The following is a 144179-nucleotide window of genomic DNA, read 5'->3' as shown; positions in this document are numbered from 1 at the left end:
AGCATGCTAGAAGGCAATTAGCCACATGCTTTCATTAGCATAACATCCCTACCAAAGACCTTGAAATTAGTTCAGAGTTTGAGTTTAGCCAAGTGGAGATACGCCAGTGGACAGATAACGTTGGGTGAGAGGGACGATGAGTGTGGAAGTGAGGACAGATAGCAGGAAGGCACAAGAGAAGCCTTTGGGGAGGAATACCCAGTAGTAAACTGTCTGTCAGTTAGACTCAGTACTTGAGTGGTTTATTTTATGATTTAAACTTAAAAAAAATCATCATATTAACAGATTCTACAGGCTGCAGTAGGGACGAAAAAAGAACAGAATGAATGGCCACTGGGGCTATTTTTCGACTGTGAAAACTTGTCTTTGAAAGAGCTGGACACAAGGAGAGAAAGCAGTCAGCATGGGAATCAAAAGGCATGCTGCAGGGAGTGAGGACCTCAGAGAGAAGACAGAAGAAATGGGAGCATGAATGGTGTCTCGGAATAGCAGAGGCCAGGTCCTCATCTGCACAGCTGGGGACATCCCTTAGCTGAGGCAGCCAGCACCATTGAAAGTCCACGGCCCAAGAGGCGGAAAGGAAGAGCTCTTGCATCTGGAGGAGAAAGTGTGCCCCCAGGAGCTCACACTGGAATCATTAGCACCTGTGTGTCTCCTAGCATGACTGTGTATATGGGTGGAAGGGGTGGATGGCTTTCCTGAAGGCTGAGTACCTGCAGGTATAAAGTGACTGATGAGTTTGCTCTGACTGCAAGCAACGCACTTTTTCTGCTTCCTGGAAAATTCCAGACAGACACAAGAAGGAAAGACTGTCATTTGGTAAACTGAGGCTCTTAATCCATTTATCAAATTTAAGGTTAAAAATAACCACACATAAGATACCATTGGTAGGTCTTAAGGGAATTATTGTTGTTGTTTAGTTGCTAAGTTGTGTCCAACTCTTTTTGCAAACCCCATGGATTATAGTCCACCAGGCTCCTCTGTCCATTGGATTTAATAGGCAAGAATACTAGAGTGGGTTGCCATTTCCCTGTCCAGGGCATCTTCCTGGCCCAGAGATTGAACCCACACCTCCTGATTAGCAGGAAAATTCTTTACCACTGAGCCACCAAGGAAGCCCCTTTTTAAAGGGTGACAGATTCTGAGTGCTTTCACACTAAGAATTCTTCAAGAAGAACCATCTTTTCTGAGAGTCACCTGACTCCCTCCAGACCGAGAAACTACCAGCCATATGGTCCTGCCTCTGCAACTGAGAGTTTCTAAAAAAGAGGTGCTACTGTTCTGCTCCCCATCAGAGTCTCCTAGAATAGGTGGCTGGGAGGAAGGTTCCTTCATTGGTCCTGTTGACCAGCCAGCAGAGGGAGTAAGAACGACAAAGTTTATACCTTCTGAATAACACTATCAGCTGAATTTTTCACTGTGGTATAACTTTAAACCAATACATAAAAATAATGATTGTGAAAACATGTTTACTGATTTTCATGTTTATAAAGATAATTCATGTTTATTTTTAAATGATGTTAAAATACAGAAGGTAAAAGACTTAAGGTTTCTAGTTATCCCTCTTTCCAATAAAAAGTGTTTAATCGTTTGGTTTACATCCTTCCAGAAAGTTTTCTAAATAGTTTGAGTCCCCATCCTAGGTAGTGTGGGGAAATCTAGCATTTCCTTCAGCAGTTTCATCAATTCCTGAGAAAGATACTAATATAGTGGTGTTGATTCCTCTAGCTCTGGATTCTAGGCTAAACTCAATTTCATGTTGCTTTGTTGCCACCTCTTCATGCCTGCCGATAGCTCCAGCTTTTGTTTTCTTTTCTTGGCTTCAAAACTTCAAAACTGGAGTTTCTTCCATGGACTGTGCTTTCCCCAGTGTGTTCAGCCTAGAAAGGGATTGCTTTCTCTTGTTAGCTTCAGTAAAGGATTTCTCAGGAATTCAACAGGTGCTTGTTTCAATGGAAAACTTAAGTGAGTACAATGACTCACCTTTCAGTCCAAAATACTACCTGATGAAGTCAGTTCAACAGCCTATGTGTCATGATGGCCTGCCTTCATTTTTTTTATATGCTTTTAAAATTTATTTTTAATTGAAGGATAATTGCTTTATAATATTGTGTTGGTTTCTACAGTACATCAACATGAATCAGCCATAGGTACAGATATGTCCCCTCCCTCTGGAACCTCCCTCCCAAGTCTCACCCCATCCCACCCCTCTAGGTTGTCACAGAGCACTGGTTTGAGCTCCCTGAGTCATACAGCAAGTTCTTGCTGACTGTCTTACATATGGTAGTGTATACGTTTCCAGATACTGCTTTACAGTGCGGTGGTCTCTGCCATACATCAACGTGGATCAGTCATAATTATATATATCCCCTCCCTCTTGAACCTCTCTCCCCACCATTCCACCCCTGGCCTTCATTTTAAATCCCTTTGAGGTATGCTTTTTGGCTTCTGTAGAGGTATATGTCTGTGGGTACATTTGGGCATGCTTACAGAGATTCATTTAAATCTTTGAGCACTGATAGATTGAAAAACTTGTTTTAAGTTTATAATTTTGAGGATATTTGTTGATATTATTGCTCTTATACATATTTATGTTTAAAAATCAAACTTACATAGGATGAATGGAGTAAGTCTAACAGAATGAATACATATTTTAGTTTCAAATAACATGCTATTCCTCTAAAGCAGAATTTCAAACATTAAATGAAATGCTTGTTTGTTTATCCCTAGGAAAAGTAATACTCAGACTTATATGTCTTTTTTAAATTTTGCGGGCCATGTTGTTTAATACCTAATTTGACTCAGTTGATGATACATAAGAGATTTCACAGAAAAAAGCCAACTAACTAGTCCAAGAAATAATAAATCTAAATATTGAAAAGCATACTTTAAACCAATAAATGACAGAGTTAAGAGCTGTTTAAAGAAATAGAAATAATAAGACATTTTCTGTTTGCAGCCTTAGATTTTGTTTAAAATAATATTACATGGTGTTGATTACTACACCATTTGTCTCCATTTGAAGAAAGCATGATTGAATGAGCAACTTTTGACGTTTGAAAATCAACACTGTTTACATTTGAAAAAATTCACTGTGGCTTGTTTTTAATAAATTTAAAGAGATTCACAAACACTCATATAAACTTTATGTTCATATTACTTCCCTTCAATTATATTTTTCCTAAAGTTTAATAACTATAAACCCTCTAATCCATGTGTCCAGAGCAGTCGCCAATTATCATTATTTTACATTATACTTGAGTTCAAAACATATCCCCAATTAAAACTGGTTTAAAAACTAGGGCTTCCCTGGCTTCCCTGGTGGTGGGGTGGTAAAGAATCCGCCTGCCAGTGCAGGAGACAGATTTAATCCCTGGTCTGAAAAGATCCCACATGCCTTGGAGCAACTAAACCTGGGTGCCACAACTATGAAGCCTGTGCTCTAGTGCCTGAGACCACAACTATTGAGCCCATGCGCTGCAACTAATAAAGCCTGCATGCTGCAGAGCCCATGTTCCACAGGAGAAACCACCACGATGAGAAGCCTGTGCATCGCATCCGGAGCACACCCCCCGTTTGCTGCAGCTAGAGAAAAGCCCGTGCAGCAACAAAGACCCAGCACAACCAAGAATAAATAAATAAATAATTGTTTTATTTAAAAATAAGTAAAAATAAAAAGCTAACAAAAGTTGAAAGAGTTGGTAGGTTCATAATTGGGAAGCAAGTTATGAATAAAGAAACTATTGTGAATTTGTGTACAGAATATACAAAAAAAGAAACATACAAAAATATTTTTAGCCAGTTAATCTATTGGCTTTCTAGTACAGAATATGATATTAAATCTTGTACACAACAGAATACATTATGGCTTTAGATGTTTTACCAGTTGACCGTAGAATTAAAAAACAAAATGAAGTTGTTCAGTTAGGAATTGAGTTTTATGTTTGTATTTTTATCCTTTACTCTTTACCCCCAAAACCTTTATTGAGTGACCAATGTGTGTCAGTTGATACATATTTCTCATTTTCAGTTTGGAGATACCAGTCGAGTGAGTATACTTAATGAAGAAGCATTTCCAACACTCATGTTCCAGGACTCCCAGTTTAGAAGAACAGACAGAGCTAGGAGTAAGACTTATGGGGCACAAGTATGAGTAGGAGTAAGAGATTATACCCTTTGGGTCAGGAAATTAATTCCTTTCTCTTGCATTTCAAAAGATAGCCCAAGAAAAAACACATTGAGCTTCTCTCAGACTTGGAGGCAGGAGCCCAGAGACCTAAACGTTCAGATATCTCAGTGAAAAGGCTTACAGTCTTATTTTGTCTCTGACCTTGTCTTCAGCCTTTTCCCTTTTCAGTTGCAACATTCCATTCCTTAAAGAACCTTGCTATCTCTAATTATATGCTATATATAGGTACATATATATTAAATGAACAAGTAAAGAGAACCAACCCAAGTTCATCTTCCTCCTTCAAGTTTAGGGATTCTCTAAAGATCAACTTCTATTGAGACTTGAGTCTCTTGTCTTTTCAGTGGCAGTTGACCTTTCGTTGTTGTTTAGTCACCAAGTTGTGTTCAACTCTTTGTGATCCCGTGGACTGTAGCACGACAGGCTTCCCTGTCCTGGAATCTGCCCAAGTTCAGTTCAGTTCAGTCGTTTAGTCGTGTCCAACTCTTTGCGACCCCATGAATCGCAGCACGCCAGGCCTCCCTGTCCAATACCAACTCCCGGAGTTCACTCAGACTCACGTCCGTCGAGTCAGTGATGCCATCCAGCCATCTCATCCTCTGTTGTCCCCTTTTCCTCCTGCCCCCAATCCCTCCCAGCATCAGAGTCTTTTCAAATGAGTCAACTTTTCGCATGAGGTGGCCAAAGTACTGGAGCTTCAGCTTCAGCATCATTCCTTCCAAAGAAATCCCAGGGCTGATCTCCTTCAAAATGGACTGGTTGGATCTCCTTGCAGTCCAAGGCACTCTCAAGAGTCTTCTCCAACACCACAGTTCAAAAGCATCAATTCTTCGGTGCTCAGCCTTCTTCGCAGTCCAACTCTCACACCCATACATGACCGCAGGAAAAACCATAGCCTTGACTAGACAGACCTTAGTCGGCAAAGTAATGTCTCTGCTTTTTAATATGCTATCTAGGTTGGTCATAACTGTCCTTCCAAGGAGTAAGCATCTTTTAATTTCATGGCTGCAATCACCATCTGCAGTGATTTGAGAGTCCCCAAAATAAAGTCTGACACTGTTTCCACTGTTTCCCCATCTATTTCCTATGAAGTGAAGGGACCGGATGCCATGATCTTCGTTTTCTGAATGTTGAGCTTTAAGCCAACTTTTTCACTCTCCACTTTCACTTTCATCAAAAGGCTTTTTAGTTCCTCTTCACTTTCTGCCATAAGGGTGGTGTCATCTGCATATTTGAGGTGATTGATATTTCTCCCGGCAATCTTGATTCCAGCTTGTGTTTCTTCCAGTCCAGCATTTCTCATGATGTACTCTGCATATAAGTTAAATAATCAGGGTGACAATATACAGCCTTGATGTACTCCTTTTCCTATTTGAAACCAGTCTGTTCTGCCGGGAGCCAGCATGAGAGATCCCATCCATGACAAGGTCATGCAGAGGAGACCTGACAGGCAAGGCGGATCAGGACACGAGGGACTCCCTGGACCTGCTCGAGCATCTACCCCAAACCAAAATCTGTCTGTCTACTGTATACTATATTATGCCTTTCACCAACTCTGCTGACATTAACAGGGTGCTATCCCTGACCACCTTTCTCTGGAGAAAATCAACTTAGAACTCTAGTTGTTAAGTCTCTTGGGCATGAAAGGAGCATTTCAATTCAAACCCCCCTGTTAGCATTCTAGCTTGCTTGGCAGGTTTACCCAGACTCTTGCAACTACGCATATGATTGTTCACAAACCATGACACGGGAAGCCTAAATATTCTAAAAATATAGAGCCCTTTGAGGGGTGAAAAAGTTTCATTAAAATAATACTGGTGAAGTGTTTCATTGTTGACCCAATGCTTGCTGCCAAGTTCCCATATCCTTTATCCATTGTGTGCCTGGGAGTGCATTAGTTAATATAGTTGGAATGTAAGAAAAACAAGTAGTAGCCTTGGTATTAACCACATCAGACCTTTGAGCTAATAAGTTCTTTTTTGTAACCCACTGCACCTTTGTTCCATGAGAATGTAACTCTGTTTAGTACTGTGTGAGGCTGACACAGATTAGAGGTATAAAGAAAAAACACTTAAAGGGAAAACAAGTTTTCTTTATCAACCTTTATCAAAAAAGGGTCATAAAATGTCAACAGGCCTCCAAGGCCAGAAGATAATGTACACAACATAAGACCCTTGTTTATGGGAAGGGTATGCAGAAAAAATCCTGGTTTCGATAAGGACAAAACTGCTGGAATGTTTGAGCTGACTTTGCATGACTTTGCATCTTTCATTTTCCTCTATCTACAACTCAGGGTATAAAAGCTTCTTTTGAAAATAAAGTTATGGGCCTCTCTCACCAAAGCTTGGTCTCCCCATATCATTCTTTTGTTCGCCAACACCGTCTATCCTGAGGTTATCCCTGGACTCTGCTGAGGCTGGACCCTAGCATTGTTCCATGTCCAGTTCTAACTGTTGCTTCCTGACCTGCATTCAAATTTCTCAAGAGGCAGGTCAGGTGGTCTGGTATTCCCATCTCTTTCAGAATTTTCCACAGTTTATTATGATTCACACAGTCAGAGGCTTTGGCATAGTCAATAAAGCAGAAATAGATATTTTTCTGGAACTCTCTTGCTTTTTCCATGATCCAGCATATGTTGGCAATTTGATCTTTGGTTCCTCTGCCTTTTCTAAAACCAGCTTGAACATCAGGAAGTTCACGGTTCACGTATTGCTGAAGCCTGGCTTGGAGAATTTTGAGCATTACTTTACTAGCATGTGAGATGAGTGCAATTGTGCGGTAGTTCGAGCATTCTTTCGCATTGCCTTTCTTTGTGATTGGAATGAAAACTGACCTTTCCCAGTCCTGTAGCCATGGCTGAGTTTTCCAAATTTGCTGGTATATTGAGTGCAGCACTTTCACAGCATCATCTTTCAGGATTTGAAACAGCTCAACTGGAATTCCATCACCTCCACCAGCTTTGTTCGTAGTGATGCTTTCTAAGGCACACTTGACTTCACATTCCAGGATGTCTGGCTCTAGATGAGTGATCACACCATCGTGATTATCTTAGCCGTAAAGATCTTTTTTGTATAGTTCTTCTGTGTATTCTTGCCACCTCTTCTTAATATCTTCTGCTTCTGTTAGGTCCAGACCATTTCTGTCCTTTATTGAGCCCATCTTTGCATGAAATGTTCCCTTGGGATCTCTAATTTTCTTGAAGAGATCTCTAGTCTTTCCCATTCTGTTGTTTCCCTCTATTTCTTTGCATTGATTGCTGAAGACTTTCTTATCTCTTCTTGCTATTCTTTGGAACTCTGCATTCAGATGCCTATATCTTTCCTTTTCTCCTTTGTTTTTCATCTCTCTTCTTTTCACAGATATTTGTAAGACCTCCCCAGACAGCCATTTTGCTTTTTTGAATTTCTTTTCCATGGGGATGGTCTTGATCCCTGTCTTCTGTACAATGTCACTAACCTCATAAGTTCACTTCCATTGAATTGGTGATTCCAACCAACCATCCTCCTGCTTTCAATCTTTCTCAGCATCAGGGTATTTTCTAATGAGTCAGCTATTTGCATCAGGTGGCCAAAGTACTGGAGCTTCTGTTTCAGCATCAGTCCTTCCAAAGATAATCAAGATTGATATACTTTAAGATTGACTGGTTTGATCTCCTTGCTTTCCAAAGGACTCTCAAGATTCTTCTCCTCCACCACAGTTTGAAAACATCAATTCTTCGGCGCTCTGCCTTCTTCATGGTCCAACTCTCACATCTGTATGTGACTACTGGAAAGACCATAGCCTTGACTAGATGGGCCTTTGTCAGCAAAGTGATATCTTTCCTTGGAAATAATTGTCTTCTAATTTCATGGCTGAAGTCACTCTCCACAGTGATTTTAGAGCCCAAGAAGAGGAAATCTGACTGCTTCCATCTTTTCCCCTCCTGTTTGCCATGAAGTGATGGGACCGAATCCCATGATCTTAGATTTTTAATATTGAGTTTTAAGCCAGCTTTTTCACTGTCCTCCTTAACCCTCATCAAGAGGCTCTTTAGTTCCTTTTCACTTTCTGCCATTAGAGTGGTATCACTCGGTTGCCAGTTACTCTAGTTTCTGTTTGTCTCGCATTAGCTTATGTAAGATGAATTCAGTTCATATTTCCCACATGACAATAGCCTGAGAACCAACTGGAATGGCATCTGCAGGCACAGGCACAAGAAAGCCTGAAGAGCTTTCTTCCAGGAAAATTACATACACTTAACCTTTATACCAATTTGGTGAAAAGTGTTCTATGTGCTGAAAAGATACCAGCATGCCAGCTTGATCTCAGGGCTGCTGGTAGACAGGTGAATGAGAGGTGTGCTCCTCTACTCTCCCTTTCACCCACCCCGCTCCATGTATGTTCACATGTGTGTTTCTGTTTGCCCCTGTGTGCACTTGAAAACCCTCTCTGTGAACTCATAACAGTTTAAACTCATTTCAGAAGGGGTGAGTTGGTTTCAATACAACAACATATGACTATCTCAAAGAAAGGAGAATTTGGGGTGTTTTACATGTAATTTTGAATCTTATTAACTGTTCCACTGGAGGTGACAATAACAATAATAGTATCTTCATCATTAGAATACACTGTGGGCAATTGATCCATATATTCTTTTTAAATTTTCTATTTATCATAAAAACCTTCAGAACTAAAAATATATTGTATTTTGGTAAGCATACTGTTGATTCCAAGTGATTTTTGATTCTCTGTTGCATTTTTCCACCACACTGACAGCTGAATTAGTCTAGCACCAACAAGAATTTCTAGAGTAATTGGCTTGATTCACTGGCCATGTGAAGATCTGACTTTAAGCAGCCAAATAACAGTCTCATGACATAAAACATCCATATGTCCCAGGCACAGAAATAACCCTCTTCTCCATACTCTAGTCAGGTAAATATTTCCCAATATTAAGGCAATCTTGCTTAAGTTGAAAATCAACTGTTGTTTGTATTCTTTTTAATACAAAAAACGGACATGCTTTGGTGTTCTCTGGCATAGCAAAAATCTGTAAGATGAAGGCAAGGAATAAATAAGTCTAATTAGGTCACATTCTTGCTTTTTGAAAATGGGCATTCTTCTCCACTTGAATGCTTGATGTCACAAACAATTTTTTCTGATAAAGAATAACCAAATAAACATAATTCTTTTGTGGAACTTACATTTAAAAAGCATTTTAATTAAATATGCAGGGAGAAACAAAAAATTTTAAAACTATTGTATTCAGTTTTCCTTTTGGAGTTTTCTAAAGTGACTGTGTAGGAATTTGGTTTTTCAAATTTAGCATTACAAGAAACAGAGTTTACAATGCCTAAGTTTAATAATTAGGTGAAATGATGGAGGAAATGCCGAGCCCAAATAAATGGGTGAACTTGTGAAATTTCTACCCCTTTTCTGGTTTCAGAGACCTGAAAAGTGTTAGTTCCGATATGGAGGTCTTGTTAAGTTTTACATGGATAAAAGATATCAAACTTGGGCCAAAACAAACTATTCCTAGGAAAATAGGAAACTCAGGAAATTTCACTAACCAAAAGAAATCATAATGATTAGAAGCTAGATGAGTGGTGTAGATGTTGAAATGAATAGAAACAAATAGGATGGATAGAAACTTGGCACATTACACCTACAAATCTGGGGAACTGGGACTTCATTCTACTGGGAATTAGTAGAGTAAGCTTTTATCAAGATGATATGGCTGAAGCTCAGGCTAAAATTTCATCTACTCCTTTACTAATTCTAGAAATATTTATTGTCGGAAGGAGGGGGGTGTAACTCAGTGGTAGAGTGTGTGCTTAGCACGCATGAGGCCCCAGGTTCAATCCCTGCACCTCCACTTGAGGATCTCTACTGGGGACTTCAGCAAGCCACCTAGGAGGAGTTTTTCACTTCTTGATGAAAGTAATGGCTCAGATGGTAAAGAATTTGCCTGCAATGTGGGAGACTTGGGTTCGCTCCCTGGGTTGAGAAGAAACATTTATTAGACATTGACTGTTTGCCAGGAACAGTCCTTGGGTCACAAGACACCGCAGTGAACTAGTCAGAACAACATCCTAGCTCTTAATAGAATACATGTTCTAGTTGGAATATAGGCAGTTTTTTAAACTGAAGTATAATTGATCTATGTTAGTTTCAGGTGTACAACATAGTGATTTGGTATTTATATACATTATAAAATGATCACCACAATAAGTCTAGTTACTGTCACCATAAAAATTTCCTTTTCAATTTTTTTGAATAGTTTGAGAAGAGATGTTAACTCTTTCTAAAATGTTTGGTATAGTTCACTTGTGAATCTGTCTGGTCCTGAAGTTTTGTTTTGGGGGAGTTTTTCAACTTGTTTGCTTTTGTTTTTTATTGTTTAAATCTCATTACTGGTAATCAGTCTGTTCATGTTTTTTATTACTTTCTGATTTAGTCTCAGGAAATTGTATGTTTCTTGGAATTTATTTCTTCTATGTTTTCCATTTTATTGGCATATCATTTTAGCTACTTGGAATATGTAGTAGCTATTTTTAAAAAATAAATTAGTACTATGTTTACCAGTGATAAATGCTAAGGTGAGGGGGAAAAGCAAGGAAGGAGCATAGAAAGTGTGCAGGGGTGAGATTTTAGATCAGATGACTGGCGAAGGGATGAGCAAGTGAAAAAGCCTTGCGACGAGAGCATTTTTCTTTTTTCATGACCAATACTCTGTATCTGGGAATATGATGGACTAAAGAATATGAACATCTTTACAAGACATCTTCAAAAGCTGGATATGGTATAATATTGGATTTCTATAACTGTGTAACAAATTACTTAATGGCTTACAGCAACAGTAAACATTCATTATCTCTCAAAAGCTTTTTAAATCAAGATTTTAGGAGCAGCCGAGCTGGGAACCACTCCCAAAGTGGTTCCCTCACATAATTGGAAAGCAGATGCTGGTTGTTGGTGGGAGCCCTCAGTTCATCCCCATGGGGGCCTCTCCACAGTGTGCTTGAATGTTCCTACAATGAGACACCAGTTTGCCCAGGAGCAAGCAATCCATGAGAGAAGCCAAGATGGAAGCTGCATTGTTTTTATGGCTTTTTTAAGAAGGCAGACATGGTTATTTCCACATTATCCTAATGGGCACATGGGTCAACCATGATTCACTGTGGGAGGGAACTAACAAGGATATGAACAGCAGAAAGTAAAGATCCTTGAAGGCTGTCTTGGAAACTAGGTAAGCACCACTGCATACACACAGATGTGCACTGAAGAAACAAGGAAAAGCAGGTACAAGGAGCTAAAAACATTTGCACCAAACAGCACTGAGTTAGTAGTTATTCCCAAGGGATTTTCCAGTCTCCATCTTCCTGGATCTGAGGCATAATCTTCTAAGCACAGCAGTTATTAATAACTAAGGCTTAGATGCAGGAAGAGGGGAATTTGGAATGAAAACTAACAGTATAACTGTATCCCTGTGAGTGTTACACCCTTAGCAAAGGGAGACGAGAAAAATCTGCCCACCAGGAAAGGAAAACAAGAGTCATCCTACCTGGCCTGAGTTCTGGTGGAAAAATACTGTTTACGAAGAATTTGTAACCACTGTTGGACCCTCACATGGCTTCAGGTTTGGATTTATACTTCTTGGAACCAAGAGTCTCAAACTAAAAAAAATTCACAGAACATGGTCTAGAGTTGGTAGCCTTGAGGTGTCTGGCGGAATTAATTATAAATCCTCTCTGGAGAAAGATATCTTCAAACCATGATTCCCATGTAATGTATGCTTAATAAATATAAGCATACATTACAAAATTATAAAGCACACAAATAAACCATTATGAGTGAGAGTCAAAAAAATGAAAAGCTATAGAACAGAACACCCAGGAGTTTGGATTAAAGGATTATGAAATTAAAAGTCTAATATATTTTAATTACAATGAAATATATTAAAAACATATTTTAAATAGTAAAATAAATAAAAATAAACATGTAAATAGAGCAATCAGATTTAAAACTAAATGAGGAAAACAACAATCATGAATTATATTAGAATAAATAATATGATACTCAAAATTATAACCTCATTGGGATCTCCTACTTGTAGCCCATCAGAATAAGGCAATAAATAAATCCTCTCCCCAAAAAGCAGTCATAAAGCTGAGGAAAACACCATATAGCCATCGCAATAGGTACAGAAAAAATATTTGGCAAAATCAATGCTGTTTAGGATAAAAATATCTCAACAAATTAGAAACAGAAGGAAACTTTCTCACCTTAATAAAGGGCATTTGTTGAAAAACCTATAGCTAAGATTGTACTTAATGATGAAAGAGTAAAATGTTCCTTCCCTGTCATCAAGAACAAGGCAAAGATAGCCACTCTTTATTACTTCTATTCAACATTGTGTTTGGGGGTTCTAGGCATCGAGTTTGAAAAGAAGTACAATTTTATTTATACAGGTGACATGATCCTGTATTCTGAAAACCCAGAGATTCCATTAGAGCTAATAAACATGTTCAGCAAGATTGGGTAGAAGGTCAATATATAACAATCAATTTTATTTTCCTGAATATTCATTGGAAGGACTGATGCTAAAGCTGAAGCTCCAGTACTTCGACCACCTGAAGCAAAGAGCTGACTCATTGGAATAGACCCTGATACTGGGAAAGACTGAAGGCAAGAGAAGGGCATAACAGAGGATGAGGTGGTTAGGTAGCATCACCGATTCAGTGACCATAAATCTGAGCAAACTCCAGGAGATAGTGGAGGACAGAGGAGGCTGGCATGATGCAGTCCATGGGGTTTCAAAAAATTGGACACGACTTAGTGACTGAACAACAGCTACCAAAGATCTGAAAATAAAATTAAGAACACAATTTCATTTATAATCTCATTAAATAAAATTAAATGCTTCGTAATAAACTTTATAAAAGAAGAGCAAACCAAGTAGAAGAAAAAAATATAAAACTTGGCTGCTGAAATTTGCAGAAGACATTTTGGTAACATGTAAATTGAGAGGTATTTTATGTTTATGGATTGAGATTCCTAATACTAAGATGGCCATTCTCTCTGAATTCTCCCTAGCAGAAAATTTGAAAAAATTGACAAACTGCTTCTAAAATATATATGGAAATGCAGAAGACCAGGATAGCTAGAAGAATCTTGAAAAAGAAAGAAAAAGCCAGAGAATTTAGAATTCTCGATTTCAAAAGATAGTATCAGACTACAGTAATCAAGACCATTAGTATGGGCATAAGAATAGACCTATAGAGCAAATGAAACAAAATTTAAAGTCCTAAACAAAATCTTTACATTTATGGTGAATTGATTTTCAACAAAGGTGTCAAGGCAATTCCATGGGGAGAAAGGATAGGCCTTTCAATAAATAATGTTGGGACAACTGAATATATCTATATGCAAGAAAAGGAATTTAGATCCTTATCTCACATCACATACAAAAATATTCAAATCAATCACAGACCCATATAAAAACTAAAATTCTTAATTTTTGCCTTATGTGTGTTATTTATTTAGTTTTCCATTAAACTCTCAGAAGTCTGAATTTTCTCTCAATACCTCAAACATGACAGGTACCCTGTCGATTTCAGAGTTCTGAAAGTTCTCTTGGAGCCTTTTGTTTTGCACCCACGCAGACTAAGTCCTTTCCATGGCAGAGTCATTATTTCTGGATCTCTCTCCATCCAGCTCTTGGGGAGTGGAGGGGGACTCTTCCTTTATCTCTCCCATATCTGAGACGTTGACTCGTGGCTCTTGCTATATTTCCTCCAGAATATTTCTGAGAAAGGATGCACAGGAGACAAGATTTTTGAGATTTTTTTCAGGTCTGGAAATTCTTTATTGGTCACCTCATCCCATCTGTTGTTGGGAAAGATTGAAGGTAGGGGGAGAAGTGGATGACAGAAGATGAGACGGTTGGATGGCATCAAAAACTCAATGGACGTGGGTTTGAGCAAACTCCAAGAGATGGTAAAGGGCAGGGAAGCCTAGCATGCTGCAGTTTATGCGGTCAGAAAGACTCAGACATGACTTAGTGACCGAACAACAAGCAACAGCAACATCTTTAATTGGTCTAAATTTTTAGGTTGGAAATAATTTTCTCTAGGAAACTTGATAGCTTTGCGCTAATGACTTTCAGGCTGCCATCGAGTTATTGGGACGTTTGACCCAATCCAATTTTCATTTTTTTTACACAATTTTTTTTCTCAGGCAATTTTCAGATTGTTTTCATCCCATATTTTAGTGATTTCATGATGATGTTCTTTTGATACAATTTTATTTTCATCCTGAACCCAGTGGACCCATTTCTACAGTTTTGGGAGATTTTTTTTTAAATTATTTGATGAATTTTCCCTCCTCTATAGTCAAGTTACTCTGCTTTTTTTTTTCTGGAATTTAGGTTATTTGGATAGAAGCTTCCTTACTAATTTGGTGTTATTAAAAATAGCTATTTTGCATCTTATATCTCTCCCTCCCCCCCCTTTTTTTAAATTCTCTATGCCTTCTTTTGAGCTTTTCATTTATGGTATTTTATTCTTAATCTCTGAAATTTCCTTTTATTATCTGATTGTTTCTTTCTTATGGCATCCTGCCAGCATTTCACAGATGCTATATTATTTGGCTATGAAGAAAGCTGAGCGCAGAAGAATTGATGCTTTTGAACTGTGGTGTTGGAGAAGACTCTTGAGAGTCCCTTGGACTGCAAGGAGATCCAACCAGTCCATTCTGAAGGAGATTGGTCCTGGGATTTCTTTGGAAAGAATGATGCTAAAGCTGAAACTTTGGCCACCTCATGCGAAGAGTTGACTCATTGGAAAAGACTCTAATGCTGGGAGGGGTTGGGGGCAGGAGGAGAAGGGGACGACAGAGGATGAAATGGCTGGATGGCATCACTGACTCGATGGACGTGAGTTTGGGTAAACTCCGGGAGTTGGTGATGGACAGGGAGGCTGGCGTGCTGCGATTCATGGGGTTGCAAAGAGTTGGACACGACTGAGCGACTGAACTGAACTGAACTGATCCTATTTCTTACTTCTCTGAGGATATTAATGATAGACTTTTGTTGTCCTGTGTTTTCTCAGAATAGTTTCCATTTCCTCAAGTTGCATTTTTTTGATGATTTGTATTCTTCCCCTCCCCTATCCCAACTTTCATTTTAAAAGAGTAGAGCATTTCCTCAGATACCTTGTTATTTTTTACAGTTCACTCATACTGAAAGTTGGAGAGTTGAACAGGAAGTTCTAGGGTCTAGCGGGACATGTATACTCTGGTGTGACTTGACTTAGCAGTTTTATTGGGAGGCACCCAAAATTAAAATCTTTAGGCTGAGTAGATTCTTCAGTGAATGGTCTTCCAGTCTGGTGAGTCTGTCAGCTCTCAGGGTTCTGGAAGCTGGTGTAGACAAAACTGTAATATGACATTCTGCACCTCACATGAGTTTCCCCTCTTCCCTTCCAAGACTCTTGCCTCAGTGCCACCTAGTCCCCTCTCCTCCTTCCTCAATTTGAATTGCTCTGTTACCCTTTTTTGGAGAATAAACCTTCAATTTGGGACTGGAAAAGGCTTCCCGCTGGCTCAGTCGGTAAAGAAGCCACCTGCCAATGCAGGAGACACGGGTTTGATTCCTGGGTCGGAAAGATTCCCTGGAGAAGAAAATGGCAACCCACTTTAATATTCTTGCCCGAAAATCCCATGGACAGAGGAGGCTGGCAGACTAAAGTCCACAGGCTTGCAGAGAGTCGGACAGCTGAGTGACTGGGCACACATGCACAGATGAGGGTCATTAACCCAGATAAGGAGACCAGAAGGGATTTGGTTGCCTATGTGAAGGACCTAAATATTTCCTAAATTCTCAAAGTCTTCTATTTTCACTGCCCTCTGCTTCCCATCACCTTCACTTGCAGGATTATCTGGAATTCACAGTGCATGGTCATTTGGAGATGCTGGGCTTGAAGTCACTTTGCTCCTGGACTTTCTCTGTTGCAAGGTTAGGGTTTTGTTTGCTCAGATTTGCCAAGTCGGTCACCATTGATCCGTATGCTTTATGATTTCCAAAACTTTGCTGCTCTTTCCTGCCCTAACATTCTCTTTTTCTTTGTTGGTGTAGGACTTTGAAAAACCATGTTAGTCCAGGAGGAAATCAAATGTATGGTTAACCATCTTTACTTAGAAGTGTGTTATATTATTCTTTATGTCTTTTTATGCCAAGAAGTTTTCATAATTTAAATTAATTAATTAGAAAGATTTTGTGCTCTGAAACAGGTACATTCAGAACAAAGCTGGTGATTGATTATAAGTAAGGAGATTTATGGCAAGAAGATCAGGTCCCATACTGTTAGCGTAACCCTATGGAGCCAACCTTCTCTACCACACAGAGAAATTACATTTCTATTGAGCTCAAAGGAAATTGCAACTCCTTTCTTGATAAATGTTCAGTTCAGTTCAGTCGCTCAGTCGTGTCCAACTCTGCGACCCCATGAATCGCAGCACACCAGGCCTCCTTGTCCATCACCATCTCCCGGAGTTCACTCAGACTCACGTCCATCAAGTCAGTGATGCCATTCAGTCATCTCATCCTCGGTCATCCTCTACTTCTCCTGCCCCTAATGCATCCCAGCATCAGTCTTTTCCAATGAGTCAGCTCTTTGCATAGGTGGCCAAAGTACTGGAGCTTCAGCTTTAGCATCATTCCTTCCAAAGAAATCCCAGGGCTGATCTCCTCCAGAATGGACTGGTTGGATCTCCTTGCAGTCCAAGGGACTCTCAAGAGTCTTCTCCAACACCACAGTTCAAAAGCATCAATTCTTCGGTGCTCAGCTTTCTTCACAGACCAACTCTCACATCCATACATGACTAGTGGAAAAACCATAGCCTTGACTAGACGGACCTTAGTCGGCAAAGTAATGTCTCTGCTTTTGAATATGCTGTCTAGATTGGTCATAACTTTCCGTCCAAGGAGTAAGCGTCTTTTAATTTCATGGCTGCAGTCACCATCTGCAGTGATTTTGGAGCCCCCCCAAAATAAAGTCTGACACTGTTTCTACTGTTTCCCCATCTATTTCCCATGAAATGATGGGACCAGATGCTATGATCTTCGTTTTCTGAATGTTAAGCTTTAAGCCAACTTTTTCGCTTTCTTCTTTCACTTTCATTAGGAGGCTTTTTAGCTCCTCTTCACTTTCTGCCATAAGGGTGGTGTCATCTGCATATCTGAGGTGATTGATATTTCTCCCGGCAAGCTTGATTCCAGCTTGTGTTTCTTCCAGTCCAGCGTTTCTCATGATGTACTCTGCATAGAAGTTAAATAAGCAGGGTGACAATATACAGCCTTGACGTACTCCTTTTCCTATTTGGAATCAGTCTGTTGTTCCATGTCCAGTTCTAACTGTTGCTTCCTGACCTGCATACAGATTTCTCAAGAGGCAGGTTAGGTGGTCTGGTATTCCCATCTCTTTCAGAATTTTCCACAGTTTATTGTGATCCACACAGTCAAAGGCTTTGGCATAGTCAAGAAAGCAGAAATAGATGTTTTTCTGGAACTCTCTTGCTTTTTCCATGATCCAGCAGATGTTGGCAATTTGATCTCTGGTTCCTCTGCCTTTTCTAAAACCAGCTTGAACATCAGGATAAATGTAAATTAAAAAAAATACTTCTGGCTTGTTTCTTGCTACATATTTTACTCCTCCTGGTCTTTTTTGTTTTATATTTATTTTTGCTTGTTTGGCTGGAGTTTTTTTCAGTATAGATTTGAATAGTGATTTAGTAAACTGGGAATTAAAGAGCAAGAAAAAATAATCCCAAAATCCATATTTAAAATTTTCGGAATTAATGACTAGTTCAAAATGATTTCCTAGGTCCCCAGACTGGTATTTTAACTTTCCTACAAATGAATAGCTGTCTCAGAACACTTTCAGAACGAGGTCAGAGGGCAACATGACGCTACTCATGGAAAGCAAGTGCTTGGCAAGTGATGTCAAAAGCCTCAGGGGGAGTCTGCAAGTCTGAGAGGGTCTTTATTCATCCCAGTCAAACTCAAGGGTCCCAAGAAGTCACCACTCAAGAGACAAGGGAATGAAAGGTCTGCCTCTGATTTCTGTGTGCTCCTTGATCTTCAAGGGGAACTGCCTGTAACATCACTTGCAGGCTCATATACCAGGGTTGGTGAAGATTTGCACTTAGGGTCAAAACCGCTTGTTTGGTTAGTCTGCTGGAAAATGATGTCAAACCCAGCTCATCTCGAGAGGTTGGGTGGGGCCCCTTCGAACCAGCTCTTTCCCTTTGCCTTTGATGTGATTTCCCTGGAGCTGTTCACCTCTGTATTTACTGTTAAGACTAGACCACTTCTCTCGTAACTTTGTTATTGGAGTCAGCCGAGGTCAACAGGACTCTGTGCATGCTTTTAATTATAGATTTTGAAGTGTTTTCTTCTACTTTCCTGTATTTCACTTTCAGTCACTTTTGCTATACTTTTCTTTCCCCTCTGCTGCTCCAACGTCATCTAATTTCAGAAGGAACCCTGCCTCACATTAATGATCAATGGAATGGAAACACTAACTTCTGGAATGTTTGTTTACAAATGTGAATTGAATAGACAAGAAGGAATCAATTTCAGTTTCTTGAAATAGAATATATTTGTTGGGCAAGGTCGGTGCAATGTGGAGGGTAAAAAAACTGGGTGGCTTGACTAACTTTCCACAGTTTTGTTCTAGAGAAATAATTTCTAAGTAAAGAACAGTTTTGTTTTCAGGCCTATTTATTTAACATGTGCTTAAAAAGTACCTCCTAGTGCCAAGTTTTAAAGCCTTTATGAGTTCATTTGATCCTAACAATCCTATGAGAGAACTATTAATTTTATCTGCAATTTATAAGGGATAAAAAATGAGGCACCAAGAAGTTAACTAAGTTCCTGAAGGCTGCACAGCTGGCAAGTGGCAAGGTTGAAATTCAGCTCTGGGTGGTTCTCTGCTCCAAAGTCCATGCTCTTCTTTTTCTAAAATATTGAACTAATGTCTTGTAACCGTTAGGTGTGTTCTGCTTGTAGAAATTAAACAAGGAAGGGAGAAGGAGGGAGGGAGACAAAAGGTGGGGAGAAGAAGGAGGAATGGAGAGAAACAAAATCATAAGTGACTATGATTACTTTCATCACTATCATCACAAGCTGGGTTTATTTAATTCAATACCATACATTAAAAGTATATGCCATTTGAAAATGCTTCCAATGTAATCTTCTCTATGCTGCAAAGCCAAGTGCAGCTGTACTTGAAAACACCAACATAGTGCATTACAATCTGAACTTGAACCTATTTAAATCAGACATTTCAATTTGATAGAGTATGATTGTGAGGAAGAGATTATTTCATCATATTTTTCAGGATATTCAGAAGATTCTCAATAATTGGCTAAGGAAAATATGGGCTTCAAAAGAAAATTTTCAATTTCTACTGTGGTCCTAAAAATTGTATTTTGTTTTCAAATGTAGACTCAGCAACTGAGTTTTAACTTTTGCAGAAATGGGTAAGGTGGATATTAGGAAGGACTGATGCTGATGCTGAAGCTCCAATCTTTTGGCCACCTGATGCAAAGAGCCTACTCATTGGAAAAGACCCTCAGCTGGGAAAGATTGAGGGCAGGAGGAGAAGGGGAGACAGAGGATGAGATGGTTGGTTGGCATCACTGGCTCAACAGACATGAATTTGAGCAAACTCCAGGGGATGGTAAAGGACAGTGAAGCTGGCGTGCTGCAGTCCATGGGATCGCAAAGAACTGGACACAACTTAGCATCTGAACAAGATATTAGAAAGAAGTATGTTTTCTGGGCAAATACAGCTATTCCCTTACATATAGATGTTCTTAAACATGTGGATAAAAATACCACATATTAATGCATATATATGGCATCTGGAAAAATGGTACTGATGAACCTATTAGCAGGGGAGGAATGGAGATGCAGACACAGAGAACAGACTTATGGGCACAGTAGGGGAAGGAGAGGGTGGGACGAATTTAGAAAGTAGTATTGACATATATACTCTACCATGTATAAAGTACATAGCCAGTGGGAAGCTATTACCTAACACAGGGAAGCCTGGCCTGGTGCTCTGTGATGACCTAGAGAGTAGGATGGGGGGTGGGAAGGAGGCTCAAGAGGGAGGGTATATATATATAGTTATGACTGATTTGTGCTGTTGTATGGCAGAAACCAACACAACATTGTAAAGACATTACCCTCAAATCAAAAAAAAATTTTTAAGTTAAAAAAGTGTGGTATGAAATATATGATGAAATTGGAGATGTATTTAATCAAGTTTGTTTGCGGGTGTGCATGTGTGTTGCCAAGGCAGTAGTCTAGAGGGTGATGTCAGGACACAGAGGAAATAAGACTTTGGAAGTGAGGTGAAACAGGGGGACCCAAAGAGTGAATGTATGTCAAGTAATTTGAGTAAATATAAGGCCAGAGGAGATAAAAATATGTACACAGTTAATGATTTAAAATGTCATACCTAAACATTCATTTGGTTGGTTGAATTTGCTTCCTAGTAAGTTAATTTGATAAGTTTAAACAGCTCTACTTTGGGGTAATCACATAAAGAAACGCACTGGCATTTCATTCTCACTCTCCTCTAATCCTGCTCAGAATGGCACATTTCCATTTGTTTCTTTAGATGCATTATTTCTTTATGGTGGTTTACTTTGTGTCTTGGCTCCACTAAGAGTCTCTTGATGCAGTTCTCTGTTATGTAAATACTCTTCCCCAAAATTTTTGCTTTGTTTTAGTTGCTCTTCATGTTCTGATAATTCTTACCACATGGAGCAAAACATTTCAGCACAATTTATTCAGGAGAGTGGAGGTCCTTATTTTGTTCTTCCTTTTGATGGAACTCAAAATAAGAAAGTGATAATATTTCACAAATGGTTTTATAGTAAAGAAAAATGTGTCCTTTATCCACCTCAAAAACTTGCCTGGTTTTTGACTACTAATTTGATTCTTCTTCTAATGCTTCCTGATCTAATCACTAAAATGCAAGCTCCATGAGGGGATAGAAAATTTTTAATGAGTTTTGTTCAGCAGTATCTCCAGCATCTAGAAGTACAGGCACACAATAGGTTCTCAAAAGTATAATGAATAAATGAATAAAACGACATCCTGGAATGCAGTTTAAATGAAAATTTTACAAATTTCAAATAAAAAATAAAGGAATTAATCCCTTAAGGAATTGAGAAAATATTTGTTTATAGAGTTGTGTAATCATGATGATTTCTTGGAAGGTTTTGCTCTACTATACATGTGAAAATCTTTTCATCCTCTCATGAACATCTACTGTTCTGATAATTTTTATCATTTGATTTATTTTGGCTCTGCTGGGTCTTTGTTGCTTCAGGGGCTACTCTCCAGTTGCAGTGTGAGGGTTTCTCATTGCAGTGACTTCTCTTGTTGCAGAGCATGGACTCCAGGGTGCAGGAGCTTCAGTAGCAGCACATGAGTTCAGCAGTTGCAGCTCCTGGGTTCTAGAGCACAATAGTTGTGCTCAATAGTTGTGGCGCACAAACTTATTGCTCCATGGCACATGGGATCTTTCTGGATCAGGGGTTGGACTCATGACTCCTGCAACGGCAAGGGAATTCTTTATCACTGAGCCACCAGGGAAGACCTGATAATTTTTAATCATTGGTAAAAATCCAGAAGCTTACTGTGAACATTTCTATTAAATATTTGAATACTGGAAAATGTCAGTTTTCGTTCCAATCCCAAAGGAAGGCAATGCCAAAGAATGTTCAAACTACCGTACAACTGTGCTCATTTCATATGCTAGCAAGGTAATAGTCAAAATCCTTCAAGTTAGACTTCAATAGTATGTGAACTGAAAACTTCCAGATGTACAAGCTGAGTTCAGAAAATGCAGAGGAATCAGAGATCAAGTTGCCAACATTCTTTAAATCAGGGAGAAAGCAAGGACATTTTAGAAAGACATCTACTTCTGCTTCATTGGCTACTCGGAAGACTTTGACTGTGTGGATCACAGCAAACTGTAGAAAGTTCTTAGAGTTGGGAATACCAGACCACCTTACCTTCCCTTATATGCATGTCAAGAAGCAACATTTAGAACTGAAAATGGAACAACAGACTGATTCAAAATTGACATCGAAGTACATTAAGGCTGTATATTTTCACCCTGCTTATTTAACTTCTATTCAGAGAACATCATGTGAAATTCCAGGCAAGATGAATCACAAGCTGGAATCAAGATTGCCAGGAGAAATATCAGCAATCTCAGATATGTAGATGACACCACCCTTGTGGCAGAAAGTGAAGAGGAATTAAAGAGCCTTTTGATGAAGGTGAAAGGGAAGAGTGTCATGAAATTAAAAGATGCTTGCTCCTTGGAAGAAAAGCTATGACAAACCTAGACAGCATATTACAAAGCAGAGACATTACTTTGCCAACAAAGGCTCATCTAGTCAAAGCTATGATTTTTCCAATAATTAAGTACAGATGTCAGAGTCCGATCATAAAGAAGGCTGAGCACTGAAGAACTGATGCTTTCAAATTGTGGTGCTGGAGAAGATTCTTGAGAGTACCTTGGACATCAAGGAGATCAAACCAGTCAATCCTAAAGGAAATCCACCCTGAATATTCACTGGGAAGACTGATGTTGAAACTCCAATACTTTGGCTACATGATAAGAAGAGCCGACTGATTGAAAAAGACCCTGATACTGGGAAAGATTGAGGGCAGGAGAAGTAGTGGGTGACAGAGAATGCAATGGTTGGGTGCCATCACTGACTCAATGGACATGAGTTTGAGCAAACTCTGGGAGATAGTGAAGGACAGGGAAGCCTGGAGTGCTGCAATTCATGGGGTCTCAAAGAGTCAGATACAACTTAGCAGCTGAACAACAAATATTTGAGTAGACTTTCTTAATTTTTTTGGTGAACAATTTTTATTTTATTATTATTTTAAAATTTTATTTTTAATTGGAGAATAATTGCTTTACAGTATTGTGTTGGCTTCTACAACAACGTGAATCAGCCATAAGTATACATATGCACCCTCCCCCTTGAACCTCTCCCCACCCTCACCCTACCCCACCCCTCTAGGTTGTCACAGAGTACCACGTTGAGCTCCCCATTCTACACAGCACCTTCCCATTAGCTATCTACTATTATTTTACATATGGTAATGTATATGTTTCATTGCTACTCTCTCGATTTGTCCTACCTTCTCCTTCCCCAGCTGTGTCCAAATCTGTTCTCTGTCTGCACTTCTATTCCTGCCCTGCAAATAGATTCATCAGTACCATTTTTTCTAGATTCCATACATATGCATTGAAATATGACATTTGTTTTTCTCTTTCTGACTTACTTCACTCTGTATATCAGGCTAAAGGTTCATCTACCTCAGTAGACCTGACTCAAATGGAATTTCTTAATTTTATAATAAAATGTTCCTTCTATAAAAATCACAATTTTATTAAGCTGTCTGACTTTAGAGTTCTGGTGCTCCTCAACCTAACATTTTTTCTACCAATGGAAATCTTTCTTCTAACCAAAACTTCATAGAGGACTCCTCACAAATTGGACATCATAACTTTATTTTAATCTTTCCTTTTCAGGCTGGATGTTTAGATAAGATCTACTGCCACAGTCATGTCTGCACCAACTCATCTTCTCTCTCATTAAGATTTATGTTAATTGGGCAAAGCTGTCTTGGATCACCTGTCGGAACATCCCAAGCTCCTGCTTTCCTGATTTAGAAGCTCTATTGTGACAGACCACCAACTAGCCAAGTCAGAGCAATGGCTATCATGGATGGAGAGTTACTTAAAATTGGTTGACTAACCAGAGGTGGTGTTAATGTGGACTGAGGCCATGGAGTTATATTGGCAGGACTTTGGTATTCCCCTTGTCACCCTTGTCCTTTTTTTTTTTTTTTTGGCTGCATCTCATGTGACATGTAGGATCTTAGTTCCCTGACCAGGGATTGAACCTACGTCCCCTGCATTGGAAGCATGGAGTCTTAACCACTGAACCTTTAGGGAAGTCACACGCTTGTCCTTCTTATTTTTACACATTGCTCACTGTTTTGACTCATTCAGTGGGATTCAATCTGTTGCTTTTTCTAATCTCTCTTCTTGCATTCTCAGCCATCAAAGAAACATACAGAATTCTACTACATTTGACAAATACTTTTCAGGTAATTCTTTCATATAAAAGGAATCACTTACTTTGCTACATTAATTAAGAATTAATTAAGAATTAATTAAGAATCAATTTAATTCAGAATTTAATCTTAATTCTGAATTAAGGTTTGCCAATTCCTAATTTAGAATTGACAATAACTATGCCTTAAGAAATGGGTACCATATAGTTTATCAGTTTGCCTAACTTTACCCCCTCAAATAATAAACATTTTATCACATGGTGTTTGCTCTTGTTCACAGAGAATCAAATAATTAAAATTAATGTTCTTTACTTGGGAGTACTTATGACTTCCTTTTATATATTGATACAGGAATTTCTTCAAGACTGAATTGAAACATCACTGTTAAAAAGGAAGGGACTTAGTGGCCCCAGTGGCACAGTGGATAAGAATCCACCTGCCAACGCAGGGGTCACAGGTTCTATCCCTGATTCCTGAGTCGGACATGACTGAAGTGACTTAGCATGCATGTAAGACATGTAATAGTTTGGGGTAATTAATAAATATTTAGTACTATAAGAAATTTCTTCCTTTACAGTTGAGAGGAGATCCTGCTGTCCTTGCTTTTATATAAATTGGAAGGTATTTTTCACCCTCTCTTTCCTCCAAATAGGGAGGAAACAGCAATGTTACTGTAACGATTAAATGTGACAATTCATGTAACATTCCTGCAGCACTTAATAAATGTATCGTTACTATTGTGACAATCATTATCATTACTATGATTTTACTGCGAAGGCTAACAATACCTGGCTCTGTCCATATCCTCATCTTAATAGTTACTCTTCTTTTGGTGTCTTAAGATCACTGTTGGAATTAGTTTTATGAAATATTAACTTCCATAAACTCATTGGAAGGCAAAGAGAAGAGATGAAGAGGTCATTGTGAATACACTGAAATTCCCCTAAAGTTTAGGGTTCCTTCTACTCCTGTGTTCTCATTATGATTAACGATTTTACTCCTAAAGCTAATTTTGTAATGGCCTGGGGTTTTGATAGACTCTGTTTGGGCAAATTCTGCGAAGTGAGGTGGCAGCAATTATTTGGTCAAGTATAGCAGTGATAGTCAACTTGATTATTTTAAAATTTGTAAATTGTTTTAAAATTTACAGTCTTTTGTTTAATTACCTAAAGAAAAAAAAAAAAAAGATGATTTTGGAAGACCAAATTGTGTTTATGTTTATGTAAAGCTAAGTTACGGAGAAGGCGATGGCACCCCCACTCCAGTACTCTTGCCTGGAAAATCCCATGGACAGAGGAGCCTGGTAGGCTGCGGTCCATGGGGTCGCAAAGAGTCAGACATGACTGAGCGACTTCCCTTTCACTTTTCACTTTCATGCATTGGAGAAGGCAATGGCAACCCACTCCAGTGTTCTTGCCTGGAGAATCCCAGGGACAGGGGAGACTGGTGGGCTGCCATCTATGGGGTCACACAGAGTCGGACACGACTGAAGTGACTTAGCAGCAGTAGCAGCAAAGCTAAGTTAATTAATCTTTAATTTCTAAGTGTATTAATCTTTAATTTCTTTAACTTCTAATTTGGATCTTTAAATGTGAAAAGTTCCAAAGACTTAAGACTAGAGTGTAGATTTAAAAATGAAAAGAAATAAAATCTTGTAGCATGGGAAATAAACATACACATTTTTCCTTTTTTATTTAAGTATCGGCTAGAGAAGGCCTTTCCAGGGGATGCAGTGGTAAAGAATCCACCTGCTGATGCAAGAGACATAAGACACAGGTTGGATCCCTGTGTCGGGAAGATCTCCCGGAAAAGACAATTGCAACCCACTCGAGTATTCTTGCCTGGAGAATCCCATGGACAGAGGAGCCTGAGGGGCTACATACAGTCCATGGGGTCACAAAGAATCAGGCAGGCAAAACTGAGTGACTAACAATTTCACTTTACAATACTGTAGGCTAAGTGCTGATATGAATCAGTTTCTCCCCTACCATGTTATGGATACACATCATGGTTACGTATAAGTGTAAAGTCTAGAAGATGGTCATTAGTGATAAAAATGAGTAATTTTTTTATACTTTTGTATATTTATTTATTTAAGTTTCTGATTGCTCTGGGTCTTTGTTGCCGTGCGGGCTTTTCTTTAGCTGCGGCGAGTGGGGGGCTACTCTTCACTGCAGTGTGCAGGCTTCTCACTGTGGTGGCTTCTCTTGTGGAGCACTGGGCTCTATGGCTCACAGGCGTCAGTGGTTGCGGCCTATGGGCTCAGTACTTGTGAGTCCCGGGTTCTAGAGCACAGCCTCGGTAGTTGTGGCTCATGGGTTTAGTTGCTTCGTGGCATGTGAAATTTTCCCAGACCAGGGAATGGAACCCATGTCTCCTGTATTGGCAAGCAGATTCTCTACCACTGAGCTATCAGGGAAGCCCCAAGTATGATTATTTTTTTCTTCTAAGAATATTGTATTACTTCTCTAGTTGAAACAGTTTTATTTCTGATAACAATTTATAGATAATACCAAAATGCAGATTTTGCAAAGAGAAAGCAGTTTGCTTGTTGTTATCTTCATATGGAAGAGCCTAAAAGTGATTTTTCAATCCCAACTGGCACTTACTTTCAAAGTAACCTCAAGAACTCAGTGAAACCCATTTCAGTTCTTTAATAATGAAAGTAAAGGCACTATGGCCTCACCTTCTTCACCCATACTACTGTCATCATTGGTATCGTCCATTATTAAGATAAGGAATATAATATTGAGCAGATCATGCCATCTTGCTTGCATGAAAAATAACAGCCCAACTGAAAGTTTTGTGATAATGATGTAGTGGCTTTAAAAATTATTTTTTTGTTGTTCAATATGAGGTGAGAGCTAGGGAAAGTATATGGTTTAAAAAAAAGAAAAAGAAAGAAAGCAAAGTTCTATTTTTGGCTTTTCTACCACTGACTCACAGTGTTAACTTGAACCAGTGACCAACTTTTGTGTATTAACCAAGCCTATCCACACAGGAGGCTTAGTGAATAGACAAAAATGAGAAAATGCTTCAGCTTCCCTATTTGAATGCCGGAGAACTGCTGAGATCACTTATATAAATATTTTTCTTTAAGCTCCCTAGAAGACAGGAACTTTATAAATATTTAGTCTTATTGTTGCACCTTAGGCACAAGTAGACAGGAAAATTATGATACTCCCATATTTAACTATGAAATAACCTAGTTCAGACAATCCTGGTTCATACCAAAGACTTTGCACTGGCTTATTAGGGTCTCTTGAGTTTTCATTTTTCCATCCTCCCCCCACCCAACCCCGGCAGTTGACAAATGTGGAAATATAAATAAACCTTCCACAGCAGCAAGGGTTCCAAGGTAAGGAAGCCCAGCATGCATTCAGTCACATTGGCTGATGCCATGCTGTGTATCAGAATGGGTGAGGATTCAAAATAAACATCACATTTAAAATTCCTGATTGAAAAGTGTGAGAAAATAACTCATTTTTAAGAATGAGTAATTTGGTTGAATGTACTGAACTAAAGTCAGACCTCACTGAATTTCCAGTTTTATCTCTTTTCTGTTTCTTTTTTAGATATATGTGTAGAGAAGAAACCTAAAAAAAATGTGACTAGAACTGGCATGCTTAGAATCATTCTTTATTTCAAGTGGAGTTTTTCAAAATTAATTCACCTGTTTCTTTGCAAATTCCTATTCAACAGGCTCTTCCTTCAAGGTTTTAATGGCTCTAGGTTCTGGAATGATGTTCTTGGAATGCATACAAGGGTTATTTTTGGATGGTGGAATTTCAGGTGATATTTTTAAATTTACTTTATTACTCATATTTTCCTGCATTTCTTGACCTTTAGCTTTAAACAAGAAAGAAGTATTATTTTTACAAAAACAATACTGAATAAATAAATTTGAAACCCTTTGCTACTGATTTTATTCTCTTCTTGGCCATATATCCTGAGTTTTTTATGGACCAGTGCTTTCTTCCTGCTTTCTTTAAGGATTTAAAACAAGCAGTTGTACAGTAATTAATTTCCAATTAGGAAACTGAGAGTTTATGAAATTGAATGGGGAGATGATTTTGATCCAGGGAACCCACTGAGTGTATAAAGCACACTTAGATAAAATTGACTCTTTTGTCTTTATTTACTGGGGTAATTCAAGCCAAGGCAGAATGGATCTGTTGAAGATGAATTATGCTAATAATGTTCTGTTGATCTAATCTCAAGATGATTCTATTAGTTTTAATAGTTCTTGAGCACTCAGGATGCTTTAGATGCAATACCAGTTGCAGACAAGCAACAGGCAATAACTTCACGTTCAACAATCTTACTTGATGAAAGAATAAAACCATTTGAGACTCTCTTTTGTGTATTCGTGTGTGGTCATCTTTTCTATTTTTGCCTTAATACCAGGGCAGAGCAGAGCATTTGATCACATCTAGGGAGCCAAGCTTTCCCTCCACAGCCCATCTCTGTTAAGAGGATGCTTCTAGGAGGATCTGAAATGCATCTATTTATTCTTCCTACAAGTCTTTATTAAGCACCTATTGCATGGTGTTCCATATTCTAGGCAATGGGTTAGACTAAGGAACCAGATCTGTTTCTGATCTAAAAGGCTCCTGAAGGAAACTGTCTATGAACAGTCACTGAAATGTTAGGAGTGAGGTCTGAAGAGAACATTCCATGGACATTAGTCCCACTGTGTGAGGGTCAACACAATCTGATGGAAATGTGGGAAGGAGGATTAGAAAATACTTCAAAGAATGGAGGGAAGAAAAGGCAAGCATGGCAGAGCGTGAGCAATCTGAAAAGGCAGAGTGATGGGAGAGAGCGGGGCTCTCTTAGGATTCTAGAGGCAATTTTTATATGTCCTTCTAGTGGGAAATGGGTGAGTGATGTGAGAGTTATTGATGGAATGTAAAGCCAGAACAATAAACAGGGATCAGACTCTAGACGTGAATTTGGAATTTCTATAACACCCCTCCCCCCACCAATGAAGTAGATGTAACCATGTGTTCCAGGTTCCTCTATGCTAGGAATAAAAAGTAGGGTCACCAAAGTGTAAGTTTGCGTTTGATCATTCTGGAGTGGCATAACTCCCTTGAAATCCCTGTTTCATGTAGCCCCAAGATTGACTCTTCTTGGTCTCTGTGTCCACCATTTTGTTCCTCTCTCCGTATTCCTCTTCTCTTCCTGGCTAGGGCCATAGCAGTAACCACACCCCTGTACTTGTAAAATCTCAGTTCTAAGGATGAAATTCTTAGTTTGCTGAAGTTGATGCAGCTGTCTCTGATGTCTGCCCAGGGAGCTACTGCTGCTGCTCTCAATGGGTTAGCTCCTTTAAGTCTGCACAGGCTCTTTTAATTCTTGCCTTGTCCCAAGGTTTCATCACCTCTTTTCTCTGGTCTGTTGTCATTGGCTAAACCTATAGATTTCTGTCCCCTCTCTCCTTGAGATGAGTCCCTTCTCAAGCAATTCCCTGAACTCCCTGGTAAGCAGATCCACTGGAAGGTTGCCTTCTGGAATTAGTCAAATATGCCTGAATCGTTGGGAGAACACAGTTCTGATGCATGCTGGTAACTCTGGGAAAGTCACGGGTAAAGGAACGGGAAGAGAAAACAAGAGCAAGAAAAAACAGGCCGAAACACGACTCTAAGAGAGAAAGTAGGCAGCTTGTGTGGAGCTTCCAAATGCAGAGCAGATAGCACCGTTTGTATATTCTTCTTGCTCATGCTGTTTTTCATCTGATATCCACTCTTATTTTTATATTCTGTATTATTTGTATCTTATGAGCCACCTTAGAACGTTGTCTGAAACATGGCAGAATATAAATAAATGAATGGAGAAGGTAATTTGCAGTTACACTAATTAGCATTCCGAAGACAGGAGTGATGTGGGTAAAAGCAGAGGCAAAAACACTTTTTGACAAACACGACTATGGCCAGAACTTGAAATAGTTAGGAAGACTTCAAATTAAAATTTAACTCCCAAATGATGCTTCAGCCTTGACCTACTCTGCTGGCGGCTGAGTATTTTGGCAGAATTTCTCATAACCAAACCAAATCAAACAAAAACCAGGCATAAAGAGGCAAGCCTCAGGGCACTGACTCCTGGGGTCAGGAACCAAATGCGCTGGAGGAGGTGAACCGTGGGGTTAAGGGCATCGCTGGTTACAATGGTTTCCGATGCAGCGGATATCGAGATGTTAAGCAGTTACCCTGGACGGGACTTTCTCTCACTTGCTGTCCATCAAACCCAGGATTATCCCTCTGATTACTCAGGTCCTCCCCTCCTCTGCTAAGCTAAACTTGCCCTCCTCAGCAAGCTCTGATTCTTTCCCCTGGGATCCCCACCCCCTTGTTCCCCGCGACGTGCCCACGCTGCCCAGGCAAGCACTAGCACTCCCCGCGCTCCTTTTCTGTCGACCCCCGGTCCTCGGCTTCTGCCTCCTCCTCTCCTTTCCTGGACGCCCGTCACTGCGCTCCCCACTGAATCCGACCTTGGGGACCAAGTCGGGGGCGGGGGGCGGCAGGTGGATGGACCGGAAGGGCGGGTCGCGGATGGAGTCGGCGGGACTCAGCCAGCGGACCGCCGGGCCTGAGAGGGAGAGGGAGACTCTGCGGCCCCTCCCGGCGGGCGGGCCGCGGGGCGGTCCCAGGCCGCTTGCTCGCGCCGCCGCTCCGCGTGCGCCCTCCGCGCTCCAGTCGGCGGGAGCCCAGGTGCCCGTGGGCTGGACGCGCCTGAGGATGTGCCGCTGGCCGCTGCTCCTGCTGTGGGGGCTGCTCCCCCGCGCCGCGGCGGGGGGCTCGGGCTGGCCCTTCCCGCACCGCACGCTGCTGGACTCCGAGGGCAAGTACTGGCTGAGCTGGGGCCCGCGGGGCGGCCGGCTTGCCTTCCGCCTCGAGGTGCGGACCGCCGGCTACGTGGGCTTCGGCTTCTCGTCCACCGGGGCCATGGCCGCGGCCGACATCGTCGTGGGCGGGGTGGCCCGCGGGCGGCCCTACCTCCAGGTAAGCGCGTGTATACCCTCCTGCAGCCGCCCCGCCGGGCCCCCGGCCGGTCGGGATTGCGGGCAGGCAGGCGCGGTTGGGGGGCGCCCGGGGCCACCCGGCTTTCTCTCCGGCGGAGGCTGGCCGCCGTCGCCCCCGTAGCCCCGCAGCCTCAGCCCGGCTTCCGCTACCCTTTGCCATCCGCTCTTGCACCCCGGAGTCCAAGGCCCCTGGGGCTGGACTCCCCAACTCCGCCGCCCAGCCCCCGGAAAGCTGAACACGGTAAACCTAGGCAGCTTTCCGTCTCTGAACATTCCTGCCCCTAGCGCCCCACTTAGTACATGCCCCAAGTGCACACCTGCCACGCACCACCAGTCATCCCTGATGGTTAAGGAGAGATCTTTGGGCTTTGGGGATCTACGGGACGGCTCTCGGGGTTGAAGGGACTGGAGAGTTTTGGCATTTGTTGTCTAGCTGTCTAGAATCGTGGATCTCAGAAGGCTTTTCTGTAGCTTCCCATCTCTGGGGCTGGGTCAGCTACCTCATGCCAGCAATGAATGAAAGGTCCCCAAGAATCCTTAGGAACTTGCTATTGGGAACTGTTTAGGAAGCTGCGAAGCCTACAAAACCTGGTCTTCAGGCAAAACCCCATATTAAGTGATAAAACGTTTCACTTACTTTCAGTTCAGTTCAGTCGCTCAGTCGTGTCCGACTCTTTGCGACCCCATCGACTGCAGTATGCCAGGCTTCCCTGACCATCACCAACTCCTGGACCTTACTCAAACTCCTGTCCATCGAGTCGGTGATGCCACTTACTTTATTTAATAGCTAACAAAATTAAATTGACAGCTACCGTTTTGCTTTGAAAGAGCCAGAGTAGAGACATTGCCCGTTCACAGATATTTTAATGAATAGGAAAAAAAATTTTTAAAAAGAATTGAAATGATCGGAATGATTAGTTGCTTAGGTTTTTGGACATTTTTGTCTGTTTGATTTTGACCAACATTTGAACACTTCTCCACTATGATATAACATCGTAGTGAATATAGTGTTGCTTATCAAAGTTCATCCAAAAATACTGCCCTTTGCTAAAAGTGTCTTAATCCATATGAAAGCTAGTTCTTCTGGCTATGTATTAGGCTTTGATGATATTAAAATCGATGTACCTGATAGAGTCCAAAGAGCGTTTCTCAGTAATTTTATTTCTGACATCTAAGTTTGATGGCCACAATGTTCTGCCATTAATTTTTAATGCTAATTCTGGCAATGAGCTGTTAACTCTGGCTAGAAGTTTTAAAAATGGCAGCAATAAAAACTTTAAAACCCTTCCGTTGTCTATTTTTTCATAAATTAGTCCTTTCCTCCCCCAAATAAGCACAACTCCAGTAAAGTTTTGAGAATTACACTGTTGGAGCCATTGATGTATAAATTTAATCCTCCTGCAGCATCTCAGACATTAAATTTGTAAACCAAAAATTTGACTCCAAACACAGGCCTCACTAGCTGAGTAATTCAGCTCTCTTCTGATATGAGGTAGTACCTTATTTAAACAGTACCTTATTTAAACATCTATTGAGCTGAGCCACATATTTTTGCTTGTCTATTTTCTTTTTTTTTTTTTTTAGGATGGGCAGAATCAAATGCCCCTTAACTATCCTTAAATGTTTTGTTGAAGGGAGCATGGAAAGTCTTACTTTAGTGTGATATCAGAAAACATGTGTACTTTAAAGATAACTTGATATTGTTTTTCTCAAAGAGTAGCATTTCTAGAAAGCCCATCGAGTTTGATATCCAATGAAAGACTAAGAGCAGAATTCTATTTCAACATGCTATAAGGGGCACACCACAAACATAGTTTGTTAAACTACAGTATTTCCACACTGCGGGTAGCTCTTTGTAAAGATCACATAAGAACTAATTAAGTGCCCTTTAGATGGGTTTTGAAACATAGAACTTTGCTTGATTTCTAAACACATAGTACTGTTCAGTAAGCCTTGGATATGGACCTTTTCCCAATATATTTAATGAGCAAGAGATAGAACTTTTCCTTCTATTTTTATTCCCAAGGAAATGGAATTTTTGTTTTCATATATAAAGGACTGTCATTTTCTCAGTTGACTGGCATCCTTTACTACTCCATTTCCTAAGCATTGGTAAAGAATTTGCATGCCAGTGAAGGAAATGCAGGAGACTGGCTCGATCCCTGGGTCAGGAAGACCCCCTGGAGTAGGAAATGGCAAGCCACTCTAGTGTTGTCCCCTAGAGAATCTCATGGACAGAAGAGCCTGGGGCTTCAGTCTGTGGGGTCGCAAAGTGTTGGACACAACTGAACACACACACAGCGCAGCGCAGCCCACTCATTTTAAGACATATAATATACAATAAAAATTATGCATAGCAGTTAAGTAGAAAGAAAATTTATTAAAAACCTTTTTAATAAAATGAAAGACCCCAGACACTAAAAATAAAAAGAAATGTATCAATTCCAGCTAGATCATCCAGGTTGGGAGATTCTATTTTCCAACATTTGAAATTGTATCTTCTCCCCAAACCTACTAATTTGAGATTCTTTGTATAGTGAGTGGCATCTTCAGCAACTCTACCAATGTTTAAGTTCTTAAACATTGTGTATGTGATTCCATTAGGAAACTTTGATTTTTATGTAATTTTACTTTCAGCGAGAACAAACTTTGCATGAAACAATACAACAAAAAGCATTGGTTCTGGGCCAATGGCATTAAACTGTATGATGACTGATGACAACCTAAGCTGATGTCCAAGTCACCTTCCCTTGTGGCTACTTTCTATATATATTATTTCATTCTTTCTTAATTAGAAAACTTGACCTTTAGATATTTTATTTTATTATTATTTGGACTTTTATTTTTTTCTGATGATATTAAGGCTCTTCTTTTCAATGGAATTTTAACTCGTGGATAACTATGTAAGACTAACTCCCAACTAGCCTGGCAGAGAATTGCTGGTGAAAAAGATGTCATAAACCCAAATCCATACAGAGGTCAGGAAGCAAATGTAAAAGAGTGACAAGACTCCAGTGGAAACGGCAGTATTGTAATGCAGAAGAGTAGAGGGGATGGAAGAAACCCCAGTTTTCACATGTGAATTACTGTTATGTGGGAATGCAAATCAAGTATTGCCAGATCTTCTGTTTGTTTGTTTTTTGAGAGAAGACAGATGTGTGTGTGTGTGTGTGTGTGTGTGTGTGTGTAAGTAAAATCTGATTAGTAAATAGCAGCCACAATTCGTTTGTATAACACACCCTGTTTTGCATATATACACACATAATTTCAGTTGAGATATATCCCATGGACAGCTTGATCTGGGACCAAGAGGGAAAAAGCTAAAGTGAATAAAGAATCAACCCAAATTATGAAAACTGGTAAAAGGCTGAGAGGCAGGTTCCAGTTCTCTTCAGGCCCCATTTCTGTGTTAGGAAATATTCAGTGTCGGAGGGGACCTTGCCCCTCTTTTGGTTATCTATCACTGTGTAATAAACTACCCCCAAACATGGTGGTTTGTTTTTCTCCAAAGCTACTATTTGAGCAGGGCTTGGTGGTGACAGGTCTTTTTTGCTTCACTTGACGTCCACTCTGAGTCACTGAGTCATCTGGAGGCTCTCTCACTGGTTTTTCTGACTGGTGACTGAGGCTGGCTGTTGGCTGGACCTCCCCAGGTACTGTGCTGGGAATGTGGCCTCTCCATGCAGCTGCCCAGCTTCCTCCCAATAGCGGCTGAGTCCCAACAGTGAACATCTCAAGAGGCCCAAGTAGAAACTGTACGGCCCTTTATCATTTAGCCTTGGAGTCCTGGACTATGTCTTTTGCTGTGGTCCCAGTCCCTCTGGATTCAAGAGAAAATGTAGATACCACCTCAATATCCCATGGTGAGGAGGTCACATGGGAGGGGAAGATATTAGCATGGCCATCTTTGCGAAATCCATGCAACCACACTCATTCTCACCACCCTGTCAATCCCCCTTCAACCACCGCTTCTGAGTACCTATTACCATGTATCCACTCTTTCTACACTGCTGAGATGGGGAGGCAAGCGTTTACTTATTCACCTCTTTTTTACTCCCTCATGCTTACACATCTTCCTAGTCCACACTCTTTCCACCCTCCCTCTGCCCCCCCCAAAAAGAGTTCTAAACCTCAGCAACCCCAGAGTTTTCAGTGGTTACTGCTGCTGCTGCTGCTAAGTTGCTTTAGTCATGTCTGACTCTGTGCGACCCCATAGACGGCAGCCCACCAGGCTCCGCTGTCCCTGGGATTCTCCAGGCAAGCACACCCGAGTGGGTTGCCATTTCAGGGGTTGCCAGTCACTAATTCAGGACTGGATGCAATGAGACTACCTCCAGGGGGCAGTGCGACATTTGCTTGTAGATGGAAGTATCCGATTTTGATTCCGTTTCCTCAGAGCAGTATACTGGCTTGGACACTCTTAAAACTACACTCAGAGATGAGGTATTATGGAAATTGGCCCTGCCCGTTTTGTAATCTTCCAACCCTGGAGCAGATGTTTCTTTAAAGGGTGTATAACCGGGTACCATCAAAATGGGAAAGAAGAGAGAAACGTGGTTGTAGAGTAAAGCCTGTCTCCATGTAACCTATCAGATAAGTTGTTCAGTTAGGGACACAGTACTCCTGGGATGGTACTGAGGTTGGCTTCCAGACACTGTGTTTCACAGAGTTGCCAGGGGTGGGAAGCAGTCTTTCTTTTCGCCTTGGCTTTGGAAAGCCTCACTATTCTGTCTCAGTGAATTAACTCAATGCTTACGTCCCTGATGGATTCGTGTCCTCTCCTTGTACTTTGCCCCTTTCTGACACAGAGCAATTCCGCCCCCATCCAAGCCACTTAGCAACTGTTGAGTCGCCATTTGGGGGAAGTAATCAGGGTTGATGAATGCCTAGTTTGTGCGAGTTGGAGAAGAGGGCAGCATTGTCAGATGTGCCTGTTGAAATCTGCACAAAAATGAATTCAGTCTTCCTTTGGGGGTGTAAATTGCTGGGGAATGGAGGCAGAAATGGATGTCATCATTTGTTACAACCTCACTGGTTGGCTGTTGCCACCACCGAAACTTTGCTGTAATGAGGAGTCTCTTCAGCAGCGAGGTGATTGCTGCCCGGCTGCTTGCTGAGGAAGTGCTGGGAAACAGTGAGCATTCTTTGTGGTTAATGATGTGCTTCTTTTAAGTGCACCGCAGCCAACGGCAACAAAGAAATGTTTGGAAAGCAAATTGAAAAGCTGTAAGGGGAAGACGAAGAGAGTGTACAACCCCGACACAGATCAGCTGGGGCTTTGTTAAGAGGTATTTATAAATCTTCAGGTTATGCCCTGCCCCCTGCTCCCTCTGCCAATTTCCAGATGACAAGGGACCTCTCCAAGCTTCATGTTTGGTGTATTAGTAGTGAGTCCACGTGCACCAGTGTAAGCGGGAACCAAGAATCACCAGGATGCTCTTAAGCTGCGTGGTCTCCCTGACGGAGCAAATGATTTCAAGAAGCCAGCCCGAGGAGAAGGACTAAAAGCCAGGAGAACAATGCACCTGAATTGACCGCCAAAGTTCAAGGCTTCAGGCGACCGACGGCCTATTTCTGGATTCTTGGAAAGAAAGCCAAGAGTCCATCCACTTCAAAGAAAGTGAATGGTGGTTTATTGATTCATCATTTGTAATAGAGCACTGTTATAATAGAGTTGCTGGCCAAAAGAATGAATTCATTATATATCATCTTGTTTCTGGAAATGTTTGATCTGTACGTAAAACAAACAAACAACTCTGCCTAAGGATGCCTCGTAATGTGGCTTATTGTAACTTTTAAAAGATAATTAGTACAGAACTTTTAAACAGAGAATTATTTCTCTAGAAAACCTCTTCTCCACTTGTCTTTTTTTAACTTGTTAAATTCTGGAGTAGACCAAAAATAAAGAAAAGCTTCACCTAAGGATAGCATATAGTATGCACATAAGTGGGAAATTCTGCAAAAATATGAAAGCTTCAAATGTGTTCATTTTTGTTAACAGTAAAAATGGGATTATATATGAGTGCTATGGAAATAATGGATAGTTCAAATTTAATTTACTATTGAGGTCTTTTGTATTCAACTAATGTAGCCAAATATTATGATAAATCTTTAAACAGTGTTTGGTTTTACAAGTTGAATATTGATATTTTGGGCACTTGTTGCTCTTCAGAGCTCAGAGTTCAGTTGATCTGCCTTAAATTTCCTAACTCTCCTGCCTGAATTTTACAGTTAAGAAACTGGGCCTTAGGTACCTATGGAGTGACCTGTTGGAAGCCGTATAGGTCAGTGGTCTGGATTCATTTCCTCTTGGTCCTGGTTTGGTATTCTTTCTTCTGCAAGCAGCTGGTAGTTTATATAAAAACATTTTAATTTTCTTCCTCAATAGTGAAAGAACATGTTAATAAAAAGCAGTTTTAAAAAGATTGGTAAAATAAAATCATAGTATTTCTCTTACATTTTTGTTGTATAAATGCCATAGATATATATTTCTGTAATGTGATTTTTCATTCATGGAGTTCTTAATATATGCCATACATTATCGTCCTTCAAGTGTGTTATCTCATGTAATTCTCACAATAGCCCTATGAGGTCAATATCTTATTTCTCCCATTTTGTAGACGTATACATTTGAGGCTTCAGGCTATACAGCAGGGGGATCATTTGTGAGTTTCACACGACTGTTTTAGTAAAGTACTCACTGATAATGTTGGAATGTTCATTCATTCATTCAACCAATATTGATTAAAGGTTTATTGAACAGTTCTAGATCTTGGGGACATAGCATTGATTGAGAGGAAATCAGTGGTCTCATGGAGCTCCCATTTTGATGGGGGTAAACAAATAAGCAGGAAAAATATCAAAAAGTGATAAGTGTGTGCAGAGGTTTAAAATAGGGTGATGTGATAAGGGGCAGTGCTGTGGCTATTTCAGATTGGGAGGCTTACAATTAAAACACAAAGGAAAACAAGTGTCCGAAGTTTTAAATGTTGTCTTTCAAGATTAACCGTAGCATTTACCATTCAAAGTATTATATACTATGAGGAAGATTATCTGGCATGGGCTTCAAAGGACTCGGTAGACATTGACTATAGGAGTCTGCCTGCATGGAAGAAATATAATTAAAGTGTCTGAACTACCTGAGCTCTCTTTTCTGTTTCTGTAGCCTTGTTACACACGTTTAGTAAGCTCAACTAGAGTCTTTCAGGCTTTGATCTAGAGATTTGGTGATTTTATAGGAGTTTCTTTCTTAATACTAGGTGTGAATGTTTTTCTCTTATACTCTGTGTTCCTTCTCATCTTCAATAACATGAGGGAGCTAAAAGACTTTGAGAAGCTAGATCAACAAAACTACATGAGTCTGGGGAAGATTTCCATCTTTCAGGCAATTTGTAAACTAAAATTTGAGAACCTCAGTTTCTTAGATACAACTAAATTGCTACTATTTTTTTTTCTCCCCTAAAAGCTTCATGCCCAGAAGCCCATTCATATAGGAAAACTCATGGTAGATGAAACCATGTAGAAACAAGGCCTCCTGGTATTTTGGACCTCCAGATCCCTTCAGACAGGGCCAAGATAGCAATGACAAATTGCACTCCAGTGGTGAGCAGGCAGTGCTAATAGAGGACTGAGAACTGGGAAGATACTTCCCACGTCAGAAATTCCCAAATTTGCACATTGGAATCACATGCACATCTTTAAAAAATTTTAGCATCCAGGCATCTTTCCTCCCTCCTTTACGGCATTAAATCACAGCCTCTAGCAGCTTACACAGGGCTTAATGTATTTTAAAGTTTTTAAATTGATTCTGTTCAGTCACGTTCAGGAACTACTGACCTTGTGTGGTCAGGCTCTTTGATCAGAATCAGGTAACTCCCGTGTCCACCTACAGAAGCTTGGAAGATTCCAGACTCTGGGCATGGAGATGCATAGTAGGCTTCCCAACAAAGCAATTCAGAGTGACTGATGTTTGAAGCAAGGGTTAGCATGTGCTTGGATAGAGATTATTTTGTAAAGTAGAAAAGTCAAGTGGGTTTTTCTAGAATTGAAACACTTCTGAGATGTTTAACAAATGTGTTGATAATTTAAAGTATTTTCTCAAAGTTACATGCTGAAATGAGAACCGCAATGGAAGAACTGTGGGTGGCGGTGTATTTTGAAATACTCTGAGCCAGAAATCTCCCTCCTCCTCGTACCTCCCTTCCATTCCTATACACCTTTTGTCAGTTGGTACTAGCTGCTATATTTCTAAGCAACAGAAATATCTGCCCACACAAAGCCTAAAATTGGTAAGTTATATGTGATCACAGGGCATCAAATGAATATTAATAAATGAAAGTCTCAGGTTAGTCTCAGCCTGCATGTAAGCCAAGAGATGTGTTCTGCTCTTAAATCTTTTATTAGAATGAACAGTAACAAAATGACTCCCTTTGTATTTGGAAAAGTGTATTTCTAGTTAGTGTAAAGTGTAAATAGATACTCTTTCCCTTCCCACTTTCATTTTCCAAGATTACTAATAAGCAGTGAAATGCCCTAAAGCTATAGTTGCAGCAGGGAGAAGGAGGAAAAGGAGTTTGCATAGTAGATAATTAGTGTTTCATTAGGGCGTGGATGGAACATCTACAAGCTGATGAGTGTCTCATTTCCTGAGGGAACAGGAAAGAGTCCCTTTGCCTGGTGGGTCCTCAAGGAATACCTGCTGAATAACTGCTGAGCAGTTAAGAGCAGGAAGTCCTGCTATGAGTCCCAACATTGCTTGCTACTTATTCCTTGTGTGGCCCTAGGCCAACTCTTTAACCTTGCTCAAGTGACAGTTCCCTTTATGAAGAAGGAAATTATATCTACCCATGGCATTTTTGAGAGGACGCAATGAACTAGTCACTTAAAGCTCTTAGTAGAGTATGTGGTACATTGAAAGTACTCAGTCAATACAAGGTATTGTTAGAATGAGTCAATCACTTAGTGAAATATCAGAATTGTCAGATGATTGCGTGTATGTTCAGTCACTCAGTCGTGTCTGATTCGTTGCAACACCATGGTTGTAGCCCACCGGACTCCTTTGTCCGTGGGATTTCTCAGGCAAGAATACTGGAGTGGGTTGCCATTTCCTGCTCCAGGGGATCTTCCCAACCCAGGGATCGAACCTATGCCTTCTGCATTGATACTGCTACTGCTGCTAAGTCACTTCAGTCATGTCCGACTTTGTGCAACCCCACAGACGGCAGCCCACCAGGCTCCCCCATCTCTGGGATTCTCCAGGCAAGAACACTGGAGTGGGTTGCCATTTCCTTCTCCAATGCATGAAAGTGAAAAGTGGAAGGGAAGTCGCTCAGTCGTATCTGACTCTTAGCGACCCCATGAACTGCAGCCTACCAGGCTCCTTTGTTCATAGGATTTTCCAGGCAAGAGTACTGGGAGTGGGGTGCCATTGCCTTCTCCGCCTGCATTGATATGTGAATTCTTTACTGCTGTGCCACCTGGGAAGCCCTTATCAGATGATTACATGGAGACAAATGTCCCAGATTTTCAACTTGGAGAAAAAATATTTACTAAGGGAAGAGTTCGGGGAGGTTGAGAGTCATTTGTGAAAACTCAAGGATAAACTTTAAGCAACAGATTTGTGAATGCTTTGCCTGAAGCAATTGGTTTGTGACTAGAGGTCAACATGCTTTCAATACACACAAATTATACTGACAAGACTGCATTTTCTTTGGCATTTGATTTGCTGGACTTGCAGTTCGGCTAATAAATGAATGTTGTGTCTGAATGATACTAAGGTAATTGGCAGGTTTCATATGATGTCACTGTAGAAGATGGACTAATAAAGTTAAATTAGTTATTGTAAATATTTAAACATCCATACCCAAATCATGTTGATAACAGACTGCCTATATTAGGCTACAGAATAAGGACTCAAAAGATAGTGATATATTAAAATAAACAAAGAAAACTAAAAATTAAAAATTCAGTGAGAATACAAATAAACACTCTATTTAATGTTTAATTCTGTATGTACAAAGTGTGTAAAATTGGTCTTAATTGGAATTCATTTTAGGTCTAAGTAGTCATTCATCCTAAGCTCAAAAGATATGCCTGTTGAATACATGAATGCAATGCTGCTGCTGCTGCTGCTAAGTCACTCTAGCCATGTCCAACTCTGTGTGATCCCATAGATGGCAGCCCACCAGGCTCCCCTGTCCCTGGGATTCTCCAGGCAAGAACACTGGAGTGGGCTGTCATTTCCTTTTCCCATGCATGAAAGTGAAAAGTGAAAGTGAAGCTGCTCAGTCGTGCCGACTCTTAGTGACCCCATGGACTGCAGCCTACTGGGCTCCTCTGTCTATGGGACTTTCCAGGCAAGAGTACTGGAGTGGGGTGGCATTACCTTCTCTGCATGAATGCAATATTAGCCTTTAAATACTACATTGACATCAAGGAAAGTAATATTGACATTGTACTCTATTCTAGGCTAATCATTTCAGAAGATAGCTTCTAAAATAACTTTTTAAAAGATGTATGAGTGACCTCAATTGTTCTAAAGGAGAATTACAAAGATAATTGAAATCTCTGGAAATTGGGCTACCGAGGCAATAGGAAGCATCGGGCAATATTTGGAGAAAGAACAGCTGGAAAAGACATAATCTTTGTCTTGAAATAGTGGACAGCCTTCCTCAAGAAAGATGGATTAGATGTTGCCTATTAGGCTCCAGAGGAAGAAAAAAGACCCAATTAGTATACTTTAAAGATAGAAGCTTTCAGGTTAGTATAAGAAATCCATTTCTACCATTAGAGTTATTAAAATGAGTTGCAGTATTTCCCTGGCTGTGCAATGGTTAAGATTCCACACTTCCAATGCAGGGAGCATGGGTTCAATTCCTAGTAGGGGAACTAAGATCCCTCATAGAGCTGCATGGTGTGGCCAAAAAATAAACTAAAATAAAATTGAATGAGTTGCCTTGTGAGGTTGTTAAATGCATGAGCTTTGTCATTGGAGATATTGCACATTGAGATCCTCTCCTAAAAACATTTTTTAAAGAAACCTTCCTTTGGTGGGAACTATGATTAGGTATCATATCTTTTTGCCTTTTCATACTGTTCATGGGGTTGATGAAGAATTGATACTTTTGAACTGTGTGCTGGAGAAGACTCTTGAGATTCCCTTGGACAACAAGGAGATCAAACCAGTCAATCATAAAGGAAATCAACCCTGAATATTCATTGGAAGGACTGATGCTGAAGCTGAAACTGTAATACTTTGGCCAATTGATTCATTGGAAAAGACCCTGATGCTGGGAAAGATTGAAGGCAAAAGAAGAGGGCAGTAGAGGATGAGATGGTTAGATAGCATCACCAACTCAGTGGACATGAATTTGAGCAAACTCAGGGAGATGGTGAAGGACAGGGAAGGCCTGGCGTGCTGCAGTCCAGAGTTGGACGTGACTTAGCGGCTGAACAACAACACAACATGGATTAGGTATACTTCAGGCTGTTTTCCAACTTGAGTGTGATGCTGGAAATAACTTTACTCCACAATCATACTTGTAGATTATTTAAGAAATTACTAGAAGAGAAAACATTATCAACTATGAAACTATGTGTGTTTTTTTTGCCACTTTATGTTTTTAATTGAAGGGTAATTATTTACAGAATTTTGTGGTTTTCTGTCACACATTAACAAGAATCAGCCATAGGTACACCCATGTCCCCTCCCTCCTGAACCTCCTTCCCACACCCCTCCCCATCCCATCCTTCTAGATTGTTAGAGTCCTTGTTTGAATTCCCTGAGTCATACAGCAAATTCCCATTGGCTATCTATTTTACATATGGTAATGTAAATTTGCATGTTCCTCTCTCTATACATCTCACCCACTCCTCTCCCACTCCATGTCCATAGGTCTGTTCTCTATGTCTGTTTCTTTGCTGCCCTGAAAATAAATTCATCAGTACCATCTTTCTAGATTCCATATATATGCATCAGTATATGATATATACATTTCTCTTTCTGACCTACTTCACTTTGTATAATAGACTCTAGGTTCGTCCACCTCATTAGAACTGACTCAAATGTGTTCCTTTTCATGGCTGAGTAGTATTCCATTATATATGTACCATAGCTTCTTTATCCATTCATCTGTTGATGGATATCTAGGTTGCTTCCATCTTCTAACTATTGTAAATCGTGCTGCAACAAACATTGGGGTACATGTGTCTTTTTCAGTTTTGGTCTCCTCAAGGTATATGCCTAGGAGTGGGATTGCTGGGTCATATGGTGGTTTTATTCCTTGTTTTTTAAGGAATCTCCATACCTTCTTGCATAGTGGCTGTATCAATTTACATTCCCACCAGCAATGCAAGAGGTTTCCCTTTTCTCCACACCCTCTCCAGCATTTATTGTTTGTAGACTTTTTAATGATGGCCATTCTGACTGGTGTGAGGTGATATCCCACTGTAGTTTTGATTTGCATTTCTCTAATAATGAGCAATGTTGAGCGTCTTTTCATGTGTGAAAATATGGAACGCTTCATGAATTTGCATGTCGTCCTTGTGCAGGGGCCGTGCTAATCTTCTCTGTATCATTCCAGTTTTAGTATATGTGCTGCTGAAGTGAGCACATCTATGTTGTTTTTTAATCTGCCTCAAGAAGTTCTGTTTCTGTGGATAGGTGTGCAGCGAATCTTTACAATTATTGTGAGAGTATTTAATTTCTTTCCCTACTATATATTTCAGTATATTTGGATTATATTAGTGAATATATTTTAATCCTATATAGTGAATATATATTTGTTCTGAAACCTAAAAAATGAAGAAAAAGAAGAAAGAGAATGTTTTATGACTTGTAAATACTCAAAAGAATTTGGAGGGCTTTAGGAGCCTTTGTATTCAAGGCTAACTATAGAGTCAGTAAATTTCTGAAACTTGACTGACGCATTATTTTGATCTAAGAACAGTCGATATACACTCTGCCTCTAGACTTTCTCACCTGGGTGTCTAGATAGCATCTCAAACCTGCTTCTTCCCTGGCCTTTCCCATCTCGGTAAATGACACCTCCTGGTAGCTTCTGTCAAAAATTAGGGGTTATCCCTTTTTCTTCTCCTTCCTTCATCCCATGTTTAAAACCTGTCTTCAGGTCTATTGGTGCTTCCTCCAAACTAAATCTAAAACCTGCCTACCTCCTCCCTTCAGTTTTATCACCATCACTCAAGCTTGAACCCGTGGGACCACTGCTTGATTCCTGTCTTCTGACCACGGCTCTTCTTTCTTCTCTTCATTTTTACACGGCAACCTCAGTAACACACACACATTCTCTCTCTCACACACAGGCACATATATACATATTTACACATCAACCAAAATATGGCACTTGCTGCTAAAGGCTCAAATGACTGTATAAGCGTAGTATTAAATTTGAGTATTTAAATTGATTTGTAAAGCATCGTAACCTTTGGGGCATCAGCTGATCCCTGCTGACCTCATTTTTCTGTTTTGGGCACTAGAGTTCAGTCATACTGGCGTTTATTTGCTTCACCAAACTGGATAAACCTTGCCCTGCCTCTTCCCCTGCTAGGTCCTTTCCAACAGCTGCTATCTCTTCCCAGACCTACTTCCTCCACACTTGTCATTGGCTGCCTCCTAAATGTAGTTTATTTCTCAAAATAAGTCTCATTGTCGACTTTTCTGATGCCTCAACTCCAGGCTTTCCAGTCCACCTCTAGAATCTCTGTTTTACTTTCCTATAAGCACTTATTGTCAAAATATTTTTGGTTATATTATTATTTAAGCTCAAAAATTGTTTATTCTGCAATGACACTATCAGTTTGATGATGACAGGCACTTTGTCTTGTAGTCTATACTGTACAGGCACGTGCTTTCAGCCCTACTGCAGGGACTGAGGAGTAGCAACCATGCCATAAAATACGTGTTGGAAAAAAGGAGAAGAAGGAAGGAAGGGAGGGAGGGAGGAGGAAAGACAGGAAAGAAGGAGCCTTCTTTTCAAAATTTATTTCTTGCATCAGCTAGTCATTAGGGAAGGAAATGGCAACCCACTCCAGTATTCTTGTCTAGAAAATCCCATGGACAGAGGAGCCTCATCAGCTACAGTCCAGGGGGCTGCAAAGAGTCTGATACAACTGTACAAGTTGACAAATTGGTCATAGGGAGTTAAGAGAAGCCATCTAAAATTTGTTTTAAAGTTAATATGGTGAAATAGGTTAAAAGTAAAAATATGTCAATGGTAAAATCTGAAATTCTTTTTTTCATTGAAGTCTATTCTTAGAGATCAAGTCAAAGTTTTAATTTTACACTTTATCTGATAATTCTATAATGATAGCAAAGTATTAAATTTCTCTCCATGAAAACTAAAATGAGATGATTGGCTGTGGGAGAAAAATCAGGATGTGTATTTGCAGAAGGTAGCACTTAAAGAACAACCAAATTGCTCAGGTGGCCCCTCCCTGGAAAGCAAGCTTACAGGGCTCCTGTTTTGATATTCTGGCAGTTACTTAACAGATCACTTCTTAGAACTAGAGAATCTTAGTTTTATCTGAAGTGGTTCCTAGAAGGCAGTCCCCTTCTGTTTTGACATTCCTCTCAAATTTCCAAGATTAGCAAAGAAATAACTTATTAAAATCAGCTTATACTGAAATCTGAAGATTATATTTATATAGTTTGTTTATAGGGTTTATGGTTTTTTAGGATCAAAGATTCCCTTGAACACAAAATATCTGTTATACTATCAGTATTATTAAAGCACCATAACAGTTATTATAGAAATGGATATTACAAACAGAAATATTTGAAGTAACAAGGCTTTTGTGATTTAGAAAAAGAAGAAAAACTACAAGCACCTGTTGAAGAAAATGATGACAGATGGTCACATTTTTCTCAAGGTTCCCCGTGCAGCTGTGCTTACATTCAGTTCCCCAGGCCGAACTGGGGTTTATTCATAACTTTTATTACACCCGTAAGAATTTTCACTTCATCCTGTTTAACATAGCCACAGTCAAAGCTCTTTGCTGTTAAAGAGATTTTATTCAAGAGAGAAAGACTGACAATGAGTGAGGACCAATTTCACATCTGTGTAATCATGTTTTTTAATAAGAGTTTGTAGCCATCCTGTGGATTGCCAAGGCTAGCGTTTTGGGTATATTATCTTAGTTTGAAGGTGGCAGTCATTACTCTGGCTGTCATGCAAAATGATAATGCCAACTTCTGTTGATGTTGGCTTAACTTTACTATTGCCACATAGCATTTTGAAATCTCAGTAATATGCTTCATTTATTTCAGAGCATAACCTGTGCATAAGGAAAAATATCCCATGAGAATATGTTTCAGGAGTAATATTTTATGATACAATTGCAGATTTATTTTATTGCCAAAGTCTAATTATCAAAGCAGATTTTCAAGAGTAAAGCTAATATTTTATGTTTAAAAAGTATAAACAAGGTTAATATATGATTCATATAATAATCTTTGATAAAAACAAAAAATAAAGCCTCAATGATAATTCATATTGAAACATCTTTATGCAGATATTTGAGTTCAAATATGATTGAAATCCACATAAAATTATTTACCTAGGAAAATATTACTTCCACATTTCACTTTACAGAACATTAGAAATGAATAAGTAGAAAGAAGAATGACTTTTGCATAACAGCTTTTATATCGTACATAATTAAAACATCTACATATTTTTATTCTTAAATGCTTACAAAATCTGTATAGAATCATGATTCTCTGAATCGTCCTCAACCCTCCTACCCTCATAAAGTCAATTTTTAGTGATTAACCAGAGCCTACTTTTATTTATCAGTATTTTATATTTATAACATAAATATATTTAATACATATATCATGCAATGACTTTTACAATGGCTGTGGTTTTTATAATCAGACCATGATAATCAGAGTGCACTGTGATCATTATTCCTGCTTTTACCTTAAAAGTCCTGGAATATCAAGCACTATAGCAAGGTGGCTAAGGAATAGCCTTCACCATGGATGTACAGTGAAGCTACATCTGGCCCCATTTGCTAAATGGGATTAGGAGTGAGAGGGAGGAGAGCCATTTGTTTCTAATCCTAAAAGTGAGAATCAAATAATAAAAATGATCTGGAAAATTTCCTTAAATATCCCGTAAGTACTATACTATCTGATTTTGTGAAGATACATTTCTAGGTTGCTGCTGCTGCTGCTAAGTCACTTCAGTTGTGTCCGGCCCTTTGTGACCCCATAGACGGCAGCCCACCAGGCTCACCCGTCTCTGGGATTCTCCAGGCAAGAACACTACAGTGGGTTGCCATTTCCTTCTCCAATGCATGAAAGTGAAAAGTGAAAGTGAAGTCACTGAGTCGTATCCAACTCTTAGCAACCCCATGCAGTACCAGGCTCCTCTGTCCATGGGATTTTCCAGGCAAGAGTACTGGAGTGGGTTGCCATTGCCTTCTCCGCTAGGTCATGATATCAGTATTCAAATTCTTATTTGAATGTTATTCTATGTTTTACTGTCATTCTCCATTTTTTTCCCCTAGAAGATGATAGTAACAAAGTAAGTATTCTATTTAATTACCCACTTGAAAACATTTATCCCTTTGTCAAACTGTCAGGAAACCCTTGAACTCACTAAATTTTTTTTTTTTTTGGTTTAGCCAATTCGAAGGATCCATTCTCAGGATTGTTCTCTTAGTGACTCGCTTTCTTTTCCTCCTTCCTGCTTTCTTTTTTCATCTCTCTCTTCTCTTCTTTCTCCCAGCTAGAATAACTGAAGGATAAGAAATTTGAGACCCAGATTTTTTTTTTTTTGCCCTTTTGTCTCCCCTTGACTCATTTAATTGTGCCTTTAAGGTTTGCCAGTATGCCATTCTTTTATTGTATAATATTGACATCATTGAGCCTGTGTTTAATTATAGTTCATATATTTTCTTAATACAGGCTGAAGGAAGAAGGTAGGCACTACTAGGGAATATTTTGCTCCTACTAAGTCAAATTATTCCTATACCACAAAGATATGAATATTGGAGGTTCATCAGTTCTTTTAGCTTCAAAATTACCCCCTCATTTAGATTTATCAAAAGGAAAGGCAGGATGTTACTTTCAAAATTGCGCATAATGTATTTAATGACTCCCCAGTATGCAAGTCACTCCATTAGGCACTGAGGACATAAATTAACATTAGAAAATATTCTAAAATCGGGTTTCTCTTTTTCAAATCATTTTTTTAAAATTTCTTTAAAATAGGTAGGGAATACCCCCTAGTCTAAAAGGATTTCAACGAACTGTTGCATGCATAAACTCTTTTTCTAAATGTCGATGTCAGTTTCATAAGATTCATGTCTGTTTAAGGGCTAAAAGGTCATAGCAGCCTTCCCAGATGTGTCTGCATCACAGATCATGCAGACCCAAACTCATTCTAGCATCTGGTTAAATACATTCCACACCAGGTCTTAAACATATGTAAATATAGTTAACAACAAGTGGGAAAATAATCTATCGCTCCCCTCTTTTTGTTTCATTCACAATGTGAACAACTTTTTTAAAGGTGTAAATTTATAACTGGATTAGCAAGATTAGGTGTCTGTTTCTAGGCAATTACCACTGGTTAGAGATACCAAGGGAATATTTCATGCAAAGATGGGGACAATAAAGGACAGAAACAGTATAGACCTAACAGAAGCAGAAGATATCCAGAAGAGGTGGCAAGAATACACAGAAGAATTATACAAAAGAGATTCTAATGACACAGATAACCATGATGGTGTGATCACTCTCCTAGAGCCAGACATCCTGGAGTGTGAACTCAAGTGAGCCTTAGGAAGCATCACTACAAAAAAATCTAGTGGTAGTGATAGGATTTCAGCTGAGCTATTTCAAATCCTAAAAGATGATGCTGTCAAAGTGCTATACTCAATATCCCAGCAAATTTGGAAAACTCAACAGTCGCCACAGGATTAAAAAAGGTCAGTTTTCATTCTAATCCCAAAGAAAGGCAAGGCCAAAAAATGTTCAAACTACTGCACAATTGCACTCATTTCACATTCTAGCAAAGTAATGCTCAAAATCCTTCAGGCTAAGTTTCAATAGTATGTGAACTGAGAACTTCCAGATGTTCAAGCTGGATTTTGAAAAGACAGAAGAACCAGAGATCAAATTGCCAACATCCACTGTATCATAGGAAGAGCAAGAGAATTCCAGAAAAATATCTAGTGCTTCATTGACTAAGATAAAGCCTTTGACTGTGTGGATCACAACAAACTGGAAAATTCTTCAAGAGATGGGAATACTAGACTACCTTACCTGCCTCCCGAGAAACCTGTATGCAGGCCAAGAAGCAACAGTTAGAACCAACATGGAACTATGGGCTGGTTCAAAATTGGGAAAGGAGTACATCAAGGCTGTATATTGTCACCCTGCTCATTTAACTTACATGCAGAGTACATCATGCAGAATGGCAGGCTGGATGAAGCACAAGCTGGAATCAAGATTCCCAGGAGAAATATCAATAACCTCAGATATGCAGATGACACCACCCTTACGGCAGAAAGCAAAAAGGAACTAAAGAGCCTCAATGAGAGTGGAAGAGAAGAATGAAAAGCTGTTTTAAACTCAACATTCATAAAACAAAGACCATGGCATCTGATCCCATCACTTCATGGCAAATAGATGGGAACACAATGGAAACAGTGATAGATTTTATTTTCTTGGGCTCCAAAATCACTGCAGATGGTGACTGCAGCCATGATATTAAAAGACACTTGCTCCTTGAAAGAAAAGCTATGACAAACCTAGACAGCATATTAAGCAGAGATGTTACTTTGCCAACAAAGGTCCATATAGGCAAAGCTATGGTTTTTCCACTGGTCATGTATGGATGTGAGAGTTGGACCATAAAGAAGGCTGACTGCTGAAGAACTGATGCTTTTGAACTGTGGTGTTGGAGAAGACTCTTGAGAGTCCCTTGGACTGCAAGATCAAACCAGTCAATCCTAAAGGAAATTAGTCCTGAATATTCACTGGAAGGACCGATGCTGAAACTGAAGCTCCAATACTTTGGCCACCTAATGTGAAGAGCCTACTTGTTAGAAAAGACCCTGATACTGGGAAAGATTGAAGACAGGAGGAGAAGGGGACAACAGAGGATGAGATGGTTGGATGGCATCACCAACTCAATGGACAGAGTTTTAGCAGGCTCCAGGAATTGGTGAAGGACAGGGAAGTCTGGCATCCTGCAGTCCATGGGGTTGCAAAGAGTCAGACATGACTGAGTAACTGAATAACAGCAAGCACAGTGGTTGAGAAGATAATGCTCTGCCTAGAATATATTGCATGCTACATAGGAATGGGAATAGAGGAATAAGAATTTGGAGAGGGAATGATCACTTCCAGTTGGAATGATCAGAGAAAACTTTGTAGAAGAATCATGAGTCTTGGAGAAAGGAAGCTTTTCAGTGCAGTTGTTTCAATGGGTGGAGGTAGTGGTGGATATGTCAGTGGGGTGAAGACAGTAGGGGAGATAGAGAGGAAGAATATGAACAAAAGCAAAAGGCTGGGCAAAGGCAGAAAATTGTGTGTGTGTGCTCAGTCGCTCCGTCTTGCCCGACTCTTTGTGACCCTATGGATGGTAGCTTGCCAGGTTCCTCTATCCATGGGATTTTCCAGGAAGATGCTAGAGTGGGTTGCCATTTCCTACTCCAGGTAATCTTCCTGACCCAGGGATCTAATCCAAGACTCTTGCATTGGCAGGCAGATTCTTCACCACTGAGCCACCAAGATTTGAATGGAATAATAAATAGATAATAGAGATTATGTGGTGAGATTAATGATAGACACCCTGGAAAAGTAGGCTAAACTTTAGAGAAATTTGAATCTAAATTATAGAACTTAGTACTCTATACTGTTGAATAAAATGTAATGGCATGTTGAGAGTGATTTTCAAGGAAGAGCTTGACAAAAATATGGAGTGATAGAATCTGAACTTAGAAATTGAATGGAGCAGAGGTAAAGGTGGATTACTTTTGAAAATGAGGAATTGATAGGACCGGGGATTATCTGTGGAGTTGTGAGTAATGAAGTTAATAATACTGATTTTTGAATTTGGGTGGCTGGGAGAATGATAGTATAAGTAAATAAAAATCCTTATGGATAAAAGGTGAATACAATTTTAATCTTACATTTGAAGTGAAAGTAAAGAATTCCGAGTAATGGTATTCAATGGACTTTTGGACATAAGGTACTAAATAAGGGCGATGATTAGAAATTCTTGGAGACGATGAGATTCCCAAAGGATGAAATATGAAAACAGAGTAGTGTAATGTCAAGGACATAACTTCGATGACTTAGTTCAGGAATGGGAATAATAGAGACAAACTGTCAGAGGTGGACAATCAGTGATGGACCCTCCTGAAAGTGAGGAGGTGGACATCCTTGCCTTATCCCAGGACTTTCTTTTTCCCATACTTGGGGAAGAATTCAGTCTTTCATCATTAAGTGTGATGTTATTCTTAAGTTTGTATGCATGCATGTTAAGTCAATTCAGTCTTGTCTGACTCTTTGTGACCTTGTGAACTGTAGCCCTTGGGGCTCCACTGTCCATGAGATTCTTCAGGACGGAGTACTGAATTGAGTTGCCCTGCTCTCTTCGAGGGGATCTTTCTGACCCAGGGATCGAACCCACCTCTCTCATGTCTCCTGCTGGTAGGCGGGTTCTTTACCACTAGCATGACCTGGGACGCCCTGAGGTTTTGTAGACTCCTCCCTCGTAGCTCAGCTGGTAAAGAATCCGCCTGCAATGCAGGAGACCCAGGTTCGATTTGTGCATCAGGAAGATCTGCCGGAGAAGGGCTAGGCTACCCACATCAGTATTCTTGGGCTTCCCTGGTGACTCAGCTGGTAAAGAATCCACCTGCAAGATGGGAGACCTGGGTTCGATCCCTGGGTTGTGATGATTCCCTGAAGAAGGGAAAGGCTACCCACTCCAGAATCTGGCCTGGAGAATTCCATGGACTGTATAGTCCTTTGGGTCAAAAAGTGTCAGACACGACTGAGTGACTTTCAGTTTTACTTATAAGGTTGAGGAAATACCTTCTATTGCTAGTTTACTGAGAGATTTTACTATGGATAAATGTTTCAAATGGGTTTATGTATTTATTGAGATCATTGCATGGTTTTTCTTCTTTTAGACTTTGATATATTGAGTTGCATTGATAATTTTCTAATACTGAACCAACTCTGAATGACCATAATACAGTATCCTTTTTTTGAAAAACATCACTGTGTTCTACTTGCTGTTACATATTTTTAAGAAAACTTGCACTTTGGCCTATGAGTGGTCATGATCTTTGTTTTTTTTTTTATAATGTCTTTGATTTTGGTATTAAGGTAAGTGAAGTGAAGTGAAGTCGCTCAGTCGTGTCCGACTCTTTGCGAACCCATGGACTGTAACCTACTACACTTCTCCATCCATGGGATTTTCCAGGCAAGAGTACTGGAATGGGTTGCCATTTCCTTCTCCAGAGGATCTTCCTGACCCAGGGATCAAACTCAGGTCTCCCACACTGTAGGCAGACCCTTTACCATCTGAGCCACCAAAAAGTGAGATAGGAAGTATTTTCTCCTCTTTTCTCTTCTGGAAGAGTCTGTGAAAGATTGATATTACCTCTGCAAGGAGATCCAACCAATCTATTCTGAAGATCAGCCCTGGGATTTCTTTGGAAGGAATGATGCTAAAGCTGAAACTCCAGTACTTTGGCCACCTAATGCGAGAGTTGACTCATTGGAAAAGACTGTGATGCTGGGAGGGATTGGGGGCAGGAGGAGAAGGGGGCGACTGAGGATGAGATGGCTGGATGGCATCACTGACTCGATGGATGTGAGTTTGAGTGAACTCTGGGAGTTGGTGATGGACAGAGAGGCCTGGCATGCTGCGATTCATGGGGTTGCAAAGAGTCGGACACTACTGAGCGACTGAACTGAACTGAACTTCCTAAAATATTTGGAGAAATTTCCAGTAAAATACATTTTGGCTTAGAATTTTCCTTGTAGAAAAGTTTTACCCCTAAGTTAGACTATAGGCCACTGAGTATCTTTTTAAAAAAAAATTTTTTAATATATTTGTTTTTAGTTGAAGGATGGTTATTTTGTAATACTGTGTTGGTTTCTGCCATATATCAACATGAATTAGCCAAAAGTATACATATGTCTTCTCCGTCTTGAACCTCCCTCCCACCTTCCACCCTATCCCACCACTCTAGGTTGTAACAGAGACTGGGTTTGAGCTCCCTGAATCATACGGAAAATTTCCACTGGCTATTGGTTTTATGTAAGGTAGTACATATGTTTCCATGCTACTCTGTTCATCGTCCCACCCTGTCCTTCCCCACAAGTCTGTTCTCTATGTCTTCATTGCCACCCTGCAAACAGGTTCATCAGTACTGTCTGTCTAGATTCTATATATATGCATCAGTATATGATATTTGTTTTTCTGTTTCTGACTTACTTTGCTCCGTACAATAAGCTCTAGGTTTATCTGCCTCATTGGAACTGACTCAAATGTATTTCTTTTTATGGCTGAGTAATGTTCTATCCGGTCCCATCACTTCATGGGAAATAGATGGGGAAACAGTGGAAACAGTGTCAGACTTTTTTTGGGCTCCAAAATCACTGCAGATGGTGACTGCAGCCACGAAATTAAAAGACGCTTACTCCTTGGAAGAAAAGTTATGACTAACCTAGATAGCATATTCAAAAGCAGAGACATTACTTTGCCGACTGAGGTCCGTCTAGTCAGTCAGTTCAGTTCAGTCACTCAGTCGTATCCAACTCTTTGCGACCCCATGAATCGCAGCACGCCAGGCCTCACTGTCCATCACCATCTCCCGGAGCCCACTCAGACTCATGTCCATTAAGTCAGTGATGCCATCCGGCCATCTCATCCTCGGTCTTCCCCTTCTCCTCCTGCCCCCAATCCCTCCCAGCATCACAGTCTTTTCCAATGAGTCAACTCTCGCATGAGGGGGCCAAAGTACTGGAGTTTCAGCTTTAGCATCATTCCTTCCAAAGAAATCCCAGGGTTGATCTCCTTCAGAATGGACTGGTTGGATCTCCTTACAGTCCAAGGGACTCTCAAGAGTCTTCTCCAACACCACAGTTCAAAAGCATCAATTCTTCGGTGCTCAGCCTTCTTCACAGTCCAACTCTCACATCCATACATGACTAGTGGAAAAACCATAGCCTTGACTAGACGGACCTTAGTCGGCAAAGTAATGTCTCTGCTTTTGAATATACTATCTAGGTTGGTCATAACTTTTCTTCCAAGGAGTAAGCGTCTTTTAATTTCATGGCTGCAGTCTAGTCAAGGCTATGGTTTTCCACTAGTCATGTATGGATGTGAGAGTTGGACTGTGATGAAGGCTGAGTGCCGAAGAATTGATGCTTTTGAACTGTGGTGTTGGAGAAGACTCTTGAGAGTCCCTTGGACTGCAAGGAGATCCAACCAGTCCATTCTGAAGGAGATGAGCCCTGGGATTTCTTTGGAAGGAATGATGCTAAAGCTGAAACTCCAGTACTTTGGCCCCCTCATGCGAGAGTTGACTCATTGGAAAAGACTGTGATGCTGGGAGGGATTGGGGCAGGAGGCGAAGGGGACAACAGAGGATGAGATGGCTGGATAGCATCACTAACTCGATAGACGTGAGTCTGAGTGAACTCTGGGAGATGGTGATGGACAGTGAGGCCTGGCGTGCTGTGATTCATGGGGTCGCAAAGAGTCGGACACGACTGAGCGACTGAACTGAACTGAACTGAATGTTCTAGTCTCTGTATGTACCACAGCTTCTTTATCCATTCATCTATCAATGGACATCTAGGTTGCTTCCATGTCCTAGGTATTGTAAATAGTGCTGCAATGAACGTCAGAGTACATGTGTCTTTTTCAGTTATTGTTTTCTCAGGGTATATGCTGAGTAGTGGGATACATATGGTAGTCTTTTCCTAGTTTTTTAAAGAATCTCCATATTGTCCTCCACAGTGGTTATATCAATTTAAATTCCCACCAATAGGGCAAAAGAATTCCCTTTTCTCCACCCTCTCCAGTATTTATTGCTTGTAGATTTTGGATGGTGGCCATTCTGACTGTGTGAGGTGATACTTCAGTGTAGTTTTCACTTGCATTTCTCTAATGATGAGAAACGCTGAGCATCTTTTCTTGTGTTAATTAGCCGTCGTCTTTGGTGAGATATCTGTTTAGGTCTTCTGCCCACTTTTTGATTGTGTTGTTTGTTTTCCTGGTATTGAGTTGCATGAGCTGTTTGTATATTTTGGAAATTAATCCTTTGTCAGTTGTTTCATTTGCTATTATTCCCTCCCATTCTGAGGGTTGTCTTTTCACCTTGTGTAGTTTCCTTTGCTGTGCAAAAGCATCTAAGTTTAATGAGTTCCCATTTGTTTATTTTTGCTTTTATTTCCATTATTCTAGGAGGTGGGTTATAGAGGATCTTGCTGTGATTTATGTCATAGGGTGTTCTGCCTATGTTTTCCTCTAAGAGTTTTATAGTTTCTGGTCATTAAGAGTATCTTTTATTAAATACATTTTTCTGGTTTGTATCCTTCAAGTACTTTGTCTGTTTCTCACCTAAATTGTTCAAGCTTTTCCCATCAAGGTGTATATAAAATTATTAACCCTTTAATGTCTGTAGGATCTATTGTAATATTTCTCTTTCATGTCAGTTACTTTTTGCTTTCTGTTTGTCCCATCTCCTCTTTGTTTTTTATTTCTCTTTTCTTGCTTTGAGATTGATTTTTATGATGCCATTAAGTGATATAATATTTAGAATAGACAGAAAGCAAGATGTGAGCTCACATGTATATCATAACTGAAATTCCCTCAGTGAAGGGAAAATTCTGCTCAAAAGCTGAGGATGGGAAAATGTTGGCATCTTGTATAGAGAGGGTTTAGAATATTTGTTCTAGGAGATCTCCCAGGAATAGTAAGAAATTAGTTTGTGGGTTTTCAAGCATTAGTTGTTATGCCCAAGTCGCGAAATCTCCCAATGACCACCAGGGAGCTGATATCCGATGCAAAAGCAAGAGAGTTTTTATTACCAAGCTCGAGCTGGGGCTCCCACCGATAGCAACAAGGCAGCTATAGGGAGGAGCCCCGGGTTTTGGATTACATTGCTTATATAGGGAGTATACATGGAAAAAAAAGGATTTCTAGGTAGAGGAACGTCTGATTGGTCACTTTCTTTTGAAGGGTTGTGTGTTGGTTCTTGATTGGTCCCTATTGTCTAGGTAGACCACAATTTCCTGAGCGTTAAGTCAGGAGATTTTGGTCTGGGGTCCGATTGGCACATGGGCGGTGGGGTGAGGTCAGGGGATTTCCAAAGGCTCTTGGATTTCTAAACGCTCTTTTCCCAGAACCTTACAAAATGGAGTTTTTCTGTTAACAAAGTGGAGTAGCTTAGATTCTTCATAGTAAGGACCCAGCTAAGTAAACATGTACTGATAACACTATTTGGGTAATTAAGGTGTACTATGATCAAATCTGAAGATATGTCTCCAAACAGACCCGAAAAATTGAAAAAATGAGAAAAAAAATTGTAATGGAATTACAGTGGTGATTAGGCTATTTCAGATTTCAACCGTTTATAAAGAAAGCTGAATACCAAAGAATTGATGCTTTCGAATTGTGGTGCTGGAGAAGACTCTTGAGAGTCCCTTGGACTACAAGGAAATCTAACCAGTCAGTCCTAAAGGAAATCAGTCCTGAATATTCATTGGAAGAACTGATGCTGAAGCTGAAACTCCAATACTTTGGCCACCTAAAGTGAAGAACTGACTCATTGGAAAAGACCCTGATGCTGGGAAAGATTGAAGGCAGAACAAGAAGGGGACACCAGAGGATGAGATGGCTGGATGGCATCACCGACGCAATGGACATGAATTTGAGTAGGCTCTGGGAGTTGGTGATGGACAGGGAAGCCTGGCGTGCTGCAGTCCATGGGGTCGCAGAGAGTCAGACATGACTGAATGACTGAACTGATTGAACTGAACATTTCAACTTTAGTTTTATTCAAACCCATTTATGTTTTTCCTTAGTGAGGTTGAAGATACCAACTTCTTTTGGACAAGCACACTTTTCCAGAAGTGTAGAACTTTGACATAATTGACAGCTGTCTTTTCTGAATATTGAACACTCAGTGGTTCAATGAGTGCTCACAGTGCAGATGAACTCAAGGGACTTTCATTAAGACCTGAATGAGCTTTCTCACGTTTTCTCATAGTTCAGTTCTCCTTTGCTTTTTGCTTCTCTTCTTTTCACAGCTATTTCTCATAGTTAAGTTATCTGAAAAACCAGAAAAAGGTGGAATAACTGAAAAGAACTGGTTTTGGTGAGTGGAAATAAAACAAATGGAAAATTGGCAAGCCAGCTGGATATTTTGTGGGACTAAGGCTTTGGAAACATATTTGCAAAACTCGGATAATTATTCTACTCTTTGAACTGATTGCATTTTGTATTGTATTCTGTTTGTTTGCAAAAACCGTGATTGCTTGAATCATGTAATGTAATGTGAGCTTGGTGTAAAGACAGAGTTAGTTTATCTAAATCTCTCATCCACAGGCATTGTTATTTCATTTATATACTGAAAATTTATGTGATCGAAAGTGGGAAAAGCACAGTTATCATTGGAATATTTCATTTGAATTGCTTTCACAATTACAACTGGTTCTCAGAATACATTTTTGGACAGACCCTGACTTTAGCAGTAGAAAAAGTAACATTTTATATGAAAAAATACTTGATGTATATAGTTCTGTAGACAGAAAGATGTAAACAAACCCATCCTTTTCCAGCAGTGGCCACTATGGTGTGAAGAAGGAGGCTCAGATCAAACTGCCTGAGTTTCAGTCCTGGCTTTACCACTTACTAGTTCTATGATTCTGGCCTAGATGCTAACTTCTTTGTGCTTCAGTGAAATAGGAAAATCATTTTGTCTCATTGCCTTGATATGAAGATTAAATGAGCTAATACATGTAATATGCTTAATCTGGTGCATAGAATGTATTCAATATGTTGTCATTGTTACCAGAGTGAAATTAGTTAGGGTCTGTGCATCACCAATAATGAGAGATTTGAACAATGTCAAGATGTGGTACCCTGAATGTCAAGCTTACGTACACTAGATAGCTACCTTAGAAAAGTGCTAGGAATAAAAACGTCATATGCCATCCATTTGAGAATGACCATTTCCTGTTCCTTTTTTTTTTTTTTACTCTTAAATGTTTAAGTGTATAATTACCAAGAACAAGGACATTCTCTTACATAACCATGATAATTGATGTTAAGTCATTTAACATTGTTATAATACTATTATCCATATCCTGTTGCTGCTGCTGCTAAGTCACTTCAGTCGTGTCCGACCCTGTGCGACCCCATAGACAGCAGCCCACCAGGCTCCGCCGTCCCTGGGATTCTCCAGGCAAGGACACTGGAGTGGATTGCCATTTTTTCTCCAGTGCATGAAAGTGAAAAGTGAAAGTGAAGTCTCTCAGTCATGTCCGACTCTTAGCGACCCCATGGACTGCAACCTACCAGGCTCCTCCGTCCCTGGGATTTTCCAGGCAAGAGTACTGGAGTGGGGTGCCATTGCCTTCTCCAGTCCATATCCTAGAGTATGACAATTATAGACAACTTAAAGTTTTTCTCTTGTACAACTGTATTTTCTCTGTCAAGCATGCAATCATTTCTTCAAATGTAATTTTAGTGTTAGTAAAACTAATTGTAATTTTATTTCAGCATGTATATTCTAAATCAATTCTTTGTGATTTATCAGAAATGAAATACCATTATATGCTGAAAAATCAGTATACTTATGGCGAATTTTATATCTTCTACAAGTAATAAAAATGAACAACATGATTTTTATAACTCTCAACATAGAAAGCTAATGGTAAAAAGCATAGAGAATATTTTAGAGAAAAACTACTCTAATTGCAAAAGAGGGAAGAAGATTGGCATTGAGTGAGCTCTAACTATGGTTGGCAGTTTTTCCCTTATATACTATTTCATGTATTTATCTTTCAAAAGTCATACAAAAAGTATGTATTATCTCAACTTTATTTTATTTCCTTTTTTAAAGATGTGGACCATTTTTAAAGTCTTTATTGAATTTGCTACAATATTGCTTCTGTTTTATGTTTTATTTTTATTTGGTCACCAGGCATGAGGGATCTTAGCTCCTCCACCAGGAATCGAGCCCATACCCCTTGCACTGGAAGGTGAAGTCTTAACCACTGGACCATCAAGGAAGTCCCTATCTCAATTTTATTAATGTTAGAACAAAAGTTCAGAGTTTGATTTCGATAATTCATCAACATTTTTGGAGGAGAACTGGGGGGGTCAGATCCTAGTTATTTGATTCAAAACCTATGTGCTTTCCATTGCATCTGTGTGCTTCTAAGAAGTGATCTTACACCATTGAACTAGTTTAGTATGAGAATTATAGCTGAACCACCGAAACAAAACATCCCTAGTTTTTCAGTATCTTGTAATTCAACTAGAGTCATTTCTTTCCATATTTTGCCACTGCATTTCATTTTAATAAATGTATGCCATTAAAGCTCATACTAAAAAACCCTATAAGCTTAGTGTGGGTCTCCTTGCTTTTAGAAGTGCAGAAGGTAAGCACCATAAGGTTTAATAGTGGAAAAAGTGCTGACACCGGGCCTGGTCCTGGTTTTGCCGTGAACTAGTTAGTCATTTCACTTTGAAGCAAGTCATTTCCCTGTGTTGAAGTTCTTTTCATCTGTAGAAGGAGGAAAAAGTACTCAGTGATTACTCATTCCATCTCCTTCAATACTGTCTATTATAAATCCACACTGCCTTTTCCTGAAGGGCCAGAAGTTCAAATATGGATTAGTTTCCTAGGGAACTGTCCCTAGAGAGAATACTCCAGCCCCTTGGAAATTCCCAGGACTTAAAAAAATGACTGTAAATACAGGATTTTGTAATAAGCAAACCAGAATTATTTTTCAACGGTATATGTATATGCTCTTAATCTAAATTCTTTTCACTCTGAATTTAGAATAGCTGGATTTTCCTTTTTCATATTTTCCACAGGATTATTTTACAAATGCAAACAGAGAATTGAGAAAAGATGCTCAGCAAGATTACCACCTAGAATATGCCATGGAAAACAGTACACACACAGTAATTGAGTTTGCCAGAGAACTGCATACGTGTGACCTAAATGACAAGAGCATAACGGTGAGAAGTCTATCAGTAAAGGCATGCATGAACAGACTGTACACTTACAGTTGGGACATACTTTGCAGAATAAAAAAGAACAGATATTTAAAAATAACCCTTAGCAACAAAGTCACATAATCTTTTGGGAATATTTTTGAATTCTCCTTAGAAGCCATTGGGGGGCGGGGAACCACCTATGAGTATAAACTTCAATAAAGGCAGTTTTTGTGTGAATCTAAAATTTTGAAGAGCTGCTTAAAGTATGTGTGATTTTTATCTATAAAAGATTGTAGCTTCTTTATAAAGTTTGAAAATAAGCAATTGATAAAGGTTGGAAGAAATCATATTACATAAGAGAGAATTATGATACGAAATACTAGGCTATAATTCATCTGAATTGTAACCGATTCACTTTTGTAAATTTCTAAAGTCAAGATGAATAGTAGACTGATGAAAATTGCCTGTCAACATGTTATACAAGATGTGGTATTGTCAGGCATCATGCAAAAATTAACATCTTTGTGCATATGCAAATTAAATATTTAGAGGATCTATAATTCATGTGGTACTTGGAAACTTCACATGAATTTCTTAAACCAATTTAATTTTGTATAGACCAACAAGATTACCTTTTTTTTTTTTTTTGTAATTCAAAACTTTAAAAATGGAAATGTAAAAATCTGAGGCAGTTTTGATTAACATTCTGCATAAAGAGTAAAAGAGGAAGAAAAATGTGTACAAAAACATGGACCACTTTTATATAATATACAGTGCTCTTATACTTTAATTGTAATAATAATTATAGTCATTTGACTTATTAAAAAAAATGTAACTTTTAAAATGAATAGCTTTTGTTTTGTTATTTTCTTTTTTTAAATATAAATTTATTTATTTTAATTGGAGGCTAATTACTTTACAATATTGTATTGGTTTTGCCATACATCAACATGAATCCGCCACAGGTATACACGTGTACACCCCCATTCTGAACCCCCCTCCCACCTCCCTCACTGTGCCATCCCTCTGGGTCATCCCAGTGCACTAGCCCCGAGCATCCTGTATCATGCATTAAACCTGGACTGGCGATTCATTTCACGTATGATAATATACATGTTTCAATGCCATTCTCCCAAATCATCCCACCCTCTCCCTCTCCCACAGAGTCCAAAAGACTGTTCTATCCATCTGTGTCTCTTTTGCTGTCTCGAATACAGGGTTATCCTTAGGACTTCCCTGGTGGCTCAGACGGTAAAGCGTCTGTCTACAATGCGGGAGACCTGGGTTCAGTTCCTGGGTTATCGTTACCGCGTTATTTATTTTCAAGGTTCTTATTATAAAGGTCTGACAAAGGCATCTTTATGTGTGGAGGGACTAAACTATTTTTTTATATCCCAGCACACCCTCCCCACTGCCCCACCACTGTTTGGGCAACCAGTTTCCCCTGACAGCACTTTTCCTAGTTGGAATGCCCCATTTCCTTGAAAATTCCCAGAGTTTATGAAATGATTACACCTAGATTCTACGATAATAAACAACCCAGAATCAGAAGTTCCTCTTGCATTTCCACTTTCTCTAAATTCATACAGATGACTGGGCTAGAGTCTAGGAAAAATCTATTGTGAAAATTAAAATCCTGACCTGGGAAGTCATTTTAACTTTCATTATATTTGTTTGTTTTCTTTAAAATGTTCCATAGCATTGAAACATGTTTTAATTATCCTAAACTCCTGCTACTTAACAAGAGTATTTACCTGGTACTAGTTTGATTTCAGTAGTTTGGAGTTTTTGCATGACAATGGTTTACTGTTGCTATCAGCATGAAAGAATAACTACTAAGTCACTTGTCCTTCATTCTATTGGGTTGACCACAAAGTCAACCTGGGTTTTTCTGTTAACATCTTACTATGCTGCTGCTGCTGCTTCTAAGCCGCTTCAGTCGTGTCTGACCCTGTTCGACCCCATAGACGGCAGCCCGCCAGGCTCCCTTGTCTCTGGGATTCTCCAGGCAAGAACACTGGAGTGGGTTGCCATTTCCTTCTCCAATGCATGAAAATGAAAAGTGAAAGTGAAGTCACTCAGTTATGTCTGACTTTTAGCGACCCCATGGACTGCAGCCTACCTGGCTTCTCTGTCCACGGGATTTTCCAGGCAAGAGTACTGGAGTAGGGTGCCAGTGCCTTCTCTGAACATCTTACTATAAACCCAAACAAATTTTTTGACCAACCCAATGTTTTGGAACATATTATCTTGCTTGGGTATCTTGCATGGGAGAGATGATTTCTTTCAAAAAGGAACTCATCTACTTGGATTTTTAAGACTTAATCAAAGAGACCATATTGAGACTCTGAATGTCATTCTCTTTTCTTTGCTTCTGTATCCTGCTTTAAGTAGCATTCATTAAACTCAATTCAGTGGTAAGGAAAGTGCTGTCATGAGACATCACCCTACCCATTTCTGTTCACCAGGAGAGCACGGTAAGGGTGATCTGGGCCTACCACCATGAAGATGTGGGAGAAGCAGGTCCCAAGTACCATGAATCCAATCGTGGTACCAAGAGTCTACGGTTATTGAATCCTGAGAAAACCAATATGTTGTCTACAGCTGTACCATACTTTGACCTGGTCAATCAAGACGTAAGTTTTTTTGTTTTGTTTTCAGGTTTTTATGATTCTAGGGATGGATTTATTGAAACCGTATAATAGTTTTTTTTTTTTCACTTAAATCATTGTTTTTAATAGAATATCAAGACAATATGACTTTTGTCCCCTTCTCCTGTTTATTTGTTTATTTTTAAGACAGGTTCCCATCCCAAACAAAGGTACGACATACTGGTGCCAAATGTTTAAGATTCCTATGCTCCAGGAAAAGCATCATGTCATAAAGGTATGTGATTCACTCATAAGCTAAACTTAATTTGTATGAATGGAGGAGAAATTGTTGTTCTTAAAATGAAAATAATAAATTTATAGAAATGATTTTCAGTTATTCAAAAGTCACCTAGAGAGCAAGGAATCAGCTTATCTGAATCACCCACTGTCCTAAAAGTTACTGAATTTAACAAGAAACTTGAGTTGTAGCTAGTATTTTATGTTTTGTCTCCTAATTTTATATGCTTAAAGGTTAAAGTTTTGGGATGCATTTGTACACCTCTGGTTATTTCGTAGGTAACAGTTCAACAATTAGAATTCTTGAAATCACAATTTAAGATAATGTATTTGTATATCAATAAATTCTATCCAGGAAGTTTACATTTCCTACAAATATTGTTTGATAATATCTGCTTCATTGAAAATACTGCATATTTTCATAAAAGTAATTGTTACAGTATTTTTTTTTGAAAATAGGAAAATGAGAAAATTGTAGTGAGTTTCTACAGTACTGAAAAACACAGAATTGAGTAATAAATAACGCCTGATTTGCCTGTGACATATAATTTTTATCTAATTCTCACTTCCTCCAGGGATAGGTCTCCCAAAACTTTTGCATCTAGTTAGTGAATGAACAGGTATTTTTTAAAAACTTAGAGGTCCTTACCTCTGTGCTAGGAATTGTTGGAAAATTCCATAGAGGTTGAATATATGATCTATGCTCTCAAAGAACCTACAGTGAGATTGTGGGAGATGTGAACAAGACACAAGAAGGAATAAAATAGAATTACATGGTGTACACAAACTACTGCAGACAATCAGAGGGCCAGATACTGCTGACTTTGTCGTCCCCTGGACAGAGAAGGTAATGGCACCCCACTCCAGTACTCTCGCCTGGAAAATCCTATGGACAGAGGAGCCTGGTGGGCTGCAGTCCATGTGGTCGCTGAGAGTCGGATACGACTGAGCAACTTCACTTTCACTTTTCACTTTCATGCATTGGAGAAGGAAATGGCAACCCACTCCAGTGTTCTTGCCTGGAGAATCCCAGGGACGGGGGAGCCTGGTGGGCTGCCGTCTACGGGGTCGCACAGAGTCGGACACGACTGACGTAACTTAGCAGACTATGTGGTAAAGCAGTGTACATACGAGAAAGGGAGAAGCTTCTAGATTCTAGAAGGAAACATGCAGGTTTAAAGAGCTCTTTATATGGTCTCTTTATGTAGTCTCAAGTAAGTCACTCTGGGGTAATGCTGCCTGCCCTGGTTTCCTCATCTGTGAAAAGGCAGTCAGTCATTCCATTTTTCCTGCCAACCTCAAAGCATTCTGGCAAGAGATGGAAACATTGAGCACATTCGATAAAGTGATTTAAATTTGTTAATTTCTAATATATTTCTCCAGTGGCACAAATCTGCCTTTTGTTTATAGAATGACTCATAACTACTTAGAGAGGCGAAAGGGGTAGGTTGGAGAATGATTATTGAATTAAATAAGTAGTCCTAAATATTTGTAGGATATTTTTACAATCAAATTTACCAACAGTGTGACTGGATGAGTCATCCACCTCCATGCAGTATTAGTTTCTGTTTTTTGTGTGTGAAAGGAGAATGCAAGTTCTAGTCTTCTATGCTTAATAGTGCCTGAGTCCTTCCCTTAAACCAATGAAAAGCCTTTCTCAGAAAAGAGAATGTTATGCATGCTGTGTGTCACTCTATAAAGTTGAACTGGAACCTGGCTTAAAGGTCAAGTATAAAATTATTGGTTAAGCACATGTTTCACAAAACAGGTCCTTGATGCATTTTTCAGCAAATGTTAATTGATAAGATGTGAAGTTCTTAACCACTTACATAAATGCATTTTTTTTCTTGTTTTTATTAATGCTAATAATTAAGTTGAATGAAATAAAAACAACTGTCTACACTTAAGGAGTGGCAGTATATGTTCTGACCCTCTGTGTAGGGTATTCGCTTGGTACCTCATCTAAGAATTCTTAGTTTTCCCATTACAAGCATATTATAGTAATGCTCAGATATGTGTGCATCTATTATCTAAGGATACGCTTAGAATTAAGTACTTTGGGGTTTACATTGCTCTTTCAAACGTATAAAGAGGAATCTCAGTGACTTGAAAGACTTTGGAAGTCTTTTTTTTTTTTTTTCATGTTTGAAGATCTGTAAGAGGACAAAAATTCTTTACCCTGAACAAGAGGGGTTTTGAGTGAGGGAGGGTAGCAGATTGGTGAGCAGAGCTTATACAAACTTTTGTGGTTGCAGGGCAGAAGGTTGGTGACTAAAATTTAAACTCAATTACTTCTCATGAATGGGGCCCCCTTGTTGCCTTAGTGGTAAAGAGTCTGCCTGCCAATGCAGCAGATGCAAGTTTGATCCCTGGGTTGGGAAGATCCCCCGCAGGAGGAAATAGCAACTCATTCCAGTATTCTTGCCAGAAAATCTCATGGACAGAGGAGCCTGGTGGGCTATAGTCCATAGGGTCACAAAGAGTCGGACATGACTTAGCAACTGAACAACACAACGAAAAAATTATTTGCTACTAAAAAGTATGAAATAATAAGGTAAGTTATTTGTAAAATTATAAAATAAGAAAGGTAAACTTAATCTGCAGGAAAGATTGTGTTATGATATAAATTATTGATGGTTCCAGTTCACTTGTGATTCCATTTTACTGATTTATATTTTGACAATATCAAACAAAGTTGAAAATTATGACTTGAAAATGTTGCTGTTGTCTGATGTCATATACAGAGATTGTGAAAAAAAAAATTCTTGGTAAATTATATTAAAACCACACTTCTCATAGGAGATCATCTCTGTGATTCCTTCTTGAGATTCACCCTCCAGCCCATCTCTTCATATTTAAGCATGACCCTATTTGAGCTTTGCCAATAGGTGACATTACCCCCAATTTAAAAATTTTTAGAGGAAGTGATTTTTTCCACTCTCTTTTGTTGTTGTTCAGTCGGTCAGTCATGTTCAACTCTGCGACCCCATGGATGCATCATGCCAGGCTTCCCTGTCCTTCACCATCTCCCGCTCCCAGAGCTTGCTCAAACATGTCCATTGAGTCAGTGATGCCATCCAACAATCTCATCCTCTTGTTGTCCCCTCCTCATCCTGCCTCCACTCTCTTTAGTCAGTATAATATCATTATCACAATTAATAATTGGATATACTCTGCTAGATGCTGGGGCTATCAATTTTTTTGAGGAGCTTTTCGTGTCTGCAAATTCTCCCCATAAACTAAACTCCTCATTCATCTGTTTAAATCTGATGTCTTAATCAATTTAATAAATAGTTGTTGATGGCTTATTATGTTAAAGATGAGGAAAAAGAAAAACATCCAGGTTGAATCATCATCCTTAGTCATCTCCCCTTAAAGGAGATGTCTCCCTAGTAGGAATGCAGTAGGTAGGTTCTGCATTTGAATGGGCCTGGTTTGAATCCTTCTTTCCCTTAGTCATTGAACAGCAGGAAAGTTATTCATCATGTATGTAAAACTCAGTTTCACGATTTAAATAGGAACAATGCTTTCCTAATGGTATTGGTTAGAATAAAGATTAAATTAAATAACAGGCTTAAAAAATTTTATTAGCAGTTGCTACAGTATCCAATACAGAGGATTCTTAATAAATTCGATTTCTATTATCAGTCTATTTATTTTCAGTTTTGCTCTCCAAACAACTTTTCATTGAAAACTATTATTTTTGTCTGACGGCCCAGAAAAGGAAGAGCATCATGCTAGAAGGTTGACTATTGCTGAGTTTTAAGAGAGGATTTCTTTTACTAGTTGTGTGATCATGGGAAAATTATTTACTGTCCTGTACCTCAGTTTTCTCATCTGGAGAAATGGACATACTAGTTCTCCTCTAAGAGAGCTGTTATGACCATTAATCAAAGGAGTTTAATATTTGTAATTTAAAACAGTGCCTGGCACATAGCATTTGTTAAATAAAGTAGCTAAATAAAATTATGTTGATCACTAGTGATACACAGTTGCTAATCTGTTGAATATCTTGTTGGGTTTCTGGGTTCCTGTGGGATTCCAAACCAGCCAACCTTTTCTAGACAGAATTATAAACAAAACCTGGATTGTCACTTGTTTCATTTAGGCAGGCCACTCTGAGAACTTTCTGCTCTGGAAAAATTGAAATTGAGTGAAAAAATCACTCATCTCTCTCTTCTTCAGCGGTAGATACAAGGAGGGAAATCCTATGCTTTCTACTTGCTGCTGGACAGCATATCTTTCTTGCCATTAAATTAGAAGCTGCTGCCCTTTTCGGTTGGTGGCATTCATAAATCTGTGTGGTTTAATTTGGGGGAATGTTTCCTGGGATAAGGAAACCTAAGCACAATTGACATTGAATACCCATGAAATGTCCTTGAAGCCAGAGTACTGTATACCCATGAAATGTCACTCAAAAATCAATTTTCCTATGCTAGACACACAGCGTGAAACTGTGACTTTATACACGATATTAAATGAACACTGCTGCCCATTTTCCCTGTCACATTCATTCCTTCTTCTTTCTTAAATGAAAGGACACCATCAAATAGAAAAATTTAGCATTAACACATTCTGAAACATCAAGTGTGATAGCAGGTCTCTATTTCTGAATATGTGTAAGACTTCATAGATAAATTTAGTAAGAAGTGGGAATTCTCGGTGTCAAAATACATATATTGACAACTATTAGAGTGATTTCTTCTCAGTCTACTTCCTTTTTCCCCCTGAAATGATATTTCAAAATAGATCTTAACTGGTGTGATTTTTTTTCCCCCTGATGGAAATAGCATGTTGGTTTCTCATCAGGATGCTTTTATACGGACTCCATGCTTTAGTTCTCATTCTTTCACTGTGTGTTTACCTTCTATTTCACTTTATTCTGTGGCAGACTAGTAGGTATTTATTATTGACCATTGACTGAACAATTGTTTGTATTTTCATCCATTTTCGTTCTAACTCCATAGTACTTGTTCAGGTTTTCTGATGTTTCCCTTTTATCTTTTATTAATTCAACCATATTTCCTAAAGGCAAGCTTTGGCTCTCCAGACAGATTTATTTAGTATGTTGAAAAAAATTAATTTTAAAAGTATGCTTTGTGTAAAAATACTTTGCATTCCTCTTAAATAGTTTGCAACACTGTATTTGGTTATTTGGCTCAGATGGTAAAGCGTCTGCCTACAGTGCAGGAGACCTGGGTTCAATCCCTGGGTCAGGAAGATCTGCTGGAGAAAGAAATGGCACCCCACTCCAGTATCTTGCCTGGAAAATCCATGGACGGAGGAGTCTGGTGGGTTACACTCCATGGGGTCGCAAAGAGTCGGACATGACTGAGCGACTTCACTTTCACTTTCCTTTCCCTTTTCTTAACATCAATGTATTACCATTGACATCTGTGAATTTTATCACGATTGACAAGACAGATGATTTTTGACCTTATGGGAAAAAAAAGATCATGTGATAAAATCATAAGAATCCTCTTCTTTGGGATTTTGTCATCCAAAATTTACAAATACCAAAATAATTTTACCTTTATATCCAAATATATCTGAAATGTTATATATCTTTTATCTACCAGAGAAGAGTTGAAAATACTTGGGTGTTTACTGTAACTGTCTGAAACTGTAACTTGGAACAGAAGTTGGTAGGAGCACCACCCCTAACAATAATGAATTGACTCAAATTAGCACATTTTAAGGATTGTTGACTTAGCTTCTCAGTGTTGCCAAGTTCTTTCTAGATCCTCTTGGGTTACATAGACTTTACAAAAACATTGGGGATTGTCTAGCTACATGGGTGTTCTTAATAGCCACTTGAGAGTGGAGGTAATTGAATTCACTTTGAAAGCATGTCTTTTCATGGAAGTGATTTATTGCTAACTCTGTCACTAATTAGCTTTCTGACCTTAGAGAAAGTACTTAACCTCGCCCTGATCCTCAAATTCCTTGTCTATAAGATAAAGGGATTGGACCAGATGATTTCAATTGGCTCTTTTTTTTACTTCTAAGTATCTATGGCTTGCTGAAAACTAAAACTGAAATCTGTGTGGGGGTTTGAATGCCCTGTGGTGTGACTTCCTGATATGCCTGATTCTCACCATCCCTGGGCAGGTGCTCCAGGGTGAAAATGCTTAGGACCCCACTGCTTCCTTTGACGTTAAAAGTCCTCCTTCTTAAAGTTAAAAGTCTCCTTCTTTAGTCCCTTGGTCATGGGCTTAGTATATATTCTTTTTTTAAAATTAATTTTTGTTGGAGTACAGTTGCTTTAATGGCAACCCACTCCAGTACTCTTGCCTGGAGAATCCCATGGACGGAGGAGTCTGGTAGGCTACAGTCCACAGGGTTGCAAAGAGTCGGACACGACTGAGCGACTTCACCTCACCTCACCTCACAGTTGCTTTACTATGTTGTGTTAGTTTCTACTGTGTAGCAAAGTTAACCAGCTTTATATATATATACATATACCCCCTCTATTTAGGATTTCCTTCCTATTTAAATCACCATAGAGCACTGAGTTCCCTGAGCTATACAGTAGGTTCTCATTAGTTGTCTATTTTCTACATAATATCAGTAGTGTGTATATGTTAATCCCAACCTCCCAGTTCATCCCACCCCTTTCCCTCCCACCCCTTAGTGTTCATACGTTTGTTCTCTTCATCTGTGTCTCTATTTCTGCTTTGCAAATGGATCATCTATACCATTTTTCTAGATTCTACATATATACACTAATATACGATATTTGTTTTTCTCTTTCTGACTTACTTCACTCTGTATAACAGTCTCAAAGTCTGTCCACATCTCTAACTCTTAGCATATATTCTGAGGCTTAGGTTTCCATCTATAAAGAGGATAACAATAGTACTTGTCTCAAATGGTAGCTGTCATTATAAAATGAGACATTATGTGTAGAGTTCTTACGTGTTTGGCATATATTAGGTAGCTCAGTAAATACTAGCTATATTCCCAGTTTACTTTGGTTTTCAGATACCTCTAAATCTTGGAAATAATCCAAATAAAATAATCTAAATAAATAAACAATGAAATAAATCTAAATATTGGGAATAATGTCCTTTTAAAAATAATAAGGATTGAAATTAAGAGTGGCAGGGTGAGGAAGGCTCATAGGTTTGCACAGCACCCCGGATGGACTCTGGAAATAGGTAAGGGTTGTGTTCTAATTCAGCTTTTCATTAACTGAATGATCCTGGGCAAACTAAACTCTGTGCATCTTCAGTTGTGAGGTAGGAAAAATAATTTCCAGTAAAGATGAAATGATTACAAGTGAAAACACCTGTTCCATAATTGACTCATAATTGCTTGTTTTCTTCTCTTGATGGGGATTATAGAGATGGATGATTATAAATTCATCTAGTATTTTCTCATACTTAAAGTCAGGCTTGCCCTGAAATCATGGTAGGCAGTCAGTCTCTATTTTATTTTGACAAAAAGATTCCTTGGGAATTAGATTTCATAGCTTGCTTCCATTATTCTAAACCAAATGAAATCTACGCTAATTTCCTCCTGTTCTTGTCTTACTAAGGATAAAAACCAGCTGGTGACTAACCTCTGGGAAATATTCTTTTACATTCTTAGATCGCCCATTAACTTTCCACTCTATGGCCTTAAAAAATTTTCCACAGACATAAAAAGATAGTTATTCTTCTTTGTTGCTCTTCTGCCACCCAACTCTACACCCAATCTACTCTATCTCTTTTTTTAATAGTCCAAAAGGTTGGACTGCAGAATTGAAAAGCATTAGCTCATTTATTGATAATTATTGGCTACAAAAGTTGGTAAATATTTTGATTAACAGCACTTCTTTTGAAATAGTATTAAGAAGGAATTCCCTGGTGGGTCAGTCATTAGGACTCTGGGCTTTCACTGCAGGGGCACAGGTACCATCCCTGGTCAGGGGAACTAAGATCCATGCAACCTTAGCAATAAATAAATAGAAATTTTTAAAAAATGGAGTACTAAAATACTTAGGTTGGATTCTAGATGTTGATGGCACAATAAGATTAAGAAATGTGGAAATATTAATATATGAATGACTTTACTTATATACAAAGAAGTATGTAAGTAAAATATTTTTTTGCTACTTGAGATATATTATCTTGTTGGATTTTCACAGCCTCCCTATAACGCCACTTTCCAGATGAACACAGTGAGGCATGGCATGCATAAAGAACTTGCTTAACTTTACACAAGGTCTATGAAACAGAGGCAAGATTGAACACAGGTCTTCATAGCAAAGCTAGTAGATCTTTTTCTCTACAATACTACTAGCCCAGGCCTCTTGATTTTTCTGGGTGATCTATGCCAGTGGGAGCCTCCCCAGTGCTCAGCAGTAAAGAATCCCCCTGCAATGCAGGAGACCCAGGTTCAAACCCTGGGTCAGGAAGATTTCCCTGGAGGAGGTCATGGCAACCCACTCCAGTATTCTTGCCTGGAGAATTCCCATGGGCAGAGGAAGCTGATGGACTACAGTCCATGGCATCCTAAGGAGTTGGGCATGATTGAATGACTGAGCACACATGCACGCATATGCCAAGGAAACATAAATACTACTAGCCCAGGCCTTTCTAGGTGATATATGCCAATGGAACTTAATTTGAATAAGCTCCTCAGTATCCAGGCTGTGGATACTTTTGTATCCTATAAGATCTGTTCCTAGACAGAACCTTCCATAAATATCAGTATAAAAGTCCTGGGAACTGAGTTAGAAAAGATTTGCATTAGGTTGACTAGGTGAAGGATTATGCACATGGGTACAATAAGGCACAGAATGTTAGATCTCTGAGATAATGTTAGGGAGAAAGGAACTGGAAATAATTTCAGCGGGAAGAAATGCTACCTGTCTTGCAGCATAAGGATAATTGGAAACAAGCCCATAGCCTTCTGTATAAGCTGAGTTACAGTCATCTTTGGAATTAAGTGAAAAAATGGTAATGACTTATTTTATTCTCTTTCACTGTATAAAAAGAGACTTGTGAGAAAAAAATACCAACATTTTCATCTGGAAGTTAAATGTATGGCAAAATGCCTAGAGAGCAAGGACCCTAAAAGCAAGAAGAGCCATGTTGTTGGAGAGAGGTCTAGAAATGTTGGTCTCTCTGAATGACCTAAGAATCAGTCTGAGTGTGGGTTCTAATCCTGCAGTAAACATTGGTCAGCAGATCAGTCATGTGTCTGCATCACAGTGCTTCTCATAAGATAGAGTTCACGTAAACAACACAACTCAAAGGCTATAAATCCATGTAACTGAGAGGTTGTCCTAAGTGATCTTGAACCCTTAAAACTCTATGGCTAGTTAAATATTGAAATTGAAAAAACTGGAAATGTATCAAATAAATGGATACATTCATAAAGTTTATAAGATAAACTGTAATAAAAAGTTATGCTAAAAATTAGAAAGAGCATGAAGATGATTTGTGTATATTTCCATGGGATATAACACACCAACTTTGCTTTGATGTCTATTTTCAATGTAAGGAAATTGTATACTTATCAAAACAGGATGTCATCCATTAATGACATCCTTTTTAATGCAACATTGAAATTTTTTATAGTTTTTATGAATGGAGCTTTTAGTAAAACGGCACTAGTCATAAAGAATCTGCCTGCCAATGCAGGAGATGCAAGAGACACAGGTTCGGTCCCTGGGTCAGGAAGATCCTCTGGAGAAGGAAATGGCAACCCACTCCCATGGACAGAGGAGCTTGGTGGGCTATAGTCCATGGGATTGCAAAGAGTCAGACATGACTGAGTGACTGAACACATTACAACAGAAAAAATTATGTATGTGCTAGAAATTCAGTTTAAATAAGAGTTATACTATTCAAGCTTATAAACTCAAATTAAAGAATAGTTTTATACAATCCTGATCAAGTTATAAAAGATTGGCACTGTTATGGATCTTTATCAAACCTTTCACTACATTTGAAATGAATGTATTTTTATGTCAAAAATTCAGAATATACCTGATTTTAATAATGTATATATATTTTATGAAGAAGAATATTATGCTCATATATCAAAAGAAGTTATGGTTGAGTCTTGCTTCACTGAATAATTCTGTTTTTCTAGATTCATAACCGAGGGTACACATTAGAACCACCTGGATGGAATCTTTAGGGATAGAATCCAGACTTTTATGTTGCTGTCATTTGCACAAGTTCCCCAGATGATCTTGAAACAAACCCCATGGTTGAGAACCAGTGTTTCATATTCATTAAAATTTCCCAGGAGACCATATTTAAATTATATTTTATAGCACCTAGTAAAGTGCTCTTCATAGTACATAGCATCCATGCATATTTTTATAGTTATACACTGTTTTAATTAACAACTATTGTAAAAACTGAACACACATCAAATGTCTCCTGTTGAAATGCACTGTTTGCACATGAAGAAGATTTAAGCAGTTTATGGTTTTGAGATAGTTTGTTCCTGATGCATTGCATATTTCTTTGTGGAAGTGGAGAGGCGAAAACACCAGCTGTTTCCTGGAACCACAGCTGACTTTCATTATAAAATTTCAATGAACTAATTCAGATATAAGGGATACTTTCTTCTATGAAGGGAAAAGGTTTATGTTCCTGTGAAACTTATACATCAAGTTAACTCTATACATTAACGTTTATAATGTAATGGATCCATTTTAGAAACTGTATACGGAAGGCCACCTTGCTGACTTTTAAATGCATTCCATTACCAACAAAGAGATATCTTTTCATCAGTGTAATCTCACTGAATTGCTCTGTGTGGAATCATAAATATTAACTAAAGTCCAGACCATGTAAATAATAAGTACATAAATGCTACCAAAAGCCTCTCAGCCTTTCACTTACTGTGAAGAAGTCTTATGAATATAGAAGAGGTACTTTGCTCGTGACATATGTCAGAAATCAGGTGTGTACTTAATACACTATATGCTTAATCAGTGGGAAGTAGTCCTTCAAACTATCCTGTAAATCGGAAAGAATTATCAGTGAGTGTTTAGTGAGTACCCGCTTCAGACAATGCTATGTCTTTTGTCAAATACAAGGTGATATAAGACATGGCCTTTCACCCCAATGATCTCCTAGTCTAGATGGGGGGAAGAGACACACACATGAATGAGAGAGAAACCCTAAAGCTGGCAAGCGAACATTGCTGTCAAACGACATAGTACAGGCAGTGAAGGCGAAAAGAAAGGAGTGAAGGTCTGGGCACAGTCCCACGCCATATGGAAAGGATCATCTTGGGAGAGTACAACCAGATGGGTCTTAGGTAAGAATCCAGGTGTGGTGAGGATGACCAGGAGACAACCTCTTGTTTATGTGCTGAAGCGCCAATATAAAACTAGACGAAAGACACTTACTGAAAACATCATACATTCTGTGAGTCACCAATCCTCATAAAACAGCCTAGGAAATAAGTAGTATTATTATCCTCATTTTACAGATGAGGAAACTGAAGCCCAGAGAAGTAAGTTGCTCATTGCTGGTACTTTTCCTGTTTGTATACTTTTCCCCAAGGAAGAAAGTGTATTTTAAAAATATACATGGACGAGCACTTTTGCTGACTTAATCTCAAAATATGACTATTTAGGCCCATGGCAAAAAACAATCATTAGCTGAAAAATAAGATTCTTGCTTCAGCAGTAAAGTTTTGAAGTTGGTCTGTGCAGAAGTTTCCATCTGGTCCCACATGTAGCAAATAATCCTCGATGCTCCAGCCAACATCTGTCTGGGCTCCAGCCGGCCAGCAGCTGCCGGCTGAACTTTAAATCCATAGTCTGGTTATGTTAGATTAGAATGCAGAATCCCAGCAGTTACTTGTTGTCAGGGTAACTGCATTTTTTGATCAGAGAATGCCTTCACCATACCACACCAAAGCCCCTCATGTGAAATATTGAAAGGGACTGTAGACTATAGCTTTCACTACCTAAATGGGGTCACTGATTTTATCTTGAATGATACCATTGTGTAGCTTTATCCCCAGTCATGAACTTACAGTTTTACTTATGTTAAAACTCTGGGTAGTTGCGTCATGCCCTCCAAAATAGAAACCAAGGCTACCTCTTAATTGCACACACATGCATATAAGCATTTAGTTCTTTAAAGAAAAGCTGCAGACAGTTCCTCTGATGAGAGTGATGGCCTTTCAGTTCTTGTGGAAATGAGAGGTCTTCCAAAGAGCTCTAGTCACTGTAGGGTGGCTTGACTACTGAGGTTGCTGGACGTCCATTCCCATTGCCAACGTCAGTCATGTTTCCTCAGTAATTTACAAGTATGTAATATGTGTGGGCTTCTTTATATGAGAGGTTTGTATCACTTAGTTCCTTATTTTATAGAATCATGGACCTGGTAAGGATCTCAAGAGAGAGTTTATTCATTTATTGCCTGAGATTTGAAAAAATACTGCTTTGAAACCACTCTCCAAAGAAGAATATTTCTCATAGTTATTCAAAATTTCCAAATCTATCTTTATTCATGAACTTGGATATTTTCTCCATGATAGCTGATCTTAACATCATAACTTCAAGGCAAAATTAGTTCTTTTGAATGGAAACAACACAGTTTTTCATCACATCAATAAATACAGTGTTATTTATTATGCTGTTATTGAATATGCTTCTCTTATGTTTTATGATATTGGTATCAGTGTATGTTGTTATTGTTCAGTTACTAAGTTGTATCCGATTCTTTGTGACCCCATAAACTGCAACATGCCAGGCTTCCCTGTCCTTCACTATTTCCCTGATTTTGCTCAATCTCATCCCACTGAGTCCATGATGTCATCCAACCATCTCATCCTCTGTTGTCCCCTTCTCCTCCTGCCTTCAGTCTTTCCCAGCATCAGGTTCTTTTCCAATGAGTCTGCTCTTCTCATCAAGTAGCCAAAATATTAGAGCTTCAGCTTCAGCACCAGTCCTTCCAATGAATGAATATTCAGGGTTCATTTCCTTTAGGATTGACTGGTTTGATCTCCTTGCTGTCCAAGGGACTCTCGAGAGTCTTCTCCAGCAACACAGTTCAAAAGCATCAATTCTTCAGCACTCAGCTTTCTTTATGATCCAGCTCTGACATCCATACATGACTACTGGAAAAACCACAGTTTTGACTATATGCACCTGCAAAATGTAGATAATGATTCTTGTCTTTTCAATGTTATTCTGAAAGTGCTTTAAAAATACTGATTTTAGAAAACAAATATGCGTTGATTGGTCCTAATGGTCCAGCCACTGTGCTAAGTACTGTTAATACTTACACTGTTTTGCAGAGAAGGAAGCTAAGGTTCAGAAAATTTAGTTGTCTTTCCTAATGTTACAGAGGATTTAGTATTATAAAACATATTCACTTAGCAGTGGGAGCTTACACAACATATTATACATACCAAAGTTTCAAGGACCCTGTCTTTGCAGTCACTTAGAGCTGGTTTCAAATCCTGGCTCTCCCATTGACCATTTGTGTGACCTTTGTTGTTGTTATTGTTGTTCAGTCACTGAGTCACATCTGACCTTCTGTGATTCCATGGGCTGTAGTATGCTGGACTTCCCTGTCCTTCACTGTCTCCTGGAGTTTGCTCAGACTCATGTCCATTGAATTGGTGACGCCCTCCAACCATCATGTCCTCTGTCATCCCCTTCTGCTCCTTTCAGTCTTTCCTAGCATCAGGGCCTTTTCCAGTGAGTTGGCTCTTTGTATCAGGTGGCCAAAGTATTGGAGCTTCAGCTTCAGCATCAGCCCTTCCAGTGAATAGTCAGGATTGATTTCCTTTAGGATTGACTGGTTTGGTCCTCTTGCTGTCCAAGAGCCTGTCAAGAGTCTTCCCCAGCACCGCAATTTAAAAGCATTAATTCTTCAATGCTCGGCTTTCTTTATAATCTAACTCTCACATTCATACATGACTACTGGAAAAACCATAGTTTTGACTATATGAACCTTTCTTGGCAAAGTGATATCTCTCCTTTTTAATACTCTGTCTAGGTTTGTTATAGCTTTACTTCCAAGGAGCAAGTGTCTTTATTTCACGGCTGCTGTCACCGTCTGCAGTGATTTTGGAGTCCAAGAAAATAAAGTCTCTCACTCTTTCCACTTTTTCCCCATCTATTTGCCATGAAATGATAGGACCAGATACCATGATCTTAGTTTTTGAATGTTGAGTTTTAGGCCCGTTTTTAACTCTCCTCTTTCACTCTCATCCAGCTCTTTACCTCCTCTTCACTTTCTGTCATTAGGATGATATCATCTGCATATCTGAAATTGTTGACTTTTCTCCCAGTACTCTTGATTCCAGCTTGTGATGCGTCCATCCCAGCATTTCACATGATGTACTCTGCATAGAAGTTAAATAAGCAAGGTGATAATATACAGCCTTGATATACTCCTTGCCCAATTTTGAGCCAGTCCATTGTTCCATGTCCAGTTCAAACTGTTGCTCTTGTCCTGCATACAGGTTTCTCAGGAGACAGGTAAGGTGATCTGGTATTCCCATCTCTTTAAGAATTTTCCACAGTGTGACCTTGGGTGAGTTAAACAGAATTCTGAATGTCACCTTCTTCATTGGCAAAATGGAGATACTACCTACTCATAAATTAATTTCCTGAAAATGTGTATAAAGCACCTGATATAAACGCATGGTATGGTTATTTTTTACTCTAACACTCTAAAACTTCTGTTTGCTTTCATCAACATTTATTTTCATGGTTGCAGAAAATGAAGTCTCATGGAAAAAAAAAACTACCTGTCTCATCCAGTTAATTAATTGAAACTGGGATTCAAACTTTGGTCATAAATTCCAAATTGCTGTTACTTATCTCTTTTTCAACATATGAAATAAAAAACAATTTTACAGTAAAAAAAAATACACCCAGAATACACCCACGGTTTGTAACCGTTTCTAACCTGTCATCTTTCAATAATCTCTAATGAAATAATTTGTAGTGCTTTTGAAAAAGTTCTAAATTAATGAATAATTACATCCAAGTAATTTAGAGCAGTTGTGAAACTCACTTTGATTTCATTGACTTTTTTGAGACATTAAAAAGAAGAGAACATTGAAATATATTTGTTTATAGCCAAGTGGATTTCATATTATATATTGGTCCTTTATAATTTGCTATTCACTATTTCTGCTATCTTCACTTTTATTTCTGTATTCATTTTTAAGCTAAAGCTTGGTTCTTAACAAGAACTAGGCTGCCAAATGTATCTTATTTGTTCCTTAAGGTAAACTCCCATTTCTAGAAGTTGTAAGATTCACAAATGAATTAAATTTACAAGGTTAGGGAACTAAGTTTTTTTTTTTTTTTTTAATGATAAACAGGAAATGTCAGTACTCTGAGTAATATTTTCCACTCATATAGCAAATAAATTTTCCAATGGATTTTTGGATTGGTCACTTTATGTCAAAGGATATTTGTTCCAAGTGCTAAAAGATATTTTATAGAAAACTTTATTCTTCTGCTTGAATTAATAGCATATGATATTTATGTGATAAGATGTCCTCCTGGGCTAGCCTTTAATAATCTTGAAAAGAGATCACAACTATTAAAATTTTGTCGCTCATTATTTGAAAGATTAAGGAGTTTGTTCTGTGCACTGTTTCTCAAGAGAATGCTTTAGTTTTTTCTCCTTTCTTGGGGTCTATTTTGAGTAATGTTCACATTTACCTGTGCTGATTGAATACAAAATTTGAAAACTGCATTTATGAGGTGATGAGATGTTCTTATTTTTAATTTAAATGCTGAGAGTTAAAAAAAAATTTTATAGGTCTTTTAAAAAAGATTTATTAATTATTTTTTGGCAGTGCTGAATCTTCCTTTCTGCACAGGCATTCTATAGTTGTGATGCACGGGCTTCTCATTGTGGTGGCTTCTCTTGTGGAACACAGGCTCCAGACAGTTGGGCTTCAGCAGCTGTGGCTTGCAGGCTCTAGGGTGCTGGCTCAGTAGTTGTGGCTCACTAGCTTAGTTGCTCCGTGGCATGCGGGATCTTCCTGGATCAGGGATTGAACCATCGTCCATTGCATTGCAAGGTGGATTCTTAACCCCTGGACCACTAGGGAAGCCCTAGAGTTTTTTTTAAGTGTTTTCTAATTTGTGTATAAGTTTCTTTTTCAATGTAATAAAAACTTGTTACAACAAGAAAAAAGAGTGAACTGTATAAAAGAAACAGTGGGGTTCCCCTTCTTCCAAATTCCACTTCTCTGAGATAACCAATGTTAATAGACTCATTTGTTAATTTCTATATCTTTATATTCAGGAAAAAAAATACAGAATTAGATAGGGTTTTATTGGGTTAATATCCTTTCTTTTTTGAAACAGAAGTAGGATCACTATATATATTACTTTGAAATTTGCTTTTTCAAATTACCACCCTTATCATTGCAGGTCAAAATGTAATAACACATGCATTTTAATATTTAAATAATTAAGTCCCCTGTTACATATAAACTGCAGCTTTTGTAACAATCCACATTTGATGTATATTCAAGGTGACTTAATTCTTTTGCTGCTATGAACAGTGCTTCAATAAATATTCTAGTAATTATATCCTTACATATTAATGATTTCATTTCTGTAGGATAGATTCATAGATGCATTGAGTAAAGATTTTCTGCATTCCAAATTTTAGTATATTCATTAGATTACTTTCTAAATTTCACATACTAGCAGTGCACAATATTTCCTTGTTCCCTCTCAAGTACTGAATATTTCAGTCTTTTAAATATATTGCCTACTGGTGGGTGAAAACTAGTATTTATGAGTGCTTTGACTTGCTTTGCTCAGACTACCAGTGGGAGACTGATGTTCTTTTTATTTATATCACCTCTTTGGTGAATTTGCTGTTCAATTCCTTATCAATTCCATTTAAGAAATCCTTTTATTGAATTATATAAAAGTATACAAACACTAATATATGACCCATGGATTTTCACAAGATGAACTGGCTCATGGAATCAGAGTCAAGCTCAAGAAATTAGAACACGGCCACTCCTCCAGATGCGGCACTTGAGGCCCTCTCCAGGTACCGTTTCTCTCCAGACATAACCTCTATCCAGTCGCTTTACTAACTTAGCTTGTTTTGAACATTGTGCAGAGAGAATCAGACAGTGGTACTCTTTTGTAAAAAGTTTGTCTTCTTTACCTTGACATATTGTGAGTCAGCCATGCTTTTGCATGTATAAAATCATGTGTTCATTTTCATCTTTGTGTGATACAGTGTATACCATATTTTTTATTTGTTTCAGTTAGCTATTGCTGTGTCTGAAATCATCCCAAAATTCAAAGGCTTTAAATAAATACACATTTATTACAGTTTACAGATTAGCCGGCAGGTGTTCTTCTGTTTGTTGCTTTGCTTACTCAGTTCTATAACCAGCTTGGGTTGTGTAGGTGGTTCTTTAATGGTGGCTGGGCTCTCTCATATGGTTGGAAGTTAGCTTTTTGTAGGCTGGTCTAGGAGTCCTCAGCTGGGAAGTGAGCTCTACTTTATAGTATCTTGTTCTCTAGAAGTCTAGATTGAGCTTATTCAAAGGTGGTGGCAAGGTTACAAGCACGTTTCTGTAAGGCCATTTGATGCCTGATCTTGAGATTGACACACCTTTACTCTTACCCCTAGAAAATAGTTTCAACCTAGATAGAAGACAGTTTTCAATGGTTTATAATGTTCTAATTTAAAAGTTCTAATTTATAAATGTTCTAGTTTATAATGGTTCTAATTGCTCTGTGTCCTTGTAAATCTTGATATTACCAGTGATTTCCATTTTTACGCATTTGAGTCAGGAATCCCTGGGTCAGGAAGATCCCCTGGAGGAGGGCCTGGCAACCCACTCCAGCATTCTTACCTGGAGAATCCATGGACAGAGGAGCTTGGTGGGCTACAGTCCATTAGATTACAAAGCATGACTGCTGCAACTTAGCACACACACAGATGGAGCATGGTGATATTGCATGGTGTGATTTTTAACAGGTTTGCTAAGGTGTAACTGATGTCCAGTATCTGGAGAGACACTGTTCAACATCACTACTCACTGTGCATACGTGCTTAGTTATGTCTGAGTCCTTGTGACCCCGTGGACTGTATGTAGCCCACCAGGCTCCTCTGCCCATGGGGTTTTCTAGGCAAGAATACTGGAGTGGGTTGCCATTTTCTCCTGCAGGACTCATTAAGTGAAGTCACTCAGTCATGTCCCACTCTTTCCTCCATCCATGGGGTTTTCCAGGCAAGAGTACTGGAGTGGGTTGCCATGTCCTTCTCCATTAAGCAAGTGCAAATTAAAGTCACACTGGGATTAGCTATCACATATAAAGCTGCTTTGAACACTCTTTTACAGGTCTTTTTTTTGGACAGATGCTTTTATTACTCTTGGATATATATCTAATAATAGAATAGCAATAGCTGGCCTCCGTGGTGTGCATGTTTAAGAAACTGTCAAATAGTTTTTCAAAGTAGTGTTGCCCTTTTATATTTACATCAGCAGTGTGTTAGAATTCCAATTACTTCATATCTTTCCATCCCTTTGTGTGTGTTCACAGTCACTCAGTCATGTCCAACTCTTTGTGGCCCCATGGCCTATAGCCTGCCAGGCTCCTCTGTCCATGGAATTTCCCATGCAAGAATACTGGGGCAGATTGCCATTTCCCACTTCAGGGGATCTTCCAGACCCAGGGATCGATCCCACGGCTCTTGCATCTCCTGCATTGGCAGGCGGGTTCTTTCCCACTAGCACCATCTGGGAAGCCCCTTTAATTTTAGCTATTCATATAGGTGTGTGGTGGACAACTGGTAAATGACATAAATTTATTTCTCATAGTTCCAGAGGCCAGGAAATCCAAGATCAAGGCACCAGCAATGTAGGTTTCATCCTGAGGCCTCCTCTTTTGGCTTATAGGCAGCTGCCCTCTCTTTGGGTACCCATATGACCTCTTTATAGGAAGAAAGAGAGGAGAAAGCAAACTCTCTGGTTTTCTTCTTAAAAATCTTTAATTCCAACATGAGGGTCCTACACCTGTGACTTTATTTAACTCTAATTACCTCCCAAAGGCCCCACCTTCAAATATCATCACATTGGAGTTTAAGACTTCAAGATATGAATTGAGGGGGAGGACTTATTAACCCAGATTTGTGGCAGAAGCAAGTTTGTTCATTGGCCGTCTTTGCTAGCAGTTAGATTTTTCTAGTTTACCATTTTACAGGAGTTGTATCAAATTGAGGGGTCCAGGTTCTATGTCTAAATGGAGTTGGGGAAGAGGAGTGTGTCAAGTTCGGTCCCCCTCGCAGCACTCCGTTAGCTATCCTGTTACTGATATTCCCTGAGTCTCTGTGATCATGGTAGAGACACATATTCTCATAGGAGCCTCAGCTTCAGTTTTTGTCTGTCACTTTGATTTCAAATATATATATAAATTTACCTTTGAGAAATTTCACTTTATTCTTACTGAGCTTATCAATATGCTTGAAGGTGTTTTAAGGATTGAGATGTTTTCCAGCTGAGGGGTGTTTAAAACAGCTAATTATCCTAACAGAACTTGAATTCTGGTGGATACATTTCAGTTTTGCCAGATTCAGGCTTGAGAAGACTGGAATGCCGTGACCATAAGTGCCGAGAACAGATCTTCCTGGTATGGCTTGAGGGTCTTGTGACACTATCATATGGAGCATGGGTAGGAGGCTGAAAAGTGAATTTCTCTTGAAGCAAAGTGGAGCTGTTGGGTTCTGCCTAGAGGAATGGCATGATTTATTATTGAGGTTTTAAAATATAAAAGATTAGAGGAAGGAGTTTAGCCCCGACAGGTTAGAATAGTGTATGTGAGAGGAAAAGACAGCGTCCACTAGGAGAGTGGCTTGGGAATGAGAGAATACACGTGTTGTTGTTGAGGGAGAAGTTGAAATGCTTGGCAGCTCACTCGATGTTAGACGTTAAGACCTTAATAAAAATTTGAAAGAAGAGATGGTTCATGGGGGAGAGAAGATAATGAGTTCTCTCTTGAAACCATTATCATAGCTTGATTTATCAAATAATTTTTAGATATCTCCTTTCAACTGCCAAGAAAAGAGACTGGCCACATTATTTAAACTGCACATTTCTCTTGGAATATGAATACCTATGAAGGTTGTGAATTATGAAGTTTAGATTGCATGTGTCTTTTATCTGATTGAGAAGAATGTGAAATGAATCACCCATGCTTGGGACTTCCCTGGTGATCCAGTGGTTATGACTTGGTATTCTCAGTGCGGAGGGCCCAGGTTCAATCCTTGGTCAGGGAACTAAGATTCCATAAGCCACAGGATCCATGGCATGACTGAAAAAAATAAAAGCAAAATAAGTCACCCATGCTTTTTATAAGTTGCTCTATAAGTCGATCCATACAGCAGACCTAAGAATATTTAAATTCTGATAAAAAGTATTGATTGCCAAAGTTATTTGAGGTTTAATTTAAAGGAGGTGGTGGCCATGTTTAGGAAAAAAAGATCAGACTTGTTGAAACTGATGATGCCTGAGTTTTGCCTTGAGACTCTGAATACCTGAGTTTGTCCTTCAGGTCATCCTTGAGTACCTAGTGAGAGCAGAGCCATGTGCTGTGCTTAGTGGGGGCAAAGAAGAACAACAATGTAAAAATGACAACAGGCTATTTAATTCTGCATGGTTGTTATATAAATTGTTATATTATATTCTCTGTATATAAACTCAAAATCAAAAGCAAGCAAATAACTTCAAAGATAAGTGTTAACTCAGCCATAGCCTGAGTGAGACACTCTTCAGCTTATTGGTTTCCCCTTTTATTGGAATTGCTCTGTAAATGAGGACTTCTTTTTATGGAAGTCTCATGTTTAAATATGTAGAGAATAAGAAAGAAACAAAGAGAGGAGACATAATTACAAAAGCCATCCACTGCTGCTGCTGCTGCTGCTGCTGCTAAGTCGCTTCAGTCGTGTCTGACTCCGTGCAACCCCATAGATGGCAGCCCACCAGGCTCCCCCTTCCCTGGGATTCTCCAGGCAAGAATACTGGAGTGGGTTGCCATTTCCTTCTGGTATTCATTTATTTGTTTAACTTTCCTGAAATGTAAAGACGATTCATGTGTATTTCTTTTATTTAAAAAATTTTTTTTGGTTGGTTGGCACATGGGATCTTAGTTCTCTGACCAGGAATCGAAACTGCATCCCCTGTAGTGGAAGTGTAGAGTCCTAATCACTGGACTTCCAGGGAAGAGACTGTCAGTTCAGTTCAGTTCAGTTCAGTCGCTCAGTTGTGTCCAACTTTTGGCAACCCCATGAATCGCAGCACGCCAGGCCTCCCCGTCCATCACCAACTCCCAGAGTTCACCCAAACTCATGTACATCGAGTCTGTGATTATTTTTTTTTAATTGATATCAATAATAATGGCTAGGGCTTCCCAGGTAGCTCAGTGGTAAAGAATCTGCCTGCCAATGCAGGAGACATGGGTTCGATCCCTTTTTTTTGAAGATCCTACATGACTCGGAGCAACGAAACCCATGCATGACAACTACTGAGGCTGAGCTCTAGAGTCCGGGAATCGCAACTGCTGCAGCCTGAGTGCTAGAGCTTGTGCTCCACAAGCAGAGAAGCCACTGCAATGAGAGGCCCATGAACTGCAGTAAAGAATAGCCCTCCCTGTCTGCAACTAGAGAAGGGCCCATGCAGGGATGAAGACCCAGCACAGCCACCACTGCCCCCACCTCCCCCCACCGCCACACACACAAAAAATGGCTAGCAACAAATTCTGTGAGGTCACCATCTTTTTTATTATTTATAATGATCTCTTTTCCAGCCAGAAGGCAAAACTTCATAAATAAAATCAAATGACTCTTTGAAACAGTGCTGTAGTGTTAAAGTATAAAATTATTTTTGAGCCTTATTCTAACTTATTTTCTAACCATAGCTCCCCGTTCAGACCCCCTCTGCAACCTGTGTGAGTAAGAAAGAGAGATAAGAACAGTCCCCCAGAATGGGATTTAAGCCAGTCAGCCCTGTTGACTTAAGCCAATTCAAGCCTGCTACTCAGCAGCTGTGTGAGTTCATTCCATTGATTTAATTGCTTGTTCTATTGACTCAGTTCCATTGTCTGTAAAATAAGGACATGATACCTGTCTCTGGAAGGTATGAAGGTGAAGTGAAATTAAGCATCATTGTGTGTGTAACATAGAAACGATGGTTGTTACTGAATGCTATAGTACCTATATATTTCCTAGAGGACTCATCTTTTTTTTTTAATTGAAGGATAGTTGCTTTACAGAATTTTGTGGTTTTCTGTCATACACCAGCAAGACTGACTTTAGAACCTAAGCCCCAGGAACATTGTGCCGTTATCATCCTTAGACCTTCAGTTCTGGGCAGTGGTACTTGGTGAATGTTTGTTGGATGAATGGCTCAAATCTAAATTCAAGTCAGTGATGGTGAGTTGTAAACAATGTTCAGAAAAATCTCTCTTATCTGGGAAACAAATGAACTTTGAATGTGTGGCACTGTGGATTATGTTTCGAATTAAAGGACTGAACTGAACTGTTCTGCTGTGCTACTTGCAGACACTTCATAGAAAGGGCCAAAATCAATGAAATTAATTATTTTTGTGAAACCTGCATTTATTACCAGCTCTAAAGCGATGTTACTTTGTATCTTAGAGAAAAATACTTAATATCAGTTTCCCCTACTTTCATTACAAGATAAAGTAGACTATGCTTTTAACTTAAATTTAATTTAAAGAGCAGTGAATTCTAGACCTTTGGATAAAAGCCAACATAGAATTCTGCATCAGGCAAGTGTTATTCATTTGTATTGTTTCCAGTTATAGCTAATCTTTAGACTATGCCTGAAGGAATAAAAAATACCATGCAATGATTATTTTCCTCTTCCTAGAAGAAAAATAAGATGGCCCGTTTATTAAACTTTCACAGGAAACAAAGTCTTTAAATTATGATGAATCAATGCTAAAATAATATACTTTATTTAAATAAGCCAAAAATATTATGATAAATTATATATAAACATATGTACTAGAAGTTTCAGGATGTGGAAATAAGTCTTGAAGTGAAAGTGAATGTGAAAGTCACTCAGTCGTGTCCAACTCTTTGTGACCCCATGGACTGTAGCCTGCCAGGCTCCTCTGTCCATGGAATTCTCCAGGCCAGAATACTGGAGTGGGTAGCCATTCCCTTCTCCAGGGGATCTTCCCAACCCAGCAATCAAACCCAGGTTTCCAGCGTTGTAGGTGGATTCCTTACCATCTGAGCCACCAGGGAAGCCCGCAGTTCAGTTCAGTTGAGTAGCTGTCACGTCTGACTATTTGTGACCCCATGGACGGCAGCACGCCAGGCTTCCCTGTCCATCGTCAAGTCCTGGAGCTTGCTCAAACTCATGTCCATGGAGTTGGTGATGCCATCCAATCATCTCATCCTCTGTCGTCCCGTTCTCCTCCTTCCTTCAATCTTCCCTAGCATCAGGGTCTTTTTCAGTGAGTCAGTTCTTCGCATCAGGTGGCCAAAGTATTGGAGCTTCAGCGTCAGCATCAGTCCTTCCAATGAATATTCATGGAAACCCTAGTTAATATTAAAATATGCATAATTAAGTCAGTTATATTTACATGTAAGTTGTATTGAGCTAAGTGAAAAACTAAGCTTTTTTTCCCCTTAATTTAGGGCTATGGCATTTTATCCTGAAGATCATCTGTTAGTCATTGAGTTGTTCTTTCATGAATGGAATTATTAGGCCTTTAAACTATAAAAAAACAAACACACATATACACATAACAGCAATAACAACAACAAGAAGCAAACTATCTACTGTAACTTCAAAGGAGACCAGAAAGCAGAAATAATCCAGAGAGACAGAAAATGTTTGGTGCAGAACCAAGGAAAGGTCTGGGTGTCTTTGCTGAGACTCTCCCAGAAGGAGCTGTGTCTGTTCAGAGGTGAAACCAGCTCAGTGACATCTGCCAGTGGGCTGCAAAGTCTTGACAGCAGGCTTGGGGAGAAAACTCTCTCATTCTAAGGACCTAAAAATTAGGAGGCTATAATTGGGTGTGCAGAGGAACAGTATGTTGCTTCATCTTGATCAGTTATTACTCTAACTAATTTTGAATTAAAAATTCGTGAGAAGAAAAAAACTATGTTCCCCTAATTCAAGATTAGGGAAATAAACACTTTCAAAGATTTTGGAGGACTGCATATAATATATTTAAGTATAATAGTATAGTATAAATGCAATATATATGTAATAGTCAAGGAAGTATTATAGGTAGATCATGAATCAGAAATGTGAGAACTAACATTTGATGAATGGTTGTATATACTATGCACTGTGTAGAAGTTGGGCTTCCCAGGTGGCTCAGTGGGTAAAGAATCTGCTTGCAGTGCAAGAGACACAGGAGATGTGGGTTCAGTCCCCGAGTCAGGAAGATCCCCTGGAGTAGGGCATGAAAACTCACTTCAGTATTTTTGCCTGGATAATCTTATGGACAGAGGAGCCTGGCAGGCTACAGTTCATGGGGTCACAAAGAGTTGGACACTACTGTGTCCGAGCATACTTCCATAAAGGCTTGTTGCCAAACACAGTCACTTTGGGGGTTGAGACTTCAATGGATGAATTTTGAGAGATACAGCATTCAGTCCATAATACTCTCAGTCCATTCAGTCCATAATACTGCCTTTTAACAAACTTCTAAAGGAGATCAGTCCTGGGTGTTCATTGGAAGGACTGATGCTAAAGCTGAAACTCCAATACTTTGGCCACCTCACGCGAAGAGTTGACTCGCTGGAAAAGACTCTGATGCTGGGAGGGATTGGGGGCAGGAGGAGAAGGGGACGACAGAGGATGAGATGGCTGGATGGCATCACTGACTCAATGGACATGAACTTGGGTGAATCCCAGGAGTTGGTGATGGACAGGGAGGTCTGGTGTGCTGCGATTCATGGGGTCACAGGAGTCAGACACGACTGAGCAACTGAACTGAACTGAACTGAACTGAACATGTTGCCAATCTGATAGGTGAAAGAGTATGTTGTTTTCATTTCCATTTATTTAATTATGAATGACTTTTAACAACTTTTTCTGTTTGTAACCAGTTGTATTTCTTTGCTATGAACTTTTCATTCATGTAAATTTGCCTGTCTTTACTGGGGTTATTTCTTTGTTTATCAGAGCTTTTTTATATTAAGGGAATAGGCCCTTTTCTTGACATAAATGTTGCAGATACTTTCCTCATTATTTTGGTGATTTAATGTTTACTTATCTTTGCTCAGCTGAGTGTTGCTTCCAATTCTTTCCTCTATTAATCTTTAGTCCACTTCTCCACTGTAGGAAGATGGGTCACTTTAGATAAAATTGGAGTATTCATGCATTTTTATTGTACTGTTCTGCCTCCCCTGTCATTCTGTGATGTGGAGCTATGTTCCTATCAGATATCCCCCATTTCTGCACTTTTGATTTTCCATAAAACATGTTGGTCCTTGTGTATCTTTCTACCCTGCAGAAATCCAGATATACTCATACCTTTGATGTATGTATTGCTGCACGGACTAACAGCACTGTTGGATAAGTTCTCTGAACTATTTTTCTGTACTAGGAAGCAGTAAATCATCTCTATTTTATATAAAGAGTATGTACTTTCAATTCCATGAATTTCCAGAATCTGAAATGCAAGTTAACCTAAAATATTCAATTCATTGTTTAAAAACAGCTTATGCTTACAAGTAAGTTAGAAGTTGCTCGTCAAAGAGTGGCAATATCTAGTCTTGATATTCTATTCTCTAAGTTACAATACACAGAAATAATAAAGGCTTTGAAGAAGTCTACTCTCTGGAATGAATTGTCAACAAATGGTAAAACAGTGAGTTGCAACTCCAAATAAGCAGAAAACACTCATATACAAAATTATTGCATCCAGTAAAAAATGATAGATTTACTAAGTTGCACAGAACTGAGTAGAGTTTTCAGCATCTTACTAAGAGTTATTAGCTAGACATATTTTCCTTTACTTTTTATAATGGGTTAGAAGTTGATTTGTATTTACATTTTATACATAAAAACCCTAAGTTTCAGTAAGGTTAAGCAGTCTGCCTCAGGTCACACAGCTGGTAAGTGCCAGACATTGGAATCAACCAAGTCTTTGGTTTTAGTCTACCACATAGTATTGCCTCCTAAAAGAAGTTCAGAGAAACAAGACGAATATGAGCCAAAATAATCGGAGAAGGCATCTGGGGAAAACAAAACCTGGGCTTTCAAGAATGAGTAAGATTTTAATAAGCAGAGTTGAGTAAGGGGGATGTATTGGATGGAGAAAACAGTACTAATGAAATTAGGAGGGAAGAATGAACATGGTGCATAAAGAGATGCGATTCCTATGGCTGGAAATTCATGCGTACTGAGACTGTGTAAGTAACACGCAGCCAATGAAAGAGAGCCCTTGATGTCAGAAAAGGAAGTGTGGAGTTGATCAGCTATAAGACAGGTGGGGTGGAGCCATCAAATGTTATTCTGATTAACAAGGTCAAAAGTGCTGATTTCTGAAGGTGATTCGCCTGGGATAGGGTGGTTGTTGTTGTTGTTGTTCAGTCACTAAATTGTGTCCAACTCTGTGACCTCATGAACTGTAGCACACCAGGCTCCTCTTTCCTTCACTGTCTCCCAGAGTTTGCTCAAATACATGTCCATTGAGTCAGTGATGCTGTCTAACCATCGCATATTCTGCCATCCCTTCTCTTCCTGCTCTCAATCTTTCCCAGCATCAGGGTCTTTTTCAGCTCTTAGAGTCAGGTGACCAAAGTATTGGATATGTAGTGTGGTTCAGAAAGCAAACTCCTGTACATTCAAGAAGATAAGTGTGTGGCTATTGCTATAATTCAGGTAGGATGCATAGGAGGTGTGGACTAGGATGAATATTATGACAGGAAAGTTGCTTGAAGGGTATTTTATAGGTGAGAAATACAAAATTAGATGAGCCATATTGCTTTGAAAGTGAAAGTTAGTTGCTCAGTCATGTCCGACTCTTTGCTACCCTATGGACTGTCCGTAGAATTCTCTGGGGAAGAATACTGTAGTGGGTGGCCATTCACTTCTCCAGGGGATCTTCCTGACCTAGGGATCTAACCTGGATCTCCTGCATTGCAGGCAGATTCTTTACTGTCTGAGCCACCTGAGAAGCTATATTGTTTTGGGATATTCTAAATATTTAGTGTTCTCATTAAAAAAAAAATTGGTTTTCAGATATGTTATAGAACCCAAAACTCAGATGTTAGCTATTTGGGGAACTCGTTTTTGTGTGTGTGTGTGTGTTTTTTTTTTTTCCAGAAGTCTTAATTAACAGAGCTTCTAACTTAATCCAGATTTGAGTGCTCATCTCAGTTTGCATTGTTTGTCTAAAGAGAGGAAAGAAATGAAGGGTGATGGAAGAAAATTATTGTCATTGACAATTACTATCAGTACCAAACCGATTTTCATTTCAACTGAGCATTGCTTTGTGTTGATTTCAGGCAAATCTGTTAGTCTGGAGATTTATGATGTTTCAAGAACTTCAGCTTCATTGAGTTTGGCCCTTACTATTCTGTTATTTTCATCCTTGGCCTGTTTTCCCTCAAGTTAGGAAAATGATGGCCTCAACTCCCAACATAACAGTTTTCCTTTCACATCTTGGGGAAAGGAGAGGACATCTCTTCCATCAGCCATCATGCAAAAGTCCCTGTGACTTGACAAATTTAAGTTCAAAGGATGGGGTCACATAAATGAATTTAGGCCACTCAAGGGAAGTAGGAATTGTTCTTAGCCCAATGGATGGAGAAGGCAATGGCACCCCACTCCAGTACTCTTGCCTGGAAAATCCCATGGATGGAGGAGCCTGGTGGGCTACAGTCCATGGGGTCGCTAAGAGTCGGAGATGGCTGAGCGACATAAGCAATTAAGGATTCTGGTAGGAAAATCTTCTAGGGGAATCAAGGCTGGGAGGCAACCAGAAATTATCATTCTCTGGTCTACTTCTCCACCATTCTAGAATATGAACCGTATTGTTGCAGAAAGTGGGTCCCCTTCCAGGGCCCGAAACAGGGCTCTTGTCTAACACTTGGAAATGAATTGTCCGAGGAGACATATGTGCTGACAAAACAAGAGATTTTATTGGGAAAGGGAACCCTTGGAGAGCAGTAGGGTAAGGGAACCCAGGAGAACAGCTCTGCCACATGGCTTGCTGTCTCAGGTTTTATGGTGATGGGATTAGTTTCCGGGTAGTCTTTAGCCAATCATTCTGACTCAGAGTCCTTCCTGCTGGTGCACACCTTGTTCAGTGAAGATGGATGCCAGTGAGAAGGATTCTGGGAGGTGGTCGGACATGTGATGTCTTCTTTTGACCTTTCCTGAACTCTTCCAGTTGGTGGTGGCAGCTTATTAGTTCTGTGTTCCTTAGCAGGACCTCCTCTTGTAAAACAGCTCATGCAATTGGTTCCATGGTGCCTGGCCAGGGTGGACGCTTTCAGTCAGTGTGCTTCCCCTAACAATATGACTGTCAGAGTCATGTCTGATGCCTCTTTGCTTTCTCCTTTGACACCTAACACAGAGCACACAGTAGACTAGATATAGGTGTGTGTTTTTTTGTGTTTTTTCTTAGTTGATTAGTCAAGTCCATGACTAAATGGAGAGCATCTCTTTGAGAGAAAAGATTTTCAGAGCAAAATGATAAAGAATGCTTATATTCAAAACTGTACATAAACACCCTTAAGTGTCAATGTAGCTAAGTTTCTTTTGGAGAAAGGAGGGAGGCTGTAATTCAGAAAAATATCTCTGTAGAGAAAACACATCTCAGTCTTACATATACGGATTTAAAACTCAAATCAAGTCTCTTAGCATGTTGTACACCTTAAATTTGCACAGTGTTATGTGTCAAATATATTTCAAGAAACATAAATAAGGTAGTAATGGAGAAAGGTTCAAATCCAAGAAAATGTGGTCCAAAAATGCTCTTCCCGTTACACTACTTGTCTTCGGTTGGGTTTCCAGAAGCAGTCCTTGGAGACGAGAATTTATGTAGGAAGGATTGATTAAGGAAGTACCAGGAGAAAACAATAGGGGGCAGAGTAAGGCTAGGGAAAGAGCCAAGCAAGGATATGATGGCTTTGTAGTTCCAGGTTTAACTTATTCTCAGTGTATTAGCCTGTTTGATCTCGTCTAACAGAATACAATAGACTGGATGGCTTATAAACAAGAGAAATTTATTTCTCATAGTTCCGGAGGCCAGGAAGTCCACGACCAAGGCACTGGCAGCTCTGGTGTCTGGTGAGAACCTCTTCCTCAGAGGTTCTTTTCACTGCGATCTCACATGGAGGAAGGGACAAAGGACAAAGCTCCCTGGGGTTACTTACAAGCACAGTAATCCCATTCATGAGGATCTGCCTTCATGACCTAAACACCTCTCAAAGGCCTAGTTTGTGATAAGCTTGAGGGTTGGGATCTTAATATATGAATTTCAGGGTGAGGCACAAGTATTCAATCCATAGCATATGAAGTATGTTTAGAGCTGTCCCACTTGACCTAAGATTGCTAGACATTCATCCTCCCTTTTCACCTTCCCTAGAAGAATGTACATTATCTTGCACTTCTTGTTTTTTGCAAAGTGAGTGCAAGATTATGCCTCCGAGGAGTCTCAGGGGAAGTAATTAGAAATTAGACAACAGAATCTGGATGATGGGTATACAGTAAAGGCTATGGAGACCTGACGTGATCTCGGTGGAGCAGACACTCTGCCCTGCCGATAAAGAGGCCAGTACATCAGTCAGTGTGGTTGTGAGGAGCACCGACTCACAGTGCAGGCCATCAGAAGTTAAACAGGGCTTTGACACTTGGGCAAGTTTCTTAATTTATATGTGTTTTACTTTCCATTTATAGCAAATGTGATAATTCTATTACCTAAGCTCATTATGTTGTTTTGAGGATTAAATGAACATAATGTTTATATGTCTAGTCCAACCTAGACAGCATATTAAAATACAAACATTACTTTGCCAACATCTAGTCAAAGCCATGGTTTTTCCAGTAGTCATGTCTGGATGTGAGAGTTGGACCATAAAGAAGGCTGAACACCGAAGAACTGATGCTTTTTAACCGTGGTATTGGAGAAGACTCTTGAGAGTCCCTTGGACTGCAAGGAGATCATACCAGTCAATCCTAAAGGAAATCAGTCCTGAATATTCATTGGAAGGACTAATGCTGAAACTGAAACTCCAATATTTTGGCTACCTAATGCAAAGAACTGACTCCTCAGAAAAGACCCTGCTGCTGGGAAAGATTGAAGGCAGGAGGAGAAAGTAATGACAGAGAATGAGATGATTGGATGGCATCACTGACTCAATGGACATGAGTTGAGCAAGCTCCAGGAGTTAGTGATGGACAGGGAATCCTGGTGTGCCGCAGTCCATGGGGTTGCAAAGAGTGGGACACGACTGAGCGACTTAACTGAGTCTCTATATAAACATGAGTCTTAGAGCCTGATAAAAAGTAAGCACTAGTGTGATGTGACCTGCTCAAAGTCCTGTCACACAGCAGGACACAGTTAATGGCACAGCCAGGAAATAAACTTGGTCTCCAAACCTCCAGGTCATTCCACTACTCTTTACTGGCCATATAGCAAATTTATAAATTAAATAAACTAAATTTAAATTTATAAAATTAATTTTATAGTTAATTTAAATTTTCTTAGAGTAGCTTGGTGGTCTCTAGTTTATTAAAAATCTCAGTTAACCAAATATTAACATATAACTATGACTCTTGCCTGGAAAATCCCATGGACGGAGGAACCTGGTAGGCTGCAGTCCATTGGGTTGTTAAGAGTCGGACACGACTGAGCGGCTTCACTTTCCCTTTTCACTTTCATGCATTGGAGAAGGAAATAGCAACCCACTCCAGTGTTCTTGCCTGGAGAATCCCAGGGACAGTGGAGCCTGGTGGGCTGCCATCTACGGGGTCGCACAGAGTCGGACACAACTGAAGCAACTTAGCAGCATAGATCATGAATAGTCTGTTAAGAATTCAAAGAACAAATATATACACTATGTTGTGTTATAAATGCTCTTAAAGGTAATTTTATATCTTTTTTTTTAACATTATTGAACTGTTTGGCAAAGGTACCTAGTTAATTCACATGCAGAAGTAAATGACTATGAATCACAATGTTTAACATTTCTCAAGTGTACTTGCATATACTAAGTAAAACAGGCTTAATGTTTAATATTAAGTGTGTTGGAATTTCAGTAATCAATAAGCAAGAGATAGAGACACTTATGTGTGTTAGAGGGGTAGATTTCTCTCTCCATATTGTCTTTCAAGGGCACTTTATTGAAGTAACTTTGTTATTACCTTACACAGATACAATTATGAGTAATAATTAGAATAAAAGAGTAAAACAAAAGCAAAGTAGTTTTATGTGGCAAGTTTCCTAAGAGAGAAAGAGATGTTTTCAAACAGTACTACATAAATGCACACGCATATTGATAAGTTGATGATATATGGTTAACGGTGTGATTGTTAATTGGTGGCTTCCCCAGTGGCTCAGCAATAAAGAATCCACACAGCAGCCACAGGAGTCGTGGGTTTGATCCCTGGGTTGGGACGATCACCTGGAGGAGGGCATAGCAACACACTTCAGGATTCTTGCCTGGAGAATCCCATGGACAGAGGAGCCGGGTGGGCTATAGTCCATAGGGTCACACATGATTATTAATCAGGACTCTTGGTTGCAAGTAACAGAAACCCAACCTGCACAAAAGGAATGTGCTGACTCATGAATTAAGAGGAAAGGTTGAATAAATAAGCCACAGGATGGTAGAGACAAGCTGGTTTCAGGAACAGCTTGAGTTAAGTATTCAAACCCTACCAAGACTGTCTTGTCTTTGGGACTTTTCTGTGCACTTTTATTGTATCTCACCACATGCTGGCTTCTTCCGAAGTCTCCACCTTCTAGTGGACAATGCGTTCTTGTTTCATAGTTTGAAAATCCAAGAAAAGGATTGATGTGTTGGGCCCCGGCCCCTGAACTAGTCAATTGTGGCTGGCAGGGCATGGTCCCACCTGAAGATGGTAGTTCCTTTGAGAATTCAAGATCGCAGTAGGGGATGAATTATTTCCCAGTGGTCTCCTCTCCCTCGATTTCCCCCTTTTCTTCATTTCTTCTATTCATCTTCATCTGATTTGAACATGATTTCCTGGGCTTTAGTTGCCAAGTTCATTCAAGCTGTGGCCCCTTGAATACATATCAACAAGTCGGGTTTTGCTTTGAACCCTGAACTATTTCAGGGTGGATTACCTGTGAGACAATGATATCATTCTCTTGCTCAATTTGGTTGCCTCTTAAAAGTCAGTTATATTGTCATTCTCAAGGAGCTCTGCCCAGCAGGGATGGAGGTAAGAAGGGAGAAAGGGAGGCAAATAGTCATATGACCTTATAATCATCTATCTGCACTGCTAGTTCTGGCTGAAATGTTCTCATAGGCTGCATCACTTTATCAACCAGATGCCCTTTGGCTAACCTTTGTCAGAGACGGTTTACCTGTTTTACATGGACAGCAATCTATGCCTCGGGTGGGTACATAGAATGGGATGCCAGGGACAAGAACAGGCAAGAAGAACAGTGATGGGGATTTACAAAATTTCCAGCTCATTACAGATTCCGCCCATCACCTCTTTCCTTTTGTTTTAATTTTTAATTTATTGAACTGCAAGTTGGCTTTGGAGAGCTGTGTTCCACACGTGTTTTAACAAGTCACATCTTAAATGGGTAGACATAGAAGAATAAATAAAGGAAAATTGCTCATAAGAGCTCTAATAACCTCCTGTTTTTCTCACTGATCTCAGTATTCCTAGACCAGTCAAGAAGGGCATTTTATCTCCCCCCTTTTTTAACCCCCCTGAAATAAAATCAAAAGCAAGATGCACATATATTTGGCTATAGATAATGAATCTTTTTTTTATTTTTTACATTTTTTATTTTGAAATCATTTTAGACTTACCAAAAAATAGTTGTAAAAATAGTAGATTTTCCTAAATGGTAACATCTTATCTTCCTTAGTTTGATTATCAAAACCAGGAAATTACCCTTGAGACAATATTATTAACTCACCTATGTGCATGCTAAGTTGCTTCACTTATGTCCAGCTCTTTGCAATCCTATGGACTGTGACCTGCCGGCCCCCTCTGTTCATGGGATTCTCCAGTCAAGAATACTGAAGTGGGCTTCGATGCCCTCCTCCAGGGGATCTTCCTGACCCAGGGATTGACACCACATCTCTTGCATCTTCTGCATTGGCAGGCGGGTTCTCTACCACTAATGCCACCTGGGAAGCCCCCAGCTAACCTACAGACCTATTCAGATAAGAGGAAATGATGTGTATTTGTGATAAGTTCATGTCACAAACAAGTGCAGAGACAACCATGACCTAGCTACAAATGCGCACATCTGAAAATTGTTAGTTTTTTATTTAAAAATTGAGATGGGGACTGTACTCGATTCCTAGAGCTTCCATAATAAATGACCACAAGCTGGGTAACTTGAAACAGCAGAAAGGTAACTCTCTCAGAGCTCTGAAAGTCAGAAGTCCAAAATCAAGGTGTTGGCAGGGCCATGCTTTCTCAGAAGGCTCTAGCAGAGAATCCTTCCTTGGTCGTTCCAGTTTCTTATGCTTTCTGGGGTTACTTGGTTTCTGGCAACTTGACTCCCATCTCTGTCTCTGTCTTCAGATGGCCATCTTCTCTTTGTGTAGCTGACTGAATCTTCTCCTCTCTCTTCTATAAAGATACTAGTCATTGGATTTAGGATCCATCCTCAGCCAGTGTAAACTCATCTTAACTAATTACAGGTGCAAAGACCATATTTTCAAATAAGGTTACATTCTGAGGTTCTAGGTGGATATGAATTTTGCAGGAACATTGATTAACCCAGTTACAGGGGAATTAAGCAAAAAATAATTTTATTTTGCAAGTGTTAGTATTGAGGTCATTGGTATTTGAAAGCTAAGAAAACATGATTACATTCAGGTTACCTTTTTAAAAATTCATTATTCATTTATTTTTGGCTGTGCTGGGTCCTCATTGCCGCACACGGGCTTTCTCTAGTTGTGGTGTGTGGGCTTCTCACTGCGGTGGCTTCTCTTGTTACCGAGCATGGATCAGGGATTGAACCTGTGTCCCCTGCATTGGCAGGCAGATTCTTAATCACTGGACCACCAGGGAAGTTCCTAGGTTACCTTTTAAAGGGAGCACTCTCTAGACTTGGTGATTGCATCTCTGGGAGATGGTGAAGGAAGTGGGATGCAGCCTAGGTCACTGGAGTTGAGAAAATCAGGAAATTAGGAGGCAGTGCATTTGATGACTCAGACTCAGCGTCCTTAATGTTGGCTTGATGGAAAAGGGAGTAGTAACTTCATTTCCATTCAATGAGTAGCTATTAAGCAGTCAGTGTGTTACAAGGACTTTGCTTTGACCTGGCTAAAGAGAATAAGAGAGATGAGTTCATGAGGAACAGTATAAATATTTGGGGCTTTTTGATGCTCAGGAACATCAAAAACAGCAATCAAAAACAACACTGCTTTATGGTCAGTGTTAATTTTCATCTTGATCTTAGCTATGCTTAGCAGCTCTCTTTTTTTCACCTTTTTATTGCTAAGTCTTCTCAAGAATACCCCTAAGTTCCATTTTCTTGAACTAACTGAAGGGACTGTTTTAATCTTTAAAATCCTTCAGGTTAAAGACTTCCCTTTCTCTTTATCTGTGTTTTGGTTCCTGGGCTGTTTTTTAGTTTGCACATAGGCTAACAGATAACCCACAGCTGCTAGACCATCGTTGCTTGGCTTGTTGCATATGAAGGTGGGTGTACAGGCCTACCATCTGTTCTAGGTCTGTAAATTTCACTTATGTACAAGAACACAGTGATCAATGACATAGTTTAATATTTGGTGTCATTGCCACCTACTTCCATGGGCACTTTTAAATAATATTTTTAAAAATTTATTTCTTCTGCCAAACTCATAATCAGCTCAAAAGCAAAATTCACTTACATGTTCATTGCAGTCTCAGAAATACTGATTTATTTATATTTGTGTGCTTTATCTTGCCATGACCTTCTGTGACAATTTCTATCACTGCAATATTCTTTTGAATAGAGGAAACTTTTGGGATTCCCATTTTGATTGTGATGATAATGTGACATCTGTGAAGGAGGAATCAGAATAGGAGATCCTTTCTAAGTGCTCCCCCTTACAGTAGTGATAGACAAACAAGCATTACAGCCTTGTTTGTCTCCAAAAGTTTTAAGTACAGAAGTGTAGAACTCCACCATTGATCCAAATTGGGCGGTGATGCTGAAGGAAAACTCTTTCCCATGGACTGTTACCAGAAGCACAAGAAAGAGCAGTGCTGGATGCTTGCGTTCAGCCACCAAGCAGCGTGAGTCATGGAGCTGTGTGTGCTTCAGTCTCCTTCCTCAGATGGTGCTCGCCTGTCTCTGCCTCAGTCTTACCTGGTGTAAAGTAGGATATCACAGCAGGAGATAAAACACAAGTGCTGTGACTGCTTCAAATGTTTGTGGAATGGTCATGGCAGCAGAAGATAATATGCAGTGGTCATTTGGTGGGTGGTTGGTAGCCATGCGCTGGCAGCACTAGGCTTTGTAAGCATGACAGGAAGCTTTGTGGGAAATTCTACCCCATACCGGGTGCCATGAGCCAATGGCCCTGTCCTGCTCTCATCAAGGTGTTCACATTCCCTGGAACTTGGACTCTGCACTAAGTGGGTTATTCCTGTCCAGAGGGATATTCTTGGTGTCTCACTTAATTATCCCCCATGCTGTTGCTGCTGCTAAGTTACTTCGGTCATGTCCAACTCCATAGATGGCAGCCCACAGGCTCCCCCATCCCTGGGATATTCCAGGCAAGAACACTGGAGTGGGTTGCCGTTTCCTTCTCCAATGCATGAAAGTGAAAAGTGAAAGTGAAGACACACAGTCGTGTCCAACCGTTAGTGACCCCATGGACTGCAGCCTACCAGGCTCCTGCGTCCTTGGGATTCTCCAGGCAAGAGTACTGGAGTGGGTTGCTATTTCCTTCTCCAATTATCCCCCATGGTCAACTGAAAATTCTCTATCAAGAAGTTTTCTTCTTTTCGAGAGTTTGATAGCTCATATTTTTTCTGGTGGCCTCTTGGCTCACATGGTAAAGAAACTCTCTGCCATGCAGGAGACCTGGGTTCTATCATTGGATTGGGAAGACCTCCTGGAGAAAGAAATGGCAACCCACTCCAGTATTCTTGCCTGGGGAATCCCATGGACAGAAAAGCCTGGCGAGCCACCGACCATGGGGTCACAAAGAGTTGGACACAACTGAGTGACCAACATTTCAACACTTTATTCAGTAGTTATCCTTACATATTGTTCTCAGGCACTTCTCTTTCTTTGTCTCTCAATCTCACAACAGGAAACAAAAACACAACATCTTTTTTCTAAAGACTTTTCCTCTTTCAAGGCTTCTTATATTGCATGCAGTAAGTTTCCTTGTTGCTTTGTGGGTGTATTTTTCCTAGGAAATCCTCATTTTCTAGGCTGTACTATCACTTTGTAACCTGGGGGTTGGATTGCAATTTAGTTCTCCTTGAAGCCTTCACTGGGTTTCCAGGTGAGACCTTGTTATTTGCCCTCCTTAGGAAAAAGCACAAAGGCCACGGTCTGTCTCCTCTCCCTAGAGACCAGGGCATGTGGACAGGGTGGCAGAAGAAGGCAGGAGACTCCCCAGGCATGAGGCTCCCTCCCAGTGGGGCGCTGCTCCCTTGATGGCAGCATTGTGTGGGGATTTTCAGTAGTGGCTCCTGAAGCACTCCCTGGGGCTGGCTCCCTGGTGTCATCACCCTCTTGCTGACAGCTGTCGGCAACTTGCCTATGTGAAACCTTTCATCCGCCCACTCACTGGCAGCAACTTCCAAGGTTGTTGGTGATCTCCAACATATCTTCCTTCAATAAATTGTTGCAATCTGAAGAGTACCAACTTAAGGGGTCAGACCAGCCTAGTTTCAAATCCCCATCTACCACTTCCTAGCCATGGTTGGATTTGCTGCAGAATCCTCCAAGTCTCAGTTTTCTCATCTGTCAAATGGAAACAATAATATTTACCTTATAGATTTGTTATAAATAGTAAGTGAAATATGTGAAATGACTCAATAGTCCTGGTAGGTAGGAGGTGCTAAATAAAAGAGAGATGTTACTGTTGTTGTTCCTAGAGTGCTTTGTGAGCTTGGCAACTTGGTGTTGGTTTCAGCACTAGCTTTATATATAAAAGAGCACTTATTCTTTTAAAATTAATTATACTGGAGTATAGTTGCTTTACAATATTGTGTTGGTTTCTGCTGTACAGCAAAGTGAATCAGCCACGTGTGTACATATATCCCCTTTTTTGGATTTCCTTCCCATTTTGTTCACCACAGAGCACTGAGTACAGTTTCTTGAGCTATAGAGTGGATTTTCATTAGTTATCTATTTTATGCATAAAAGTCACTTACTCTTAAAAGTTTTTTGTTTTTTATTTTAAGAATTTTTAAAGTTATTTGAAGCTCCTTTAAACACCATCCAGCCTCACATACTCTGCACCCCACCCTTGCTCTCTAGTGCCCTCTTGTGGTACCTCAGTGAAAGCCACTAGTTTCTGCGGCAGCCTTGCTGTGTGCTGTGCTTAGTCACTCAGGCATGTCCCACTCTGCGACCCCAAGGACTATAGCCCGCCAGGCTCCTCTGTCCATTGGATTCTCCAGGCAAGAAAACTGGGGAAGATTGCCATGCCCTCCTCCAGGGAATTTTCTCAATCAAGGGATCAAACCCAGGTCTTCCACATTGCAAATGGATTATTTACCTTCTGAAACACTAGGGAAGCTCAGGGTAGCTGCCTTGGGAGCAGCCAATCCTCATTCGCCCTTAGGGGCTCCTATCCAGAACCTAGCTAGTAGAGCTGAGTACAGCCTACAGGGTTCGGCTTGAACTTAAAAAGAAAAGAAAGTGAAGTCGCTCAGTCCACATGCCCTGGTCTCTAGGGAGAGGAGACAGACCGTGGCCTTTGTGCTTTTTCCTAAGGAGGGCAAATAACAAGGTCTCACCTGGAAACCCAGTGAAGGCTTCAAGGAGAACTAAATTGCAGTCCAACCCCCAGGTTACAAAGTGATAGTACAGCCTAGAAAATGAGGATTTCCTAGGAAAAATACACCCACAAAGCAACAAGGAAACTTACTGCATGCAAACCCATGTACTGTTCACTGGGAAACATAAGAAGCCTTGGAAGAGGCAAAGTCCTTAGAAAAAAGATGTTGTGTTTTTGTTTCCTGTTGTGAGATTGAGAGACAAAGAAAGAGAAGTGCCTGAGAACAATATGTAAGGATAACTGCTGAATAAAGTGTTGAAATGTTGGTCGCTCAGTTGTGTCCAACTCTTTGTGACCCCATGGTCTGCGGCTCGCCAGACTTTTCTGTCCATGGGATTCCCCAGGCAAGAATACTGGAGTGGATTGCCATTTCCTTCTCCAGGGGATTTTCCTAACCCAGGGATCAAACCTGGGTCTCCCAAATTGCAGACAGACACTTTACCATCTGAGCCACCATGGAAGCCCCTAGGCACACAGCAAAATCCTCACACGTGCCTGAATATTTAACTAAAGACATACTAGCAGTTCCCTGTCCCTCTTGGAGTACTGATGCACCCAAATGAGTATCAGTTCAGTTCAGTTCAGTCGCTCAGTTGTGTCTAACTCTTTGCGACCCCATGAATCGCAGCACGCCAGGTCTCCCTGTCCATCACCAACTCCCAGAGTTCACTCAAACCCATGTCCATCGAGTCAGTGATGCCATCCAGCCATCTCATCCTCTATTGTCCCCTTCTCCTCCTGTCCCCACTCCCTCCCAGCATCAGGGTCTTTCCAGTGAGCCAACTCTTCACATGAAGTGGCCAAAAAAGTGCCTTCCCTGGTGGTTCAGTGGTAAAGCATCTGCCTGCCGAATTCAGGAGCTGCTGGAGACATGGGTTTGATCATTGGGTTGGGAAGAAGACCTGGAAGAGGAAATGACAACTCTCCCCAGCATTCTTGCCTGGAGAATCCCAAGGACAGAAGAGCCTGGCGGGCTACAGTCTATGGGGTCGCAAAGACTCAGACACGACTGAGCACATACACGCACGCACACACACACACACACATCAAATTTGACATGGAAACTATAATCTCAGAAAATCCTGGGCTGCCCTTCTGTGTAATTGTTATACATTATGCAACCATGTTTGAACAGTAACTGTCATTTTGAAGCAAAATAGAAAATAGTTTCTGTCTTCAGGGTATACAATCCTCTAGAGATGAGTGCAAACACAGCCATGTGCAAGGTCATTTTCTGTGAATGTGATGTTAAAAATGTACTTGTGGGTTAGGCATAGCAGGGCTCACTATTCCACACAAAACAAAAGCTGGATTTAAAAATTCAGACCCCCTGGCTGCCCATTCAGATTTCTACCTAATGCCTACTGCTTCTCTCTTTGGCTGCCTTGACCTTTCCTATTAAAAAAAGTAAGAATGAATGAAAAACTATATAGAAAATCAAAATGGCAAGACTTAGGAGGAAGTAGCTGGAAACACTTCATCTTTTTATGTCCATCTAAAGCAAGGTTTTTAAATGAATTGTTGGCATTTGAGTAGTTAGGGCTAAAAGCACAAGCATGGACGAGCTCTAAGACAGCAAACTCTTGAAAACACAAAGGATCACTTTGTCAGATTAATAGAAGGCTCTAAGAACCCTGTAACTAGTGGCCACCTCTATAGTCCAGCTAAGCTAAGTACGGGACTTGTCTACCTTCTCTGGCAGTAAGGCTTTTTGAGATGTTAGGATGTGCTTAGCTCATTCTGGTTTCCTGGACAGTGTTCTGAAGGGAACTTACAGATGGGACGGTCAAATGAACATAGTCACCCTAATCATGCTTTCAGGACCAACATCACCACTCATTCTATTTTCACAGTTTCCAGTTTCCTTCTAATTTGAATCATTACTCAGTGATTCAGTACAGCACATCACTACAATGACTTTTTCTCTCCTAAATTCTAATGGTAAAATTCTTATTAGAATTTGAGTTTAATCACTAAAATAAAAGTGTCCTTTATTGAGCCTTCCTTTGTGCCTAGTACTGTGCTCTGCACCATATAGAAGATAGACAGGAAGAAAGGTATTACTACCCCAGTGCATGTGTGCTAAGTTGCTTCAGTTGCATCTGACTCTTTGCAACCCTATGGACTGTAGCCCGGCCAGGCTTCTCTGTCCATGGGATTCTCCAGGCAAGAATACTGGAGTGGGTTGCCATGCCCTCCTCCAGGAGATCTTCCCAACTCAGGGATCGAACCCACGTCTCCTAAGTCTCCTGCATTGGCAGGCAGGTTCTTTACCACTTGCGCCCCTGGGAAGCCCCAATACCTCCAGTAGGGATGGGCAAAGATAACATTTTAAGGGAGATTGAAGGAGTTTATGCCTGTGTGAATTTTTTGTTTTTTTCCTCTGTGAGAGGGAGACAGAGAGAGAGAGAGAGACAGAAAGATGGAGAGAGACAGAGTGCCAGGCAAAGTAAAGCCTGGAAGAGAGCAAGCAGGTTTTGAAACAGCTGCTACACAGAATGTTAAGGGAAACAACGAGTTTAAAAAGCAAACAACATATTAGTAAAGTCCTTCCAAGGTGGTAAAGAATCCAAGTGCGGTGGAGGAGATGTGGGTTCGATCCCTAGGTCAGGAAGATCCCTGGAGAAGGAAATGACAACCCATTCCAGTATTCTTGCCTGGAAAATCCCATGGACAAAGGAACCTGGAGGGCTACAGTTCATGGAGTCACAAAAGAGTTGGATATGACTCAGTGACTTAACAACGACAGCAACGATTCTTAGAGAAGCGAATGGTTAGTGCATCTTTGCTCTTGCCATTGTCCTTGCCGTCATCATCATCATCACAGTCATCGTCTCCAGAACCAATTATGCTCCAGCCGCACAAGTTACACAGTGGAGAAAACTATTCCTTTGAAAATCCGATGACCATTTATGCTAGTTTCATGCCTCTCGGAGGGTGTTGAAGGGTGTTTATTTGATTGCGTCGTCCCTCTCACCTGTGCTTGTTTAGGTTGAGCCCGTGATTCAGAAAGGCCACGAGAGTCTGGTCCATCACATCCTGCTCTATCAGTGCAGCAGCAACTTCAGTGACAGTGTCCTGGACGACGGGCACGAGTGTTACCACCCTAACATGCCCGATGCCTTCCTCACCTGTGAGACCGTCATTTTCGCCTGGGCCATTGGTGGAGAGGTGAGACCACTCATTACTGAGATGTAACAAAGTTAATTGATCCCTTTCCCCCCTATGATTCTAACACTTCTAAGTAAAACTCTGTGTACTCGTTTTGATATGAGGGTGGGTTATTTTTCTTTCCACAGGAAATCATTCTTTCCTTAAGCCATTTTATTTGATCAACTGTAGATTAATACAGTTGTAGAATGTTGAGATATCATTGAGATTGTTTGGGTTTTGAATGGAGTAGAGCTCTGAGGGACTTTCACAGAACACTGTGTCATGGAATTTTGCTCTTTTAGGGTTTCTCCTATCCACCTCATGTTGGATTATCCCTTGGCACTCCGTTAGATCCTCATTATGTGCTCCTGGAAGTCCATTATGACAATCCAACATATAAGGAAGGTGAGTATTTTTTTATACATTCTACCTATGATTTTTAAAAGTTTTATAACTTTTCCCTTTATTTTAACAGAGTTAAACAGACTTCAAATAAAATAGCATTTAATGTTGTAAAAAAAATTAACCTATACATTTGTCATCCAAATTGGGATACCTTTTAGAGTAGAAAAGGCCACTATCAACAGTTTCACTGGGACAGCAGTCACTGGCCAGCAATGAGCTAGGCAAATGGGCGCATGTAGTCACTAATCTTAAAAAGCCATTTGGACATTACTTACCAGAAAGTAGAAAAATAGACTTTTCCCTTTATGGTGTAACTTAGTCTGAAATACATGGTGCTCATGAAACATTTTCTTTCTAAAGGCACACATGAAAAATTACCATTCATCACACTAGAGAATATTAAGCATCTTGCTGTGTTGACACTGCAGCTGACGCTGGTGTAATATGATGTTGAAATGAAGAGGGGCAAGTATTTACACCTGAATTTACTATGTAATATCCCAACGCCAAAAACTTAAAGGATTCAATATGAAATTATCAATAGAAGAAACTCAAGGTTATGATTTTACACTGATCTGTGCAATTTTTCATCAAATACTGAGCACCAAGGATATGCTGGATCTGTGCTTAATGACATAATGTCCCCACCTTCAGGGATATTATAGTGTAGTGGGAAAGGCAAACAGTAAAATAATCGCAACAATTAATACAAAATTATTTATATGCTAATTGATCCAACAGGGCACAGGTAGGTAAGTCACTGTTGCAGAAAGAAGTCAATTAATTTCCAAGTGGAATGGATTTATGAAGTGTTTGGGGCCCATACTCTCCCTCCTTATGATAACTATGTCATAGCAAGAGATGTATCTTATCTTTCCTCCCCACCATGCCTGTTGTTATGTTGTTCACATCATAGATTCTTAATAATTGTTTGTTGATTATATGACTATGAATTATAAAAAGACTGGCGATAAACTATAAAGAAAGTTAATTATTCATGTTTTCTCTATCATCACATGGTTTCTAGACCAAGTGGTCTTCACCTCTGTGTAAATGTTACTGAGCTTCACCTCAAAACAGTATCAAACAATACTTCTGTTGAGTTACTGTATATTCTAATGAGTGACTTAGAATTTTTATTTCTGGCTTCATGTTAGATAACTGTGGAATATATTATTACATAATACAAACGTGCCTCCCATGGTATGCTGTATAAGTTTTCTTTGTGAATCTGGATGTTGCCTTTCATTAATCTTTGCTTGTATTCCTTTCCCTTGTAAGAGTTTAAGGAAAATCAGTAAACCTATTCCAGCTGAATATGGAAAACTTTTTAAAGTACTCAAGCTCACTTTTAATTTTTCTTGTCTAAATGCTCTTGTTCCAGGCTTAATAGATAATTCTGGATTGAGATTATTTTATACGGCAGATATAAGGAAATACGATGCTGGGGTTATTGAGGCTGGCCTCTGGGTAAGCCTGTTTCACACCATCCCTCCAGGCCTGCCTGACTTCCGGTCTGAGGGTCACTGCACCCTGGAATGCCTGGAAGAGGTATGGTGTGTCTGGGTCTGTGAGCTGCTCTTCCTAGATTAATCTATGCTTGTAGAAACTATGTTTGGAAAATTCCAAGTTTATTACTAATCTTTTTCTTGTTGTCATGCTATAAAATGATTGTTTACAATTTTAGTGAGACCTTTATTGCTTTTCAAAATCCTGAAGGCTGCAGGAGTAGAATTTTGGTGTTTTCCTTCCTTTTCCTTTCTTAGTTTGTTTCATATTGGACAGTTCATTTTATCTTTTACGGTTCAACCTTTCATAGTCCCCTTTTGCTTTCTCAACTTTATTTTTTATTCATATTTGTTTTTTCCATGATTTATTTTCATTTTTTCTCATTTTCTCTGATTTATAGCTACTGACCCTTCTTTAACCAAATAGCAAAACTAATATAAAATACATATTGGATAAGAGAAAACTATATATAAGTATTTTATAATGGCTGCTTCATTCATAGTTCTTTTTTTCTTGAATGAAAGTATTTCAACATGGATCATATTCTTTATAAATTATAGGATACTGTAGTTGTAGACAGTATGGAAGACTGGTAGAATGGAAAGGTTATGCTCTTCTGAATTATTTAGACCATTTAGACCATGAATTAAATTGCCATGACATCATTCTCTAGCTGTAGGACTGTGAGCAATTCATTTAATTTAATTCTCCCAGTTCAATTTTCTTATCTGGAAAAGTGGGAGTAGATTCTCCCTTTAAGAGTTTCACTTTTCAAGCTACCAAAATACTGGATTCTTTTTGCTAGACGCTGTAACTGTTTGCTCACCTCCTAAAGGAAGAAAAAAAAAGATAATATGTAAAAGTGATCAGTTGGTCCTCAGCAAGCATTAGTTCCTCTTCTTTCCTCACAGCCAGTATTGCTTCACAAAGATAGGAATAAGTCAGGAAAAATCCAAATTATAAATGTCTGGCAGGTCATGTGTTGGCTTAAATGGTGTTAGCTTTTCTTCTCAGTTGTCCCTCCAAGTCTGTTTTAAGGTGAACTGTCTGCGCTTGTTTGGAGACCTAATTAGGTCTTCTCCTGTATCTCCCGTAGGCTTTGGAAGCTGAAAACCCAAGTGGCATCCATGTTTTTGCTGTTCTGCTCCACGCTCACCTGGCAGGCAGAGGCATCAGGCTGCGTCATTTTCGCAAAGGGGAGGAAATGAGGTTACTCGCTTATGATGACGATTTTGACTTCAATTTCCAGGAGTTTCAGTACTTGAAAGAAGAGCAGACAATCTTACCCGTATGGATGCTTTTATTCTTTATCACTGAATGTCATCAAAATCCTGAGACATATACCTGCCAGGAATTAGCCAGGTTTCTCCTGGTGTAATGAATCGCTCATCCTGTCCGTAGCTTCAAAGCCACCCACTATGGCTGTTGTATAACCCTCATGGAATGTGTTTGATCTGTTTTCCAACATTGAAACTTGTTTTCTTACTATTCCCAGGGGCAACTCAAGTTGTCGATTTCAAAGGAAATAAAACTTAGGTTTTGTGCTCTAAGCACTAGACTCCCCAGTTAGTAATCCCTTGGCTTGCAGTTCTGGTAATGGTAAGATCAGAAGTTTTGAAAGTTTCATTTCACTAAAAGTGAATATAAGATCATTTTTTCTTTTGACTAAGGTATTAGGACATAGCTAATTATATTACTGTGTGTAATCCGGCTGGCAACCATACTTGAGGTTCTGATGAAACAACACAGAAAGGAATCTTATGCCTTCCAATGATAAACAATTTAAAAATTTTATGACGCTTCATTTTTTCAAATTTTTTATTTTGACATTGAGCTCAATAGTTATACAAGTTCCTACCCTAGTTTTCCTCTTAAAAGTCAGATATTTATACTCTTTATGAAATGGGAGTAATAGCAATATCTTTACTACATGCAGTAATTCCCTGGTATACCCTGGGAGTAGAAAGATGAAGTTTGAGTGATCTCAAGGTTCTTAAGGACTACACTCCATTTTATGGTGTTGTCTGGTGTTGGGGCTCTCTAACCAGCTTTTTTGGGGGGGTTGTCTCAGTGTCCCTCAACTGATATGTCATGAGAGGATGTAAGTGTTGAAATATTGATTCCTCCCTCTGAATATCCAGGCTTCGAGGACAAATCTGAGGGCCATTACCCAGAGCTTGCTGCTTCTGGTCTGTGAATAGCCTGTCCACTTACCTGGCTGGGAGCCATAAAAAATTAGTTTCTCTCTGTGCAGTACTGTTCAAAAGGTTGAAAAGTATTGGAAAAAATAAGTTACTAGTAATTTGCCTCACAAGTCTGTTTTACGAAAATAAATACCTGATTAAGGACCTTTAAAGTAAATAAGGTAAATAAGAAGATAATCACAGTCACTAGTATCTGTGGCCAGCACTTATGAAGTGTTTAATCTGTACTAAGAACTAAATGTGTGTTCTGTCATTTAATTTCCTCACAACAGCTGTGTGAGATAAGTGCTATTTTTATCATTATTTTTTAGATGAACAAATTGTGCCCAGATGATTCATTTCCTTACCTAAGGTCATGCAGCTAGAACATTGTGGAGTCTGGCCTGAACAAAGAGAGCCTTATTTGTTTGTTTGCTTGCTTATTATGCTAGCAAACCTAGAATTTAATAGATCAAAAGTCTACTCTTGAGTCAAATTACTTAATGCATGCATTCATATAGCAGATTAAACTGTTGGCCTACAGATGTGTTAGATAAATAAAACAGCATGAAACTCCAATCTGAAAGCTTCCACTTTTATGTTTTAGGGAGATAATCTAATTACTGAGTGTCGCTACAACACAAAAGATAGAGCCCGGATGACTTGGGTAAGAAGAATTTTCTTATTAAAATTTATTTGTGGAGGGGGAGGCATAAACTTTGATTTTAGAACAGAAAAAAATAAAAAGCCTTCCTATTTGGAAGCAAAATTCCTGACTGTCTTGAACATGAAACATTGTAAAAGTGAAGTCAGAGCTGTTTTAAGATTTTATCAGATTAGCTAATGATATTATGGTAGTATTTGCAGTGCAGTTTATTGACTCTTTCATGAAAAGCTATCCTTAATCTTTTAGTTTTTCGTCACCAAATAGCATTAATAAAAGACCTGTGGTTACTAATGACCATGCACATGAGTCTGGACTTAGATGAATCAAAACTTCAAAAAGAAACCAATTCCATGACCTTAGGGCTTCTGACCCAGAGAGAAATCCAGTTCCAGCAGATTTACTGGGGAGTTCTGCCAAACATTCAAGAAATAAATCTCTCATGTCTTCCTCAATCTCTTCCAGGGAACACACAAACAAGGGGGAAACACTTTCTACCAACTCATTTTATGAAGTTAGCATAATCTTAGTACTGAAGCTGACATGGGCAGTACAGGAAAGGTCAACAACACTCACCAGATGGAAGTCACTTTGCCAATGTACTGACAAACCGAATCTCTCATTATATAAAAATGTAAGTTAGGACTGATTTGGGTATAACTAAGTAATGTAAAATTGGTTTGAATTAGAAAATACATTAATGCCATTATACATTAAGAGATTGAAGGAAAAAGACTTACGATTAAAAAAAAAGCACTCACAAAATTTGTCAGTCATGGGGGGTAAAAAAGGACATTTATCAAACTAAGAATAAGAGAGAATTTCCTTAACCAGCTAAAGATTAGCTGTGAAAAATCTGTAGAAAATATCAAGCTAAATGAAATGCTAGAAGTATTTCTTTAAAATCAAGAAGAAAACAAGGATATTTTTTATCACTGGTTTTATTCACTATTATAGTAGAAAAGAAATAAAATGAAATATAAAGATCAGAAAGGAAGAAGCAAAGAAGTAAAATATTATTCACAGATATTGTCATTTTCCACATCAAAAACCTCCCGCAAATTGATATACCTAAAGTTAATTATATTTTAGTATGCAGTAAACTATCTCAAGAAAATGTAATTTAAGACTATAAATTCTATAGAAATAAAATAACATTAGATGTGTTTGATCTCTGTGAAGAAAATTATTAGTTTTTAAGACATTAAAGATCATCTGAGAGGTTGAGAGACTATGTTCATGGATAGAAGGCTCAGGGTAAAAAAAACCACAAAGATAATCCTTCTTTATAAATTGGTTTATAAATTTGATATAATTCATAAAGATTTTATTGTTTGGGGTTTTGCTGTCTAACCAAGAAATCTTCCCTTAGCCAAAGGTTTTCTCCTATTTTAAAAAAATTTTTCTAAAAATTTTGCAGCTTTTTTTACATGGAGCAAGTTAATTATAAAATCAACATAGAAGAGCAAAGGGTTAATAATTGGCAAGACACTACTAAAAGAATAAGATGAGAAACAAATTACTAGGTATGAAAACTTACTTCCAAGCTATGGTGATTAATAGTGTGGTTTGAGTCCAGAGTTAGAACAGTGGAATGGAATAGAGATTCTGGAAACAGACCTACAAACCCTCTGTATGGAAACTTGGTTTAGGATAGAAATTGGCATTCAGGTAACTGAGAGAGGATGGACTTTTCACTAAAGAATTGTTGGTACAATTGCCAGGTGGCAAAAATAAAATTACATCTTTATTTACCACAATTCACACATAAAAATAATTTCCAGGTAAATTAAATATTAAAACATGAAGAATAAAATTTTAAAAACCTTAGAAGAAATAAATATATATAAATAAATGTATGTTATATATATAACTTTATGACTTTGGAGTAGGTAGGAACTTCTTAAAATATGAAAAGTACAAATTAGGAGATTGATGAGTTTGTCTCCTTTAACATTTTTGGTCACTTAAAAAACACTATTAGGTGAAAAGATAAGTTTTAAACTGAAAAAAAAAATTGCAATACATAAAGCATTAGTATCCAACATTTAAAATAAATTCTATAGATCCATAAGACAAGCATAAGAAAAACATACAATAGGAAAAGAGCAAAGTGTGTCCTTCACTGAACGTTGCTGTTGATGTCAGGGAATGATTCACTTAAAGTCATACTCTCTTCAGTGAGGCAGCCAGCAATCAATGACTGGTTGATGCGAGAATACAAAAGCTTGATTCCCTTCCTACAATTTGATGTAATTCTGAGTAACCATCCAAGCTCAAAGGTAGATTAAATATATTTGCTGAGATGTCAGTTGCAGCCTCATCTGTAGATCAGCTTCTCCTTTTACCCAACCCTTTATCAAGTGCAAGGCATGATGTTTTGCAGTTTGTAAAATCACTGCATATTAGCCACTATACTACATTAATGTATAGCTATGAACACTTCTTGGAGAAGGAAATAGCAACCCACTCCAGTAGTCTTGCCTGGAAAATCCCATGGATGGAGAAGCATGGTGGGCTATAGTCCATGGGGTCACAAAGAGTCAGACACGACTGAGTGACTTCACTTTACTTCTTTTACTTTTTATGAACACTACTACTATGTGTTTCATCTTCACTTTTGAAGGATAGAGGATTTGCCGAATACAGAGTTCTTGAATAATTTCTTTTTCCTGGAGCACTTGAATATGTAATTCCAATATCTTTTTGTTGCTTCCATCATTTATGATAAAATGTCAGCTGTCCATTGTATTATTGTTCCCTATATGCAATATATCATTTTGCTTTGCCGCTTTCAAGATTTTCTTTTTGTCTTTGGCTTTCAGCAATATGACTATAAGGTATGGCTTGCTTCATAATTGTCTTTGGCATTTGTTGAACTTCTTGGGTCTGTAAGTTAATGTTTTTCACTAAATTTGGGAAGATTCTCACCATTTTTTCAAATAGTTTTTCCTACCCTTTTTTCCTCTTTCTTCTCATTCAGGGCCTTCGGTTGCATGAAGTGAAAGTGAAAGTCACTCAGTCATGTCCGACTCTTTGTGACCCATGGACCATACAGTCCATGGAATCCTCCAGGCCAGAATACTGGAGTGGGTAGCCTTTCCCTTCTCCAGGGGATCTTCCCAACCCAAGGATTGAACCCAGGTCTCCCGCATTGCAGGCGGATTCTTTACCATCTGAGCCACAAAGGAAGCCCAAGAATACTGGTTAGGGTTAGGGTTAGGGTTAGGAGTGGGTAGCCTATCCCTTCTCCAGCATATCTTACCATCCCAGAAATCAAACCAGGGTTTCCTGCATTGCAGGTGGAGTCTTTACCAACTAAGCTATCAGGGAAGCCCATTTTGATTGCATACATGGAATATTTAATATTGTCACAGCTCTCTCGGGTTGTTTTTTAACTTACTTTAGTCTTTCTCTCTTTGTTCTTTGAGTTGGGAGATTTCTAGAGATCAGTCTTCAAGTTCATTGCTTCCTTCTTCTGCCATCTAAAGTTGATGTTGAGCTCATCCTGTGAACTTTTAATTTAGTTTATAGTATCTTTCAAATCTACGCTTTCTATTTGGTTCTTTTTTTGTGTGTTTACCTTTCTCTGATGTTATTCCTTATTTGTTCACTCATTTTTAGCTTATTTATCTTTAATTGAACATCTTTCTTTAGCTCTTTTAACATGTGTATGTCTGTTTTTAAGTCTTTGCTAAATCCAGCATCTATATCCTTCACAATAAATTTCTACTTCTGAATACAGGTCACAGTTTCCTGTTTCTTTTCATGTTTAATAACTTTTGGTTGAAAATTGGACATTGTAGATAATATATGGTAAGCAACTCCAGATTCTGTTCTTCGGAGAATCTTTGATCTTTTTTCAATTAGTCCACTATTTACATTTAGATTCAAAGTGTGTAATCTGTTTCCCCTGTTGTATGCAGATGCTGATATTTATGACAACAAGATTATAGAAAATTCAGTGCAATCAGGCAAAGATTCCAGCACACTGACTGATTGATATCATGTTGCTAAACATCCTCAGAAACGTTCACTAGAGTGAGAAGTTTACACCATATAAACAGAACTTTGAGGAGATTATTAGGTTATTTAAGAAAGATAACTTTTAAAGAGTTGGACATAATTAATTTTAAACGTGCTACTATCTTTTTGAAAACCAAATTGTCATTTAGGTGATTATTTTTCAGCTTTAAGATGGGTTACATTTCAATATTGGAAGAAACTGTGTAACACTTGTGGTTTGTGTGCTATAAGTATCAGAGTTGGTGGAACATATACTTTTCTAAAATATCTCCATTTTCAGGGAGGATTAAGCACCAGAAATGAAATGTGTCTCTCATACCTTCTCTATTACCCAAGAATCAATCTTACTCGATGTGCAAGTATCCCAGACATCATGGAGCAACTTCAGTTCATTGGTGTTAAGGAGATCTACAGGCCAGTCACGTAAGTAGTAAATGGATTTCATGATAGGGGTAACTGCTACTGCTGCTGCTAAGTCGATTCAGTCGTGTCCGGCTCCGTGCGACCCCGTAGACAGCAGCCCACCAGGCTCCCCCGTCCCTGGGATTCTCCAGGCAAGAACACTGGAGTGGGTTGCCATTTCCTTCTCCAATGCATGAAAGTGAAAAGTGCAAGTGAAGTCGTTCAGTCGTATCCGACTCTTAGTGACCCCACGGACTACAGCCCACCAGGCTACTCCACCCCTGGGATTTTCCAGGCAAGAGTACCGGAGTGGGGTGCCACAGCCTTCTCAGGATAGGGGTAAGGGTGGGCTTTATTTTCATTTTGGATTCATCATGTTATGGGATTCCTTTATGTGCTGTTCTATTTGATTATTTTCAGCTGAGGCTTCCAGGTGACCATCTTGTTTGCTGTGTCCAAGGTCTTTCCGACTACTCTTAGGTTCACTTGTTTTCTAGGAAGACCTGAAGGATTCAGCATGTAATTATATTCATGGCTAACACATATTATAGTGAAAGACTATAAAAAATGAACTAAAGGAAAAAGTACATGAGGCAAAATCCGCAGGAAACCAGGTACAAGTTTCCAAGGCAAGCTTTCAAGAAACGCCTCCCAGTGGAGTCTCACAGAATGTGCTTAATTCCACCAGCAGCAAATTATGACAACACAGATGAAGTGTTGTCAACTGGAGAAGTTCATTAGAGACTCAGAATTCAGAGTTTTTATTGGAGCTAGTCACACACGTGCTTTCTGCTTGGCAAATACCAAAATTCCAGACTCCCAGAAGGAAAGCAAGTATTCAACGTAAGCAGCATCGTTTGTACAGACAGTCTAAGTATGGTAAATTACGCTTATCATTTAGAGAAAGTTTTATGTTAATAGAGAAAATTGTTTGCTATTGAAGTTCCCTGATGCCAGCCAAAGGTCAGCCTTCCAAGCAGGATGTCAGTCTCAGGCTTGCTGTATTAATTCTTTCTGCACAGTTGTATATGATAGGAATGACTTACGGCAAAATAATAAACAAGATAAATATTATTCTTGCTCCCTTGAGATTGTATATTAGAGAGGGTAAGAAGTAATAAGCAAATATACATATAACATTTCAGATATTGAAAGATGTTATGAAAATAATTGAGACAATGAAGGAAGTGTGTTGTTGTTTTCAGCTGGGTGGTGAGAGCTTATCTAGGGAGCTGTCTTAGTCCTTTCTGTTTTAACTACCACAGACAGGGTAGCTTATAAACAATAGAAATTTGTCTCTCACTGTTCTGGAGGTTGAGAAGTCCAAGATCAAGGTCCTGGCAGATTCAGTGCCTGCTGAGGACCCAGACAGCCATGTTCTCACAGTGATCTCCCTTGGCAGAAAGCTCAGGGGAGCTTTCTCAAGCTGCTTCTATAAGGACACTAATCCCATTTATGAGGACAGACTGTTCCAAAAGCCCCACCTCCTAATAACATCACCTTGGGTGTTAGCATTTCAACATGTGAGTTTGTGGGGCAGGGCAGGGACACAGATATTCAGTCTATATCAGAAGGTGATGTTTGAACAGAGACCTAAGTGTTGAGGAGCCAGTCATGGAAAGATCTGCAAGTATCTCTGCAGAGAGAATGAGGCCAGCATGTTCAAAGAACAGCAAGAAGGTGAGTTTGGCTGAAGCAGAGGGAGATAATGGTGGGCAGTAAGTGGGAGGTATAAGAGCAAGTGGGACCAGACAGTGTAGGACTTTATAGGCAACATAAGGACTTTGGGTTTTAAATGCAAAGAGAAGCTATTATAGGGTATGATTCATGTGTGCTAGTTGTTTGGTCATGTCCAGCTCTTTGCAACCTCATGGACTGTAGCCCACCAGGCTTTTCTATCCATGGAATTTTCCAGACAAGAGTACTAGAGTGGGTTGCCATTTCCTACTCCAGGGAATCTCCCCAACCCAGCGACTGAACCTGAATCTCTTTTGTCTCCTACATTGGCAGGCAGATTCTTTACCTTTGTATCACCTGGGAAGCCTTCTTATAGGATCAGTTCAGCTGCTCAGTTGTGTCCAGCTCTTTGCGAACCCATGCACTGCAGCACACCAGGCTTCCCTGTTCATCACCAACTCCTGGAGCTTGCTCAAACTCATGTCCATCAAGTCAGTGATACCATCCAACCATCTCATCCTCTGTCGTCCCCTTCTCCTCCTGCCTTCAATCTTTCCCAGCATCAGGGTCTTTTCCAATGAGTCAGTTCTTTGCATCAAGTGGCCAAAGTATCGGAACTTCAGCTTCAGTCCTTCCAATGAATATTCAGGACTGATTTCCTTTTGTATTGACTGGTTTGATCTCTTTTCAGTGCAAGGGACTCTCAAGAGTCCTATTATAGGAAATAGGTATTCAAAATGTTAATTTAGCCACTATGTTGAGAAAAGACTCTAGAAGGGCAAGAGTAGAAATAATATAATCAACCAGGTGATTTGTGATTGTCCAGTTGAAAGGTGAAGGTGACTTAGACCAGGATGGTGCCAGTAAAATCGGTGAGAAATGGTTCCAATCAGATTACCTTTTGAAGGTAAGCCCTCACTGGACTTGTTGATTAACTACATCTCTGGGAGATGGTGAGGGAAAGAGAAGAGGAAAGAAAAGATAATCATGTCCTAATGGTGCAGGGAAACATGTTTGAAAAAGAAATTGAGAATTATTATTAATATTAAGTTTGATATAGAAAAAAAAGGATTTTATCCATTCTTAGCAGTACCACGAAGAAGAATTAGGATGGCTGGTAGAAAGTTTGAAGTGTAGATTTTATTTTTATACAAGGAAGAATTTTCTAATGATTAGGATTTTTTAAAATTAATCAGTCAATTACAAAAGGACTGATGTAATTAGGCAAAAGTGACACATAGATTTTTGAGGGGGTGTATTTAAGGAAAAATTAAATAAACACTTAATGAGGATGTGGTAAAGACATAGATCTGAAGGAGAATCTAATTATGGCCTACTTTTTGTTCCAAAATTTTATAGGGATTATAAATTAGAAACTGCAACACTCTTCTTTTTAAATTAAACCCACTATTCATAGATATGTTCTACTGAGTTCCTATTCAGTCAACCCAATGACCACCATATCAGAGGTCTGTATCTGCTAAAATACAAATAACAAAATGCTGGTATAAATTAGGTTGTAGCTTCTGAAGTATTTTCACATATGTAATTTCAGTTAATTTATTTTCACACAGTTTTATTAGGTAGAGCAGTATTTGCAGTCCTCGTTCAGAGAAGGAAAAATGGAAACTGAAGATTAAGAATCTGTTCAACTTCATAGATTACATAATCAATGGGGGAGGTGGGATTTGTATTGTCGTTGCTATATATGTGCCTTTTTGTTCACAGTAACTACATTACGAACAAGTAAAATGTCAATAAAAATCACAACGACACATAAAATGTCACTCTAGAAGCACTAGGATATAGTCTTGCTTTTAAAATATCAAGATTGTATGTTTCTTGCGTGGATGTTTAGTCATTTCAGTCATGTCCGACTCTTTGGTACCCTACGGACCGTAGGCCACCAAGCTCATTTGTCCATTGGATTTTCCAGGCAATAATACTGGAGTGGGGAGCCATTTATTTCTCCAAGAAATCTTTGGGACCCAGGGATCGAACCCAGGTCTCCTGCATTTCAGGCATTCTTTACCATCTGAGCCACCAGGGAAGCCCATATTGCTTCTTACTAAGACTTAAACGGGCTTCCCTGATGGCTCTGACTGTTCAGCAGTCTGGCTGCAATGTGGGAGACCTGGGTTCGATCCCTGGGTTGGGAAAATCCCCTGGAGGAGGGCGTGGCAACCCACTTCAGTATTCTTGCCTGGAGAATCCCATGGACAGAGGAGCTTGGCAGGCTGCAGTCTGTGGGGTCGCAAAGAGTCGGACATGACTGAGGACAGCGCAGCAAGACCTAAATAGCTTTGTTTTTTTTCCCTTTAGAATATTTTTAATGTATTGACTAGAAACTTCCTAATCAAGAGAACACTGGAGGGAATGTTAGATGAACATTCAAAGCTGTGTATTTACAAGATAAACAAACTGCATGCTATGACCCAGTTATTTTCTTTTCTGCTCAACTTGTATGAAGCCTCTGAAAATGCTTTTCTCCTGTGTCCCAACAAGCTTTGTCAGTGTCCACTAGTTTGAGCTCCTCCAGGACATACTGAAGTTGGGATTTTCGTCACTTAGACAGGGAGAATTGCTTCACAGCGCAAGACTAGTTTTGAGATGTCATTGCCCACATAAAACATTTAACTACATGTTTAAATATATTTATTCTACAAAAATATGAATGAAAAAGAACCTCTGTTATAAGTACATGTTTGGACTTTAAATCAGACTTTTAAGTTTAGTTCATCATCAGTTCAGTTCAGTCAGTTCAGTTCAGTCGCTCAGTCGTGTCCGACTCTTTGCGACCCCATGAATCACAGCACACCAGGCCTCCCTGTTCATCACCAACTCCTGGAGTTCACCCAAACTTATGTCCATTGAGTCGGTGATGCCATTCAGCCATCTCATCCTCTGTCGTCCCCTTCTTCTCCTGCCCCCAATCCCTCCCAGCATCAGGGTCTTTTCCAATTAGTCAACTCTTCGCATGAAGTGGCCAAAGTGTTGGAGTTTCAGTTTCAGCATCAGTCCTTCAAATGAACACCCAGGACTGATCTCCTTTAAGATGGACTGGTTGGATCTCCTTGCAGTCCAAGGGACTCTCAAGAGTCTTCTCCAACACCACAGTTCAAAAGCATCAATTCTTCAGCGCTCAGCTTTCTTCACAGTCCAACTCTCACATCCATACATGACCACTGGAGAAACCATAGCCTTGACTAGACCAGACCTTTGTTGGCAAAGTAATGTCTCTGCTTTTGAATGTGCTATCTAGGTTGTCATAGCTTTCCTTCCAAGGAGTAAGTGTCTTTTAATTTCATGGCTGCAATCACCATCTGCAGTGATTTTGAAGCCCCCCAGAATAAAGTTTGACACTGTTTCCACTGTTTCCCCATCTATTTCCCATGAAGTGATGGGACCAGATGCTATGATCTTAGTTTTCTGAATGTTGAGATTTAAGCCAAATTTTTCACTCTCCTCTTTCACTTTCATCACACTGACATAAATATTACTAAAGGCCAAACCAACAAGGTACTGGGAAAAAGATAGAGAAAGGGTTTGGGGTGCTTTTTTTTGTTTTGCTTATGAAAATATTGCTAATTTGGTTTTAGGCTACAGTATTAAACAGGAATATCATATAACATATAACCTAGAATCTTCTAGTTTTGCTTTTAATGTAAGGACTATTTAGGTGCCCCATTTTATTTTAAAGATTCTGTAGCAATTCTAGGATTAGAGGATACATTGGGAGAAAAATAGAGACACGTACATCCTGTCTCAAAATTTGTGTGTTGTGGAGGGTGCAGTTTTCCTCTGCCTTCTACAGATCTGGCAAGGCTTAAGGAAAAACAAAACCTCCCAAAGATCAGATAACAGAATAGATAATGAGTTTAGATAAATTTGTATCCCCTGCTAGACGATACATCAACACTCTCCATGTGGTTCCAGTGAGGTTTATGTGATGGAAAGTTCCTGCTTCATTTGTTCTCTTTCTTAAAAAAAATCAGGAGAGGTGTTTTTTCTATTCTTTTCAGGAAAAAAAAAAAATCACTTTATGTTGATAGGGTGTTAAAATCACATAGTCTTATTATAGAGCATTTAGGTAATGCATAAAAAAGTTTTAAAAAAGAGGACACAAACTATCACTCAAATTCTGTTAGAAATAAATAACACTGACATTAATTGAATGTCATTGGAGACATCTTTCTGTATAGGTATTGATGCAAAGATGAATAGATCAGGGTTGTGAAAGTCTCTCAGTCATGTCCAACTCTTTGCAACCACAAGGAATTCTCCAGGCCAGAATACTGGAGTGGGTAGCTGTTCCCTTCTCCAGGGGATCTTCCCAATCCAAGGATCGAACCCACATCTCCTGAATTGCAGGTGGATTCTTTACCAGCTGAACCACCAGGGAAACCCAGATCAGTGTTAGAAAGATTATAATTTGTTTACTGCTTTAAACAAAAATAAAGTTTAATTTTGTTTAAATTTATCAGAAGACTAAATTAAAATTGAATAATCGTTGAATAAATAAACGTTTTTAATGACGAAATAATATTATATAAAGGAGCTCTCAGATGCTGAGAAAATAGGTCATAAAAGATATTAGCATTTTTTTAAACACTGTATTTTAGTTTTAGATCATAAAAATGAGAACATTCACACTTTGACATTTTCTCCCAACCTCCCTTTTTGTACCTCCAAATATTTATTATTTATATTAGAATTTTTGTATTCTCAAGATTTTTAATTTTTCGCCTTTAATTCTGAACCATAATTTCCACAATATTTATTGCAGCTTTTATAGATTCCATGATAATCCCTAATCTTCATATGATTTCTGCATTTCTAGGGGCTTCTCTGGTGGCTCAGATGATAAAGCGTCTGCCTGCAATGCAGGAGACCCGGGTTCGATCCCCGGGTCAGGAAGATCCTCTGGAGAAGGAAATGGCAACCCACTCCAGTATTCTTGCCTGGACAACCTCATGGATGGAGCCTGGTAGGCTACAGTCCGTGGGGTCGCAAAGAGTCGGACACGACTGAGCGACTTCACTTCATACTTTATTAGGTGCTTTAATTTGACTCTTCAATATTTTGTCCTCAGTTACTTAATCAAGAAGGGCTTCCACATGCTTTAGTCCTTTATGTTCGAAAATTATATTTGTGCAGCATTTGGTTAGATATAGTACTTGGAAATCATATTCCCCCCTCCCCCCACCTTCGGAGATGTCTTTGGATAAATGGGCTCATTCTTCCTCTACCTGTAGAATTTGTAAGTTCAGTTGAACATATTTCAGTGTTGAGTATATGAATCAAAATTTTTGGAAATACAAAGTGTTTTATATATTTACACATATAAATATTTACATATTTTCTGGAAATATATGTATTCACTTCTTTTTTTTTCATCACAAGGAAATTTTCTTATGTCTACAAACTTTTTTCTAATCTATTTGGGATTTTTCTCAAGAGTTTCCCTATAATTTTTCACAAGTGCTCTTCTGCCTTTTGCTTTTTTTTTTTTTTTTTAAACATACTTGGTGCTAAATTTGTTTTGTCTAAAATTTATTTCCTTTGGTCCATCTCCTTTTTCATCTCATTCTGTTGTTTTATCATCCTGTATTTGAGCTCTTGTTTAATCGCATTCATGTTCTTATTAAATAAACATAGCATGAAACACTTGTGGAAATTCTCTCCAGTATAATTGCTTTATATCGTCTTCTAGAATAGATTTTTTGTCTCTCCTTCTCTCTCTCTCTCTTTTTTTTGTCTTCACTGGATATTGAATTAGTTGAAATGTGATATTATTTCCTTTCACCCTAAGTTTCATGGTTGTTTGGCCATTCTTTCTTTTTGCTGAGCCAGTTCTGTTTAAAACTTCTCTTTGGTAAACATAGGTGAGGTTTTGACTACTTTCTAAGCAAATCTGAGAGTAGTTTGCTTTCTCTCCACACCACAGTTTGAGGTTTGGGTGATATATATATATATATATATATATATATATATTTTTTTTTTTTTTTGTAGGGGTGATGTATTTTATGTGGGTTTCCCTTGTGGGTCAGCTGGTAAAGAGTCCGCCTGCAATGCAGGAGACCTGGGTTCCATCCCTGGGTTGGGAAGATGCCCTGGAGAAGGAAAAGGCTACCCACTCCAGTATTCTGGCTTGGAGAAGTCCATGGACTATATAGGCTAAAGGATTGCAAAGAGTCAGACATGACTGAGCAACTTTCACTTGTCCACTTGTTCATATTTTATGTACTTTCTCTTCTGTATTTTGAGGGTAAACGGCTGTGTGTGCAGAGGTGTGACTCTGTTCTCTATATCACAATACAGGGGTTATTCCTTCCTCAGATTTTATTAAAAATCTATTAGAGGATGTTTTCTAACTGGTTGGAGCTGACTGCCTTTCAGTAGAGGGATGTCCCAGGCCTTATTATATTAGTCTGCCAAATCTGTTACAGCTCACAAACCTCTGCTTCTGTCAGGGAGATTCAACTGTGCTCGAGCCTTCCCAACTTCATTTACTCAGAGAGCGTGGGGAGGGTTAGGAGCTGTGACTCATGAAGTCAGATTTCCTGGTTTCCTTCTTTGACATGATTGGTAAAGTATAGGTTGTATCTTTTTCGTCTGTTTGTTGATAGGTTTTTATTTCTTGTTTGTTATTTATTTATTTAAGTCAAATTGCTTGAGATAGAGCTTACATCCAATTAAATGCCCCTTTGTTAAGTATGGGCTTCCCAGGTGGCTCAGTGGTAAAGAACTCACCTGCCATCACAGGAGATGCAGGAGACGTGGGTTCGATCCCTGGGTCGGAAAGACCCTCTAGAGGAGGAAATGGCACCCCACTCCAGTATGCTTGCCTGGGAAATCCCATGGACAGAGGAGCCTGGCGGGATACAGTTCCTAGAGTCACAAAGGAGTTGGACAAGACTGAGCAACTGAGCCCGCACGTGTGCTAAGTATGCTGTTAGAAGGTTCTCTCAGCTGTGTTTCCTGTTTAACCACATCACGGATGGCATTTTCATCACCACGGAGACCTCTATCACACCTCCGGAGACACCCACCTCCACACAAAGCCCCAGGAAAGCACGAACCTGCTTTATGTCACTATTAGTTTGATCTTTTCTAGATTTTATGCACATAGGATCATATGGTATATAGTCTTTTGTGCCTGGCTTCTTTAACTGAGAATGTTTTTGAGATTCGTCTATACTGAGAGTAATCTGTATATATATGTGTGTGTACATGTGTGTATCACCAATCCATTCCTTTTTATTGCTGAGTAGTATTCCCCAGTGTGTATATACCTAAAATTGCATTTATCTGTTCATCAGTTGAAAAACAATTGGATTGTTTCCAGTTTGTGGCAATTATGAGGCAAGCTGCTATAAACATTATTGTATTCATCTTTGTATGGACACGTTTTCAATTTCTGCTTTAATACCTAGGGGTGGAATCCTTGGATTGTACACTGAGTCTGTGTTTACCGCACTGAGACTCTCAAATGTTCTCCCAAATAACGTTCCTTGCTACATTCTCACTGGTAATCTGTAAGATTTCCTACTGTTTAACAATCTTACCAGTGTTCTCTGTATTTTCTGCCTTTTGAATTTCATCTATTTTAATGTGTATGCAGTGGTATCTTACTGTAGTTTTATATTCCATTTCCCCTGTGACAAATGATATTGAGCCTCTTTTCACATGCTGATTAGTCATTTATATATGTTCCTTTTTAACTGTTCAAATTTTTGTCCATTTAACTGAGTTATTTTTTTTTATTATTATTGAGTTGTAAGAGTTCTTTATCATTTTAAAGAGTTCTTTATACTTTAGATATAAATTCTTTGTCAGGTGTATGTTTGTAAATAATTTTTTTCTGGTCTATGGCTTGATTTTAATTTTTCAGCTGTATTTTTCTGAAGTCCATTTTATTATTTTTGGTTTGTTTTGTGCTTTTGATATTCCGTGTAAGAAACTGTTGCTTGCCCAAGATTGTGAAGATTTTCTTTTTTTCTCTTTTTCCCTAAAAGCTTTATAGTTTCAGCATTAGGTTGAAGATCCATTTTGAATAATTTTCTGTTTGTTGAATTTTCTGAGGTTCATTGTATTTCATATAGACATCAAGTTGTACAAGAACTGTTTGATGAAAAAAGCTACTTTTTTCCTATATAGTTACTCTGAATTGTTTGTTGCAAATTATTTCACCATATATTGACAATTTCTGGACTCTGAGTTCTGTTCATTGTGGTACATGTTTAGCTTTACTATAATACCACACAATTACTATTATAGTTTTATATTAAATCTTGAAATGAATGTGTAAATCCCCAAACTTTGCCATTTTTTTCTTTTTCCAAAGTTATTTTTATAGTCTGTTTATTTCATTTCTGTACATTTTTAAATCGACTAGCCAGTTAAATTATGCTTATAAAGAAAAATCACTGGTTTCCCTGGTGGCTCAGATGGTAAAGTGTCTGTCTACAGTGTGGGAGAACTGGGTTCCAGCCCTGGGTTGGGAAGATCCTCTGGAGAAGGAAGTGGCAATCCACTTCAGTATTATTGCCTGGAAAATCCCATGGACAGAGGAGCTTGGTAGGCTACAGTCTATGGGGTCGCAAAGAGTCGGACACAACTGAGCGACTTCATTTTCACTTTATAAAGAAAAATTACTCATCAGCATTAAATCCTTTATTTTTATCAACTAAAGTGATATATAAGTAATACCCTTCAATTTATATGTGAATCTGGGTAGTTATTTAGACACTGCCCAGATGTGCAGAATTGTAATGGTTTTACTTTCTAGAACATGCCTAAATTTCTAATAACTAAGTCCCAGTCCCAGTGAGAGCAGAACTTGAACATTATCTGTTCAAGTTATAGCCCTGGTGGGCTACAGTCCATGGGGCCGCAAAGAGACAGACAAGACTGAAGTGACTCAGCACACACGCGTTCAGTCTTGCTGCTGCTGCTGCTCCTAAGTCACTTTTACTAGCAAACTGCAGAAAACTTAGGGAGTTAGCAGAGATTCCAGTGCCCCCTTGTGGTAGTTTAGGAGATTACAGGCTGATGATCTCCCGCACCCCCAGCATTTTCCTGGTTATAAAGATTTTTCCTTTTTTCAAGACAAATACCTTATCTCCTTGAAAAGTAAATTTGCTTTTTAATATTTGATTTAAAGTTACTTTATATTTAATGAAACTTAGCTACTTTGGGAGGCTGTAGTTGCTTCAGTTGTGTCTGACTCTTTGTGACCCCATGAACTGTAGCCCACCAGGCTCCTCTGTCCATGGAATTTCCCAGACAAGAATGCTGGAGTGGGTTGTCATTTCCTTCTCCAGGGAATCTTTCTGAATCAGGGATGGAGCTCACATCTCCTGCATTGGCAGGCAAGTTCTTTACCACTTGGACCTAGCTTTTAGTATATTTTAAATAACATGGTATGTAAATATAATGGGCCTCTTTCAAGTTAAATTTTCACTTTATGTAAGTTTTTACATGTACAAATTTTATTGTGTACTAATTCTGGGTTGTACCTCTGTAAGTCTCCACAGAGTATTTAATTTACAGTGCTATCGACTGTAGGTCATTGCTAGATCTGTTTGCTGCAGTGTGATGGCGCTTGCTCATTTTTTATGGTATTTTAAGGTCTCTGTGCAAAACAGTGCATTTAAAACTCAGCAAAGATATATTGACTTTAATTTTAAAAAAAGGTTAGGAATAAAGAAGATCCTTGTATATAACCTATTGTATTATTCATTATCTCACATTAAAGTACAGAGGAAATGTTTTCATTTTAAACATAAAAAATTTATCTTCATAACTCTAAAAGATTATAATAAAGAATGTTTAATTTAGTTAAAAAGATAATATTAAACATACCTGATTAGGTTATGTGTGTAAGAGAGAGAGCTGATACGACATAATTAAATGAAGAAATTATGAAGATCAAGTATTAAAAATGTAGATTCCTCAGCTGGAGGTTAATTCGTTGCTAATTATTAAAATTGCTAGAACTTCCTCTTGGGGTGTTAAGGGAGCCGAACACTTACCAGTTACCCATGATAATCTCCTGGATGGTCCATGGAACAGAACATGAAAATTTTTGAACTACACTTTTCCTTTTTTTGAGAATCAATAATATAAAATTTATATTTCTTTGACATTTAACATATATTTTTCTTCAGCAGCAAGTAAAAGCAGAGTGTATCATCTTTAAAATATTTTTTTCTCTGAAATTTTAAAAACACTGGTTCAATTTTTTAAAAAGGAAGTTGCCACTTAGGCAAGCAAAAACAGGACAACCAGCAGTGGTCAGGATTTTCAACAGTGTGGAATTGAAATTTCCATTGTTGTGCAGTATATCTTTTGATATTCTGTACATTTCTTCATTACACCATTAGCATTGTAGTCTTCAGAACTGAACGCTTATCAGTTATATTGTTAACCAAAGCCAAAACAGTTATGTGAGGAATTGTGGGACTCCGGGGAAGCTTTCTAAGTCAAAACTATTTGTCTAAAAGTGACACTCATCTGCTACTAAACTGAGAAATTTTCTTTTTAAAAAAGACTTCTTATTTTATATGTGTTTCTTCTAGTAACTGCTTAAGAGTTCATTAGTACTTTGAATTAAGTTATCTATGTGTGTGTAAAAACGAACTAGTATGAAGTCTGTTTTAGAATACAGGAAGTCCCCTACATACAAATGCGTTTCCTTCTGAGAGAGTATTCATAAGTCCAATTTGTTAAGTCCAGCAAAGTTAGCCTAGGTACCCAGCTAACATAATTGTCTATATAGTATTGTACTGTAATAGGTTTATAATACATTTCACACAAAAATATGCAGATAAAAAACAAACAAAGAAAGTAAAGAAAGCATTTTTAATCTTACAGTACCATACCTTGAAAAGTGCAAGAGTACAGTACAACAGCTGGCATACAGGGGTCTGTTTGCATCTTTTTGCATCTTAAAAGCTCATATGTATGGGGACTTATGGTATTGAAAAGTAATGGAAACACAAAATGCTTTTGTTCTGAATATAACTCATTCTGGTTATTTGTTTTATATTCAGGACCTGGCCTTTCATTATCAAAAGCCCTAAGCAGTATAAAAACCTTTCTTTCATGGATGCAATGAACAAGTTTAAATGGACTAAAAAGGAAGGACTTGCCTTCAATAAGCTTGTCCTTAGCCTGCCGGTCAACGTGAGATGTTCCAAGACAGACAACGCAGAGTGGTCGGTAAGTCCCACTTTGTTTTAAGACAGATAACATGAAAGGAACAGACAGATATCCATAAATTCAGTTGTCTTTTGATAAGTCTGAGAATTTTTCAGTGATTACATAGATGCCCCAAAACTCCTGATTCCACTTCCTTCAAAGAAGGACGTTTATTCTAAAACTAAAGTTGGGACGAAAAAGGAATAAGGTGGGATGAAAGCTTCAGAAAGAAACTCAACAGAGCATGTTTTATATCTCTTCTTTCCCAAAGGTGTGTCTGACCCTTTCTCCACCTTCCTGGGAATCCCTAGGATTCTGACTGCCTGATGGACAACTTCAGCATCCGTTCCTTCTCTCCCAACCTTTTACCCCCTGCAGAAGCACAGGGGCTGAGCAAGCTTGGCCGCAGTCCTGCTCTTCAATCACACACTCAGTGGCTTTGTTTCTGCTCTTTCGTTTTCAGATTCAAGGCATGACAGCATTACCTCCAGATATAGAAAGACCATATCAAGCAGAGCCCTTGGTGTGCGGAGCTTCTTCCACTTCCCTGCGTGGAAATGTCTGTCTCGAGCTGCTCCTGAGCTTCGTGGTCCTGGGCAGCACACTCAGCACCAGGAGCTTCTGCCTGTAATTCTGTCCTGCTCGGTGACCATGGTTTTCCGTGATCTGAGCCTGACATTTCACGTGCAGGTTAAGGACATTATGAGGTGTGAAGGATGAGGGTGAAGACCTTGAAGACTTCTTTCACAGGTTCCCTTCCTCCTGTCCCCTCTTCCTTCCCAGGTTTCCTGAGAGATGTCCGTCAGGTTCTCATCTTTTCCTCAGAAATATCTGGTAAAATGTATGAATCGTTCAGTAAAGCAAAATTGACCTTACGTAACCTCTTAAAAAAATTGGACTAAGTCAAGTGTAAGTAAAAGACTTATCTCCGGTATTTCATTTTATTGAAATACTTGTTGCTATTTTACTTTTTAAAATTATTGATTTGATTTCTATATTCCTCTTTTTAAATGTTTTTATCTTAAAGGTGTAAATGGAAGTACTCTCCATTCCAGAGTTCTTCCTCTGCACTGCTCTTTGGGGTGATTTCCGCAATGGAACAGTGGTTCCTCCTACGTTCTTGTAATATCCGGTTCTGTCCTTTTCTGTGAATTACCCATGGGCCCCTGACCTCAACACTTTCTGATGGTGTCTAGTCTGCTCATTCACCTGAGTCTGAGTCCCAAACTACCCTGAACCCGTCTTTTTTTCCCCCTTCCTTGCTCAGCACTGGCCAAGTGAGTTTTTTCCTTGAGCTTGTCACTATCCAAAAAGAAAGAAGCTATAGAAAACACAGCCACGGGACATCACTGATTGTAGGCTGAGGAGAAAATGTAGCTGGCTGCAAACTCAGTGCTGTGAGGGGTCTTTTGTGAATGTCCAGGACAAAGGCCAGAGGGTGTGACCCAGCTGAGGAGGATGTGAGGTCCTCTCTGACCATGTTGGGTCTCACACGTGTTGCCTACTGGCTCAATTTGAGTCACAGTTGCTATTGTAGATTTATTTTTATATTAGTTAAGAAACTAACTTTCCAAAATAAAATTGTCACCAATCTTGTCCCCTTTTTTGTCCTTTTGGTATAGATCAGCCAAATCTTGTCTTGTGTCTTTTGCTCATTGTCTTAAGCTAAGTTTGTTTGGATCATATTAATAAACTAAATGAAATTAATTTTTTGTGTGGTATCTTGTATACTCCTTGAGAGAAGCAAGTGGTTCAGTACTGCCAGATTTGCCAGTCACATCAATTAAGAACGTTGTATTTTTCCATTTCATTTTTAAGCCGTTTCTCCCCAGCAAACAATGTCTTAAACACAAACCAGGCATGCATGTGTGTTTAGCTGTGCAGTATGTGTGACTCTTTGCACCCTATGGACTTAGCCTGTCAGGCTTCTTTGTCCATGGGATTTTCCAGGCAAGAATACTGGAGTGGGTTGCTATTTTCTCCAGCGGATCTTCCCTATGCAGGGATCAAACCCATGTCTCCTGCATTGCAGGTGGGATCTTTACCACTGAGCCACCTGGGAAGTCCCAACACAGACTATATTGTTTTTTAAATAAATATTGTCTTTTGGAGTTTTTCCTTCTTGATTCTTTGAATTTGTCCACTTAATGGAATGTTTGTAATACTTATGAGGAGTATTTTACTACTAAGTTTAATCCTTTTTCATAAGTGCTATATATCAGATTCTATGATTTTCCATCCAAATATTTATATGATATGACCATCCCAAACACTCTGTATTTGAAATATCATGTTTATTTTTAGTTCAGAATTTCTGAATCTGAGATATCAAAGAAAAATGATTTCCTTTGGAAATTGTGTAATATTATATTTGTTTTCATTGTTCTTGGTAAGGAAGCTGAACATACTGGCTAGAAAAGGATACACGACTTTTGGAAACTCAAATTTTTGGAGCCAGGGAAAGCTATTTTTCCAGTTGATGTTGCTAAGAATAAAGCAGGTATTCCTCTCATAGGAATCCTCATGAATATATATATATAATTTTGAAGCACTGACTCTTTGAAATTAGAATAGGTTATCTGTTGTATTCAAATCCAGCATAGTAAGCTGGTATCTTATGAGCAGAAAATGGTCAATTGAATAGACTCATGGCAGCATCCCTTACCCCCTGGGCCAGTGGAGTGTTCCATGGAAAATATGAAGAGCCATGGAAAATTGCTACAAATTTTAAAAGGCTTACTGTTGCACTTCTCAGAGTCTTGAATATATGATTGTGTATTGGAAAGGTCAAGTTATGTAGTGTGAAACATTTATCAAACTCATTGACCACTTGACCATGTTGTATTGGACCAACGTTCCTCAAGGAACAAGCTTTGGGACACGTAATATGGGACACGTACTTTTCCCAGCAGAGCGTGTCCAGGTTTATGTAACAATTTTTCTAAAAATTTCAAGCTGTTCATGGTGAACTGCAAAGCATAGCCCAACAAATATGGGCCTTCCACTTATGTTCACTAGTCTGTTCCTAATTTGCTGTTCTATTTTGCCAAGCCACTATTTTTTATTAACCTAGAGTTAGTACAATTTACAGAGAACATAGAAAAGGAAATTTACATTTTTAAAGGTAAAATATTCACTAAACTGAATTATGTGGCACGAATAAAACATTTGAGAAGTGTTGACAAATAAGGCTATATATTTTTGAAAAATTTTAGACCTATGCTGCTGTTGCTGCTAAGTTGCTTCAGTCGTGTCCAACTCTTTGCAACCCCATGGGCTACAGCCTACCAGGCTCCTCGGCCCATAGGATTTTCCAGGCAAGAGTACTGGAGTGGTTTGCCATTGCCTTCAACACAGACTAATGGTATGGGATTGATGTAATTCAAAAAATGTTTTTTGAAAATTGGGAGGAGTCATTCCATATTGCAAATATAGAATGCAAGTCTGATTTGAACCAATTTCTCTCTCAGTATTTTAAAATAAGCCCATTAAATATTGACAACCAAAATAATTCCATATATTTGTACAGTGCTTTGAAATTTGCAAAGTGCTTTCACGATATTTCTCACTTAGTGTTTAAAACTGCTTTTCAAGTTGAGTACTTGTATGCAGAAAAGCTAACCAGATAGCATACTGTACTGCAGTAATCATTGGAGACCTAAGTTTCAATCACTTTACAAACTACACATGTATAAATTAAATCTAAATTACTTGCACTTACTAAGCTTTGTTTTCCTATTGGTAAAGTTGGAATAATAGATTCTAACCTTATGAAGTTGCTTGTGGATTAAATGTGACAATCAAGGAATAGCATCCGGCATAATGAACTGTCAATATTAGTGTTCTTCCTCCCATTGCAAAAGCTCCAGTTTAAGGTAAACAGTATCTGATAACAAATGCAGATTTTTCTCTCCTCCTTACAGACATAATCAGCTGAAATTTGACTTTAACTGAACCACTTTTACTGAGTGAATGATACGTGTCAAATGAATATTGGGTCTGAGTGAATTTGGCAATCGTGAGTTCGTGCTCAGTTGCTAAGTAGTGTCAGACTTTTTACATGGACTGTACCATAGACTCTACCCACCAGACTCCTCTGTCCATGGAATTTCCCAGGCAAGAATACTGGAGTATGTCGCTATTTCCTTCTCCAGGGGAACTTCCTGACCCAGGGATCAAACCCATGTCTCTTGCATTAGCAGATAGATGGGGTTCTTTATTACTGAACCACCAAGGAAGCCTGAATTTTGTAATCACTCCCTCAAAAAAATTTTTTTTATTGACTGCCTGCTTATGTTTTATGTTTCTGAAGAGCAAAAATACCATGTTTTGCTCTTTTATTTCTGAAAATAATGTGTTCTCATTGAAACTAACGATATTTCAGAGTTCAAATGAACTGTATCTTGTCTTTTATGTGGTTAGTTTTTAAGATGAATAGCTTTAAAATTCTACACTATTTTTTATTGCTTCATGAAAATGTTTCTTCCATATTTGATTACAGCAACTTCATCTTGAGAAATTACTTTATAAGTTGTCTTCTCTTATTAAGGTATTTCAGGAAAAATATGTTCTTCCAAATAATTATACTAAATATAATATTCTGTTAACCAAAATTAAGGAAAAGACAGGGAAAATAGAATGGGAAGGGAGAGGTATCCATAGTAACAAGAAAAGTGTTTCTATTCACCACTAGAGGGCGCGCTGTGCATCTGTTTGTCAATCCTGTCCGCTCTGCTTCTGCTGCTGCTGCTGCTGCTGCTGCTAAGTCGCTGCAGTCGTGTCTGGCTCCGTGCGACCCCATAGACGGCAGCCCACCAGGCTCCCCCGTCCCTGGGATTCTCCAGGCAAGAACACTGGAGTGGGTTGCCATTTCCTTCTCCAATGCATGAAAGTGAAAAGTGAAAGTGAAGTCGCTCAGTCGTGTCCGACTCCGCGACCCCATGGACTGCAGCCTACCAGGCTCCTCTGTCCATGGGATTTTCCAGGCAAGAGTACTCGAGTAGCATGCCATGCCTTCTCCGTTAAATGTGCTAGATTCCTCCAACAACCTGATCTGAGCCTTCACATCTTGGATTCTACTTCCTTCCGTACTACTTTTGTTTTTGTTCATTCTAAACTCAGTTACCTGAAAGTTAAACTTTCTTTTTGAGAGTTTAGCTCTAGGATCAATCTTAAGTTTTTTAACCTTTTACTGTGATGATTCTAAGCCTCTTTCTAAAACTTCCAAATTGTCATTTTACTGTAGCTTGTGTTATTTTATACTTCACCTTCTATTTGGGGTTTACTTTGATCTTAAATTTCTGTTCTCTCACTCTTTTGTTTTCGTTTTTTTAAATTGAATTGTTGTTCAGTCGTTAAGTTGTGTCCAACTCTTTGTGATACCATGGACCGTAGCACACCAGGCTTCCCTGTCCTTTTCTCTGTCCTGGAGTTTAGTCAAACTCATGTCCATCGAGTTGATGATGCCCTCCAACCATCTCATCCTTTGTTGCCTCTTTCTCCACCTGCCTTCAGTCTTTCCCAGCATCACAGTCTTTTCCAATGAGTAAGCTCTTTGCATCAGGTGGCCAAAGTATTGGAGTTTCAGTTTCAACATCATACCCCCCAATCCCTCCCAGCATCAGAGTCTTTTCCAATGAGTCAACTCTTTGCATGAGGTGGCCAAAGTACTGGAGTTTCAGCTTTAGCATCATTCCTTCCAAAGAATACCCAGGACTGATCTCCTTTAGAATGGATTGGTTGGATCTCCTTGCAGTCCAAGGGACTCTCAAGAGTCTTCTCCAACACCACAGTTCAAAGGCATCAATTCTTCGGCGCTCAGCTTTCTTCACAGTCCAACTCTCACATCCAGACATGACTACTGAAAAAACCATAGCCTTGACCAGACGGACCTTTGTTGGCAAAGTAATATCTCTGATGTTTAATATGCTGTCTAGGTTGGTCATAACTTTCCTTCCAAGGAGTAAGTGTCTTTTAATTTTATGGCTGCAGTCACCATCTACAGTGGTTTTGGAGCCCACAAAAATAAAGCCTGACACTGTTTCTGCTGTTTCCCCATCTATTTCCCACGAAGTGATGGGACCAGATGCCATGATCTTTGTTTTCTGAATGTTGAGTTTTAAGCCAACTTTTTCAGTCTCCTCTTTCACTTTCATCAAGAGGCTCTTTAGTTCTTCTTCACTTACAGCCATAAGGGTTGTGTCATCTGCATATCTGAGGTTATTGATATTTCTCCTGGCAATCTTGATTCCAGCTTGTGCTTCTTCCAACCCAGTGTTTCTCATGATGTACTCTGCATATAAGTTAAACAACCAAGGTGACAATATACAGCCTTGACGTACTCCTTTTCCTATTTGAAACCAGCCTGTTGTTCCATGTCCAGTTCTAACTGTTGCTTTCTGACTTGCATAGAGGTTTCTCAAGAGGCAGGTCAGGTGGTCTAGTAGTCCCATCTCTTTCACAGTTTGCCACAGTTTATTGTGATCCAAACAGTCAAAGGCTTTGGCATAGTCAATAAAGCAGAAATAGATGTTTTTCTGGAACTCTCTTGCTTTTTTGATGATCCAGTGGATGTTGGCAATTTCATCTCTGGTTCCTCTGCCTTTTCTAAAACCAGCGTGAACATCTGGAAGTTCACAGTTCACACACTGCTGAAGCCTGACTTGGAGAATTTTAAACATTACTTTACTAGCATGTGAGATGAGTGCAATTGTGCAGTACTTTGAGCATTCTTTGGCATTGCCTTTCTTTGGGATTGGAATGAAAACTGACCTTTTCCAGTCCTGTGGCCACTGCTGAGTTTTCCAAATTTGCTGACATATTGCGTGTGGCACTTTCACAGCATCAACTTTTAGGATTTGAAATAGCTCACCTGGAATTCCATCACAGTGACTAGCTTTGTTTGTAGTGATGCTTCCTAAGGCCCACTTGACTTCACATTCCAGGATGCCTGGCTCTAGGTGAGTGATCACACCATCGTGATTATCTTGGTCTTGAAGCTCTTTTTTGTACTGTGCTTCCGTGTATTCTTGCCACCTCTTCTTAATATCTTCTGCTTCTGTCAGGTCCATATCATTTCTGTCCTTTATCGAGCCCATCTTTGCATGAAATGTTCCCTTGGTATCTCTAATTTTCTTGAAGAGATCTCCGGTCTTTCCCATCTGTTGTTTCCCTCTATTTCTTTGCATTGATTGCTGAGAAAGGCTTTCTTATCTCTCCTTGACTTTGAACAATTTTAATTGTTCGTCCATCTTTCACTCTTGAGCCAGACACACTGCTACAGATATGAACTACACTGGCGAACAAGAACGCTCAAGTTCAAATCTCAGGAGGAAAGCAGATTGTAGGCATGGCTTTAAGCAAATCTTTTTAATTTTTTTCTTTGCATAGCTAATACAGCATTAATTCTGATAGCTATAGGACATAGTATTTTTTCCTCTATACAGTTTTACTTATCCTAATGTTTGACCTGTATATTTTTTACAATTAAGTATTATATTTGCTTTCAATAGTGATATTTTTAGGACTATTAACTTATTTTCTGTATTATCTACTGATGAATTTAAGTTTAACAGCTTAAAAGAGCTTCTTATAAGCAAGGTATGCCTGCATTAGTTTTCATATTATTTGGATCCATTCAACTTTATAAATTTTCCTTTGAGCACTCTCCTTACAAGACTAAGTGGGGGTAGAATGAGTTGGCAGAGATCCATCAGAAGAGGAGCACTTGGGTTATGTCCTGTGGCTAATATTGCATATCTACAGAAAAACACTTTTACTTGGAATTGTTACACAATGCTAAGTCTCTGGGTCATAGCAGCTTTTAGTAATTATTCTGATGTATAGACTTGACATTAAATCTTCACTTTACTTCATTACAATGAACATAAGATTGATTTAAAGTTGACCTAAGTTCAGTGAAGAAGCTAGAATAAAATATTAAAATTTCTAAAATCCTCTTAAAGTCATTTAAAAATGCATGTCCATTAGACTGCCTAATGTGATTTAACTGAAAAGTTTTCATCATTTTTCTTTGTAACCCATATAGAGTTTAGTCTTGTGAGCTGCCTATAGTAATATATTTAAAGAATTCTGAAATATTTAATTTTTGAGTATCTCTAATTATGCTTTTAAAGTTTTTTTTAAACAGGTTGCTAATTCCCAATAGGCTAAATATATTTAGTATTTAAAACTTCAAAAATTTTGTGTTTGTTTTGTACCAAAAGTTAGTAAAGAATGTAATGTAAGACTAAGTAAATAAAACTTTTTCATATAAAGTTATTTTATGGGATATCTTATTGTGGGTAGAAAAACACAGTAGCCAGAACTATGAGGCCATCTTCAGGGCATGTCCTGTAGGAGAGTCTTGCTTTGTAAATAGGCAACAGGATAACCATCACGTGACCTAACTTCATGAATTCAGATACTTATAGGATGAATAGAAAAACTCTGCCTAAAATCTAAAATCTCAAAAAAAAAATCTCTAAAAATCTAAAAAGTCTCTAAAAATCTAAAAAATCTCTAAAAATCTCAAAAACAGAACATTATTATTTGATCATTGGAAAGCCAACACATTAAATTATTATTCCTTCCTAAGAGAGAAGGAATTTAATGCAATTTGATAGAGGTAAGAGGGTTGGAGGAGATGAATTGGGTGGAGTATTCAGCTTAAGGAATGAACAAGACTACCTTCCCAACTACACATGTGCAGAAAGGCTCCTTGGGGGTCAAAAAGGCAGGGGGTGCCACCCCGTAGTAGGTGATGTCAATCTGCCCATAGGCCTTCTCCCTTGAATCCTTCTTGGCTAAGAGATGCATGTACACACATGGGAGGACCATGAGATAAACCAGTTTGGATTCAGAGCCAGGTGAAGCAAGATGATTGACCAGAGGAAGCCCAGAAAAACTGCCACATAGAGGTGATTCAAACTACCATGAGGGCATGACTCGTTCTGAGCCCATCAGTGTGTGTCTGTTTACATGTCTGTTTAGTTATGCAAACGTGTAGAGCTGCATAAGCTTCACAGAGCTTCACAGAGCTTATGAATTCCATGAAGATGATAAATTATAACTGTCTTGATTATTGTTGTCTCATTTGTTTCTAACATACTACCAGGTACAGAGAAAACATTCAATAAACATTTTTAGAATAATGGTATTCTTTCATAAATCATCAGATGAAAAGTTGAGTTGCTTCTGAGACCAATCTCGTCTAATGTCTCTCTGTATTTAGCACAATGATCTCCCTCTGTCTTCTTCACACTCCCCAGTACTCCCCTCCCCGCCAGCCCCCCTCCCCCATGCCCTCGGTTATGCATTACAATTCTTCCTTTGTTCCTTTCTGGACTTTTATCTTTTCTTAAATCCTACACAGTCCTTGGATTGAGACAGAATCCATAACTATCATAGCCAAGTAGATAATACAAATAATTGTATCTGATGATCAGAGGAAAACTTGGAATGAAGAAGTCTCTGTCCAAATTGGGGAACACAAGACTCAACTAAAAGTTTTACTTTTTTTTTTTAAGTAGACCTTACAAAATATATTTATGGGATTTAGTACCTTCCAGGCTAAATGTTGGTACTCATTAGGGTTCTGTCTTTTCTGAGGTTCACTAATTATTTATGTCATGATAATTCCTGGCCTTAAACACATGGGACTGGACATAGAACATGAGTATAATATAATTATATTGTATGGTTATATATAAGATCTATTATATATAGATTATATCTATATCTATTATATCTATAATAGATATAATCTATATCTATTATATAATGATTATGGGATTTTCCCATGGACAGAGGAACCTGGCGGGCTCTAGTTCATGGGATCTCAAAAGAGTCAGACATGACTTAGCAACTAAACAACAACATAATGATTATATAAAATATATATTATGGCACATATAATTATATGTTTCAAAATTCAGACTTATTATATATCAAGTAGAAGTTCTCTTGCTCTGAAAGTCTATGAAAGTCCCTCAGTTGTGTCTGACTCTTTGCACCCTATGGACTATATACAGTCCATGGAATTCTCCATGCCAGAATACTGGCATGGGTAGCCATTCCCTTTTCCAGGGGATCTTCCAAACCCAGGGGTCGAACCCAGGTCTTCCACATTGCAGGTGGATTCTTTACCAGCTGAGCCACATTTTTATCTATTTCCCTTGTTGTGAATTGGCAACACACTTCTCTCACTCACCTGAACTGGAATTCAAATTCATCATCAATTTCAGCTATTTCTTCAGTCCTCACAATCTATTCATCCCTATGTTTTATAGATCATTGAATGCACCCCCTTCTCTTTTGAATGCAGAAAGCATTCATAAACTCTCACTGTTATGGGTTTAACTCAAGTTCTTATCTCTCATTGGATCTTTTTGCCATAGTTTTCTTGTCAGTGACTCTAAAACCTAAATGTGTATCAGAACCACCCATGCAATTTTGTAAAAATAAAGATCCCCAGTCCCAGTCGCAAGTCATACCTATTGAAGCATAATCTCAGTGATGCACCTAGAACACTCACAGTTTTTTCCTTAGATCAATGCAGTGGCTTCTTAAAAATGCTCATCAATACTCTTACTGTTATATCAGTCTATTGTTGCTGTTGTTGTACAGTTGCTAAATCGTGTCTGACTCTTTGCAACCCCATGACTGCAGCATGCCAGGCTCCTCTTTCCTTCACTACCTCCCAGACTGTGCTGAAAGTCATGTCCACTGAGTCTATGATGCTATCTAACTGTCTCATCCTCTGCCACCCCCTTCTCTTTTGCCTTCAATATTTCCCAGCATAAGGGTCTTTCCCAGCATCAGGGTCTTTTCAAATGAGTCTGCTCTTGGCATCAAGTGGCCAAAGTTTTGGAGTTTCAGCTTCAGCATCAGTCCTTCCAATGAATAGTCAGGGTTGATTTCCTTTAAGATTGCCTGATTTGATCTCCTTGCTGTCCAAAGACTCTCAAGAGTCTTCTCCAGCACCACAGTTCAAAAGGATCAATTCTTTGGCACTCTGCCTTCTATATGGTCCAACTCTTACATCCATACATGACGTCTGGAAAAACCATAGCTTTGACTATGGATCTTTGTCAGCAAAGTGATGTCTCTGCTTTTTAATATGCTGTTTAGGTTAGCCATAGCTTTCCTTTCAAGGAGCAAGCATCTTTTAATTGCATGACTCCAGTCACCATCTGCTGTGATTTTGGAGCCCAAGAAAATAAAATCTGTCACTGTTTCTACTTTTTCCCCTTTTATTTGCCATGAAGTGATGGGACCAGATGCCATGATCTTACTTTTTTGTATCTTGAGTTTCAAGCCAGTTTTTTCACTCTGCTCTTTCACTTTCATCAAGAGGCTCTTTAGTTCTTCACTTTCTGCCATTAGAGGGTATAATCTGCATATCTGAGATCACTGATATTTTTCCCAGCAATCTTGATACCAGCTTGAGCTTCATTCAGCCTGGTATTTTGCATGATGTACACTGCATATAAGTTAAATAAGCATAGTGACAATACACAGCCTTGACATACTCCTTTCCCAATTTGGAACCAGTCTGTTGTTCCATGTAAGGTTCTAACTGTTGCTTCTTGACCCGCATACAGGTTTCTCATGAGGCAGGTAAGGTGGTCTGGTACTCCCATCTCTAAGAATTTTTCTATAGTTTGTTGTGATCCACACAGTCAAAGCCTTTATCTTAGTCAATGAAGCAGAAGTAGGTGTTTTTCTGGAATCTCCTTGCATTCTCCATGATCCAGTGAATGTTGGCAATTTGATCTCTGGTTCCTCTGTCTTTTCTAAACTCAGCTTGTACATCTGGATGTTCTCAGTTCACATACTACTAAAGCCTAGCTTGAAGGATTTTGAGCATAACTTTGCCAGCTTATGAAATGAGTGCAATTGTGTGGTAGTTTGAACATTCTTTGGCATTGCCTTTCTTTGGGATTGGAATAAAAACTGAGCTTTTTCCAGCCCAGTGGCCGCTGCTGAGTTTTCCTAATTTGCTGGCATTTTGAGTGCAGCACTTTCACAGCACCAGCTTTTAGGATTTTAAATAGCACAGCTGGATTTCTAGTACCTCCACTAGCTTTGCTGATAGTGATGCTTCCTAAGGCCCACTTCATCTTCCACTCCAGGATGTCCAGCTCTAGGAGTGATCCCACCATCGTGGTTATCTGGGTCATAAAGATTTTTTTTGTATACTTCTTCTGTGTATTCTTGCCACCTCTTCTTAATCATTTCTCTTTCTGTTAGGTCCTTACCACTTTTGTCCTTTATCGTGTCCATCCTTGCATGAAATATTCCCTTGGTATCTCTAATTTTCTTGAAGAGATCTCTAGCCTTTCCCATTCTATTGTTTTCCTCTATTTCTTTGCATCGGTCATTTAAAATGACCTTCTTATCTCTCTTTGCTATTTTCTGGGACTCTGTATTCAGTTGGGTATATCTTTCCCTTTCTCTCTTGCCTTTCACTTCTCTTCTTTGCTCAGCTATTTGTAAAGCCTCCTCAGACAACCACTTTGCCTCCTTGCATTTCTTTTTTCTTTGGGATGGTTTTGGTCACTGCCCCCTGTACCATGTTTTAAACCTCTGTCCATAGTTCTCCAGGCACTCTTTCTACCAGATTTAATCCCTTGACTCTATTTATCACCTCCACTGTATAATCATAAGGGATTTTATTTAGGTCATACTTGTTTGGCCTAGTGGATTTCCCTAATTTTTCAATTTAAGCCTGAATTTTGCAATAAAAAGCTCATAATCTGAGCCACAGTCAGCTCCTGGTCTTGTTTTTGCTGACTGTATAGAGCTTCTCCATCATTGGCTGCAAAGAACATAATCAGCCTGATTTCAGTATTGACCGTCTGGTGTGTCCATGTGTAGAGTCATCTCTTGGGTTGTTGGGAAAAGGTGTTTGTTATGACCAGCGTGCTCTCTTGATAAAACTCTGTTAGCCTTTGCCCTGCTTCATTTTGTACTCCAAGACCAAACTTGCTTGTTATTCCAAATATCTGTTGACTTCCTACTTTTGCATTCCAATCCCCTGTGATGAAACGGACATCTTTTATTGTATTAGTTCTGGAAGGTGTTGTAGAACACCTGGTCAATAGAACTGGTCAATTTCAGCTTCTTCAGCATCTGTGATTGGGGCATAGACCTGGATTACTGTGACATTGAATGGTTTACCTTGGAAACAAACAGAGATCATTCTGTTGTTTTTGAGATTTCACCCAAGTACTGCATTTCAGACTCTTTTGTTGACTATGAGGGCTACTCCATATCTTATATGGAATTCTTGCCCACGATAGTAGTATAATGGTCATCTGATTTAAATTTGCCCATTCCTGTCCATTTTAGTTCACTGATTCCTAAGATGTCAGTGTTCACTCTTGCCATCTCCTGCTTGACCACATCCAAGTTACCTTGACTCATGTACCTGACATTCCAAGTTCTTATGCAGTATTGTTCTTTACAGCGCTGGACTTTACTTTCACCACCAGACACATCCACAACTGAGTGTCGTTTCCGCTTTGGTCCAGACACTTCATTCTTTCCGGAGCTATTAGAAATTGCCCTCTGAATCTTTCCTAACAGCATATTAGACTCCTTCTGACCTGGGGACTCTTCTTCCAGGCCCATATCTTTTGCCTTTTCATGCTTTCCATGGGGTTCTGCCAGCAAGAATGCTGGAGTGGTTTGCCATGTCCTCCTCAGGTGGACCATATTTTGTCAGAACTCTTTACTATGACTCGTCTGTCTTGGGTGGCCCTGCGCAGCATGGCTCATAGCTTCCTTAAGTTACCCAAACCCTTTCATCACGATAAGGCTGTGATCTATGATGCTCATTTAAACCATTCACACTCATTCTGCACTCTTTATTCCTCTTCCTAGACAGCAGAGCACAGCACCCAGTATGACAAAGAGGAACCACAGACCCAGGTGCTGCTCTAGAGCCCAGAAGTGCCTCAGGCTTAAGGACTTTAATGATGGACAGTGCCAATCAAAAGTCACAGTGAAGGCAAGTCATCCAGCTAGCAAATTATCCAGCTAACCTCAGAAAAACCCAATTGTAACGTTACATAATGAAATCATTTTCCTCAAAAAATAATTTATCTTCTTCAGGAATGAAACATTATTATTTGATGAAGTACTTCTGTTGGTTTTGTTGAAGGAGTTTTAACCTCATACTGGAAGCTAAGGACCATGTGAAACCCAGCATTACTTGTATTAAATAAGCTTCTGCTCAGGGAGGAGAAAATCCCTCAAATAGAGTGAAAACAGTTCTGCATGTCATCGGTCTAATAGTTGATCATCTTGAACAGAAACCCACTGTTAAAAAATGGCAAATTTTCATAAGTAGGTTAAAAAAATTCTTAAGTTTCTTAAACTTCTACTTACAAGAAATAGTAATTTTTCAAAACTAGAGGGCTGATCACCAACCCAGTTTTAAAAAACAAACTGTCTCAGGGGTGGGCAGTACAGCTGTGATGGAAGAAGAGGTGCCCTCTTGTGGCACGAATGGAAAATGACAAAGTGCTGAAGGACCAATGGTTACTCCACTTGATCTCTTGCCCTTGGAGCTATCGAGCTAATGACCTCTTTATCTCCATTCCAATACAGAGCTTCTCCATCTTTGGCTGCAAAGAACATAATCAGCCTGATTTCAGTATGCAAATATTTCCTTTCCAGGACAGAGTGCTGTGTCTAATCTTATTAAGTCTTAAGATTGACCTAGAAGTACACTGCTCTCTTGTGGTAGATCTGTCCCTTTGCAAAGAGAGTGGTAAATTTCTGTAGTCTGACTCCCAGCTTGAGAATTTTAAAGATTTAAATATTTCCTAAATGGTGGGAGCATTTGAGGAAATGCATAGATGTCTTGAATACAATCCTAATAGAATTTCACAGTTTCTATTAACATTACATAAGAAGAACAAGAAAGTTCATCTTAATACACAGCCTTTTAAAAAACATTTGTTATAAATATTGGTTTTGAACCCAGTGTTTCCTTCCCTTGTCTCTTCTTGTCTTGTGTTCATTAAAAATAGTGACATGGCTAAGTATTTCTAACTACTTCAAATAGAAACAAACAAAACTTCCCCAAATTTATTGTCCATGATTATTTGTGAGAAATGCTCCTAAATTAAAATTTTTTTATCTCAAGAACTTGAATGTTCAGCAGATATTTGGCATAATAAAACTGTGGGTTTCATTGAATTTATTTAATGAGTAAATTAAAAGCTTCACATTGTATTACTCATATGCTAGAATTCAGATATCATATTTCTCATGGAATAGATAGGTAAGGCAATGAAAGCTGTATAAATTAATTTTTATATTTTAAATGCACTTGAAAGGAGTTTATTGTGTGAAAAAATGTATTTAGTGCCTGCTACCTGCCCGTATTGCACTGCATATAAGTTGTATATGGAGAAAATACACTCCTTACTTTTAAGGAGCACAGTGACCAATGAAGCAAATAACTACCTACTATGTTTTACTTTTTAAAAATGAATTTTTAGATTATATATTTATTTTAAAATAAGCTATATATTAATTTACTTTCTCCTCCAAAGAGGTATACTTTTATGGCTACTTTTCCTATTTTTTAAACTTCCAAAATAAAAAGAGTATAAATAAAGTTTTAACTAAATATAAAATTGTTGGTACAACATGGGCCATCCTATGAGGCCTGTATTAGGGTTCTCCAGAGCAACAGAACAAACAGGGTATATATAGATATTTATAAGTGGAAATTTGTTATAGGGATTGACTCACAGAGTTATGGTGGCAGAGAGGACTGTCTGCAGGCTGGAGAAGTTGAAAAGCTGCTGGTGTAATTCAGTCTGAGTCGGAAGGCCTGAGAATTGGAGGTTGATGATGTAATTTCCTATCCAAAGCCCAAGAACCTGGAATATCGATGGCCCAAGGGCAGGAGAAGATGGCTATCCGAGAGACACAGAGAGAAAGTGAAAGTGTTAGTTGCTCAGTCATTTCCAACTCTTTGGGACCCAGTGGACCGTAGCCCACCAGGCTCCTCTGTCTGTGGCATTCTCCAGGTGAGAGTACTGGAGTGGGTAGCCCCTCCCTTCTCCAGGGGGTCTTCCCGACTCAGGGATGGAACACCAGTCTCTGGCACTGCAGGCAGAGTCTTTACAGCCTGGGCCACCAGGAAAGCCCAAGGGCAGATTCAACCCTCCTTTGCCTGTTTGTTCTTTTCAGGCCCTCAGTGGACTGGGTGATGCAACCTTGATGAGAAAGATTTGCTTTTTCTCAGTTCACCAACTCAAACGCCAATCTCTTCCCTACACACCCTCACAAGCACTCCCAGGAGGGAGGTGACAGTCACGCAGAGGGCTTGGAATGAGGGCTGCTCACACAGGGAGTAGGCTGCCAGCTTCCATTGTGCGACGCCACCTGTGTGTCGTGCCTCTGACCTGGGCTTGGCAATGAGGCCTCTCGCCCCTCTCCCCCAGATGCTTTATTGGAAAGAATGGCACCTTTGCCCCAAAGTGCTAGTCGCTCCGTCATGTCCGACTCCTTGTCATCCCATGGACTGCAGCCCGCCAGTCTCCTCTGTCCATGGGATTCTCCAGCAAGAATTCTGGAGTGGATTGCCATTCCCATCTCCAGGGGATCTTCCCAACCCAGGGATTGAACCCGGGTCTCCTGCATTGCAGGCAAATTCTTTACCATCTGAGCCACCAGGGAAGCCTCAAAGAGGCACTCCTGAAGATGCGGCCCAATAGATGCACACATCCCCATCAGGAGCTTTTATTTCATGAGGTTTCCTAGGACTCAGGCTGCAAGTGCTAGGTGGGACATGAGGAGGAATTCAGATAGTCAAAAACTGCATTTGCTGAAATTTCCACTATTTGGTCATTACTAGAGAGTTACAGGTTTAAGACACAAAATGATAAGTCTTCCAAAATGCCAAACGTAACTTGCTCCAAAAATAGCAAGGAAAACTGCTGAAAAGGAGAAGGGAGTGGTGCTGACTGTGTGGCCTCCCTCGTGCCAGGACTTGAGGAACTTCTGGGTAATTTTAGCACTTTTCTTAGTAGGAAACACCATGTGTCAGGGGCACCTCTCCAGTCCCGGCTGGAACACAGCTGCTGAGATGAGGGGAGCCCTGCTCTTGTTTAATCTGGCTGATCAAGGAAGGAACGGAATGTGCTCCTTCCCCAGCTGCAGACCCTCCTGTCGTGGCACTAGCTGCTCCAGGAGCAAGGTCTCGTCCAGCACTATTAATATTCCGGAAAGTTCTCTGACTCATAACACCAGAGAGGTCAGTAATCCTTTTC

General features: G+C 39.3%; 1 protein-coding gene and 1 non-coding gene across 2 annotated transcripts; one reads left to right on the top strand and one right to left on the bottom strand.

Moving 5' to 3' along the window:
* The first annotated feature begins 31096 nt into the window (after window positions 1–31096).
* Window positions 31097–127747, top strand: MOXD1 (monooxygenase DBH like 1). The gene is made up of 12 exons (XM_052645942.1): window positions 31097–31360; window positions 60492–60638; window positions 63086–63253; window positions 63420–63503; window positions 104650–104829; window positions 105114–105216; window positions 106601–106767; window positions 107822–108013; window positions 109516–109575; window positions 113879–114021; window positions 126735–126903; window positions 127346–127747. The coding sequence occupies exons 1-12, from the start codon at window positions 31097–31099 to the stop codon at window positions 127511–127513; spliced, it is 1845 nt and encodes a 614-aa protein (XP_052501902.1). The 3' UTR covers window positions 127514–127747.
* LOC128053612 (U6 spliceosomal RNA) lies at window positions 43885–43991 on the bottom strand. Its single transcript, XR_008199934.1, has one exon. It is a non-coding gene; the product is annotated as a U6 spliceosomal RNA (small nuclear RNA).
* Window positions 127748–144179: the final 16432 nt, after the last annotated feature.

This window comes from Budorcas taxicolor, chromosome 9 (genome assembly GCF_023091745.1).
Source record: "Budorcas taxicolor isolate Tak-1 chromosome 9, Takin1.1, whole genome shotgun sequence".
In the NCBI taxonomy this organism is placed as follows: Eukaryota; Metazoa; Chordata; class Mammalia; order Artiodactyla; family Bovidae; genus Budorcas; species Budorcas taxicolor.
This window is presented reverse-complemented; position numbering and strand designations above follow the sequence as displayed.

What these genes read in the sequence shown, in the direction of transcription:
- MOXD1 (XM_052645942.1), top strand. Translation starts at nt 31,097, where the DNA reads ATGTGCCGCTGGCCGCTGCTCCTGCTGTGGGGGCTGCTCCCCCGCGCC. An exon ending in GCGGGCGGCCCTACCTCCAG is followed by an intron (nt 31,361 to 60,491) that starts GTAAGCGCGTGT and finishes TATTTTCCACAG; the next exon opens with GATTATTTTACAAATGCAAA. An exon ending in GAGATCTACAGGCCAGTCAC is followed by an intron (nt 114,022 to 126,734) that starts GTAAGTAGTAAA and finishes TTTTATATTCAG; the next exon opens with GACCTGGCCTTTCATTATCA.